The following is a 144,179-nucleotide window of genomic DNA, read 5'->3' on the forward strand; positions in this document are numbered from 1 at the left end:
CCTCTCCTGAAATCACTGCACTGGCTCCCCGTGCGAGCTAGAATTCAATTCAAGCTCGCATGCATTACCTTCCTGGCCCGAACAAGTTCGGCGCCAGCCTTCATTTCCTCTGAGATTGTCTCTTATGTCCCCACCAGGGCCCTACGCTCCTCCTCTCAGTCCCTTCTTACCATCCAGCGCTTCCGTAGAAAGAAGTGGGGTGGATCTAAATTTGCTTTCCTTGCCCCTACCCTCTGGAATTCCCTTCCCCTTGAACTCCGCTCCATCCCCCTCTATTCACAATTCCGCAAATGCCTTAAAACCCATCTTTTTACAAAATCCTTTGATTAAACGTTCTTTCTGACCCCCCGACCTCCAACCTCAGTCCCCGTTAGCTATAGCGCCAAGAAGCCGCTGGTAAACGTGCGCTCTACAAGAACTTTCAAACTCAAACTCAAGCGAGTGTTGATAGCCACCATAGGGTTCTTGTAAAACAGTCCATTTATAATGTTTTTGTCGACACCTGGACTTAGATTATTTAAAATGGGGTCATCATTAAGACACAGAAATATATAGGAGACACCTATGACTAAGCAAACACATAAGTGTCTAATGTAATTTGTTTGCTTACTTATAGGTGTCTCTAATATAGTCCAAACCATTTTAGAAAAATAGAGTCAATTTGAATGAATAAAATGATACCAAGGCAACAAAAATCAAATCAGTAGAACAGGAGTGATGATTTTTTATAAAGCAAGGTTCAAAATAGCACTGAAAAAGCATTAAGGAGTAACCCCAGTCATTTGGATCTGCAGATGGGTAGGGTTTAAGACCGATCACAATGAATCAATAGTCGGATGCAGGAACCAGGTTCATTCCAATAAAAACTTCCCCTTCGTAGTTGGAATGGAAGTTAAAAATCCTCAGAGGAGTGAGGCAGCAGTCTGTTACAAAACAGGACTCCATGTCATCGGATAGATTCTGGACGATGTCTTGGTTGAAGCCACTGACATTTGACAGGAAAGCTCTGAGCAGGAGAAATTTGAATTTTGTGCCCACAATCGGTCCCTTGCTGGCCAGATTCTTTTTGCTCCTTTGCTTGGTGATGGTTTCTATTTTTGGAGATCAGATTTTTTCAGCTGGGCAAGGTGGCAGAATATCCAAAGTGGGCTCCATGAAACCAGATATATTTTTGATGAGGTCCTGCTGAATCAGATTTGCTGCTGCAGAGAAGAATGTAGTGAGAGCGACTAGAATCTTACGCCTAGTGGCAATGCACCTTTGTTGGCAGATTGGTCCAGGTCCTCCAGCTCTTCTTAGAACAAAACGTTTTTAAGTACCAGGCTTAAGGATTTTTTAGGAGATGTACAATTTGATACCAGCCTAGGTTCCTACAGTGACCCTCTCTCTCTAAATCAAGCCTAGAAGAAACTTTGCTCCCCTGTTTAGGTCTCCTGTGCCGACTCTGAAGGGTGTGACCACTCAAAACCAGTTCTGGGGACACTGTCATTGCAGCCTTGCTGGCTTGAAAGACAAAAGGGAGACAGGCCTAGGTGTTAACTACATTTGCCAGTGATAAGGCAGGCATCAGAAGATATGCAAGTGGTTGGGAGCAGTACCCACGTCATCCTAGCAAGGGAAGACAAGCCTCTCTTCACACCCAAGGCCTTTTTTCTTAGCTTTGGGAGTCAATTCACTGCTCATCAAAAAGCTAGCCAGTTTCTGAATGGCAGCTATAAGTTTAGGCTAATGTAAATCTACAAGATTTAGGAAGGTTAAATGTGACTTTTTTAGAGTAACATTTGTAAAATCTATAAGAGAAATCCGACTTTATTTGATTGATTTATTTGAGTTTTATACAGCTCTGGCTAGACCCGGAGATATCAGAGCGCTTTATATGAGGAACTGTGAGTTACAAGTTACATCTGTTACAAGAGCATAGATTAAACATAGGACAGAAAAGCAATGTTACAGTAGTTCGTAGGTGGGAAGTGGAGACATAAACAGGGAGACAGGGAGAAACTGTGTCCAATGACTGGCTGGGTAGGTGATGGCAGAGGGGTGAACTAGGGCCGATCTCCTCTTTAGCTGTTGAGGCAGCTCCACCGGCCATCAGCCAAATTGCTCAGACTCCACTGTCAGGATAGTGATCAGGGTTCATCTGAAAAGGTCAAGTTCATATGGGCAGTAGGAGAGATGAGAGCCGCAGTCCGATCAGAACCCAGGTGTGGATGTAGGTTAATGTTTTAATGTTATCAAGGCACAGTCCAACTGGGGGCTCGATGTCCGGTAGTGGCAGCCGCGAGAGAACCGGCGAGGCTGGGGGCAGAACAGCGTTAAAAGGCAAAAGCACTATCTTAAGGTCAGGCGTTGTCCAGGCCTGTACTTGCAGAAGATACCCTGGTCACAAAAAGCCCCTAGAATAGAGCACCTTCAACAAGGGGGTAGCAGCTGGAGAGCCCCTATCGCTTGGTTTGGGAGTTCAGCAAAGCCTTAGGAGCCCTCCGCGGTGGTAATCAGCACTGTCCCCAGCCGCCAACTTGAGGTCAGGTATTGCCCTGAGAGCGTTTCTCAGTGAGAAAATCAGCCTCTAACAAAGTCAGATGGGATTCCCTATACAGCCCTTGTTGCTCCGGAACAGAGGAGCTCCAGATCCCTGCTCACCTCCCGCTCCTGCTGGCAGCACCGGGCCATGTCAATCACTGTGGCGGTAGTCCCCCTGGGGCAATCATCACCTCCGAGGCTCCTGCGGGGGCCCAGAGGGATAAGTCTTTATAATGAGTTCTATGTATAACAAGTTTTAAAATGTCCAAGAATTAGATTTGTATCTGGTTCCTAGGCAGAGATAACCTTCCTAGGGACCAGCTAACTCTGCCACAGTGAAAAAAACTTTTAGGGCATTATCACTACAATGATATGTTTAACATTAGGCTTTTTTAGGTTGTGATTTATTAATATATAAATGGTGTGTTTAGGTCTGTCAAAAGAGGTTATTTTGACTGACTGAACTTAGAGTTTAAAGCTGCACTGCCAGGTCACTGGTAACAAGTTTGCAGTCAAGATTTGAATTGCCACTTTAGTGGGAGCACAATATGTGCTGCATTGCACTAGCATTTAACTCATCAGCCCTGGGTACACTAGAGTTTAACTCCCCAGTGCTGGGCACACTTTGTATGATATACAAGGGAGAGTAAATATATGAATTAGATGTATTCCAATTCAACACGCTTTTAGGGGTCAGAATACAATCACTGGGCATTGGACAGCAGTGTCCCAGTGGGCAGCGCCAACAACTAACTTCTGCAAAAAAACGGGGATGGCCACGCAAAAAGGGGCACTTTCCTACATGTTCTCACTGTGAAAGAACACTACAAGAGGCAAAGTACCCCAGGGGTCCAGATCCACCAAAGGCATTGCTGAGCTCACTTGGCCTCACATCCAAGAAAGAGAAGACTGTGCATATCAGGTTCGCAGCTCCATGCCTGGTGAGGGTCATTTTATATTCTGCCCTGCTAGCATTGGCCTTTCCACAGCTGTAGCTAACCGCAGAGTTCATCTGTGTGAGTGATGGTGGAAACTGTCATTCTCCTGGAGCATTGGCTGTGACTAGTCTAACATCTATTCCTTTTTCGAGATGGGTGCCTTCACAGTGTTTCTTGCCAGAAACTCCCTATGCAAGCTGTCCCATACTCTGACTATAAAAACGGGAAGATAAAGGGAGATTTGCAGATGGGAGACTAATCAATTTGACTGCATACCTTTCCCCTTTACCCGTTTCATGTTGTACATGTATATTCTTATGCCTAACAAATTGTACCAAAAGAAAAGGGTGTCGGACATAAATGAAAATGCACTCAAATCTTTAGTCATGTTGAAAGCTCTCTGCAGGGATACATATTTCTGTGAACTGTTAGGAGTCTGAAACTTTCTTGTATGTACCAACAAGATGTCCTTGCCCGTGTTAATCAGCAAGGAGTGTGTTGATATATGTCAGTAGCAGTTTTTTAGCTCTTTGCATTTAGCGTTTATGCACCATAGTCCTAACAATACTGTGCAATATCACAATTTCGAAATTGCTTTATGCTCTGCATAGCACACGTACAAGACGATACCATGTTATAAAAAAAATTGCTTAATAACAGTGGATATTTTCTTAAAAATAATATTAGAATTGAAGGAAGCATTTCTGATTACCTAGAGAGACGTCACACCGCAAACTCACAACAATCCCAAAGTGAACCCTTGCATTGTCGAAACATCCAATTTAAAGTGCAGGGTACACTCCATCTTTTCTCAAAGCTGAGAATGTCTTACTTTCAATTCCTGACCTAATTCAAAGACATGATTGCAGTTCTAACTAACTGCATCTCATCAGAATACTGCAGAGATATTTGCCTCTCGCTGGCTCCATAAATCATGGATTCCTATTTTTTACACACTGAGGCATGCGCGTGAATAGAATTAAACATATTTTTCTTCAAATAATGTCCCATCAGTTCATCATCTAGCGCAGCAGTTTTACTGACTAACAAGGATCTCAGAATGTTAATTAATTACGTTGTCTTAACTCCGACAGAAATGTGAAACGGCTGCCAAATGTGGCCCCGCCAGAGGATCTTCGATCAGAAAGTAGCTCCAGATAGTTTCGTTCTGCCCCTTCTGCACCACCCAAGGCAGACTTATCTATTTAAATTAAAGTCATGTCTTTCTGCATTGGTTTAGATCTCCCGATACCAGGGAATTTAGGGGCATATTACCAAGGGGGGCGAAAGGCAATTATCGCCGATTTAGCGGCCGTTTTCGGCCGCTAAGCGGCAATAATTCTATCGCTCTATTAGCAAGCTGTCGCTAACTGATGTTAGGGACAGCTTTTAGGCGATAGCGAGCGGTTTGGGACCCTCTTTGCATGTCAGCGATATTTAGCGCTAATGACATGCAAAGTGGGCGTACCAAACCAGTTAGCGACTGAAAGCAGTCGCTAACGACTCTATCGCCTATTAGCAAGGCAGGCGTAGCAATGGAAATATTCCCGCTATCGCCAAAAACTAACGCCTGCTCAGACCAGTTCTTAGCCATGTTATCCAATGGGAGGTGGATAACATGACTAAGAGCATTTCGTCGCTAATGCGTGAATATAGCTGTGTTCTCAGCGATATTCACTCATTTCGCCGCTATCGCTGGATATTTTAGCACAATGTAGAAAAAAGTTGCTAATAGTGTTTTAGGGTTTAGGGTAGTGTAGGGGTGGAAGTAGTGTGGGTAGTGTTGTAGTGTAGGTGTGTTTTAGGGTTTTGGGTTGTGTAGGGGTGGGAGTAGTGTGGGTAGCGTTGTAGTGTAGTGGTGTTTTAGGGTCTAGGGTAGTATAGTGGTGGGTGTCAGAATTCACAGTCTATCGCACCTGCCACGCTAGAAACTACATTTCCCATGAGCCTTGAGGCTCCACTCAGGAAGTACATCTGGGGGATTGATGCGCTTCCGGTTGCGCGTTATTCAGTGTCCTGTTCCTCTTCGGCGTGAGAGCGGATGCTCTGCACGCTAGTGCCTTGTTACTGAAGCCGCCTATTGGAGTGCGACGGAGCGGGTTCTCCGGTGTTCTTCTGTATGGATCTGCCTCCGTGAGGTCTCAACCGTCATCACCAAGATCTTGGTTTGAGCCGTTCCGCAGGTATTGTTGTGCCGTATCTTCAGCCGCCCCTTGCGGCCAGCATTCTGCATACGCTTAAACATTTCGAGCATATGTAATCTGGAAGCTAGTGTCTACTTCCTAGAGACTTCTTGGTTTTGGGTGTAGCGGAACGCGGTGGCGGTCGAAACCACGCGTTACCGTACACTTTTGCACTTTCCTGACTGTATCTGTAGCAGGGCACTGTAGTGAGGTTAACTACGTGTCACCGTTACTCTCCTGGCATTTGTGGGAATCAATACAAGCGGGGCGTTGTAGTGAAGCTAACTACACGTTCCTAGAACCTTTGTTCTTGTTTTATGTTTGGTGCACATGAACAGAATTCAGTGGTGGTCACAACTAAGTTTTACTGTTGTTAAAGCTTTATTCACTTTTGGGTCATTATTGTGGTTCCTCTGAAGTAAAGGGAGCGGAGTGTTGTAGTTCTTGCTTCCTACACACTGCCGTTTCCCTCGTACGTTGTCTGGATCATATATACATTATTTCCGGAATTCTTGGACCCCCATATATACATTGAGTCCTTCTAACAGTCTGTGGTATGTGTGATATGATTGGTTACGAGTGTTCAGTAGAGTGTGAATGCGTCTGTTATGTGAGGACCTTCATTCACCCTCTGTTTCTGTGTTCTTAGGATATTCTTACAGGCTGTGACTGAAGGGCTGTGTTGGTTTACTATCAAAGGCTTGATATTTCTTATCATTCAGGTATATATATACTTAAGTATAATTAGCGAGACTTCATGAGAGTAGAACTGTGTGGCATTAAGCACTTATATGATACATGTCTTGTTTTCTGTTACAGGCATCCCTTCCCTGCTGACCCTAGCCTTTTCCCTTCCCTCGTTTTTTATTTTAGTTTGTTATTTTTCTCCCTCGCCTAATGACTCGAACACCCTGTGTCTACACATTCAGGGTGTTGGTGACATTTGGAGGTGGAACCATTGTTGCAGCGACTGGATCCCGTGGAGTCGACCTGACAGTGGGAGTATTGTGAGTAGTGTTGTAGTGTAGGAGTGTTTTATTGTTAGGGGTAGTGTAGGGGTGGGAGTAGTGTGTTGTGTAGATGTAGGGGTAGGGTTGTCACTTACCTTGCAAACTTTAAATACAAGTATAGCTTTACCAAGCATGCCTTTGCGTTGTAATGGCATGTGTGGTAAAGGTATACTTGTGGTAAAAGTATGAGATGTGATGGCATATCGTTGAAATTGACATAGCGTAGTAATATCCGCATTGTAATGGCACGCATTGTATTACAATGCGATGTAATGTCATACAAGGCAATGCTAAAAACGTGTTCCTGCCAGTTCTAATGCCAAGGTCGTGCTGAGTGATGTTGAGGTGGTGCTGACTGATGCTGTGGTTGTGCTAAGTGATGCTGTGGTGGTGTTTAGGTGGTGCTGAGGTGGTGGTCTTTTCAATTGGTATTGTGTTGAGGTGAAGCTTGTTTGATACTGAGGTGATGTTGCGCTGTAGGATATATCTTTTTAAGAGATTGTAGGAATTACACAATAAATCATTCAAGCGACGAAAGGCAAGCTCCAAAGAAAGCAAGTCCTCCTCCTAAACCCTCTGTATTGCAGAAAAACAGAAATGATTCTGAAAAGCCTTAAAACGAACTTCCTTGCAAAACACCTATTTTTCACTGAAGGTCATCAAACCATAAAACATGTGATTTGAGCATGCTCGCACAAAACAGACAGCATATTATTACATAAATAACAGGACGACTGTAGCTCTCTTCTTACTGTGAAACACTTCTATCATATGCACCTATTCAATGCTCCCCCGGCAAAAACAATTGTATGGCGTTTTTACAGTGCTTTTTCTGACAGCTGAGACAAGAACGTCATTTCTTTTACTATGGGTTTTTGTTGGATGCCCCATGCTACTCTGTTGTGGGAGGAAGAGGGTCATGAATGTGAATGAAACACAGACCAATGTATGAAGAGTCCGGGCTGAAAGACCCTATCACACTAATTAAAATCAAAAGGTTTGGTTAATGCCAGACCTAAAAATGGGGTGGGAAAGGTGGATGTCATCACTTCTAATTGCATGCTCAATAGTCTATAACATAAAAGAAGGACTACTTGAGACAAACGTTAGTGCTATTGCTGCGTGCAATGAGGGCCAACAAGTATCTCCTGTTGAGAGATAACAGAGCAGTAGCTGCTTTATTGGCAAGAAAGGGCCACCATTAAACAAAATTGATGTTTCCTTCCACTGCAAGGGAAACATTATTTTGGCAAAACATGTATATTTTGATGTATACAGCTACTATCTTCTAAAATATTTCTTGGGAGATACACTTCAATGGATTGGCCTGCAAGGTGCCAAAGACCTAATATACAAAAAGGTTTATGAATACAAAAAATCCTGAAAATTCTTCCTTCTATTGATATTATACTGGTTTGTAAACTATGGATATCAAGTAAGGATCTTTTAGTTTATCCCTTGTATTTCTGAGGACAGTATGAAGCACTATTTGCCACACAAACAAGATTGAACAAGAAACCAAGTTGCCTAATACACTCATATATCTTTCACTTAATGCCACAAGTAAGCTGTTTGCCTATTATTTCAAAATGTGGGAGTGTGATTTGTCAACCCAGGGGAAATTGTGAGGGACTTCAGCCAATGAACTATGGGATGACATTTTTCATACAAGGATAGTTATTGAAAATAGAAGTTTGTTAAATTAAGCTGCACAAAGCACATTTAAACACCAACAAATGCTAGTTTTCGTCTGCCTCTAAGGAGTGAGCATAGCTGAGGGAATTGATGATGCTAAACATCTCAGTGACACATTAAGCCAATTTTGCGCAACGGTTTTTAAACTCTACTTGAAACGTTTTTTTTAGTTCTGACTGAAAAAAGTCAATATATTACAAAGTTATGCTTATTTTATTAACAATGAACACCTCACTGCACCTAAAAATACTACTAATCTGAAAGCAAGCTTTCAAATGCAACAAAACATTTTTTAATACACTCAGATTTTATTTTTCAGGCTAACTACGGAGTGTATCATTTTATAACTATATGGGAAATCAATGAGACACCCTTGCCTGACAAGACTTCTAAAAGTTTCCCTTTTCTCTGCCACTGCATGCCATGACTGCAAGAAGAACAACCTTCCTTATATATGACATGACTTTAAGCGATATTGTAAATTGTGTACAATTTTAAAATTATATATAGGGTTTCTTACTGTAAATCAGACATCCTTGCATGCCAACTCAAAGTAAAGACTTGCTTTTTTCATCTGTCCTTTTCCATGAAATGATTGAAAAAATAATGTATCTTACAAATGTATTAGCACACTTCACATATGTAGCGGGAATTGTAAATGATGAATTATAGTACCTTCTTCAGTTAGGTTCTTGAGGGTCGGACCCTGGTAAACTGATGGTGATAAGAGATGGAGCATCAACATCATATAGCTTCACTGTTTTCCAGCATATGTGCAATTTCACCGAGACACTTTGCACCGAGTTGGCAACTGTAGTGTCGCACTCTAGCCTCCGACTCGCCAGCGTGATGACGTGGTGCGCTGGAGCAAGAGCGGAACACTAACGCATGCGCGGGGGAGTGGCAGAATGCCCGTGAAGCTGGATAGCCGGCAGCAGCGACCGTAGCAGGTCAATGTTAGACGCTCGGCGCTCTCAAAGAATAGCGATTCATATGAATGATTAAAAGCATTGTTGAATCCTCACCAGCTCTATGTACTCTGTGGGGGAGTGAAAGTAACAACATTACAGTGGCGACGAGGACTGGGTTCACCCCACCAACTTCACCCCACGAGCAACACAACGATTGGACTGGCGCTAAAGTGATACCCAGAGACAAACAGGCCAGAAACCGTAGAAGAGGGCACTCTACAGTGGGCACGCCTAATGCAACAGCAGCTATTCACAAGAGAGTGTGGCAGCAGCGCACGACCCTAGCAGCCCACAGACACGTGGCCCCAAGCCAAATCAGCATAACTTGAGGCTAGCATAAACGCGAAGGGGAGCACGCAGCTGACACTCTGGCAGAGAACAGGGATAGTGATACGGGGGACGATAAGGAACGCCTCCCCAGCAAATCATGAGGTGGAAACACCTGTGCACCTGGCAGCCCTAAAAGTCAGGGAACGACACGGACCGTGAAGGGGACCTCAGTACACCAGGCAGCCCAGGGAACTGAGACGGAGAACCGGGAACAGTGCCCAGAATGAGTAACCAAATGACATTGCTCACAGCACCCATCCCCTTCCTTCCCAGACCAGGAGAGCCCCTGATGAAATGGGAGGACTGGAGGGAATATTTCAAGAACTATGCGGAGGCCTTGGAAGATGAAAATGGTGAGCCATTTCCTAGTGCTCGGAAGAAACGGTTATTACTGCATAACCTGGGCCCGGAAGGAGTACGAGTATTTGCAAATACCGTCCAGCAGCGAGACAAGCTGCAGACGACGACGTCTTCAAACACGCCCTAGAAGATCTATATAACCACTATCGCCCGGCGGTATGTGTCTCAATTGACCGGTACAACTTCCAACAAAGGAAGCAAGAAGAAGGAGAATCCATAGACGATTATGTGGCAGCATTAAGATGACTAGCGATCACATGTAAATACGGACAACTGCAGGACGAGTACATCAAGGACCAAATAGTCATGCACACCACAAACAAGTCAGTCCAGGACAAGTTGTGGGCACAGGGCAAAGCAGAGCTAAAAGACGTGATCGCGATGGTAAAGAAGGCTGAACTTTCAATACGCTGTGCAGAAGCAGCGAAAAAGGAGATTCCTCAAAGACAAATGGTCAACAAAATAGACGAGGCCCAATCTTCCAGCAGACAAAGGAGACCCACTGGAGAGGGAAGATACGAGCCTAGGTGGACAGGGAAACAGGCTACATCAGGGAAGCAAAGAGAAATATTCCACAGCGGATCAAACAACCAGCACCTCGATTTTCCAACGTCCCTCAAAGTGTTCAGTCTTTGTTGTGCTGAGAACCTCCAGGACCTGCTGCGGTTCAGTCCCACTGGAATTCCAGATAGAAACTTTTAGAGAAGAATGGAGGCAGCACCAAGCACGAAGTAAAACAGGACCACGTTGTATCAAAAATGTATTTTTCTTTTTATTTTTTCATATTTTCAAAGTGCACAGGACAGCCAAAGCGTTTCGCTCCCCAACTGTGGGAGCTTCGTCAGGGCAGAAATATTGGTAAGTCTTGAAGCGACACAATAACGTTGACAAGAAAGCTGGTTAATGAAGTGGTAGAGATGCTAATATCAAGATTCCGATAAGCTGCTACCATTAAGTGTATGTCTTTGTCTATTGTGTGTCTTTTTAATGTTTTATTCCACAGGGTCCTTGAACCTTATTTTTGGTTCAATTTTTACCCTCACATTACTGGAAAATATTTTTCCTGTTCCTGGACGTCTGACTGTGATGTTTATGATGCTTTTCAACCAACAGGTTCTTCAAACACCAATTGGGCACATCAGAACTTATCCACACCTCTACACTTATAGGTACATTTAACCTAGTGTTTTTTTGTAAAATACACTTTTACATTATACATCCATGTGAGTAAGGTGGGACAAAGAAGCTCAGAGTGAATTCGAGGATCTGAAAAATGACATAAGCGGGGCAATACCTCTACATGGATATGATCCGGCGGGCCGCACTATATTAACTACTGACGCCAGTGAAAAGGGCCTAGGAGCAGTGCTGGCACAGGAGAGAAAGGAAGGCACAGTAGAAACACTCAGTTTCGCATCCCGGGCATTGTCTCCCAACGAACAGAAATTTAGTGTCATTGAGAAGGAGATGCTGGCGGTCACATGGGCCATGGGAAAATTCAGACAGTTCCTATGGGGCACCCGTTTCAAACTGCAGACGGACCACAAGCCGCTGGCCAAAGTGCTAACCTCCAGCGAGCACGACACAGCAATGCCGCGCATTGCAAAAAAGACACTCAAGTTGCTAGACTACACCTACGATGTGGAGTACTTGCCAGGGACACGGAATAAAGTAGCAGACTATCTGAGCAGGGCCTCAGCCATGGAAGAGGCACCAACAGTTCAACAGTGCGCTATACAAATTCTCTGACTTGACTTGACTTGACCTGGCATAGACGAAATGGTGGCTGAAATGGCTGACTCTGAGAGGACAATCAGCAGGCAAGAATGGGCCCAGGCCTATGAAAGAGACGGTGACACGAAAGAAGTCAAACAATACCTGATCTCTGGGTGGCCAGAAAAAGACATCTTCAAGAAAGCCTGAGGAAGTTCTATGAAGTGAGGGAGGAGCTGTCGATGAGTGATTCATTAATCTTCATGTATCGGGGAGATAAGGTGGTCCCTCCAGCGACATTAATCCCTCTACTGAACTTCATGAAGGGCACCTCGGCATTGTAAAGACGAAGATGCGAGTAAAACAAACATACTGGTGGCCGGGAATGGACAATCAGATAGAAAGACAAGTGAGAGAATGTGTCCAGTGCCAGGGTGCGGATAAAATACTGAGACCGTTGAGGCCTGCGTTAGGTGCATTTGAGCAACCCCACAATCCATGGGAAGACATAGCAGTGGACATATTGGGTCCGGTGCTCGACTCCAGAGGAGCAGCCAAATACCTATGCGTGGTCGTAGACAAATACTCCAAATGGCCAGAAGTTGATGTACAAGAAGTCATGGACACGGACACTGTGTTGAGATTTCTTACCTCAGTGTTTTTACGGGAAGGAATACCGAAGACAATCTTAAGTGATAATGGGCCTCAATTTACCTCAGAGAAATAGACCAAGTACATGGAGAGAAACGGGATAAAATCCAAACACACAGCAGTTTACCATCCTGCATGCAACGGGCAAGTGGAACGGTTCAACCGTGTTCTGATGGGGTCCATACAGGCCACAATAATGCAAGGCAAAGATTGGGAAACAGAAGTTCGGAGCATGCTATGGGCCTACAGAATCACCCCGACAGCGCTAGGATACAGCCCCTTCCAAAATCTGAGAGGCAGACTCCCCTTTATGAGAGACAATGTTGTCTGGAGAGAGAAGACAGTGACGAGCAAGTGGTCACCGGCGGTGGTACAGCACAACCTCAAAAGGGCCCAAAAGGTGTACACAGAGCACTACAACAGAAGGCACAATACTAAAGACACTGATCTGGAACAAGGGGAATGGGTTAGAGTCAAACTTGTTACACTCCAAAGGAAAGGTGAAAGCAAGTACAGCAAACCCCTGCAGGTGAAGGAAGTGTATGGAAGAGCAGCCCTACTCAGCGATGGTAGAGTGTGGTCCCAAGACCGCATGGCGAAAGTCAACAGGATCATGCTGTGGCCTGCCAGCAAGGAGATTGAGACTGAGGATCAGAGACAAGCCAGTGGAGCAGAAGAGATGACTGTGAGATGTGAGAGTCAGGAAGAAGGACTAGTTCAAGTAGATAACGAGGAGAACGAGGAAGTACATGCGGAAGAAGGAGCAGCAGAAAACACAACTTCAGCCGCTGAGAAGGAAGCTGGAACACAGAGGGGAGCGAGGAGTCCCGCACGTGAAGGTACCAGAGAAGAGTTCACCCCGGTAAGACGCACCCGTGCCGGAAGGGCAGTTAACCGGCCCTCTCGATTCAAAGACTATGAAATGAATGACTGTTGATATTTGGGACTATAGTTGTTGTTTATATTGTTGGAAAAGGAGGAGATATGTAGTGTCGCGTTCTAGGCTCCGACACGCCAGCGTGATGACGTGGTGCGCCGGAGCAAGAGCGGAACACTAACGCATGCGTGGGGGAGCGGCAGAATGCGCGCGAAGCTGGATAGCCGGCAGCAACGACCGGAGCAGGTCAATGTTAGACGCTCGGCGCTCTCAAAGAATAGCGATTCATATGAATGAATAAAAGCATTGTTGAATCCTCACCAGCTCTATGTCCTCTGTGGGGGAGTGAAAGTAACAACATTACAGCAACCATTCCCACAAGAGGCTGCAAGATCTCTGGGGTGAATGTGCAAACACAAAATGGACAGAGGTGTCTCTGCGACCCCGGCTGTGCCTTTGGTAGAAACACAGGTACACCAAGGTTGACAGCACCCCAAATCCCTAGGCTGTCTGCAGATTGCTCTCAATCAATGTAGTTAAGTGCAAGATAACCAGTATCAACAGCAGGAGCATTGGAACTACTTTCCTGCGATCTTGTGGGGCCTTCAGGTCGATGCTACCACCATGGTTTGTTTGAGAGCCAGCATGACCCTTGCGAAAAAACCCAGGACAATGTAGATTTGGATATTAAATAGGTATGCCAGATTGAAAGTGGCTACCTATGTTAAAAGGTAAAAACAAAAGCGCCCAAAATGCCCACAGAAATGTTGACTACTGCAACACAAATTACCATTTCCAATGCCCCCCTAGAGAGGTACCAGGATCCGGCCAGCTACCACGACTGTGGCCAGGCTCACACCTACATCCCAGATGTGCCTTTCCATCACGCCATGTGTAATAAGTGTACATATCCAGCAGTTGGGTGGGAGAAGGAATCTAGGGGTCACCCCTAGTGTGGATGCAGTGTCTACCCTGAAGGTGATCAAGTACAATAGAAGGACATAGCACAGATCAACTTCACCATCACACTTATGCTGGCCAGTACAGCCAGAAAGTGCTGCTGAGTGACTGGGAGATATTGGTTCTTTATTTTTCTTCTTAAAAATCAATGTACAAAAAAGGGAAAATGTCATTCGCTACAGCTAGTTTGGAAACTCATAAAAAGTTCTAACAGACGCAGTTAGGATTTCTGGTGTTTTATCCTCTCACAAGGATTATTACCCTGATTACACTGCATTCTTATCTTATCTCGGTCAACTGGATCTTTGTTACCTGCTAAGAAGGGTAAAGCGGAAAAACCATTCCATTCATAATTTCTCAAATGACCAGGACAATTCAAAATCAAAGAACCACTGACTACAAAATAAAGTTTTGGGAATTTATTACAAAGCCAAAAATAGCTGAACATACAAGCACCTGCGCACGAGGTTAAGTAGATATATGGGCACTAATACAAACATGATCCCACGCAGGAGTCTCATCCAACACAGAATACGAAGAATAGTTACTTCTAGAAGCATAAGGCATATTTTTTACAAGAGAGACAAAATCTGTCCCACTCCCATGTGCAGCACATTTTCCCACAGCAATTTCCCTTGGGCGCTGCAAGGCTTCCAATAGTAGCCTCACAAACTCCCTATTTCCTAAAAAGTGATCTAGATGATGTCATGTAACTCCTCTATGCACACAATGAAAAATAAAATTCCCAGGTAATCTTTGACATACGTAATTTGGGAAATGAGTTCAAGGAGTAACAAAAGTTAAAAAACAATGAATTTTAATTATTTAAGCGAATACATTTATACTTTAAAATCATCATCAATGACTTTTTGGGTACATATCATCAATCCATTGGTTAAAAAATACAAGATAAACAATTATAAGTGGTAAAGAGGGTGTCTAAGATGCGTGTTTCAGCAATGGGGGGTGCCTTTGTCAGGAAATTACCACCAAGTAATCTAAAATTGAGTTAAAACAATATTTAGAACTCTTTCCAATAACTTATACAAGCACCTCAGCACGAGGTTAAGTAGATATATGGGCACTAATACATACATAACCTTATGCAGGAGTCTCATCCGACTCAAAATAAGAAGAATAGCTAGTTCTAGAAGCATCAGGCATCCAATGATTGCTCCGAATCTCTATTTTAGTTTTCAATAGCCTAGAAAAGAAAATCAATTAATCTATCCCTACACTCCCGCTAAAATGACATCCCTATTTAGCATCATCCCCAGACAAGAGAGAAAAAGGTGTGATTAGTGAAAACTTCCTTAGAAGTACACTCATTTTGCATAGATAAGTAGCAAAAGCTACAGAGCTCGTTCTAAGATACTCCTTTTAGCTTCTCCTCTATTTCTCATCTCCTCCTTCTCCTCTTTCTCCTGATCTCTCCTCCTCTAGTTCTGACTCATTTCCCTTGGGGCACTATCCCGAATACAAAATCCCAAAACAGTAGAACACACCCTTTACATACCCCTTTGGAAAGGTCTTCTTTCCTGTACTTTTCCATCAAAACTCTGTCTTCATCCAGAAACCGTTGGTGTGCCCTTGGGTCCCAGGCACCTTCTCCCCTGAAAGTATCATATCTGCATTCCTCTTCACTCCCATGGCGGCTTCTCCTACTATCCTAACTCCTTAAACAAAAGGGTTATTCTGCCTAATGAGATGTATGCCCCTGCACCTGCAATGAGAAGCATGTGAGCGAAGCAACCTTGCACGCACAAAATATCTGCTGACTACCTTCGACTGAGAGCCTTCCCAAGAAAAATAAATTTCAGGCCTGCAATATTCAGCTAACATAGGAAATAACAAACAGGCCTTCTCTTGAACGTATGTGCGGCTAGGCCTTTACACATTAAGATCACACATTAATAGCATCACCTCCATAAACGTTTAATGCATTACATTTTCTTAAATGAATAAGCAAACCTACATGTGCAGGCTTTAATATGGTGCATGTTTAAATCTAATGAAATAAACACTACATTGATCTTCATAAATGACATGATTACAATTCTATTCGCACTAATATATGCTGCATTAATACTACATTTCTAATGACTACCCGTTAATACATTCCTTTAGATATGCGGGTGCTGACTATCAGTGATTATGTTGCACCCCTACAATGTTCAGAATAACATGATGCTCTATCAACCCCAATCCACGTTTTGGTATTACCCCACAATGAGATTCTGTCTTCAGCTAGCAGCACACCTTCTCGGACAAGTAACACGGATTCTGTTGGGTACACTGCGGTTCTGCTTCCTAAGCAGTTCTCCTAAGGACACCATTACCTCGATATCTGTGACCTGACACCTTCAGTTTTAAATGCACTGCAACAGCGCCGTCTTGTTATTATCCGTATTGGGCAGTATTTGAGGATTAACTTCTTTCTGACACAAGTGCTTTCGCTTTTTCCTTCGTGCAATAGTGGGTGCTGCTGGACTCACAGATGGAGATTTTTTATTTAGGTTTTGTGCAAAGGAACTCCTGTCCAGTTCAGCAGGTAAAACCTTGTTACTGGGTTTGTCAGCAAGAATGGGTTCCTGTAAGGATGAGATAGCGTCACACATGGGAAAGACAAGGAGCTGTGAGGAAATATATATAGTATCCTGGGAGGGCATCAAATATGTGTGGAATGTCAGGCAGAATACCTAACAGTTTAGCAAGGGTGAAGTTAAAACTTACGGGGCAGGTTACGGAAGGGCAGGTATTCAGATACATTTGAGGAGTTGGACTCTACAGGCGAGGAATGCTCAATGCAGGGGAGTAGTACTTGTGAGAAATGAATGCGTACTTTGAAGAGGTGTGGAAATAGCTGAGTGAAGAGGTAAAAACACCTCTGAACAAAATTCAATTGAGCTAAAGGCTAGGGCAAGGGTCATTTATAAGACCAGCTGAAGCGGCCCAATGTGCTACAGGGAAGTGCCAGTAGGAGCCCGAGCGGAGGTGGGATGCATGAAGCTCTGCTACCTCAGCCCTCCCAGATAGAGATGGGAGGCTCAGAGTAGTCGCACCCCCCTCTCTTGGTAGGATGCACAGCTTTATCCCCCAGTGCTTGGTGTCACCTACCTTGAGAGCGCTAGCAGGGGTATGAGGAAGCTGCACAGAGAGGAGCTTGTGAGGTGTAGCACTAACTACCAAAGGGTCCACAAAATCCCGAACAACACAAGAAAAACCCAGGGTCACTTGACAAACCCTGAAGGAAGCCAGCAAACTATCACCCAGTTCCAACCATCCTGAGGGGTTTGTCTAGCCATTCCTGTGGATTAAAAGGATGCATCACTGTTGTGCAGCTGCTTCTTCGGCACACACAGAGAGGACCTTTCTTGTCCCAATCTGGCCACCCCATTGCAGCCTTATCTTGGTGCATTCTGATCTCTAACCAAACACATTTGGAGGGAACCAGAGGGAACCCTGAGGCTGCAATGCCCATACCGCAGGCCGGTCATTTCATGCTATGTCAGCAGCTGAACGCATTTATATAAATATAATGTGAGCACACAAAGGCAAGCTGAAAAATATTTGCAATGCTATCAGTCTCACATTTAAATCAAAACCTATGGCATTGCAAACATACAGCCGCCAATGTCCAGGCTGCTTTGAAAGTGAAAGAGTGCATGGTGACCTGAATGCAAACAAAGCACGTCGTCACACCTACTACAATACAACAGCCACCAACTCCGGGGCCTAAGGGACAACCTACTGGTAGGCCAATTCCTGCGAGTATGCCGACATTGTACCAAGAGAGATGATTACTTCAAAGAATCTGAGGATCTGAGTGCAAGACTCCTGGAGAGGGGTTATCCACAATGACTTATCAAAAAAGCGCAGAAGAGGGCATGGTACAATCCCAGTGAAGCACTTCTCATGGTACAGGAGAAGAATGATGGAAGTATGGAGAGAATGATTTGCGTAACAACCTACTGCACACAGAGTAATGCCATCTGCAAGATTGTAAATAAATATTGGGCATTGATTGCTAATGACTGACCAACGGTCTCCCCCCATGCATTCCTTTAAAAAGGCAAAAAATATTAGTGACCATGTGGTCAGCTACTTCCTGGACAGTCTTGAATCACCTACATTGCAAACCTTGTGGAACTTGCTTGCGACAATAGGACACTTTAGATGAGGACAGTGTAAGGCATGCAAAATGACTGTACAAACCAAGCAATTCACACACAGACAACATATCATAGTTCTCAAATCATTCACAAATTGCAATACCAGCAACGTCATTTATAGTATTACATGTCCATATGGGCTTATTTACATAGGAAAGCTCAACAAAAGATTAAGGCACAAATCTGAAACACTGCAGTAGAAAAAGGTGTGAGGTCCAGGGAGCACCACTGGTCGAGCACTTTAAAATAGCCAATCATGCACCCGATGACTTACAGTGGGTCGTCCTTGAGAAAGTGTCCTTGGGCCCAAGGGCAGGTAATATAGGATCCATTTTGAATGTCAGGGAAAGCAAATGGATGACCCGTTTTGACTCAATCCAAAATGGTTTAAACGAACAAGATGCCAGTTATACCCCGTTAGCGTGTCTCAGGTAAATGGGGTCCAAGAAAGGGCCCACACTGCACATGTAGTAATGATTACACTGTTTTGTCTGTATACTGCGGCCCCCTTTTACAGGTATTCTATGGATGAGACAACAAACATCTACAATGTTATGACTACTTCCATTCTGTAAGCGTCTAAAACGTAAATATTGTATGCAGTCTATTTTCCTTCCAAATACTGATGGTATTACTGTACGCCATTCATTTGACTACCCTCCACTGATATTTTGTGCACTTTTATTTTGCCTTTTAGGATGTTCACTGTATACTCAGTATATATAATACCTTATTGTACTTTGTGAGGGGAGACTAATGTGTGTATTTGTAATATCAGTTTCATAAATGATCACTATGTCGAGTATTCCATCTCAAATGTTTTGGAATGTACTGAACTCAATGTTACTATTAAGGACTATTGCACCCCCCTTTTTTAAACTGTTCAACACCCCACACTGACTCTTAATGAGGTTTTTTGCTAACACAATCTTGCATAGAACACTGCTCATTTTGATTTGCCACTCGTGACATATCTACATTAGGGGTTGATTACCTCTATTTAGCAAATACGATCTAGCTTCGCCCATCCTGTTCGGAGCACACTGCCCTATTCATTTTTATACCCCGGGATTACGGTTGGTGTTTGCATATTCAATCAAGGTTCATTATCCTCGATTTTGCTGCATAGATTGAGTAGTGCTCTTTTAATATTATACTCCTCACACAAGCTACTACTTGAACATCCCGGGTTAAAGTCTCTTTTCACTTTCCCTAAAACCAGGACGCAGTGATGCTGTGCCCTGTCAGCATCTAGCGGCTGCAGGTACACGCTCCTAACGTACACCCTTATGAAAGCTATCCTTGCCGGCCTGCCTGCAATCTCCTTGTTCGACTCTGGAGGGCTGACGTCTGGTCCCGTGGTAAGCCTTGGGATATTTTTCTTGGCCCTGATACATGATGCTAGTTGTCCAGCTCCATTTTCCAAGTAGTGAATGTGCTCTCTCACTAAATCTTTACAGATTGAGGCACAGGCTGTTTTTTCCTGGATCGTTTTTACCACCTAGGAGCGATCTCTTGTCTTCACCTCAACGGTATACACAATAATTTGATCAGGTATTTATTTTAACAAAGTTTGTGTGTCTAGCGCTTAAATTATTTTAGTACCCACACTGATTAATATACTCTTGGGTATTTTTGATGTTTTGGACAATCATGTCGAATCAGTCTCAGTTCTAAAAACTCTGTGGTGTTCAATATGGCAACAATTTGATACCTTTGAGCAGGCTCTTAATTTCTAACTTTGTTTGTGTGTCTAGCGCTTTGCGCTCTGGCCAATTTAGCATGTCCACTGATTAATATACCCTTGTTTATTTTTGATTTATTTTTGATGTGTGTGAATAATCGCATTGAATCGGTTTTAGTAACAAGAAACCGTGTGTTCCTCATCATGGTAACTATTGATTAGTTCACAACATGACTATATAGCATGCCTGCATGTGGCCTTGATGTATGTGGAAATTGTACATGATTAGGAGGCCACTCATGTTGATACCTTAATTTCCAGGTGTTAACTCGCTCCTTGACAATAGGTGCCCACAGGCCCAACCTTCCTTTATTCGACTCAGCCCCACACATAAGGCGGCTTTCTGGTAACTATACTTTCCGTTTATACCTTATTCCTAACTAGATGGATCTTCGCTAGTTTACTTAATTTTTTTATCAACCCTAGGTGCCCCTCCCACCCCACTTCACGTTCTAGTCCTGAGGAAGACCCCATAGTAAGGTGGAACTCAACCTATGTCATCAGGGGGGTTAAAACTTCGACTTTTACATCTTCAGCTACCCATAAACAACAGATTATTGTTACTGTGTTTTAGTATATGGGATAGGTCTGCACATGTTGTCTATGTGGCTCAAACAACATGCCTATGTGATGTCAACTATTCCTTTTGTGATCACATTGACCTTTGAAACTATTCACTTAACCCCAATCCTCACAAACCACTTACCTACCCCACCTCCTTCCACACTACTCTTCGGGCACATTGTTCATTTACATTAAATACATTTTTGCATATATATGCGCGAATGAGGATGTGAATAAATAAAATCTCTCATGAAATTTTGTAATTATTTTCACGTCGAACAGTATAATGAATTTTCTGTGTTCTCCAAACGTGCACATACTGGGGCCCCTTTTCCCTGTAACATCTGCTAGGAGAAGCACAATAAAGAAAAAAGTACAGGTACTGTGTAACAACAAAGTAAAGGGGCCAGTAGTCATGGGAGGTTACAGGGGAACACTTTGGGGTACTAAGCAGGGAATAACAAGCCTATTTAAGAATCAGAAGACAGAATTTCAGAAGGACAAAGACTAAAGACAATGAAAAATATGGGCGGGGCTTCTCTCCCTTGCTGAACTAAAAACAGATCATCGATAGAACAGTGCTTGAGCGCTTGCTCAGGATCGGCCCAAAAAAAAGCACTTGTGGTATCTGATAGCACTGGACTAGATCAAAAACACACGTTCAAGACAACTGCAATGGAGCATGGACCTAATAGAGGGACCAGGATTGTCCTGCTTAAGGTTTTACCTTCTCTGAATCCAAAGTCTGTGTTGTTGCTGTGGAACTCAGAGCTGGTAAAAAGAGCAGGTCATCTCTGGAGATTCGGGTTGTTTGGTGTCGTTGATGGTCGTCAGGTGCCATGAGGAGTGCATTCACGCTTGTGAAGAGCCCAAAAACATTTGTATTCTCATCTGGTCCTTAGGACTTGTTGTTTGTAGAAGTACACTCTGATATCAGCCAGAGTCAAGGACCTCCGGGGTCATGTGTTGATAATCAAGGTTCACTCTGGCAGAGACCAGCAGCAAGGCTCAGGCAGGTCCAGTTGGTACTGGCCTGCTGGGCAGTTACAGGGAGCTCTCTGGAAGTGTGTTGTGACACTTTAGCTAAAGCAGGAAGTTAGCCAATTGGCCTTTGGAGTCTCTTCTGGGGACCCTGGGTTCAAGGAAAGCAGGTCAAATATTTCTTCTTCAGACATCAGGGCAGTCCTTCTTTTGAACCCAACATGCATCCAGGAGCTTTCTGGTAAGAGATTGTGAAGATGCCAGAGCTAGCCTATGGGTGGGGGTGCCACTTTGTCTAACCTTTTCCCTTTCCTGGGTTTGGCTCCCATCTGTCTTGGGTAGCAAAGGGCAAGCAGGCCTAAGTTGGAGCTACATTTATCAGAGGCATGGCAGGCAACGCTTAGAAGTCAGGGAGGGATGGGCAAAGCCCTGAGTTTATATTTTGAAGCTCACAAATGCTAAGAACAGTCCCCCAGGACATCCTGCACAGGAGAGGAACACCCTGCCCAAAACCCAAGACCCTTTTGTCCCCATGTCTGGAAGGAATACACATCACACAACAGGAGAGCTATTGACAGCCATGTGACACTAGAAATGAGATACATTTGTAATAGGCAGAAAATGCCAACGTTCTAAATGTAATATTAATGTTACAACTTAGACTTAGACAGAGTGTGGACTACTCATGCGCTCAAAAAAGCGTCATACTAGAATTTGGGCCAGATGTAGGAAGGGTATTACTGGTCGGTAACGGCCAAAATAACGAATTTCGTTGTTACCGACCGGTAATAGGCTTTTGTGATGTGGGTGGCCAATATACAGATTTGGTAAATACCGAATCGCTATTTACCGATTCAGTATTTACCAAATCATCATTTACCGAATCTGTAAATGACATGTAGGAAGCACTTTGAAGAGTGCTTCTGTGCTTTAAGGATTTGTTATTTACCACCAACTATAAGTTGGTGGTAAATAACGAACACCTCTGTAAATGCAAATCTGTGCACTTACACCAGTGCCATGTGGCAGACATTCATGCCCTTAGGGGCATGTGCACACAAGCACTATTCAGGGGTGCAACAGGGTGTCAATGTGACACCCTGCCACCCTTGACTCTTTCCCTATTTTATTGAATCGGTATTTAACGATTCGGTAATTGACATTCATTGAATGGGAATTACCGAATCGGTAAATACCGAATCTTAACGATTTTTAGCTACATAGCATTTACCAATTCGAAAATACAGAATCAGTAAAATTCTGTATTTTGCACTCGGTAAATGCTATTTACCTACATCTGGCCCTTGATCTTTTAATAACAGGGTTAATCTGCTTACATATAATCTAACACACCATGTACATGACTTTAATATAAATGAAACAATCCAACAAATATTCGTTTTTTCTTCAATTCATTGCTTCATGAATCTTGATTTATTCACATGAATTTATTCATAACAAAGTTCCTTTCAAAGAACAATCTTGGTTAATGGGCATCAATCACTCAATCCCAATGCATTTCAGGTGCTGTGTACACCCTTCCTCAGGGGACACTAAGAACAAATAATAACCCCAATCATCAAGTATCATAGTACAATCTCATAAATATACTTCGAATAAAGGCCTGCATTCACGTGAGGTATATTGTAAGAAAAACAGTATGAAAATGTGATGTGTGGCCGTGTTTAATCAAATGTATGCACTAGAAACAAGAGGTTCAGAGACAAACCAAAGGTTCGAAGTCTGACACAGTGTATGGTCAGAAAGTGAAGTCCCACATGTTCATTTCACATGACTTTATGCATGCTCTCCCCGGTGCAAACCTACAGTTCACACTGACTGTGATTACAGTAAGGAAGGGCAGGAAAAAGAAAGAATCAGTGAAAGAACTTGCTCCTTACAGAAACAACCCAATACTCATGCTCAATAGTACTGACGCAAGCTTGTGGAATACAAGCATTCCTCCATACCTCCACAACCACTTTCTATGCGTAAACCAGATGAAAAGCGAATTGCACAGGCCCTCCTGATAAGGATCCCTTAAGGCTGTTACATAAATAAATGACGGTACTGACTGATTGGCGTAAACAGTGACTTGGAGGTCAAAAGACAACACAAGAAAAGAAAAAGATTTGGATGATCTTCTAGGACCTTCCAGACCCCTCGTGCAATGGGAATTTGCATTCAGAAAACCCTTGATTTTTGTAAATCAGAGGGTTTGTGAATCCTAAAACCTCATGTAAATGTGCTAAACTAATTTAGCAATGTGAAAAGATTTTCCAACCCATGACATGGGGACAGCAAATATTAAGGAATTTCTATTTGGAAGGGGAATTGTAAGAGATTCTGCTAGAAAGTGGATTAGTAGTAGTGATAAGTAGGACACAAACACAAGCAGAGGATCATTCAAAGTCTCAAAAAATGATTCCATTGCTCAAACCTTGATAACTGGTAACAAGCAAGCAGGCTTAAATAAAGAAGACAGGAGTTTAAAGCACTTAACAACACAAACACACTAAATATGTAAGACCTAACACACAATAAGAATCCAACTCCAATTTATAAAAATATATGTTCATGAACAAAGAGACCCTAAACAACAAAAATCCAATGTAGGGAACCAGAGATATGAACTGTTAAAGAGTAAACACAATTAGCATACATCATCACTTTGGGACATCTGATCGCGCTTGACTGAGGCAAATTCAAAGTTTGAGACCAACCGCAATGGAACCATGGTCCGATCCACTATGCAGGAGGTTTCAGTCAACATTTTACCTTCAAAACTCTCAACGTCAAGCTGTCCCCTCCAGCAGACGGATTTCGATTCAAGATCATTAGATTGCTTCTCCGTGAGGCCTCAGACAAAGTCTAGAGCTCTGGATCTTTCTTCATGACGTACCGGAAATCCAGATCAGGTCGCGGTTGAAGATAGACTGCTCGACTCTCGATATCAAGTTGGTCACCTTACGGAGAGTTTTTGAAAAAAGGTTCCCAAACTTCTAGAACTTATTCCTGAAGTTCCTCTTGAGGGTTCAAATTGTTCAAAACACACATGCAAGGACCTGTAATCTCCTAGATGGTCATATGGATGTCTGAATAACAATTCCCACAATGCACTTGGCAAATTTCTTAAAAGTCCACAGGATGCACTCTAGGATGGGGACTCTTGGTGGTGATGATGCAGGTGGGCATTTTTAACCTGTAGCTTGCAGGGAGTCCCCTTCCTAATCCTTCATAAAGCAACTTAAAGTCCTTAGGGTGGTAGTACCAGGTTGTGCAGCAGGTGCAGTCCTTCAGAGTGCACTCCTTTGGGTTGCAATCCAGATTACAGCAGGGCAGTCCTTCTTCTCCTTGTTGTTTCAGGCAGAGGATCTGAGGAGCTATGTAGCTTTCCCATATTTATTCACAGTTTCTGTGCGTCAAGGAGGGGGCACCCGTGACCAATGTGTTGTGGTTGCCTATTTAAAACTGTGCCATAAGGTAAGGCAGATCAGAGCTGGGTCCTGTAAGTCACTGTTGTGGTCCGACATTAGCTTTAGTAATACAGGTGGGTCCTATAGTCAGTTCTTCCATAAATGCGTACAGCAATTATCAGCAAGTGATCTCTGGAATCGTAACCCTTGTAATATAGTCTTTAAAACAAGTATCAAGAAGCGCATCCTTATGTCGTCTCATAATCCCGACAAAGCTCTTTTTGCTAACGCAAGCATGCATGGGCAGTAATCAACTCTTATCAGCTGGCTTTTCTTCGACCATACCTGCCTTGCACATATCCCCTGTACCTAAAATTGCGGTTTATGGCACTTAGAATGGGGGAAAGACATTCCCTGAAACATTTACCTCTTTGGTGTTGTACATCAGATGAGCTACAGTGCAGGGGCTGCTGGGACCTGGTGGAGTGCTTGGAGCATGTTGCATGTCTCTGCCCTGGATTGTTGGCCCAGCGCAGACTAAAACTGAGGCCAGAGTGGAACAGATTGGGAGTCTGGTCCTGTAGGCAGGCAATTATTACGGAATTGAAACCAGAGAACACTGCTTTAAACATCAGCCTCACAATCTTTATTCACCGTGCATACCGCAAACTCAACCAGCAAATTGCAGGCCCAGTACCAACCTCGAGGAAAATGCACAGGTGACTAAAAAAATAACCATGACGCACTTATCCAGCAAAACCTGTGTACTCTGCCCCTGCATTACTATGGAACGCGATTCAGACAACTCAATACTGACTATCGGCAATTGGCAGCTGCTCCATCGAACTGTTCTTATCTTTTGGGTCACTCTACAACTCAGTGTCTTACTTGTACTATATAGCAGCTACATTTATTTTCTTTTTTTATTATTTATTGTTTTTAATGATATTCTGCTGCTATGCGGTTCTATGTAAGTGATGGTTACTTTGCATGAGAATAAACCCCATATCAGTCACTTTACATCTTGAAGATAATCAATGTTTGTCTTGTGTTTTTCACCTCTATATGCGATGAGGAGCTTATTTTTCCTTAATCAAAGGTTCCACTAAACAAGCCCCACTATCACCCAGGCCCTCAGCTCGGTCCACTCTTCCTGCTACCTACAACCGATTCCAGTCTAATCCAATGCTATTCTTACTTTCAATCAATCTGTTATCAAGGATTGTTTAGGTTGCAAGGAGTGTCTAAAATCCCCTGGTTGCCTTAAATTTAAGATGTTTTATAGTTCTTGGGGAAAACTAGTCCATTCACCGTCCTAGTTAATATTTGTAAATAGGTTACGTATAATTTAATGACCCAGTTCTTGAACAAGAGATACTGCGTAAATGAAGATGTGGACCTACTCAAACCACTCTTTAGACTTTATATCATTCTGCAGTTATGCTTAAGAACTGAATCCAATTCATCGATGGTGGCTGGGTGTGTGAATGGGTCACTCCGTACTTATTGTCGACCTGGTATTATTAATTCCCAAACCTGCTTCCCACTGGGTCGGATTTACCAATTTGCTTGTTTGTTACTGTGAACGGGTCTCCATCCAGGTATTTGTACTCTTTCAGCAAATGGTACTGTATTCATTCAAAATGATTTTTAACTTTCACATTGAAAAGATGTAACTTTGTTCAGCATAGAATGTAAATGTAAATTGTAAATTGATACTTGTATAGCGCACTACTCACCCACAAGGGTCTCAAGGCGCTTGTACGAATACCGCTGTGGAACCCATCCTGGCTTTCCCTGTGAGGTGTCCACTCCTGGGCACCCCGAAGGTGGAGGCCAGGCATCCTTAGCGTTGTGGAGATTAAGCAAGCTATTGCCCAGAGTTGCAGAGTGGGACTCCATGATTGGAATAGGCCCCAAGGCGAGAATTATCAGGTCCGTGGAATTTTGAGCCCAAGGCCCGCCGAGGCGGGGAATTGAACCCTGGTACAAGGCCAGATCTCTGCATCAGGGTCTGCCGCGCTAACCATTGAGCCACACTTCTCCGCTTCTTCTTTGCTGTCTATCCTTATTGAAGGGGGATGTTGTTTGGTTTGCTGTAAGCCTGTTTCAAAACCTTTTGTGACATGCCGAAAGATAATGTGGTTTCAAAATTCGCAGTCTTATCACATTTTGGTCAATTTTAATCTCTAAGTTTTGTATATGTGTGGTATGTATGGTGTGGCTAAGTTTCATTCACACACCCCTTCCAACCCCTTGACTATATAATTATAGAGGCTCCTGTGTGGCTGGGTTTGCATGATGTGGGGGTCAGCCTGTGCGGAAAACAGTGGAGCTGAGTGAATCACCAAGGACGCCACAAAACGCCAAAGACGTACTTTGCTTTGACTACTTCTGGCGGCAATAAATAGATATAAGGCTACCATTTTACACTGGCTTTTGTTGGTTCTGAGGAGAATCCCCCAAGTTGAAGAGATTCGAAACGCGTAGACCATCGGGTCTGCCAAGTTGCCTGTTTTTGCTAATTAATTGATTCATTTTTATGCATTTGTTTGCATTTTTTGGCAACCATACACCTTATCGTGTTGTTTACAATTTTCTTTTGAATGAACTTTACTGTTGAAATTAATTGATTTTGGTGTATTTTAAATCAATTGTGATGTAGATATTGTTATTGGCAGATCCACTACTCCTCCTTTGGTGCATTTATTCCCCACTTGAGTGAGTACTTGGTTGTATTGATGTGTGAGGTATGGTTGTGAAACCCTTGTGTAGTGTTGAATGAAGGTATGTGTGATTTTTGTCAATGTTTAGTGTCCACTTCTTTTGTTGGTTTATAATCGCATTGTGATCTTGGTTTGAATTTCAAATAACTTTCTAGAGAATAATTGTTTGAATAAACAGCTATAAAATAGCATATGTTTGCATTGTACAGTTGTCTTTGCATTCCGGGAAACTTTGGTTTAAAAGAAAATATCAGCTTTGGCGTTTCTCTTGTTGTTTAACTTTATTGGGCTCAGCCTGGCTGATTAGAGCCTCACCCCCCCCCCCTTCTGTTACTAGCAATATTATATATTAGGACTTACAGTTAGGCTGTCAGTACCAATTATTATTACATTTAATTTGCATATCCTTATAATCGGAGCACTAGCCCTGGGCATGGCAAGCAGAACTTAGGGCGCAGTCTGTCAGTTCTCACCTGTACCAAGTGAAAAAATGGGGGATGATCAGAGCAAAAAAGATGACTTTCTCACAGTTTCCCTTTTAAATTCCGATTCCTGAAGGCATGTGTTAATGTTTTGCAGTTGAATGTTTACGATTGACTGGTCTCATGTGAAACATACATTTTTTACCACTAACTTTATGAGGTGTCAATCATAAAATGACCTTAAAAACTAGAATGCATGTGGTTACATTTGGTGCGAAAATTACGACCCCTTTTAACATAATGCATCCTTCGCACATAGGTTCCTTTTTTTGTATTCGGATGACCCTACGGAACTAGGGTTACTGGATCTTAGTAAATGTAAGTGTAAGTGGTCTCCCTGAGACCTACATCAAAACACATTTATTTGCATAACCAAAAGTACACACCCCACAAAAATGGCTATTTCTTGACAGTGCTAATTTCGTCATTGCATGCCAGCTGACTCATTCATAGGCAAGTTATAATTTAAAGGATTAAAGTATCTTGTAAGTACTATCTCAATTCAAACCCATATTTTGAAAATATAACTTCTGTTTGTGTTAATCAATATGAACTCTTTCGTTATGAGTGTTGTATACTGAGCAGTTAATATTAAAATGTGACCCTTCTTTCATCACTTCTGTAAGCTAGAAAGATACTATATGCAGGAATTGCTGCAGTGCAATGAATCATGGTTAAATTACATTTCAATTCATTAGTCAGCCATTTTTTTACATTTTATAGAGTATAGCATGACTTCTCAGGATACAAGGCTGATGGATTACGGTAACATAATATGTATTAAGTTTTGCATGGAGCACAGTGGAGAAATCGTATCAAGAATTTAGTATTGTGTACCGACCGTGTAATGCGTATTCAATGTTAACTGCTTTTAATATGAGTATCATGCATTTCTGAACAATACCAACACTACTGTGGTGCACTTAAAAAAAATCATAGAATTTCCTTTAACACTGCACATGAAATAGCCTGTGCGAGCAAGTGGCGCAGTATCCTTTGTGACCTTCTGAGCGAGACATGCACACAGCACATGGATTCATTTTTCATGATCAAAAGGAACTCCAATTAAAGAAGTTCTAGAGGGTGCTCGGATAATGGATTACAACATCATGTGCCTACGGTGTATTTCCCATTATAATAAAGGCAGCGAATTTTGAAGAATTAGCTGTCTGTCTGGTAAATCACAACTCTTTAGAGATTACGCTACGAACTTCATTCCCAGCCGTAGTCTGTTACTGTAAATCGTTACTACAGTATGCTAGAAGTAGCTCTTCAGTCTATTTCAGTGTACAATTTACAGTCCGCTATTAGGAATAAATGTGTTTGATAAATATATTTCGCCAACTTCGCTGCATGTTTGGATACAAATCTTGTGTGTGAATATGTATGTGTTTTATACTGATAAATATAAAATAAAGCTGAATATATTTGGCTCTAATTTTCCTAATCTATGCCTTTCACCTAGTCGCTTAATGCAAAATGAATGCCCCCTCTGCAGAATGTGACTGGAGGCCCCCTAGTCTCCACTACCATACAAATATTCATAGGCTTTTGACTGAATGGGGACCCGTGAAGGGTTGGGGCACCCCACGCCGTTGGTACTGCAAGGCCCTGTGTTACACCCTTGCCATCACCTATACAGCACCTAGATATCGAAATTATACACACAAGCCAGGTAAACACAAAAGACTTGGACGTCATGAATTATGTGGACTTGTTTTGAATCATGGATAGTCAGTTCATTGACCCAATGTACTAGACTAGGTAAGTACAGAGACTCCATCATGGACTGTGTAAGAAATTGTTTGGTAAAGAGGTAGAAGCCAGATCGTGAAAAATTGCATTGCTGATTGAGTGGGTGTTAACCCTCCTCAAGCAACAACCACAAACCCTATCAGGGTGAACCACAAAAGTCACACAATTAACCCGTGCTTAACCCTCTGGTAGCTTGTCTTAAATGCAGTAAGGCTTAATTTAGCAGCAATGTGTAAAGTATTTATGCAGCAACTAACAGTCAATCAATCAATCAATCAATCATTTAAATTTGTGAAGCGCACTGCTTACCCGTAAGGGTTTCAAGGCGCTGAGGGGGTGCTGCTGAAACTGGTTGAAGAGCCAGGTCTTGAGTTGTCTCCTGAAAGTCAGCAGGTCTTCAGTGTGTCGTAGATAGAGGGGGAGGGTGTTCCAGGTCTTGGCGGCGCGGTGGGAGGAGGACCTGCCTCCGGAAGTGGTTCTGCGGATGCGCGGGACCGTGGCCAGGGCGTGGTCAGCAGAGCGGAGTCGACTGTTGAGATAGGCTGGTCGGGTCTTGTGGAGTGTCTTGTGTACGCGGATTCGGAGTTTGAAAGAGATTCTCCTGTCGACGGAGAGCCAGTGCGGGTTGCTCAGGTGGGGGTGATGTGGTTGCGGCGTGAGATGTCGAGGATCAGGCGTGCAGAGGCGTTCTGGATTCTCTGCAGTCTGTTGATGAGCTTGGACGAGGCTCCGGCGTAGAGGGCATTACCATAGTCGAGTCTGCTGCTGACTAGCGCCTGGGTGACTGTTTTCCTCGTGTTTGTCGGGATCCATCTGTAGATCTTGCGGGGCATGCAGAGGGTGTTGAAGCAGGTGGAGGAGACTGCGTTGACTTGTTTGGTCAGGGTGCATTTTGAGTTGAGGAAGACTCCCAGGTTGTGTGCGTGGTTGGTGGGGGCCGGGGGTCCACAGTGATGCGGGCCACCATGAGTCGTCCCATGCTAAGGGGTTGGACCCGAGGATGAGGAGCTCTGTCTTGTCTGAGTTCAGCTTAAGTCGGCTTTTCTTCATCCAGTCGGTGACTGCCTTCATTCCCTGGTGGAGGTTGGATTTGGCGGTGTGAGGGTCCTTGGTGAGAGAGAGGATTAGCTGCATGTCGTCGGCGTAGAAGATTATGTTGAGGTCGTACTGTCGGGCGATGCGTGCTAGTGGTGCCATGTAGACGTTGAACAGCGTCGGGCTGAGGGAAGATCCTTGTGGGACGCCGCAGATGATCTCAGGGGCCTCGGACTGGAAAGGGAGGAGGCAGACTCTCTGAGTTCTGCTGGAGAGGAAGGAGGTCGTCCAGTCCAAGGCCTTCTCCCGGATGCCTGCGTCTTGAAGTCGTGTGCGTAGTGTGCAGTGGCAGACAGTGTTGAAGGCGGCGGAGAGATCCAGGAGGATGAGGGCCACCATCTCTCCGTTGTCTAGAAGGATCCTGGTGTCGTCTGTGGTGGCGATGAGGACGGTCTCAGTGCATTGGTTGCTGCAGAATCCTGATTGGGAGGGGTCCAGGATGTTGTTGTCTTCGAGGTGACGGGTGAGCTGGGTGTTAACTATCTTCTCAATAACCTTTGCAGGGAATGGAAGCAGGGAGATGGGTCAGAAGTTCTTGAGTTCGCTCGGATCCGCCTTGGATTTCTTCAGTAGGGCGTTGATCTCTGCGTGCTTCCTGTTCTCAGGGAAGGTAGCGGTCTCGAAGGAGAGGTTGATTATTTTGTGCAGGTGGGGTGCGATGGAATTGCTGGCTTTGTTGAAGTAGTTGTGGTGTGGGAGAGGGTCAGATGGGGATCCGTAGTGGATTGTGCCCATGGTCTTGATTGTGTCCTCGATGCACACGTTGGCCCAGGTTGTTAGGGTGTCGTGGGTGGTGGGGTACGGTGGGTCTGGTACGGCAAGGTCTGCAGGGGTCATCCGAGGTTTCAAACTGTCATGGATGTCGATTATTTTCAGGTGAAAGAAGGTGGCGAGGGAGTCGCACAGGGCTTGCGATGATGGGATGTCGTTGGTGCTGGAGCTGGGGTTGGAGAGTTCCTTCACAATGGTGAAGAGCTCCTCGCTGATTTGTGCGTTGTTGTCAAGGCGGTCTGTGAAGGAGGTCCTTTTGGCAGTCCTGATGAGGTGGTGGTGGTTGCGGATGGCGTCTTTGTGGGCAGCGCAGCTGACCGGCGTCTTGCCGCTGTGCCATATGTTCTCCGATTTCCGGAAGGTGCGCTTTGAGTCGAGGAGTTCTGGGGTGAACCAGCTGACTCTTTTGCTGGTGTCTCTGTTGATGGGTTTTTTGAGCGGGGCTACGGGTTTGGCGCAGTCGTTCATCCAGCGTTCGAGGGGGAGTGCACCATCATCGGGGTTGGTCGGAGGGTTGAGTGCGAGGCGTGTGTGCAGTTGTTCTTCAGTGACTTTGCCCCAGCAGCGGTGGGGGGTCTGTAGGGTGCAGTGGTGTGTGAGGGGTTTTTGGAAGGAGAAGTGGATGCAGTGGTGGTCTGTCCAGGTGAGTTCGGAGGCGTGGCTGAAGGTGACGTGGGGGCTTGAGGAGAAGATGGCATCTAGCGTGTGATTGGCAATGTGGGTTGGCGTTGCGACAAGTCCGAGGTTGTCGATCAGGGTGGAGGAGTTGTTGTTGTTGTTGCTCTCCAGATGATAGTTCAGGCCTCCGAGGAGGATGTAGTCGTTGGCGGTCAGCGCGTGCGTGCTGATGAGGTTGGCGATGGAGTCGCAGAATTGAGGCTGGGGTTCTCGCAGTCTGTAGATGAGGGTGCCTCTTAGGGTGGTCATGGGGTCCGTGTGGATCTGTAAGTGCATGTGTTCGGCTGTGCTGAGGGAGTTGTTGGTGTTTGTGGAGATCCTGATGGTGTTTTTGTGGACGATGGCGATTCCTCCTCCGGCCCTGTTGGTGCGGTCTTTGCGGGTGATCTTGTACCCGTCTGGGATGGCTATGACGATATCTGGCGAGGAGGCTTCGTTCATCAAGGTCTCGGTCAGAAAGGCGACGTCCGATGATGCGGTGTTGAGTAGGTCCCAGAGTTTGACAGCGTGTTTGTGGGCGGAGCGGGTGTTGATCAGGAAGCATCTAAGCTGGTTGTGTTCCATTGTGGCGGGCGTCTCAGCGCTTACGAGGCAGGAGAAGCTGCAGTTCAGGCAGGTAAAGGGACCGTGGGTGCGCTTCCGGTGGCCTTGCAGCAGGTGTGGATCCTTCCTGGGTTGAGAACGATGAGGGTGTTGGCTTTGTAGCAGCGGCGCCCCTCGTGGCTGCTGCGGGGGGCAGGGGTTCTGGCGCTGGGCGCGGTCCAGGCATGGACGGGCTTGCCTTAGGCGCGCCTTCGGCGCGGCCACCATATATAGGGAGTTGGGGAGGGAGGAGCAGCTGGGAGGCGGGAGGCGAGGGTCGGGGGAGCGAATGGGCATGGAGGGGGTGGGGCTGCAGGGAAAGCAGCGGCGGGGACAGAGGAAAGGAGACAGGTGCGGGGCACAGACTCGGGAAGAGGGCACACAAGTCAGTACTACGGGTACAAAATCAAGGAGGCACAGAAGTCACAGTAGGCACAGAAGTCAGTTGGTACAAAATAAAAGGGGGCACAGAGGTTGGCGAGGGGTACAGAATTCAAAATGGGGCACAGAAGCAAAGCGTCGAGTGGGGGGCAGGGGGGCACAGAAGAGGAGCGGGCAGACAGTTACAGGCGCACGCAGCAAGCGGCATTGAACCTAAGGCCACCACTGGCCACCAGGGATGAGGGGCAGGTGGATGCCTGTGGGTGGTGAAGGGCCTCGATTTCACCGGCTACAGTAGAGACAGCGGAATTGCAGGCGGAGCTGCATCCGGTGGGGGAGCGTCATACCAGGGAAGGTCAATGGACCTAACAGTATACGGTATTATAGGAAAAACACAGGACATGAAAACAATCCCACACCAATTTAGAAAAAGAGAGTACATTTTACTACATTATTTCACACTGAAACAATAAATATCCAATTAGCAGAACCGGAGTTATGAATTTTTAAAGTTAATGTAAAAATGAGCACCTAAAAGATGAAACAGCCAACTGCGGACATCTAGTTATGTTAGACCGGGTCAAAGTTGAAAATGATGGCACTAGAGCAGGGGTCAGATAAAAAAAGTGGATTGGGCCCGTTGGTGTTTACCTTTGAATATAGAAGAAATGTAAACAAAAAGTATCTGAGAATCATTAAGTTCAGCTAAGCAAGGCTGCAGGCGGTTTGAGGAGGATGCATTGTAGTTGGGAAGCTGCAGTACAAATTTGTGGTGAACATTTCTTCTTTCATGCTTAGTCACTTTTTTGGAAGTCATAAGTCTCCAGCAAGAAGAGGCTGTGGCCAATGAGAGCTCCGTAAGGTCGGATACCCCTTTGGCAGACAGCTAAACAGGGTTTGCTGCTGCAGAGAATAACGTACGGAGCTGCCACAAAGTCGGGCCAACTAGCGATGCACCTTGGGGTGTTAGATGGACAGGTTGGTCCTGGTCCTCCCAGTCCTCTCTGTTCTCATAGCAGTTTGTAGCCAATGTCAATGTCCCATATTTTAAACTGTGGCTATCTGGGTACCCTTTGCACCACAACCAAGGGGCCAGAACTGGAGGGGCACCAGTTAAGAGGTTGGGACTTACTCAGGCTGGCTCCAGTTTAGAGTCACTCTGGAAGTCCTGGTTTCAAGAAGTGGGACATGACTCACACAGCAGTGTAGATCTCTGAGGGTTCAAGTCATGTTCCAGGCATGCAAAGCAGTCCTTGAAATGTGCAGTGAAGCAGTCTTGTGGAGTACACAGCAGGCCATAGCAGAATGCAGTGCATTGGAAGTAATTTTGCATGTCCAGAATGTGAACTGAAGTGTCTGTCTGAGGGTCATATTTTTTATACTTTGTGCTTTCATTGAAGTAGGAGAAGTTTCTAAAGAATTTTCTTTCAAATGATTATAGTATTTTGCTTTCCATTCCCTGGATCCAAGCTAGCTGCATGAACAATATAGGGGTGACAAGTCCTTTGTGTGAAGGCAGAGCATAGCCTATTTATTTGTAAGTGAGGCTGTGCCCCGCTCCAACCTCTCCGTCCTGCCGATGTTGGCCCATCAAGGCACACCTAATTCCTCTATTCTGTGGCTGGCGTGGAGGAATACATGAAGTCCAATTGCCAATGCCATCCAGTCTTCTGGCCCAGCAACAGGCTGCAGGCACCATATTAGGCAGGAAATGCCAATTTTCTAAAGGTGTCATTTTTCCAACTGAAACTTAAAATCCATCTTTTCCATGAACAAGGGTTTTAAATTAACATTTCTCAGACACTAAATATGGTATGTTTACCTGTTCCTAATCATAGTCAGCTCTTATTAAGTATAATAAGGCAACCCACTGTTATCCTTTGGGTGCCTTTGGCCTAATAGTAGTAAGATTTATTTTAAGGGGTTTCTCCTTACCAGGACAATTAAAACTTAAAAGTACATGGCCAGTCTTGTAATTACAATGCAACCTGCCTTATGGGCTACCTGGGGCCTACGCTAGGGAGATGTATATGCAATAAAAGGGGAATTATAGGTTGGCAAGGAAGTTATATTGCTGAATCGATTTGGTAGTTTGAACAGGATGCAGGCTGCAATGACAGACATGGGGCATGTTTTAAGGGGTCTACTTAAGTGGGTGGCACAATAAAGGCAGCTGTTCCACTGTAATATTTAATTTACAGGCCCTGGGTATATGATATACCACTCTAGAAGGAACTTGTAAGCAAATTAAATATGCCAATTAGGTGTAAGCCAAAGAGCAGAGCAAAAGCGCTTTCACACCGGTTAGCAGTGGTACAGTGCACAGAGTCCTAGAGCCAACAAAAACGAATTTCAGCCAACAATCTAGGTCAAGGGCAAAACGTTTTTGGTTAGACCATGACACAGGTGTTCCAACATTTCATTTGCAAAAAGCAGTTGTAAAATGTGCATCGTCTTCTTATGAATTAAATCAGTTTTCACAAACTAACCTATGTACTGTTTAATCAGTCCATAAATTCACATTTTGGAGTAGGTCGCTGTGCGACCTGCTTCATTAAGATTAATGAGGTAGGTTGCAAAGTTCTTCTTACGCTGACTGGATGCCATCACAGGATGGTGGCCTGCTGGAGTTAAGCAGACTACCATGTCTGTGATCGCAGTTAAACTAACTAGTTTTATTTTTTTAATTTAGCTAATTTTCCTCAACGGAAAGAAGGCTGTTTTTAGGAAAAATAATGTAATTTCCATTTTAAAGTTTTTAATCAGCTGCCAGTGATCCCCATACACCACTGCCCTCTCCCATAAAAAACTTTTTTTCATCTGCAATGGTAAAGGGTTCCCACTGGGGCCCTTTCCCTTTTGTGAATGGGTTACCACCTCCTTTGAGAGGTGGGTAAACTATCAACAGTTTGCAACCGGAATGAAGGTTGCAGAAAATTGTTATATAGCATTTTAAATCAGAATTTGGAAGGGATCCTAAACATCCCGCTTAGAAATTGCGATTTGTAATGCATTTCTAAAGCCATCTTGCGAACCAGTAACCACCTACCAAATCTCAAAATGGGTTTAGTACATTTGTAAAAGCCATTTTTCGATCGTTAATATGGTCATTTGGTGAATCACAGACTTTGTAACCACTAAACAGCTTTGTACGTCTGGCCCATTGTGACTTAAAATTTGGAATGTACGTATCAGATCTTTGTTAAGCGTACCACCCTGTCCAATGTCAGTTCTTCATTAGTTTTGTTGTTGTTGTTTTTTTACATATTTTAGGGAGAGCAGATCACTTTCCAAAATAGGCATCTCCGCCCTGCGAGACAGTAACAGACCGCATCTACCAACGGAAGTCGCTATTAGAAGAGGGAGGCTTTCAGTAATTTCTTAAATTGGCTGTAATGCGGGCACATGCTGATATGCAGAAGCATATTCCAATAGACAGGAGCTAGGTAAAGAAAGGATCTCTGCTCACATCTAACAACAGGGCTTTATCCTTTGATCTTAGACTTCTCATAGGAGCATAAGCTTTAACTCTTTGTTGAAGATACCTAGGGCCATTTCCTTTTAGGGCTCATATGTGAGTCAGCATATCTTAAAAATGCTCCCTTTTTACTGATCGCAAATGCAGCGTTCTCAATGAAGAGGTGTGCCCAGTGTAAGATCCAGAATAAGTCTGATGGACTTGTTTTGTGTACCTACTCCAAAGAGAATGGTTGAAACCGGATTTTGAGGGTGTCCCAGCTCTGTCCGTGTTTGTCGTATTACTAGTGACACAAGGGTCAATCATAGACAGGGTATTAAAATTTAAATACATCTGTGAGATTTTCTCTTGAAAAAAACTTGGCAAGAGAGTCACACAATTCCTGTGACACTAAGGAGGGCTGTCCACACGTTTTGGGCTTGTAAACTTATGAACAATCTTAAAAAGTGCTTTTGGTACATTGCCCGCCTGTTCAATTTGGTTAGTAATAAAATGCTTGGTTCAGATCTAATATTAGAATAATATCTAGACAGGGCAAGTTTATAAGATCCTGGTCCTGTTGATTTTTTGTTCTACGGCATTTTCTCTCTAGATTTTTACAAGACGATTTTTCTGTTTTTAGCTCTATCGTATAACAAGGAACAGAGACATGTGGATTAGAAGTACGCATCTTTTTTAAAGGTAACATTTTGTCCAAAGCCTCCATTAGGGCTGTTTTAAAAAAACCTATCAGAGCATTGACAACAGAACTGCTTGAAGGAACAGCAAGCTGAAATGATTTCTCGAAGGAGTCTGGGGAGAGTGAGTACCACGGCCTTCTCAGCTTTTTTGATAAATTGGTTGGTAATGAAGATTGAATTTAAAAAGGGATTATATAATGATCCATCCAAATTAAAGGGGTGGGTGATTCGCAAGTAACAACCTCATTATTGGTGAATAGCAGATCCAGTGAATGGCCCACTTGGTGAGTAGGGGCAATTACTAATTTGTGCAGACCTAGGGTTTCCATATCTGCCATATGCTGTACCACCGTAGGGTTGACTAAATGTTCTATGTGGTAGTTAAAGTCACCCAGGAGAGAAAAGGTATTTGGAGCCAAAACCTGGGGGGCTATTGCTTATACCAAAAGTAAGCTAATCCATGAGACTTTAAGTGATTTTTAAAAAATATAGTGATGCCCCCTACAATTTTCAGGTCTCTCTCAAGCCTTATTAGTTGATAATCAGAGATGGGTAAAGTAATGACTGGTAAGTTGTTGGCATTCAGTCATGTTTCTGTAAGAAAACATATGGTGGGGATAAAGAGGTGATTACATCCCATTCTTCAGTGGAATGTTTGGCTAACATTACAGAGAAAGCTTTTTATGGTAGTTTTAATATGGTTAGCGTGGGGGATATGAGATGGTGTATTAGTAGGCACCATGGAAGATGGAACAGCCGGGTAGTACACCCTACATGTTAAATTTAGGTATGACGGAATTAGTGTCATGACCTGTGTAGCATCAAGGTGTATAGTTACTTTGGAAATGGTAATAAAGGCAAGCCATAGGGCCCTCCAAAATTTCACGAAAGCTATTTATACAGAGCTGATGGTGAGAGTCACATGTTTTATTCCCATATATGGTGAAGCAAGTGAGTGGGAAATTTGGCTGAGAGGGTGACCTGGTTTCTCCAGTGGACCAGTGGTCCTGGTTCCTAGCGACATCCAGGCGCGGATGGGTGCAGACTGGCTCAGAAGGGTTTGCCTTAGGTGCGACTGCTGCATGTGTGCGTGCGTCCGTCCGTTTTATGAGTCGGCTGAGCGTCCGGGTTGGCATCGTCTTTTATAGCCATGAAAGCTGGAACGCTAACAAGGTGGTGGAGCCGGAAACCGGAAATAGATTAGCCGAAGAATCGCTGCTTTCTCCTCAAAAACAGTCAAAGACTGGGACAGAGGCGAAAGCAGTGGCGCAAGAATAAGTGAGTGTGATACTAAAATGAATGTACCCAAAAGGAATCACAAATATGCAAGAAGTACCTCATAATTAAAGAGTTAAACTATCAGGGCTGTTTGCTCTATGCTATACTGGACCAGGCTAGTTAACCTCTTCCTCAGTCAAGGCTCCCTCCCTGCTGCCCTCAAAACAGGACAGGTTACCCCTCTTCTAAAATAAAACCTCTGCAGATGCGAACGACCTGAACAACTTCCACCCCCATCACCAACCTTCGTTTTCTTTCTAATATCATACAAAAATGTGTTGCAAAACAACTTTCCATACATATTATGGACAATAATCTCCTTGATGTGTTACGGTCTGGCTTCATTCAAAAATGCAGCACTGAAACAGCCCTGCTGCAAGTGATTGATGATGCGCTGCATATACATGATTCTGGGGAATCGTGCCTTCTGATTCTTCCTGACCTATCTGCAGCCTTTGACACTGTTAAACACAACACCAACATTAACACTCTTCAACTGAGAATGACCGTGGAAGGCACAGTGCTTAAATGGTTTGCCTCATTCCTCTCGGACAGATCCCAAATGATCAAGATAACGAACAGTCTTTCGTCTCCATTGGTGGTAAGTCAAGGCATCCCTCAAGGTTCTCTCCTTGCACTCACTTTGTTTAATCTCTATCTGGAACCATTAGGGAACCTCCTAAGGAAAATTGGGATCCACAACCATCTCTATGCGGATGACACTCAAATCTACCTCAAGGTGTCTTCCACACACGACCTCTCACCACTCAACTCTACTCTCAACTCTATTCACAACTGGATGTTAGTTTACCAACTCATTCTCAATCCCTCCAAAACTGAATTCCTCCTACTATCTACCTCTCTCTCCCCTCCTCCTGTTCAATCCTGGATGGATCAGCTGAATTTACTCAACAATAAACCCATCATTGTCGACAGCGCTAAATCCCTAGGTGTCATACTTGACAAAAGACTCAACGTAATCTCCCACATCAACTCCATTACTAAAAATGCACGTTACAAGCTGAGCCTTCTGTGGGTGTTTTGTTGGTTCTTCCCGGAGAGAGACCTAAAAACATTGGTCCAATCGCTAGTTCTCTCTAGACTGGATTACTGCAATTCTCTTCTGACTAGCCTACCCAAATCTCACCTCTCCCTCAAATCCGTCCTCCATTCAGCAGCTTGCTTAATTTCAGGGTCCAAACGAATTGACCACATCACTCCTATCCTGTCTTCCCTGCGATGGTTTCCCATCGAGACAAGAAGTATTTACAAAACTGAAAATGACTGGAGGCTTGAGACCTATTCGGAATGTGAAAAAGTTTCTGCTTGAGCCCCCCTCCTTCAAAAGGGAAAGATCGATGGCTCAATCATTCTTAGGTAATGCAGTGAGAATCCGGAACTCGCTTCCGCCATTGCTCTGTGCCACCACCTCCATCCAGATCTTCAAAGCTGACCTCAAATCTCTTCTCTTCCAAAGACACTTTCAAACTAATACCTCATTCTCAGAACCTTCTAGGAAGTTAGTTCATCTTTGTAAATTTGTAATATTTGCTTGTTCATTCCCCACCTTTGATTGCTGTGTTTGATATTGTGTTATTGCCTCTATGGTTTTACCCAACCTCTTCTAGTCTCTTGTTTATTTTTGTAACGTTCTATTTTGTACCATTTCTCTCATGTAAGGTAACTGTTTCTATTGTACAGCGCTCCGACACCTTCGGGGGAAGTCCATGTTATATAAAAATGCATTAAATAAATAAATAAATAAATACGCATAAAGTGCTTCGTAATTAAAAAGATAAAAAATCAGGGCTGTATGCACAAAGATGAGTGATTTCTATTGGCAAAGCCAGAGAAGAAGCTATTGTGATACTAAAATTAATTTACTCAAAAGAAATCGCAAATATGGATGAAGTGCCTTGTAATTAAAAGGTTAAAAAATCAGGGCTGTCTGCTCTATGCTGTGCGTCCAGGCCAGCATCAGCATTTTTAGCTGTGAAAGCTGGAGCACTAACTACGGAGTGGGGCCAGAAACAGGAAATAGATTAGCCAAAGAATAGCTGCTTTCTCCGCATCAAACAGTCAAAGACTAGGGCGGACCAGAAAGCAGAATCACAAGTACAAGTCAGTGTGATAATAGACCTAATTTATCCAGAAGGAATCGCAAATATGCACAAAGTGCCTCATAATTAAACAGTTGAAAAATCAGGGCTGTCTGCTGTATGCACACAGATGAGTGATTTCTATTGGCAAAGCCAGAGAAGAAAAGCTTCATTGAAACATAGTTAAGTACTTAAGTGTTTATCTCTGAAATGTGGACAACTCATTCTTTTCTAAAGTAAACTCTCAGGCTTTATTGCAAATGTCCCTATTCAAAACCTGCTTCCCCCAATTATCACCCACCAGAATCCTACTGAGTTCCAATGCCTTATATTATATTATAAGTTGTTTCTGCATCGCCATTCCAGGGCACGACAGAATAGATTGCTTTATAGATTACTCAAAATGATTTCTATTTGATAAATGTAGGAAGATGAAACTAGAGTCAGGATTCTGAACATGGTGTTGGCATGAGAATTTTTGTCTTACCCAGAGATGGGAGAGCTTTTGTACTAGGAAAGAGGTGACTATGTATTGTTGCCTTATAGATGATTCTAGTGACTTTCTTTGTCTACATTTACAGGTCTCAAATGGTAAATGATGACGTCAACCCTTAAAGTTCAGTATTGCCTACTTATGTTCATTACTGACTAACTTACTGAGCTCAATATCTGCTCTACTTCTCAATACCTGTACTGTATACTTAATAAATTACTTCTTCAAGCAACTACTCTCACCATCCTTCCATCACTACAATGATATCTCCGATTTTTCAAAAGAGCCGATTGATGGATCTGGCCTCTGTGTCAGTCTTTGAAGATGAGAGCCCTACATACAAATTACAGCAACACCCACAAGAAATCCACACTGTATTTTCCAGAAATGAGACAAGATTTAAGAAAGAAGGCATTAAAATGTACAATGAATAAAGAAAACAAAGGGCATCGGTTGGTCCATTCAAACCAAAATTTTAAAAATGGAAATAAATGTATAAATCATTGGCACTGGAAACTAAGCCCTAAACCAATGAATAGCCAGAGCCGAATATGGTCTAGTAAAGAACATTTGTCAGAAAGACTGCTCAGAAGACAGTAGAAAAAAACACAAAATTATTAGATTGGCAAGCTGACCAACATGGGGTCTGCTCTAGAAGAATTTAGAGAGAAAATTCTAGCTCGTCCCCAAAATTGTGAACCTTTACACATTTCTAGATGGAGAAACTGCGCAGCAACTGTGGTGTGACAACACAAATAACAATGAACTAGCAAGTAGGTCAATAGAAATCATATAGCATGATAAAGTTAACATTTGCCCTAAATCTAATGAATACCGTATACTATGCATTACACAGCAAATACCACGTTCACAATATACACAGTAACCCCACCGAAAGGAATTGGGAAAGCAGCCTTCAATTGTATATAGCAGTAAAATCCGGCCTGTCCAGGAATACTAGAAACACAAAACAGTTTTATAAATGTTACATAGCAAACAAGACCACAGAACTGGCCGAATTTCATAGCATTCAATAAATCATAAAGGTCACACTTGAAAGTCTGTGATGAACAGAAGGGACAGGAAAGATGAGTTGCTGTCAGGTTTTGCAAGCCAACCCCCTTAAAAAAGGAAACAGAAAACATCACTAGACCTAGAGCGTCACTCATGTCAAACAAAACATTCTCGTTATGTTGAGCACAGTAAAGCATTGGATTTGCGACTCTTTAGTACTACTTTAAGGGCCACATGCATCAAGCACTTTTTCATTCGCAAACGGTGCGATTCCTTAAAATCGGCCGTTTGCGAATGCAAAAGTGCTTTTTGGGATGCATGAAGCAATTTTAGAATTTGCAACATTGTTGCGAGTTCTAAAATTGCGGGTGCTTTTAAGAAGTCGCAGATGTGCGACTTCTTAAAAGCAATGCATCATCACTTTTGACAAGTGAAAATTCGCACTTAGGGTTCCAAATTTACCGAGTGGTTGAACCACTCGGTAAATTTGGAAAAAGTGTTCAAAATGTTGAAAATGCTTTTTTTTCAACATTCATGTTACGGACACACATGTCCTTAGGACATGTGTGTGTGCAACATGATGCGAAAAATACATGTCAGGGGTGCATGGGGGGGTCCTTTGGACCCCCCCTGCACCCATGAAATTTTCTAAGTGCCACTCGCAATTTGCATTGACTCCTATGGGCCTTTTGGCCCATAGGAATCAATGGGAATTGCGAAAACTAACTTAAGAATTCGGTATTTCTTTGGGATTCGGTAAAAATTGCGATTTTTACCGAATCACAAAGAAATACCGAAAAAAATGATGCATAGCATTTTGCACTTCTCAATTTGCGATTCCTTATTTTTCGCAAATTAAGAAATGCAAAATGACACAATGATGAATGTGGGCCTATATGCAGAATTGTTAACAGTGCAATCTGCGCCCACAGTGACAAAATGTAAAATTGACCTTGCAGGCTGAAATACAGACAACACTCAATTGATTTTTCTTTGCCTCTGTGTGTTCATAGGAGATATTTAATCGGGCTTCTCTTGGTAACGACCAGCATATTAACAATAGTGTAGATATTTACCTTAGTGTAGTTATGCATAGTATGTATGATGCTTATTTTTTAAGAACACTGGGGCATATTACCAAGGGCCTTATCGCCGCTTTAGCAGGAATTTTTCCCGCTAAAGTGGTGATAATTTAATCGCCCTATTAGCTAGCTGTCGCTAACACCAGTTAGCGACAGCTAGTAGGAGATAGCGATCATCTTGGGGCCCACTTTGCATGTCAGCCATATTTATCGCTAATGACATGCAAAGTGGGCGTGCCAAGATGTTAGCGACTGGAAACAGTCGCTAACATCTCTATCTCCTATTACCTACTTTGGAAATATTCGCGCTAAGCGCGAATATCTCCAAAAGCTAACGCCTGCCCAGAGCAGTTCTTAGCCATGTTATCCAATGATAGGTGGATAACATGGCTAAGAGCATTAGCTCGGTAATGCATGAATATCGCTGACTTTTCAGCGATATTCATGCATTTGATCGATTTTTATCGCTTTTAAGATAAACCTTGATAATAGCAAGGTTTATCTGCGATAAAAATCGGCAGAGCTCGGCGATAATAATATTGCCGCTAAGCCAAAATAGCGATAATTATCGCTAGTTGTTGGTAATATGCCCCACTATCTATGACAATATCGCAAGAGAAATACAATATATGTACACATTACATTTCATTTACATATGTATATCATATTTCGACGACTACCTCATTAGAATAGGGTTTAATTATACTTAATATCTTAAGGGGTAAATGTGGGAAGAAAATATCAAAACAGTTTGTGCTCCCAATATAGTTCAAATACAACATTACATAAAAGTGAACATACTTATGTTTACTGAAATGTGCTAGAATTGCATTTATTACACAGTACTAAGACTGAGGAGTATATTAATGTAGCGCAGAACTGCAAAAGTTGCCGTAGCACCACACTGCACCATTTCCTTGTAGATATTCCCATAAGTGCTACTGCTGACAACACCGTGGCAGTGGGCTGTGATGGTGGTGGGAGAGGGATGGACTGCGGTGTCAGCAGATGATGTTCAGGAACACCTCTTAACTGTGTGAAAGGGTACCATATTTACAAAGCAGCATTAATATGGTTTAGGGCATTGCGCCACCGAAATGTCGTAAAAAGTGATTTTCCGGTGGCGCGATGCCCTTATTTTCACGAAGCAGTGCATTGTAACCAGAATGTGTCTAGCGGTGAGTTTTATTCAATATTTAACTTAGACTCTTTTGTGCCTCGAGTTTGCATAAACCTCATTAAACCTTTGAATAGCTAATGTAACGTAAACTATGCATATCTACACAGGAGTTCAAGAAACCGAACAAAATCGCATAAACTCCAAAGAACCAATTGCCACTGATAATTCGGTATTTTCCCAAACATAACATAACATAACATAACATTTCACAACATTTTCCTAAAGTGAACAGGCTGTGCATTTGTATACACTTTCTTTCTCAGTTCCCCTCAAAATAATATATTTCGGAGGGGAAGTGTAAACAAAATGTGGAATTTGTTTCCACTCTAAGAACAACACGTGTCCATTCACTACCAATACCTAAGAAGTTAAAGAATTGGGGGGCATATTATTAAGACAGGAGATAAAATTATCGCCACTTTATCTGCAGAAAACTGCTGATAAAGCGCCAATAATGGGCTTGATAATATGCTCTATGGAATTCCAATTGAAGCCCATGTTAGATGTGAAGACATCTAACATGGGCTTCGATTGGAATTCCATAGAGCATATCATCAAGCCCATTATCGCCGCTTTATCTGCAGTTTTCTGCTGATAAAGCAGCGATAATTTTATCTCCTGTCTTGATAATATGCCCCATAGTCATTAAATGGATTTCCAAACTGTTGATTGACATAGCATGCATCGAGGCTAAACATATTCACAAATCGGAAACTGTTCATCGTGAAAGGAGGCTATTGGGTGAATACAGCAATTCCTTTTTGACCATCTGTGGTAAATTGTGGTTTACGGAATACCAAATGCGAGTTGGCATATTGACTGTGATAGCTGAAGAATGTGACTGTGCTTGGAAATGCCTGAAAGACGTCAGTTGAGTAGTTCAGTTGGAAGCAGCATGTAATGTTGTTCTCAAACTTTCCCTATGGCTGCATCTAGTTACTACATTTGTTCTTCTGTCTATGAAAAACTTACTTATCTCGGTGTACGCCTCTTCCTACCCTATCGCCTTACATGCAATTGGTGTCACACAAGAAATGTTTTAATCTACGACTCTAGACATTCCTTAGTTTGTTTGCCCTTAAAATAAAGCTTCCATTATTGTGTTTTTATCTAGGAACCTGAATCAATATTACCATTTTATGCCCTTGTACGGCTATAATCAATAATATCCCTATAATGGCATAAGAATCAGATCCATATTTCAGTAGATTGCCCTTGCAGTCCAAGGCACGGCAAAAGCTACCTCCTTAGATTTCTAGAAAGCACAACGAGTTATTTCAACACACCAAACCTCCGGCAACCTGGGAAATCCCTGCTTGCTTTGTTTTGATTTGTAATAGAACTCCTGCGAGCACTGTAAGAACTGCCAGTTCTTAGTGACATCTTTATTGACGTCTTATGTCCAAACCTTACGTCAAACTCGGCACCTTTCAGGTATAAATATACCAACGTTGCCTTAAGCAAACACACGGTGGTGGTTTTGGAGCCGAGCAGCGATCTACTTTCCGAGAGCCCAGCAGATGCGAAAAGCCCATGGACGCTGCCCCTCCTCTTTGACGCGCTGAGAAAGACGCTGTCTTTTCTCCTGCCGAGAAAATCCAGCTCCGGCGTTTCCAGCCTACCCTTGCGGGTGACTGGGATATCGAGTCCTGAGAGAGAGATACCAGACCTCCCATATTCTATTCCCAAGGTACAGTGCTGACTAAACCCTTAGAGAGAATTCTTGAACCAGATTCTTGGCAAAACCTACTTTACTTAAACTACTACTTACTTACTCCTTCCCACGTATTAGGCTTAGGTCAGGTACACCTGGGTAGGCGTATTTTAGAAGCACCAGTTGAGCACTTTAGCCTATGTATATATGTATGTATATATTTTATCCATTTTAAAGTGTCTTATGGCTAAGAAACCATATCAATGCTTTTACAGTATTAGTTCATAATACTCCTTTTACTGTACGTACTTTACTTTATATTACGTATTGCAATTGTGGTAATTAATTTCTCTTGCATGAGAAGGAAGACTGCTCAATAAATAATACCTTTTATTGAAAACGCATGTCTCTCTATTCTCTGCACTCTGGTGAAACTAAGAACGCACATCTGACTGAGTGAAATAGCTGTCTATTGTATTCACACGACTCTAGAGATTTACTCTTATTCTGAGGGAGCAAAGTTGTCATGTTTATGCGGTTGTCGGAAGCTGAATCCCTTCTTGTCTGAGCCAGGGAAGCTGATCTCTCCCCATTCATTCAAGAAAGTTTCCAGTGACCTCTGAGCTAGCTGGCGCAAACCTAAATTAAGTCTAACATAGTCAGTAGAGACCTAGAAGACCTCAGTCCTACATCTACACTGCTGTTTATGTTATTCCAATGCACGGAGCCTATTGGGAAAATAGGAACTACACTACATGGCGCCCAATGTTTGGTAAGGCGATAAAACTAACGCAAGACGTTAGAGTAAAAAAGGACAAGGGCGTCCCCACACAAAAAAACAATGTAGGAGTGTGTCACACTTCTATTAAGTGCACTCTGTAGTGAGTATTTTATTCTAAGAACAGCATGCCATCAATACGGCGGGAAAGGTAAAGTTACAGGAAGTGAATCTCAACTTCTAAAAGCGTATTTCAACTGGAGAGGCGAATTCTGTGTACTGATATTCCTATGTATCTACAGATGCCAAGTCTTTAGAAAAAGGCCTATTTTTTAACTATATATTCAACTCAAACATTAGCATTAAAATCTGCGGTATTTAATGAATAACACAAATAAAACAATTAAAAAGGAGATGTTTTCCACACCGTAAGTTTCGTAAACCTCTGTTATACATTTATTGCACTTCAAAATACAGTTGATCATTATTCAATATACAATATTTAAAAAACATGTTTATACATTTTTATAAAAAATGATTTAAAAACCACAAAGAATTACAAGTCGGTATTCTGTTTGTCTACCTTCTTCAGGACTGATTCTAGATAGATTTAAAAAGATTTAAAAAAACACAGAGTTACTCTTCTTACATTGGTGCAGAATCCTAATAGTTAAAGACTGTAAATAGTCACAACTATACCGGCTATAACATTGTTTTTTAGACATCTCTTGTACAAAGGGCATCAATCTCTAACACAAAATCTTGGTATTTCATCATTGCAAATTCTTTTGCACCCATATGATTTAAAGTACTCCTCCCATTCTGGTGACACATTGATCCTTATTCTATGCGTCCCTACGCTTGAACAAAACTAATGGTGTTTACCTTTCCCTTGGACTGTATAGTCCAATGCTCATGAGGCCCAGTTTGGAACCTCTGTTTGTGGATATAATGGTAGAATTTTCATTCTCACGCATACCTTAAATCAGGTGGAGCGAATCTCCACACCGGACATAGTTTGCTTCGGTTCAGAACCCTGTTGCCTTCAAATTCATGGGCCTGTTTCTGGATTCTGTTTATGAGTTGTGATGTCCCTGGATAAGATAAATACATAGGTGCGATGTTTTCAATTTACCTCAACACTATGGATTTATCGCAAAAACCTTATTTCAATCTATAATCAAGGCAGATTGTATTACATGCCTCAGAAAAAAGACGAGACATTTTCTCTATATGTACTATAAATTTCAGTACCTGATTTTAAAGATAAATATACTTGATCTTGGACTACCAGGAGGAGCCACCGTATTTTCAGTTTGTGGGTATCATCAATGACCCTGGGGAATTATAATTATTCCATATTAACACATTTGGGCCTCATTTCTTCAGAAACCAACTTATTAACAGTGCATGTTTGCAATGGGGGGATCACTCACCATTAAAATTTAGTTGACTGGCGCAATTTCAAGGATATTTTGCTTCCAAGTCACTCCGTTATGGGTAGAAAGTCCGTACTACATTGGACAATACAAAATATAAAATATATACATCAGGCGCAATGTATAGCAGGTTTAATTAATATTCCTACTACTACATTCTTTTACTCCTAAAATTACCTCATGTTGCATGACACAAGAGGGAAATGGGTCAATTTATTATGTAACAGGATTTGACATAAGTTAGGTTGAATACACTGGGTTTTAAGGGGATTTTTTAGATGTTAGCGCTCGAATTACAGAAGGGCTTCTAAGTCACTAATCAAGACTTCAATGCACCCTAGTTTTTAGTTGCCTTTACCTTTAATTATGTAATCGGCCTCCCTGCTCCTGTATCCTGGCAGTCTTTCAACACGTCCTTCAGCCGGTGTGGTCCGGGCCGCATAGAGCACTGAGTGTTTGTTCCTACAGCGGCGCTTTATGCTACCCGCGCTGCGATTGGGCGTTCCTCCCCTGAGCCCTTATTGGATCTTTGAAACTTTTTTAGAAAAGTAAGACTCCAAATTTTCTTTGAAGGGAAAGAGAAACTCGTGAGACAAAATAAATCTGGGTTAAAAAATAAGTCCACATGGGTTCCCCCACTTAATGCCGTACACAAGGATGTAGAGGCTTTTGAAAGATCTGTCGACAAAAGTATAGATAATCTTTTGAAACAAAAAACCTGGACATCGTACAATCTTACTAGGGAAGAGAAGAAGGCACTAGAATTTTTTGAACAGGATAATACCCTAACAGTGAAGCCGGCTGACAAGGGTGGAAGTGTTGTTCTTATGAACAGTCATGATTACGACAACAGAATGCTTAAACTACTAAATAATAGTGACCATTACAAAAAATCCAATAGGGAGGAATGGCAAACTTTGAAGGGCGAAATCGAGAGAATGCTGAGACTGGCAAAAGAGGATGATATTATATGCGAAGAAGAATTCGCATTCATGTTTAATAAGGACCCACTGATTCCAGCACTGTATGGCCTTCCTAAGGTGCACAAAGATATCTGTGACCCCCCCATGAGACCAATAGTATCATGCATAGGGTCATTGACCGAACCACTGAGCAAGTATGTGGAGGTATTCTTACAACCCCTTGTGCAACAACAAAAAGCCTATGTGAAGGATACCACCTCTATGATTAAGAAAATTGAAAACTTAAGTTTCAATCCAGAGTCACAGGTGTTGGTGACTCTGGATATTGAAGGAGAAGCATGTCTACAATATATCTGCCCCATTTTTCGAAAACATCTCGGAATGGGGTCGCTATATTGATGATATTTTCTTTATATCGACAGGAGAAATGGATGCCCTTAACGAGTTCCTTATCTGGTTAAACCTGGGAGATGTGAATTTGAGATTTACATCACATATTAGCTGGAGCCAGGTAGAATTCTTAGATATCATTATCAGTCACCGAGATGGGCAACTAGCAGTGGAACTGTACACGAAACCCTCGAACAGAAATAGTATGTTACACTACGAAAGCAACCACCCAGCGTCACAGAAAAATAATATTCCTTTCGGTCAGTTTCTTCGTCTAAGAAGAAATTGTACCTCAATGGCAGACTATGAAATTCATGCCATGAACCTAAAAGAAAAATTCTTAGAGAGAGGGTACCCGAAGAGAATGATAAGACATGCTTTTAAACGAGCTAAATATTTTAACAGGGAAAGCCTTTTTAATCCAAAAAACGAGAGCCAGAATAATGTACAGCCAATCATGTTTGTGACTAACTTCTCACAAGTAAGCTATAAGGTTAAAAACATAATAAACAGAAACTGGCATCTTATTTCAGATAAAGCACAGGTTCCTATCCCTAAGCCTATGTTCTCGTACTGGAGAAACAGAACAATCAGGAACTCTTTAGTACACACATACAAAGAGAACCCCAAAAATCTTCAAACCACGATTGATGGCAATCCGCTACCTACGGGGACCCACCCTTGCACGGGTTGCGTAAACTGCACCAATATCATTAAAGGTGGCAAGATCATAGTGAATGAAAAAACAATATACATCAAAAGTTTCATTAATTGTAGAACTAAAAACGCAATCTATCTTATCCAATGCCCCTGCAAGAAACCCTATATAGGGGAAGCATCTAGGGAACTCAGGCTGCGCTTAAACGAGCATCGATCAGCGCTCAGAACGAACAAAACAGGAGCACCCCTCACTGAGCATTGGAGGGAGGCGGGCCACAAGATTGAAGATTTAAAATGGTGCGGTTTAGAAAAGATAACTGACAATATCAGAGGTGGAAACCAAAACAACAAGAGGAAAAGAAGGGAGCAATTCTACATGTCGACCCTCAATAGTGTGAGGTGCGGCTTAAACTCAAGGGAAGATTGGGAGAAAATAGTCCAATAAAAATCACAAAAATTGCCCCATAGAGGTCTGTAGTCTTTCCTCCTTGGACAATTTAGTAGTATAAACACAGTAAAGTTAACACACCCAAGAGCTGAATAAAACTTGGGGCCCTGGGATTTATCATCTGTAACCAGAGGATTAATAAGAATAATTTTACCTCATATGCGAGAGAGGCAAAAGTAGGCGGGGTTAATACTGAAATAATTAAGCACCCAACTAACTTAGACTAAGTGGTGCTGGTAAAGAGTCACATAATGGAAAAATAGCGAAAATAGCGAGAGAGAACAAGCATACTCTCTTATATTGTATGTTCTTATCTACCGGTAATTAGAGCCCCAGTAACAGCAAAAATGAAAATGGTGGTTTCTTTGACACAAAACATACAAAAATGAAACAGTATTAATGTAAATAAGTGATGCGATCGTATTAGCCTACAAAAAAGCGCTAACGGAATACATATTAATATGTCATATTATCGTGAAACCGACCCGCCAATTAAAAGGAGGGTATGACATCACAGAAGCCCAGGTGAAACTAATATAATACTTGGCCTTTTTAATATAAAGTGGTCATTGCAAAATACAATGTGAATAAATAGACAACGCGCCTAGCAAGCACAGGCCAACGCGTTAGGTTACCATGCAACTGACCCTCCAATCACGAAGAGGGAAATATAATGCATGCGCGAATAACAGAGCAGGTCCGGAACGAAAGGGAAAAGCGTTCGGTTTCTATAGTAACCGGACGGTGATTGGCCCAAGAAGATCCAATAAGGGCTCAGGGGAGGAACGCCCAATCGCAGCGCGGGTAGCATAAAGCGCCGCTGTAGGAACACTCAGTGCTCTTTGCGGCCCGGCCCACACCGGCTGAAGGACGTGTTGAAAGACTGCCAGGATACAGGAGCAGGGAGGCCGATTACATAATTAAAGGTAAAGGCAACTAAAAACTAGGGTGCATTGAAGTCTTGATTAGTGACTTAGAAGCCCTTCTGTAATTCGAGCGCTAACATCTAAAAAATCCCCTTAAAACCCAGTGTATTCAACCTAACTTATGTCAAATCCTGTTACATAATAAATTGACCCATTTCCCTCTTGTGTCATGCAACATGAGGTAATTTTAGGAGTAAAAGAATGTAGTAGTAGGAATATTAATTAAACCTGCTATACATTGCGCCTGATGTATATATTTTATATTGTCCAATGTAGTACGGACTTTCTACCCATAACGGAGTGACTTGGAAGCAAAATATCCTTGAAATTGCGCCAGTCAACTAAATTTTAATGGTGAGTGATCCCCCCATTGCAAACATGCACTGTTAATAAGTTGGTTTCTGAAGAAATGAGGCCCAAATGTGTTAATATGGAATAATTATAATTCCCGAGGGTCATTGATGATACCCACAAACTGAAAATACGGTGGCTCCTCCTGGTAGTCCAAGATCAAGTATATTTATCTTGAAAATCAGGTACTGAAATTTATAGTACATATAGAGAAAATGTCTCGTCTTTTTTCTGAGGCATGTAATACAATCTGCCTTGATTATAGATTGAAATAAGGTTTTTGCGATAAATCCATAGTGTTGAGGTAAATTGAAAACATCGCACCTATGTATTTATCTTATCCAGGGACATCACAACTCATAAACAGAATCCAGAAACAGGCCCATGAATTTGAAGGCAACAGGGTTCTGAACCGAAGCAAACTATGTCCGGTGTGGAGATTCGCTCCACCTGATTTAAGGTATGCGTGAGAATGAAAATTCTACCATTATATCCACAAACAGAGGTTCCAAACTGGGCCTCATGAGCATTGGACTATACAGTCCAAGGGAAAGGTAAACACCATTAGTTTTGTTCAAGCGTAGGGACGCATAGAAATAAGGATCAATGTGTCACCAGAATGGGAGGAGTACTTTAAATCATATGGGTGCAAAAGAAGTTGCAATGATGAAATACCAAGATTTTGTGTTAGAGATTGATGCCCTTTGTACAAGAGATGTCTAAAAAACAATGTTATAGCCGGTATAGTTGTGACTATTTACAGTCTTTAACTATTAGGATTCTGCACCAATGTAAGAAGAGTAACTCTGTGTTTTTTAAATCTTTTTAAATCTATCTAGAATCAGTCCTGAAGAAGGTAGACAAACAGAATACCGAAACGCCGCGTCGACTTGTGATTCTTTGTGGTTTTTAAATCGTTTTTTATAAAAATGTATAAACATGTTTTTTAAATATTGTATATTGTATAATGATCAACTGTATTTTGAAGTGCAATAAATGTATAACAGAGGTTTACGAAACTTACGGTGTGGAAAACATCTTCTTTTTAATTGTTTTATTTGTGTTATTCATTAAATACCGCAGATTTTAATGCTAACGTTTGAGTTGAATATATAGTTAAAAAATAGGCCTTTTTCTAAAGACTTGGCATCTGTAGATACATAGGAATATCAGTACACAGAATTCGCCTCTCCAGTTGAAATACGCTTTTAGAAGTTGAGATTCAATTCCTGTAACTTTACCTTTCCCGCTGTATTGATGGCATGCTGTTCTTTGAATAAAATACTCACTACAGAGTGCACTTAATAGAAGTGTGACACACTCCTACATTGTTTTTTTGTGTGGGGACGCCCTTGTCCTTTTTTCAAATCTATTATCCCCCCAGTCCCCTATTAGCCTGTGCGGGGTCCTCCTTTAATTTCGTAACTAGACGTTAGAGTAACTCAGTCGTGCTTTTTCACACAGACCCTTTTTTCCCGTAAATACTCCAATAGACGTCTGGAGTGGGTGAAAGGTTATAATCCGCCGGAACTTAGTAGGAAGAGATTCCTATGTAGAGTTTTTGGTTTAGTCAACGTTGAAGGATACAGTGTTTCAAAATATTGTGCACATAATCTTTTGTTTCCTTGAAACTTGATCTGCAACAAAAAAACCTTTCTGCCAGTAAAATTGACAGATAGTGAAGACGAAAGGGAGGCAGCTAGAATGGCATCTCAACTAATAGAGGAAGACACGAGTCTCCTACAGAATGACCAGAATGCTATCCTCATTCCTGGTAACATAAGAAAAACTATAACTCTAAAACTTATAGAAAACGGACTGACATCACGAGGTGGTACAGTCATTTTCATGATAGAACCACACGAATATCAGCAGACAGAGGTATTCTATTCATGGATAAACTTTCCAGCGGCAAACACTACAACACACGAGTTCCACTATTACAAAATAGAGGAACCTCCGGAAGAGTACACTCCTTTCGAGGATGTGGAAATCCCACTAAATTACCAAGAGCAACTGCTCTGGTTTAAAGGCGCCCAAAAACATAATGATCACATCACCAGGCTCGGTCCACTAGGTAGACCAGGTGCAACGTGGCCGGTTCTAGCCAGCTACACACCACATCCAGACATTGATAAAATGTCAAGCGAAGAACTTTTAGTTAAAACAAAAGAATTGACAAAGGCAAAAAGAAAGTTAGTTCAATTGGCAATGGAGGATATAACTTACCTCCAAAAATTGAAAGAAACAGATATAGCAGGCCAACCAATTCAACTTGCCAGAATCATAGAAAAATCCTATGAAGAACTAGGTAAAGATAGTTTGGGTAGGAAACCGGTAAAACCCCAACTACTTGAAAATCCTGAAAAGATATTTATTAAAAGTAATCTAAACACTTCAAAAAAGAGCTGGGATGGAAATAACCAATCCACTCCCAAAGAGAAAAGATTCCAGTCCAGAGGAAGGTCTACTCGGCGGAGGGAGAGAACTCCGAACTGAGAGCACAAGTCTCCCCAGAGGGAGCCCTCTGAAAAAAGATACAACCTTAGAAATAGGGATAATTTGAAACAGCCTGATAGATATCAAGATATTGATACACGTCCATCTCGATCTTTTCAGACTTCCTCGCAGAATTCGGAAAGAAGAGGACGGTCAGAACACAGGGAAGAGCACGTCAAGTCCAAAGACAAGGAACCTGCTCAAAGTAAAAAATTACAATTTCCAAGAAAGAAAGTAGCAAGTATTAAAATGATCAAACATGCCGAGGATACTGGGCACAGACAATGCTAGACAGCGCAGCAGAAGTAACAATAGCTCGCAAGATCCTGACAAATCATCTGGAGACAGTGGACACGAATGAATACATTCAGGTGGAAACTGCAGATACCAGAGTTAGCGAACCTCATAAAATATACGAAATAACATTGCGTATAGAGGGAGATAAGACTAGGAAGGTAAGGGGTCTGTTTTGGGATAACCTCTCAAAAGGCTATGACATCCTATTAGCTGAAAAAGACTGGCCACCAGAGTTTGTCAGGGAGTGCCCTCATGGCGAATAAATGATTATGCCTGCCTTCTCAAATCATATTCCAATACATAGAAAATACATATATGCGAGAAAATGGGCAGTAGCTCAAGCACCTGCATTATATAAAAATCATGTAGGATGGGATGAGGACTCTCCTCCTCACAAAATCCAGTTAAAAAGTCATCCAACTGCACAAAGACAGTACCCAATTAGGCAAGAAGCTAAAAAACAGGTCAGGGAGATCTTTGATCAACTTGAATACTAAGGGGTGATTGAAACATACACCTCTCAAATGAACAATCCTTTGTTTCCTCTCTCCAAACCAGATAATTCATATCGTCTAGTCTTGGACTACAGACACCTGAACTCATGTTGCAAGACATTTGCGGTACAAAATTCGCACAGTGCGGCACTAATGAATAACATTGTTCTCAAAAAATACAAAACAACATTAGACATTTCCAATGGATTCTTTTGTCAAAACATTGCACCAGAAAGCAGGTATTTTACCGCTTTCTCAATAATGGGGGTCACAGTAATATTTCTGTCGACTCCCACAGGGATTCAAGAATAGCCCAGGATTATTCTCAGCAAGAGTAACAGAGTTACTACAAATGTATGATGATGAGGCATTATCTTATGTCAATGACATCTATCTCACAGATGATGACCTGGATACTCACTTGAAAAGAGTGAACACCATAATACTTGGGTTCACAGCAGAGGGTTACAAATTCAACTTTAAAAAGTCAGGAATTGCCCATCTAACTGTCCTATTTTTAGGATACAAATTATCAAGTGAAGGCAAAAGCCTAGTAGACAACTTCTTAGAGAAGTGCGCTGTACTCCAAGCACCAAAAACGCTGAAGAATTTACAATCGATACTAGGCTTCCTGAATTTCGGAAGAACTTACATTCAAAATTATGCAGAGAGGGTTAAACCTCTCTACGAATTAATAAAACCTGATTTTAAACCAATCAATTGGACTCAGAAACACACAGAAATTTTAAGATCATTGCAAACAGACATGTTAGCTAAAACAAAATTAGAAACTCGTGACAATACACGCAACCTTGTAATCCGAGTCATCCCAAAGACACATGCTTTGTAAGATATTCAGATGGATTCCTGTCAACACCAGGAAAATGGTGACTCAAGCCCTCGCCAGCTGTCCACTGGACTATGGAATGCACTTTGTGCCAGAATAACTTTTAATCTTCTCAGATGACTACAAAGTTAAAGAGAACACTGCAGCCAGACTCATCCTCAACGTCCCAAATGGACCAGCATCACCCCCACCTGAGAAACATCCACCAGCTCCTCGTCACGAAGAGATGCAAGGTCAAACTACTGACACACGCTTACAAGGCTCTCCACAATGCCTGACCCTCCTATCTCAACCACCACCTGACTTTCCACCAGCCAACCAGACAACTCCAATCTTCCTCCCTCACACTCGCACATCTCCCCCACATCTGGAAGAGCTGCAGAAGAGCTCGCTACTCCTTGTACCGAGCCCTGGAACCTCTCCCTCTCTCACTGACTTCAGAAAGCGACTCAAGACCTAGGGCCCGATGTAGGTAAACGCGATTTTCCGATTTTAAAATACCGAGGCGGGCCGAATCGGTATTCTGAAATCGGAAAACGAGATGTAGGGAAAAAAAGCGAATGAAAACCGAATCGGTCGGCATCGGTAATGAGAATCGGTACGTTCCGATTCGGCACGGTCCGAATCGGAAAGTACCGAATCGGCTAACAACGAATCGGAATTTACCGATTCGGCTACCACCGAATCGGATAGTCCCGATTCGGCGAACACCGATTCGGTAAAAGCCGATTCGGTAAAAGCCGATTCGGTAAAATCCGATTCGGCAATCAGAGAATCGTAGCCATGAAAACACACCCATGGCGAAAAAGCCCATAGGAATGCATTGAAGGAACCGAATCGGCTTTTACCGAATCGGATAATACCGAATCGGATTTTACCGAATCGGATATTACCGATTCGGTAAAAGCCGATTCGGCAAACGCCGATTCAGCCAATGAGGTGGCTCCCCCTCCCCCACCCAAACAGGGAGTGGCAACACTGGCAGGTGCAGCTAATTAAGAAGTTTCTGGAGAGCCAGCCTGAGCTCAACACTCACAGTTAGCAGCAGTGGAAGTAGGAGGTTGCCAACTGAACTGGAGAACATGGCAGAGCAGTCAGAAAGCCAGAAGTCCTCCCAGAAGAGGAAGCCGAAGTTCACCACCACCGAACTTCAGGTGCTGGTCGAGGAGGTGGTGAGGGTGCACCGCCAGCTGTTTGGCAAGCTGTCCCTCAACGTGCCAGACAGCACCAAGAGGAGAATCTGGGCCGACATCGCCCAGAAGGTGAATGCTGCGGGTGTCACCCCCAGGTCTGTAGAAGAACTGAAAAAGAGATTCTACGACATCCGCAGCCTCACTAAGAGGAAGATGGCTGAGATACAGAGGCAGGCTGGAGGCACTGGAGGAGGCAGGAACCCGGCGCCACCCCTCACCGAGCTGGAGGACCTGGTCTCCAGCACCATTGAGAGGGAGAGTGTCAGTGGAATCGGGACCCTGGACAGCTCTGCGAGAGCAACAGCTACAGGTAAGAAGCATGCGCATCATGACACACCCTACCAGACACCTCCCCATTAGACACAATGCATAGGCAAACCCCAGCACAGTACTGTCACCAACATACAAGAGACAAGCATCATAGTACATGTAGTCAGCAGAAGTTAGCTAAATATGGCAGTGCAGAATCACAAGACAGGAAACAGTGTGACACAGTGTAAGGAGATGCAAGGACATGTGGAATGCTAAAATTGTACTGACTGTAATACATCGGCACTCAGTTTACAAATGCTTCTTTGTACCTAGGGGCCCCATCAGGCGGAACAACAGTGGCATCAGAGGGAGCAGCACCGTCCGACACTGCAGTCGCAGGGCCGAGCACCAGCCAGGCTGGCCAGGAGGAGGAGGAGGAAGGAGACACCCCAGGGCTAGGTATGGAGGGAGTCCTGGTCATTGACTTCGATTCACTGCACTCCCCAGTAATGGCCAGCACACCCCCCTTGCAGTTCTCCCCAGAGAACTCCCCTACAAGGGACACCATTCCGCCTACACCAGCTCCTGCCACAACCGTGGCCTTGCCACCTGTTCAACCTGTCCTGGGAGCAGGGGCTCAGAGACCGGCCAGCTTCACACCCCCACCAGTGGCAACCCAGCCCACTCAGCAGGCCGGAAGCAGCAGTGCCCGGCGCCGTACCATCACCACCACTGCTGCACCAGCACGGGAGGGCAGTGTATTCCTGGGCCTGGAGGGACAGATGGTGAAAATTCAGAGGCAACAGGCAAGATCCACTATGGCCTGCCAACGCCAGCTCCTGCAGCACAACATGCAGATGGGAGAGTTGGTCAAGGGATTCCAGGCCGTCGTGGAATCGAACAAGGAGGTGGCAGCAGGGTTAGGCAGGCTGACCACTGCCATCACCCACTCAAGTAGCAGACAGGAGGAGCATGAGCTGGTGCGCAGGCGGGATGCCCGGGTGCTGAACCGCGCCAAGGGCCGCCTTGCAGCGGCGACGGCACAACTGTGCCATCGCAGCGCCAACCAGGAATCTGTCCTTAGTCAGCATACGGCTGAGCTTACTAGGGGGATGGCCCGGATCACCACGGCTATGGAGGCCATGATTATTTCAAACACCGCCTCCAATCCTGCCCTGGACCTGGGTGATGCTGGGGACAGCAGCAGCCGCAGCAGCCCGGCCAGCGCTGCGTCTGAGCCACGGAGGAGCACCAGGCGCTCCGCTGATGCTGCTGGGCATTCAGAGGGGGCTGAGGGACACCCCAGTGGGTCTGGCAAGCGGGCAAAGAAGTAGCCTTGCAAGGGCGGGTGAGGCAACCAGTACCTTGGACTTTATTTCATTTACCATCCACCATTTTTTGTTGCACATCAGTGCTGTAACTGTGTTGTAACACTATTAAATTTTGTTTTTTCCAATCAACATTTAGCTGTCTTTGCATCTGTACTCAGTCAGAAATAGTTCTCAGTGATCTCCTCACGTCTGTATCTGCCATCACTTGGCGTACACACCCCAGCTGGCTGTGTCAGTGGCACAGCTTCGTCGTCGTCATGGTCCTCGTAGTCAGACAACTCCACCTCAGTGCCCTTCTTCACCGCAAGGTTGTGTAACATTGCACATACAGCTATGATCTTGCAGCAGGTGATGGGGGTATACTGCCTTGCACCTCCACTCTTGTGCAGGCATCTGAATCTACTTTTCCAGATGCCAAAGGTCCGTTCGACAACATTCCTTGTGCGTATGTGGGCCCGGTTATACCTCCTTTGGCTGGGTGTGGAGGGGTTGAGGTAGGGGGTGAGTATGAATGAGCGGAGGGCATATGCACTGTCGCCTGGAAGAAAAAGGGGTCACATTAGACACATGCATACATGTATTCCACCTACTTACTATCAATCATTGACACTTATAAAGCGCGCTACATACCCGTATGTGTTATGGGGGTCTGATGATGTGTCTCACCTAGGAGGTATCCTTCTCCAAATTCGCCAGCCATCAGCCGTGCATATATGCCGCTCTGTTGGAATATATAGGAGTCATGGGTACTCCCTGGAAATTTTGCTACCAGGTCTGTGATGGTGCACTTTGCATTGCAGATCACCTGCACGTTGATGGTGTGTGTAGACTTGCGATTGCGGTATATGTATTCGGTGTCCGCTGGTGGGCAAATCGGAATGTGCGTGCCATCTATGCAACCGATGATTTGGGGAAATTGTGCCATCTGGTAGAAGTCAGCTTTGGTTTGTAGCAGTTCTGCATGGGTTGCAGGGAAAGAGATGTATTGGTCCATCCTGTCTATCATGGCGTCAAGGAATGTGTGGAAGAACCTTGACAGGCTGCTCTGGCTCACCCCTCCTGCTGCTGCAACTCCACTTTGATAGCTGCCAGACGCTAGCAGGTGTAGGCTGCATAGCACCTGGACGTGCGCAGGGATGGCGTGTGCCCTTGGGGTGTGGTGGTCCAAGAATGGTTTGAGATCCCTGATGAGCTCAAGTATGGTGTCAGAGTCCAGCCTGTATCTCTGTAGTATCTCTGCCTCTGTGAGCATGAACAGGGTTATCCTCTGTCTGTAGACCTGTTCATTTCTTAGCCATTCCCTCTGTCCTTCCTGCTGTAGCCGTAGCCGCCTCGCAATGACATAGAAAGCTGCCATCCTGCAAGTTGCAATGCATTTTGGGACTGTTTATATGGGTTGGAGTTGGTTACCACCTGATTGCAATCCATGGTAAATACCGAGTGAATTCTACCGATTTTGAGCCGATTTCGGTGTTTCTGTGCCTCCCTACATCTCCCCAACTGTCGGAATCGGGGAATTTCCCGATCGGCGATTCATACGAATCGGCATGTTTTCCGATTCGGCTCATGTCCGAATCGGTCTTTGTACCGATTCGGTACATGGACCGAATCGGTGATTTTCCGTATCGGTGTCACTAACGATTCGGTACATGGACCGAATCGGTGATTTTCCGATTCGGTGTCACTAACGATTCGGTACATGGACCGAATCGGTGATTTTCCGATTCGGTCTTTGTACCGATTCGGTACATGGACCGATTCGGTGATTTTCAGAATCAGTGTCACTAACGAATCGGTACATGGACCGATTCGGTCTTTGCATCCGAATCGGTGTTTTTCCGATTCGTTACATATCCGATTTTCGGTATGTACGTATCGGATTCTTTCCCATTCGGTACTCATTCCGATTCGGTTTTCCATCCGATTCTTTATGTTTTTGGTTCCCTACATCTCGATGGCTGTTTACCGATCGGTAAGGGCCAAAAATCGGTATTTTCGGCCGTTACCGATCGGTAACGCCCTACCTACATCGGGCCCCTAGCTCTTTCACTAAGGCTCTGCTCTCCTCAGCGCCTCAATACCCACTGGGGCAGTAAGCTGCGTTATACAAATATAGATTGAATGATTGAGCCAAAAATATTGATTGGTTGAAGATAAAACAAACTTCACAGGAAGTAAAAGAGAGAGTGCATATCTAATATGAGCATTTGCTACAGATGTTTAAGCAAGATAATGGACAACAAAATCCTGAGAAAAGTGATATGAGGTTCTTTTTGTCACAGGTTGATCTTGGATTGAGACCCGAGACTGGTGGCACTAACAGCAGAATGTGATTTGCTGGCAGACCAAACCTTTAGATGAGATTCTGAGATATGTAAAATATTGTACCAATGAGGAAGAGCTGGAAAATCAAGGAGAAGTTCATGCTTGGCGAGGTTGACTCAGGAAGGTTTTCAGAATCAATCATTTGCAGGAAAACTGAGTGGGATGCAAGGTGTCGGTTTGCAAACTGAATTTCAAGATGTTCAAGGATTTTGCGTTTCAGTTCTGACAATTCACAATGATGGTGCCTGAAGGGGAAGAAGATAGCATTATGGTTCAATTTTGGAGGCAGTCCAGAGTGGACCATTTGTAGAAGGAGAAGTAAAAGGCCACCAAGTATAATTTTTGATCAACACCTGCACTACCCGTACCACTTTTCGAACAGCGGGAGTCTCAGACCTACTCCTCTCTGTAAGGAAGATCCAAGTTGATGGAGTTACTTATAAACTGAACCAACCCAGTTGCCGAAAAATGTCCCTTTATGAGTAGGTTAATTTGAGAAAAAACATCATTTGTGGTCCGAGAGCCCAGTCCTGTCAATCTTCAGGGAGAGATTTATTGTGCAAGTTAAATTGTACCATTTATGGTACACCGCAGGGTGTTAAATTCCAAACACATAATGAAGATGTTGAATTTAAAATGGCCCAACAAGAAACATCAGTAGGATTCTATCCAGTGAGAGCATTATATGACTTGCCTCATGATTTAAAAGAGGCCATGGATCCAGAGGTATGGGACATTACAGGGAAAATATTGGACTAATTAAAGGTGTAGTACCAGTCAGAATCACAGTAAAACCTAATGATGTATATACAAGAAGAACACCATACAAGTAGACCCCAGAGACAGTTGCAGGAGTAATCCCTGTAATTGAAGTCATGCTTGTGAAATGGATCTTCAAAAAGAAATGATTGGAAGACTTTACAGCGCTCCGATCATGGGTTTGCAGAACCCCAATGGTAAGTATCAGATTGTGCAAGACATTTGAGAGATTAGCAGCATGGTTGTCCTGTGGTATAAAATCTAGCTCACATATTTTTTCAAATGAGGTTGTTTCCTGCTGCAGGAGCTAGGCCTACCCATACAAGTGAGGTACCATTTGTATCAGAATACTTGGTGGAATGCTGGGTGGGTGGAAGCTTGTGGCTCCCCACAGATTCCAGAACATTCTATCACAGAAATGTGAGGAATTTTCTTTTTTTTTTTACAAAGTTTGAGGTTTGCAAGGAATTCTGGGTATCAGAACCAGCTGAGAGCCACTTAAAGCACACCAACCTGCATTCCTGTTGGTGTCTAGCTTTAAAAAGTTTGCTAGATTTTCCTAGGTGCCGGCTGAGCTAGGGTCCAACGTCCACAGCTAGGCACATTGCAATAAAAGGGTGAGTTTTCACTGGAAAAATCTGATGTGTTCATGTTGTGTTTTGGTCTTTTGGGTGTTTTCTGTCGATCGCAGACTATAGCAGGTTTTCTTTTCTATACAGTTGGACAAGTACAGCCAGTTCATGTTCTCATTTGTGTTCCAAGAAAGAGTATTTGCTTGGTGCTGAGTTCAACAAGGGTCAACAGAAAGCCCATCAGTTTTCAGTTAGATTTTAAAACAGAATTGTGTGCCATTACAGATGCCTTACAGATCAGTTCTCGTGCAGGATATTGATGACCTGCTTGTGTCATCAGATAAACTAGAAGCTTGTAGACAGGAAAAAATTACATTGTTGAATCAACAGCAGAAAACAGAAATAAAGTGACTCAGAGCCACTGTGAAACGGTTAGAAAGTAGTTCAGTATTTGGGACACAAAATTGAGATGGGAACAAGAAAAGTGTTCCAAGAAAGGATGGAGACTATCCTTAAAATTAATCCACCAGGAAAACAGAGAGAAGTGAGGATGTTTTTGGAAATGGTTGGCTACTGTAGAAAGAGGATAACAAACTTTTCTCTAGGGGCCAAGCTTTACTGAAGCTGACACACAAGTATGTGTCCAATCTACTTCCATGGGACAACGATTGCTTGGAAGTATTCCTAGAGCTAAGAAAAGGTCTCTGTAATCCCCCAGCACTAGGAATGCCTGAATACAGTAAAATATTCAGAACATTTTGCAGTGAGTGGGAGGGCTGGTCTCTCTCAGTGCTTACTATGCATATTTTTCATCTAATCTTGACCCTGTAGCAGCAGGATTGTCCGGCTGCCTTAAATCGATGTTTGCAGTTGGTGTCATCATTGAGAGGTGTAAAACATAGTGATGGGACATCCTTTAATTATTATGGTCTCTAACTTTGTTGAGGTTTTGCTAACCAACAGATTCTTGCAGCTGAGAATATCACTCTCATACTCTCAAATCCATTCACATTATTACCTTTAAATGGAAGTTCTAGCAATGACTGTCTAAATGTCACAGACGTATGCACCAGCTCATGGTCAGATATAAAAGATGCACTTTGGAAGAGTTTGATTATTTTATTTGTTTGGCTGGCTCATGCCTGACAAACTATGATGGCACCACGAGAGAAGCTTATGCTATCTGCACAACTCAACAAGTTGTGGAAGCCTCATGGTTTCAAGGTGCTAACTAAGCACAAGAAGAAGAATTGATTGCCCTGACAGGAGCTTGTAATCTATCAGCACAATTAAGAGTGACTGTATTTGCAGATAGTCTGTGTGGGTTTGGTGTGGTTCATGATTTTGGACAGTACTGGTCATGGAGAGGTTTCCTGACCTCATCTGGATCACCTATAAGAAATGGTGAACATCTCAAGCTGCTTGATGCCTTACAAATGCCCACAGAGATTGTTGGGGTCAAATGTGCTACTCACAAGACTGGCAATGATATTAGAATTGGAGACAGATTTGTTAATGAATGTGCAGAATATTGTGCTCTTGTAGCCAGTACATTCAATGGAGCATATACAAATGAATCTGGAGAGAATACTTCATTTTCGAAGTTGTCAATATGTGATGCCAGTGAAGAATTAAAGAGTTTACCAGAAAAAGTCTCAGAAGCAGAGCAGCAGGGTTGGATTAGAGCAGGATGTGGCAAAAGTGCAAAACACATATGGATTTCACCGGAAGGAAGACCAATTTTGCCAGATAGTTTATTGTTCCCCATGACACAACCTTTTTGTTGCCCCACACATCTCGGAAGAGACACACTGATCGGATTACTCAGGCAGACTTGGCTTACCCCTACATTTAGGATGCTTGCAGAAGAACTGTGCTGTTGATGTTTGACAGATGTATGTGGGAAAAAGTACACCAGTAAAATTAAATCACAAGGAAGATCAGATGGTCCCTTCAAAAGAATGCAGATGGACCATATTGAGATGCCTGTTTGTAGGGTAAATTTTCTCTCAATGGGTGGAAGCCTACCCAACACACAGAAATTACAGTCTCACTGTAGCAAAATTTCTGTTACATGAGTTGATACCCAGGTTTAGATTATAGGTTTCTCTGGAGTCAGATCACAGGACTCATTTCAATTAGAATGCAGCTCTATAGATGGAGCAGAGATTACACAGTAGTTATCATCCAGAGGCTTATAGAAATAGTGAACAGCTCAATGGAACCATAAAATCTTGACTAGCAAAGGTTTGTGCTTTCTCATCAATTAAATGGTCAGTTGCTTTACCCCTGTTTCTGATGAGCATTCAAAGCTCTCCTGACAATAAGACAATATTATCACCACATGAGACCTTGATGGGGCATACAGTGAGACTGCCTGCTGTTCCTACAAATGCACTTTTGAACATCACAGATGACATTATATTTGATTAATGCAAAGGATTGGCTGTTTTGGTACATTCTGTCTCTCACCAGTTTAAAGCTACTGTCTCCAATCTGCACCAGGAACAGTGCCACAAGCTAAGTCTGGGTAAGTGGGTTTTGATAAGTCTGGGTAAGTGGGTTTTGATAAAGAAGGACACACATAAATCAAGCCTGGAATCAAGATGGAAGGGCCCATTCCATTTTACCTTAATAACAAACACTACTGTTAAATGCACTAGAGTGCTGAATTGGGTACATGAGTTACACAAAAAGTAAGGTGTTCTTATGAGCCACACAAAGGGCATCTGTGATAGCACCACCACAAAGAACACAACCGCAGAGGGAGACAAAGAATCTCACACTGTTGCACCTATCCAAGTTCCTGCCATATCCTAAAGTGGAGTGGAAGCTCCTGAAGAAGAAGAGATGAGAATTCAACATGAAGCAGTGATTGATACATCAAGTATGTCAATTGTTCATGTACTGCTAACTATTGCTGAAGAGATGGATTTGAGTGGTGTAAGTGACACAGAAGAAGATCAGCAGGCACAAAGAAGATCCGATAAAGCGAGAGTGCCTTGTCAAAGGTATACTGTAGCTGAAGGGTCTATTCAAAATTACAATTCGCCCAGAGACAAATTGAGAAAAATTGTGTTTACAGACAAAGAAACCAATTTAGGAAAAGACCTACAAGGATTAGTATGTGTGAACATATATTTAATTATGGGAGGTTTATGGCAAAATTTACTAGGAGAAGAAACAGTCATTTCTGTAGTTTATTTCATTTGTGGACACTATGCTTATTTTGGAGTGAGAGCAGACACAGAGGGTATTTGCTATTTAGCTTTGCTGTTTCCAAAGATGTATCATCTAATTAGTATAGAAGATTAAAAAAATATATCATCACACTGACATACACAAAGTATGAGTGATGGAACACAATTAGTTGGAGAAATTTTGTGAGAAATCATACCACCAGTGGGGGTGTCTTAAATGAGAAGTTGTGTAAAAATTGTCAAAAAGTACTTTTGGGGCTTTACTAGTTGTACATACAGAATTAGAGGCTGCAGATTAATCATTTTGCAAAATTGTTTAGCACTAGATATTTTACCCACATACAAATATAAAGTCTGCATGATGCTGAAAGCTCAGCATTACTGCTCAAATATACTAGATAAGATTAAGAAAATTCTAGAATTCACAAAGAACATCTCTGACTTGAAACTGGCATTAGAATCTTTGGCGACACCTTGGCCCTCATCCCTATATCTTTCGGGGTTGCCTCAGGCCAACACCGTTGCAGTTTGAGAATCGATCAACCTCAGGTTGGCAGTTCCAAACTTCAATTTTACAATGGGAGCTTGTGCGGTGGGATGAAACTGCCCACAGCTTAAGCTCTCATTGAAAAATGGAAGATTTCAAACAACCCTGCACTGTGTGGCAGGCACCTCATGGTGCCTACCACATGGTGCAGGTATGTTGAGGGGGACACCATAGGTGCACCCCAGGGCCAAAGGCGGAGGACCAGCGGGTAAGGGGCCATGCTAGGGGCCCCTAAAGTCAGTTTCCGACACCCAATCCACGTCAGAAAAGCGGACATGGATTTGCTGTCGGAAACCGACATCATAATTACAACAACAGAAATGTTATCCTTAACAAATTTTGAGGGCTTTCCTAATGGCCGACAAGCTCCTTGATCCTGTGAGAACAGTATTGCATTGTTCAGCTTGTTTAAACTCCAACTGCCATCATCAAAATACGGAGTTTGGATTTTAAACCTACAATGTCAGTCGGAAAGCCTGCGACCATCCGTTGAAGGCTTTCTGACGGATATTGTAATTAGACCACAAGTGTTGTAGAAAATGTAGGAAAAAAGTTTCTGCTATTGGCATTTGGTTTGCAACCATTGGTGGAGGACTTCTTAAAACTATATTTGTGCCAGTATTAATAGTAGGGTTTTGCCTATTGGTCTTATTTGATTTTTACAAAGGTTGTAGATATTATTTGAATAAGAAAAAGAAAAGAGAAAGAAAAAAACAGATTGCTAAAGAGTTAGAGTTAGAAGAAGCTAAGAATAAAGAATACGAAAGATTGAAAGGATCTGTAACTTTAAAAAGAAAAAGATCTGACTGAGCTGAGGATAACAGTGAACTCTATGAGATTCATTTGTGCAGAAAATGTGATGGTTAGATAACCATCAGAGGTGAGAATTGTGGAAGTCTTTAAAAAAATAGAGGAATAATGTTAAATAGTGTGCAAAGCTAATGAGACTTAAACACATTTCCTGCAAAATTGATCTAAGCAATCATACTTAAGCCTGCTAGGCTTAAAGTATTGAGATGCTGCCACATTAATGTTAGTATAAACAACAAAAATCCAGTCTGTAGTCAATTGCATAAATAACCAAGACAATTTCAAGGTCAAATAATGAAATGATCAATAACACACAGGAAGAAAGAAAACGCAATCAAGGAAAGTTAAATATTCGGAACAATGCATTTATTTTAATTTTACTAACAGTATATAAAGATATCTATGCAAAATGGATGAAAGGTTGCTCCATTAAGTGGGAACAAAGTGACACAAGTGCTTGTGTGGAGTGACCATATGCGGGATAAAGTGACTATACATGAAAAAGGCTACAGCAGCCTGCAAGCTGACAGCCCATAACAAAATTAAAGCATGTTCATCCAGGAGAAATACTAGACGTTTCTCTGAATTCAAAGGGGGGTTATTGCTTTGGTGTAGGCAATGGATATTGTTGATGTTTCGATCCAGAAATTAGTGGCAGTTTGACAGCATCTCAGAGGGTTTTCATCAGGACATGGGAAAGGGTCAACCAGTGTGGTAAGGACAGAGTGTGTTCAAATGCCCGTGTGTGTTTTATGTGGGAACTCACCTTAAGTCGCATAATAAATGGCCTTCCGAGGAGTTCATATGGAGGGAGAAAAGACGGCAACCCAGCTCGTCTTTACGGTGCTCTAAATGAAATACATTGCACAAATCAATCAGGGTCCAACCAGAATGACCTAACAGAAAAGTGAGTAAATGAATACGAGCTCACCAGGAACAATAATTCAATATTATGACCTTGATTTAAGCCCTTCAAAACACTGAATGCAAGGGAATGGGCTGTAAAGGCAATAATGGGAAAGCTAATAGTGTGTTTCATATGAGAGAATCAAAATGAACTCCCATTCATGAATACAAAGTATTATTAGACCAAGAGTGACTTTCTTAATGGAGGCTGATTAAGACCAGACTCCACCCAGCAGATAAGGAGACCCATCTGTGCTGCTTGAGCGTGCAGGCTTGCGAGTAGAGCCTACTACCAAGATGGACATCGGAAGTGTAGGCGGTCTGCTCCTGATTGGCATCTGATATCAACATGGATTAGAGAGCACATCAGTACTGCTCATGGAAACTTGCACATGTGTGACCTTCGCACTGGAGAGCACATTGGTGTTAATAAATGTACAGTGCTGCTTCAAGGATTGAAGTAAATACAACACAATAAAGTGCTGATTTTTTAAAAGGGTTCCAAAGTGAACAAAACAAACGTAAAGTTTCAGCCAAATGATCGAATAATCTCTACATTAACCTAAAACATTCATATTAGACTGCAAATAAATGCTAATTATATGAAAGTACCTCTCTTTAGCGTTCAAGTGTAGGCACCCAAAGTAAGTTATGCAATTAATACAGTACAACATGGGGCTTCTATTTCCAAAAGATTACACAGGAGTTCATAGTGAACACATCAAATTGAAGTAGTCACTTAAAATAAGCAAAGCTGTGAAACTGTGAATTCAGTGTTTAATTTAATCTTGACCTTTCAGATCACCTGTTTACCTAAAGATCATTCGATACTGAATTAATGTATTATTTGGAAGGTTAGAAAGGAAGTTTCATACAAAGGAATGTAGACTTAAATGGTGAATGAGTCATAAAAAACTGAAATGACAAAACGTAATTTCTGTCTGAAGAATATTGTGTTCCTGTGAGAAGACAGGGAGTGAACATGTTGCCATGGGCACATCGGAAACCGAAGAAAGAAGTTGCATGCAGATTAAAACAAAATATTTTGGCTTTCTATAATAGTGTTTGTTCCTAAAAATAGCACCAGAAATCTGTTCCCCACTTTCCAAATCTACCCATTCAACGCTGCTCTGAGACACTGCTGAGTTTCTTGAACCTCTCTTTATGAGAAATTCTGCTTGGTTTGATTCTTGATTTATTGAGCTGACTGTTATTGCCAAATCTTTATGGTTTATGATTTCTCTTGATATCAGTACTCTTTATGGGTCTCTGGGATTGACTGTTTTTCCTTCTCATTCTTAGAATAGGGACATTTCCTTTATGGAATGCACTTAATGCATTTTAATACAATTCCCTGGTTGACTCATTTTGGTTATCAAAATCAGTTAATATTTAATGACTGAGATTAATAAGTAATAACTTTGAACTTCAAATAAAGATGACTTAATAAAGATTTGAAAAATAGTAACCATTAACTCATGAACAAGCTCTCTTTATTTAGAACTGTAAAGATGTTGTGCTTCATCTGGTGTAAAATAATGGCAAAGCTCCATTGGCCCGTAGACAGCAGGATTTGCCCTGATAATTGTAAACCAAGACTTTTGATTAAAACAATCCTCGCTCTAGCAAGTACAAGGATGTATCATGATTAGGTGTCATAAGAATAGTGAGTTAGCACTCTGAACTCTGTTATGATCTGTACAAATCACAAGGAGAGATGCCAAGGGAAGGTGCAACAGTACATTTACATTGAACTTCGGTCTGGTGGATAGCCAAAGGAAAACCTTTAGCATCCAAGAGATGTGATCTAAATTTCCATCTTGAAAATATCAGTTGAGCTTTAGCATGGGTCAATGCATATTTAAACCCAAAAACAGTGGTTCCTTGAGGTTTCATCAATAGTCTTTTTCAGTGATTATATGCATGATTAGTGACTAAAAATCCATCGCAGTGATCAAGTGTGCAAATATTTGAACAACCTATGTGTTTCTTATATTCATTGGTATGTATGAAATATGATACCAATATAGAATGAAACTTGTTCTAACTGTTAGCATTGAAGCAGTTGACAGATAAAAAAATTATATTTCTACATTTTGACTCCTGGGAGTAATTTATTGCTTGGTCATTGTCAGGACTGTGCCCAAGACAATTAGAGATAGCATCTTTATAAATAAATGTAAGAAAGTGAATAATTACTTTAGGTGGATGGAAGTCCAGCACCATTAATAAAGTCACTAACCGGTGGGGTACAATTAGAGCTTTCAGGAATTTATGTATGAGCTCAACTGTTAGTAGCATTGCACAGAGCCAACACACTTTACTTAAAAAATAAGCAGGGACATTTTACAAGAAGTTTTGTCTGCCCTGGTGATGGAATATGTTCGTTTTTCTCCATTGTCCATTGTAGCTTTTAGCTCAGTAGGCGAACATGGGGAGAGTGTAATACAGTGTAAATATTGATAGGAGAGATCTAAAATAATATTTCAAGTACTGGAAAGATTGTTACTGACAAATCCAACAACTTGCCACTGCTAAATGTATCATAACTAATACAGAAGAGAGCCAAAATCTAGCCTTCTAGCTAGCAGCCTCTCCTGATTGGCTAGTCTTAACAGGCTTAGCCAAACTGCTTTGATGAGTGGCCTGCACCGAGCCAGGCATTATCTGATGGGGGGAGCACTGCAGCTGCAGAGACCAGGCCAAATTGGGGGCTGGGTAAATCCAACCATACCAAGAAATGTAGCCAGATGGCTGCCCCCAGAAAGGAATTTGCAGAAAGTCTGGAAAGAGAGTGCTAAGGAAAATGAGCCAGACCCGTGGGTTGGTTTAACCAGCATTAATTCTCAAGGAGAGAAAATCTCCATCTTGAATTTTAAAGTTCAGTGCTTGGTGGGACAATAATATGCCACACTTTGGAGGAAGCAGTCATATTTTAGAGTGGCACCCTGTATCCCAATGGCCACGGGTGCACCCCTGCTTGTTACCCAAGAACATTGAATAAATATGTGAAAACTCCATAGCATCTCAGATCTGTTGCCTGAAACCACAAGAGGAGGAAGGACTGTCCTGCTGAAACCCTAGTCTTCGCCAAGAGGATTACATTCTGAATTACTACTCCTGCTGCAAACTAAAGAACTGCAGCCCTAAGGACTTTACCTTGCTTTAAAAAGAGAAGTGGTGGACTCCATGGAGGCAGCAGGTTAAAAGAGCTCCCACCTGCATCATCTCCAGCAAGTAGAACCAGTTGACCACTTTCAGTTGAACTTTAAAAGGATTTGGCAGGTGCATTGCGGGAACTGCAGTCCAAAATTCAGAGGAACAACTTAGAGACTCTGGAACCTTGGATTTGTGTTGTGAATGATTTGAACCCTCAAGAGGAACTTTGGGAAGAAGCTCCAGAAGTTTGAAGCAGGACTTATTCACAATATTGGGAGATGGTGCATGGGTCGAAAACACCAACTTGGTTTTGTCCTTGTGGAGATTATACCTTGGTCATTGGTCTCTGAAGTGGAAGTCAAAACCCTCCAGCAAAGCAAGGCTGCAAGCTGTACTTAAGGAAGTTTTTCAAAATAGGGCAGCTAGTGCATGAGGTCCCACTGAAGCTGTGGCCCCACTGAATATGTTTGTTTTGGCTCAAAAAGCTGTGAGGTAACACAGTTCAAATGTTTTGCCCAGGGATGAATTCTTGTCAGCTGCATACTTTATGCATGACAGACCACCAGCAGGTTTCAGTCTAGGTCAAGTTGAAAGTGGTCAAGTGGGTGCATTGTTGTGTCCCTCTAGTCACACAAGAGGTTTTAAGTTTGTGGATTTTTCAGTGGTTAAGTTAGCTAAAAGTGCATTGTAAGGGTCTCTTGCTCCGGAAGGAGAGCCAACTAAAGTAAAAGTAGGATAAGGGTATTTGTGACAAAGTCCTGTAATGGATCCGCTCTTTCCTCATCAGTCAAACAGATAATAATAATAATAATAATAATAATAATAATAATAATAATAATAATAATAATAATAATAATAATAATATCCACATTTGCAAAGTGCACAATCACCTGTTAGGGTATGTAGGCGCTGGGGGCCGCCGGGAAGATTAAGCAAGCTATTGCCCAGAGTCACATGGTGCTGGGCTAATCTGCCGCCGGTGCCGGGGATCGAACCGCGATCCCCATATTCCGGAGTCAGTCGCCCTGGCCGCTGCGCCACACCTCTTCCCTGCGTTGCCCGCAGATCTTGTATCCCCCTCACAGCCACAGACCAAGCACGAAACCTTGGAATCATCCTGGACTCTGCTCTCACCATGAGCCGCCAGATCAATGTTGTCTCATCATCCTACTTCCATGCGCTATACCTGTTCCAAATGATCTTCAAGTGGATCCCCACAGAGTCCAGAAAGACATTCACCCATGGACTCCTTAGAAGCAGACTCGACTATGGCAATGCACTCTATGCTGGCATCACCCAGAAACTCCTCAAGAAACTACAAAACATTCAGTACGGCTCCGCCAGACTCATCCTCAATATCCCCTGCATCAGCCACATCACCAGCCACCTGAGAGACATCTACTGGCTCCCAGTCAACAAAAGAATCACTTTCAAGCTCCTCCCACATGCCTATAATGCCCTACACTATGCAAGACCTGCATACCTTAACCACAGCCTCTCATTCCAAGCACCCACCAGAGACCTGCTGTAGTGAAGTTCCTATATTCCCAATAGGCTCTGCGCATTGGAATAATATATCCCATAGATGTGACGTAGGTCTTATGTCTACTAGGTCACTATCGAATATATTAGACTAAATTGTGGATGCCAACTAGCTTAGAGGTCACTAGAAACTTTCTCAAATTCACAAGAAGGGATTTAGTTTCTGACAACCGCATAAACATGACAACTTTGTTTTTCCCACGATAAAACTGTTGTTCAGAGTTGTGGAAACAGTAGATAGATATTTTACTCAGTCATTCGTGCATGCTTTGTTTCACCAGAGGTGCAGAGAACTAGAGACGGGCATTTTCAATAAAAGTATTTATTGAACAGTGTTCTTTCTCATGCAGAAGAAATGAACTGCTACAATCGTAAGACGTGTTGCAAAGTATAATGTGTACAGTAAGAAGAGTAGGATAAAATAATACTGTAAAAGCATTGTATGGTTCCTAGACCATAGATAAATACATACATAAACAACAAAGGCTAAAAAGCACTCAACTGGTGCTTCTAAAATACGCCTAACCCGATGTACCTAACCTAAGTCTAGTACGAGGGAAGAAGTAAGTAAGACGTAGCATAAATTTAGTTTTCTTTTTGCCAAGAATCCATCCAAGATTTCTCTTAGGGTCTGATCAGCTCCGTACATTGGTTTTAGAATGAAGGAGGTCAGTCTCAGGACTCGATTTTCCAACAACCCGCAAGGGTAGCTTGGAAACACTGGAGCTGGATTTCTCGGCAAGAGAAAAGACAGCGTCTCTCTCAGTGCGTCTGCTGGAGGATTGGCTTCCTTCGGCACTTGCTGTAACAGGAAGCATCAGGCAAGTAGATAGTTGAACTGCTCCAAACCACTGTGTGTTTGCTAAGGCAAGTGTGGGCATATTTATACCCTGAAGGAACTGAGATCGACGTAAAAGTGGACATAATAACGCCATTAAAGAGTATCAGTTCTTTGAAAACTCCATGAGTTCTTGGATAGATCAATATTCAAGCAGGGGGAAGTCCCTAGCTGCTGAAGCCGAGTTTTCCAAGACATCGTTGTGGATTCTCAGAACTAGTGGAAGTAGCCATGCGGTAGTAGGACTGCATGAGCTATGTCTAAATATCGTTATGATTTATATGCCTATATATGGACATGGTAATTTATAGCTGTATAAGGGCATGAATCACGAAAATTACACTAGGGTCCTAAAATGTTCTACAACACCCACTCCACTTTATTGTGTTCGATATTACTCAATCTAAGCATTAAAACATATCTAAAGCATGTGTTTACAATCCCACCCAAAAATACATTAAAATGCATTTTAAATGGTTGCACACGAAAATGAGCATTAATACTGGATGCATTTGAAAAGCAATGATTTCATTTCAATCATGTAGCATGTTGTTAGTATTGTTAACTGAATAAATCATAAAATTACACATATGAAATGGCTCTAATATACAGAAAAAAGGTCAAGACCATCCCATTGCAGAATATATAAACTGTTTTGGTTTCTTGATAAGGTCAATATTGTTTCTAGGAAGTGTTCAAAGAATTCTTGTTCTCTAAGAATAGTTCTACTTTAAGCAGATTGCTTTGTGCCAAAGTGTATTTTTGGAAAAAGTCAAATCAATGGTAGAAAAATAGAGTTCCAATGCTAGTGTTTGTTTTGAAAAAACAAAGGTCGAATTCAAAGCTGATAGACCGCTGTGTGCTAACTTTAAAAGTTATTCTCGGTGTCAGGAGAAAACATTAAATCGTCAAGGCTGGCAAAGAAATTGTCAACCACAGTAGATGAAAGTTGAACCACTTCCTTATGTAAATCAATCGTACACAGTTGAGAACCATTGCCGTCAGCGTCAGTCGCATTAGCAATGTTCACAGTAGATGGTACCTGTGTGCCTGTTGGTCCACGTATCTCACCCTCAGCTGGAATTGCCGGTGAGACCTCAATAAATGCCGTCATCATGATTGGTAGCCGTTGGGGGCAACACAATGCATGAGCCATTACCGGACCCAGCAAAGCGACAACATCCGTTGGCAGTGCTGATGGAAGTGTTAGACAGATATCCAACACGCATTCCTCTCCACAAAGCAGGCATCCTAGAACGGGTAAGGTGCAATCTTGCCAGATTGGTCTGAATGATAGGAACCACATGGTATTTAGATCTCTCAAACGAGTCAAGCCAAGAATCTGTGTTAGCATTCACGATACTGCATTGCCAGAAGAGCGTTCTCCGTGAAAATCTGGGTATTGCCTGTGACCGTACTTGCCATAACGGAGCAGGAGGAATAAAAATAGTATCCCTGCTATGAGTCCCACGACAAAAGGCAGGCCGCCAAACACAGAGTGCACGAAGTTAGGAAAAATGCCTAAGACTGCTTTAAAGGGTGCTAACAGTACCGAAAAAATCGTCTTAAATACATGTACAATACCACTGGTCTCAGACATGTTTAAGATACGACCTAACATTTCTGCGAAATGTATGGGGCAGTTTGTTGATAATAAGGCATGTATCTCTGCAGAGGACCTTGCAATTTGCAGATCATACGTCTCTCTGGACGAGGTCAGTGGCACAGTTTTTTGTAAAAGAATGGCTTTCATTCTGCTTAAAGTATCAATTTGTATAGAAGAGATGTTCAGTGAAGGCCATAGTGGCGACTCCCTGTCTGTCTTAGTTTAAGGAAACAATACTTGCATACAGCAAGTGACCCTGGCTGTCACACTAACGAGATAGGCTATCCCTGGTATCATTCCACAACAGCTGTGATTATTTAGCATTATGTAGCTTCCATTGGAAAGCTGCCTAAAAATTGGATCTATCACTGCTGCCAGGGAACCCTGCAGGTGGCATGATAAGGTGTTTGAAGAACCATCACAGGCTCCATATAAATTAATGCCTTGACAAAGAAGTGTACTGCTCAATGTTGTTTTATTTATTTATTATTTATTAATGAAATTTTTAGAGCGCGAACAATGGCCCGTGGGCGTCTTGGCGCTAGGACGTCTGCAGAATTCAACCAAAGAGGGGAAAAATGGGTCTACTGATTAAAAAGCCATGTCTTAAGTTGTTTACGAAAAGACCAGAGTGAGGGGCTTGATTTAATCGAAGGAGGCAGTGTATTCCAAAGTCTGGGGGCTGAAACAAGAAATCTTCTGTCTCCCCATGAGACAGATTTGCTGCGTGGGACCACCAAATCTTTCAGGCTGGAGGAGCGTAAGGTTCTGGACGGACAGTAAGGGATCAAATTTTGAGTAAAAAAAGCAGGTCCCATGTTATGCATGGCCTTAAACACTATACAGAGAACTTTTTTAAATTTTATTCTGTTCCTTATGGGTAGCCAGTGTAGTTCTCTGATAGTTGCAGAGGCGGAATGAAATCTGGGGATTCTGCCCAGGAGCCTAGCAGCTGAGTTCTGGATTAATTGCATTTTGTTCAAAACTCCTTCTAGAGCATTCAAGAACAGAGCATTGCAATAATCCAGGGTCGACAATACCAGAGAGGTGACCAATGTTTTGCCGGCAGAATCTGGTAGAAAAGGAAGGATTTTCTTGATTAATCTCAGTTTATGAAAAGCAGCAGACGTGATCTGGTTAGCATGAGGGAGAAAGGTAAGACGGTCGTCAAAAATGACTCCGATATTCCTCACCTTCGTAACAGGCTCAGGGGGGAGGCCCAGTGACGCGGGCCACCAGCAAGAGGACCATTCCGGTATCAGATGACCAAAAATGACAACTTCCGTCTTGTCGGAATTTAATTTTAGACAATTGGAAGCCATCCAATTCCCAATTGCCAACATGCCTTGATTAAGGTCAACTGCTTTTTTGTGGCCATCATTCTTGATGGCAAGAACCAACTGAGTGTCATCCGCATAGGAGGTCAGGCTCATCCCATGTGCACGAATGGTGTTGGCAAGGTCCGACACATAAATATTAAAAAGCGTCGGACTAAGGGATGAGCCTTGAGGAACTCCACATGGCAGAGACAAAGTGGAGGAATGGAACGAGCCCATTGTAACCATCTGGGTTCTATTGGCCAAAAAGGAAGCAAGCAGTTTCTTGGCGTTATGTTGGACACCAATGTTTTTGACACGGCCGATCAAAGTAACATGATCGACCGTGTCGAAAGCCGCCGACAAGTCAAGCAGTATTAGAACCGCAGTCCCCCCAGCATCCCGGATGGATCTAATATCATCCGCGGCTTTAATCAGAGCCGTCTCCGTCCCATGATATTGGCGAAAGCCAAACTGGGAATCGTCAAGGAGATGGTGTTCCTCTATAAAGGCCGACAGTTGTAAGTTCAAGGCCTTTTCGGCTATTTTTGCCAAGATTGGAAGATTGGCGATCGGTCGGTAGCTCTTTAATTCCTCCATGTCGAGATGAGGTTTTTTTAACAGGGGTTTAATGAGGGTCTGTTTTAAAATGTCTGGGTAAATACCTGAGGTGAACATGGAGTTGCAAATGGAAGTGATGACAGGCAGCACCACTTCAATTACAGGAAGTAACACTTTAAGAGGACATGGATCCAGACGTGAACCTGATTTTATGGTGGATATAAGATCCGCAACCTGAGAGCTGGAAATATCTTTGAATTGGGATAGGATAGGTCCAGTCCGAGGGATAGTCGATGAATTAGAGGGGGAGTTGGTGTTATTTGCGAAGGCAGAATAGATGTCATTAACTTTGCTATAAAAGAATTTGGCTAAGGCGTCGCATAGTGACTGAGAGGGTAGGGAGGTTAGGTTTGGGGAGCAACCGGCTAATTGCTTAGTAGTTTCGTATAGTGCCTTGCTGGAGTTTTTAGCTAGTTCAATTTTGTCGCTAAAGAACTTTTTCTTAGCCTCGTAAATCATAGATTTATATCTGACCAACGTTTCTTTATACTTAATGTTGGCCTCAGCAGAGTAATCGTTCCGCCAGTGCCTCTCTTTGTTCCTGCACTGTTGTTTCTGAATTCTTAGCGCCTCTGAATACCAAGGGGCAGACGGAGCAGATCTGTTACGAGATCGTTGTTTCAGAGGTGCCAGATAAATGGCTGCGGAGCCCACCCACTCATTGAATTGTATAGTGGCAGTGTTAGGATCAGCTGAGAGAGGGGGGGTGGAGTTGGACAGAAGGGTTTTCAAGCTGGCGGCGTCAATATCACTCCTAGCCGGAAAAGACTGCAGTGGAATGTTGGAATATAGTTTGGGAGAGGCAGAATCATGAATTGCCAGCGATGCCAGGATGACATGATGATCTGACCATGTGATGGGGAGGATTTGGGAAACATGTAGCTCCGGTAAATTGGTAAAGATGCCATCCAAAATATGGCCCCCCTCATGTGAGGGGGATTTGACCAATAGTGAGAGACCAAAGGTAGTCATGTCAGCCAGGATGGTTGCTGTGTCCTTGTCCTCGGTTTTATCAATTGTTACCACTAAGAAATACCTCCTTTTCCCCACTCCAACATTTGTGATTGTATGGTAAATCCCAGGTCGACTTTATGTACTCTTTACCCAACCTTTCATACAGGCCTGCTGGTATGTGTTTTAAGCAATACTGAAACTGGAATATCGTCACTGGTAATGTGATGGTGCCATGTATTATCCATTCAACGGCTGGTTTCTCAGAAACAGTTAATGGTATGCTCAGCACTGTATAGTCTGCTCCCCTACCTGCCGAAGAGATTTGTTTATCTCTAAGGTTAAATACAGTAAACAATGATGTGGTGTTGTTTAGACGCCAAGGCGCATAGCCTGAACGAAGGCTTTGTAACATTCAGCCTAGCAGCATTATAGAACGCAATTGATACTGGCCATGTTGCAACATTAGCAAGTCCTGTTCCATTATGTCTATGGCAGAGGATACAATGCTGTCCAAAGAATACATTCTGGATGACAGAGTTGTTAAACCATTGTCAACTACAGAGAGAGCTTTCTCTAAATTAATACGATCAATTTCTCGTATTCGTTCTGCAGTTTCCATTTGCATGACTTTCCATGCTTCATTAAAAGCAGCGTATATACCTGCGTATATGAAATGTTTATGTCGTTGTTTGCGAGGTCCAAGTAAGAATTCTATCAAACCAATGCCATCTTTAAGTAAAGTTAAGTGTTGTTTTATTTCCGGGAGTGCAGATTTTTGTAGCCACTCTAAGCACAGTTTTCCTACACTGTAAGTTGTTATTATCCCTGGATGTTGTCTCTGGATAAATCTTGGATCTGGCCTAGTTACTGTAAACCCTTGTGTCTTGTTCAGGAATCTATCTTGACAGTTGAATTCGTGTCTGTGGGCCAGAGTAACCATTTTTTCTATTCAGGATTACTTCTGTTTTGTTGTAAAATATAATTTACGTCTACCTCCTCCATCGTAGTTATATTACTATCAGGTATGGGTTTTCGTATGTACGGTTTGTTTAATTCTTTTATCTTAGACAAGACATTTGTTGAACAGTTTCATTTGAGAACATTATTTGTTCTGGGATGATGCAGGCTCTGAATAATGCTTCTAAACCTTGTCCCTGCAAGTCTTTGGTGCCCCAGACAGTTTTTGTCTCAATGTTGTCTTTCCAAAAGTTAAAGCCTAATGTGGACAATTGAGCATAAAAGGCCGCAGAATAAATTTGCTTAGTATTAGTCAACATACTTTTCATGCCTGTATTATAAACATTTTTAAAATAAAAGGTTTCTGGATTTGTAACATTAAAACCTGTAAAGTATGGACATTTTTCATAAAATGTTTTCGAGCTACCTTTTGGGGGAGTTGGACAATGATCCCATTGATTATATGTTAAAACATTTCTAGGGTTTGCAGATTTGTGCATATATTGATGACCAAAATGATTAAAGCAATACATTTCTTCATAATTTGATGAACCATCTAAGTATTCATATTTTGAAAACTTTGCTGACATTTCTAAGTCTGCCATCATGTTTCAAAGTCCCAATCATCAGAAAATGTACTGGGTGACTCAAAATCACTCAAGGAAACCTTAAATTGGTGTGGAATCTTCAGCAGCTCGACAGGACCATCAATGTCATAATCAGTTCTATCCCAAGCAATACCACCAGGTAGAGGAACCGCTGTGATGTTTACTGATGACAGGTCTCTTTGCTTATGATGTGATGATTTGTGTGGCTTCAGGAGCAAGTTGATGTTCTTACTTGCTGAGTCCATTTTACTATATTTCCCATCTATCAGTTTTCCCAAACTTAAAAAAAAGAATGAGCCATAGTAGGAGAAAAAGTACACCCAACATAATCCAAAATTCACCCAATGGTGAAACTAGATATGCATTTTCAAGCTTGTGAAAAAAGTTATTTTACTTGTTCCTTGAAAGTTTTTTTTGTTGGCGTTGGTTCAGGCTCACTGGGATCCTCAGAAAAGGTATTGAAGTTGATGAAATAGCCAGAAGCAGTTCTGTCAATGGTTGGTATTGCATCCGGATTATTTGAAATCGCTAGAGATGCTTGTTCCCTTGACATGTTAGTAGAGTCAGATGTTACCTCATGGTAGACGGGAGTTTCCTGATGAAATGTTATTTGGGTTTCAAGAGGCAAACGTTTCATGGATTTGTTGCATAGTCCTTCTTTTCTCACTGCAGATTCTTCAAAGGTGATGAGTCTTTCAGTTTGAACCCCTTAATTGGTAGCAAGATTTGGTCGTCTGCTACATCTTTGAAGTCCACTGGGCCTGCTACTCATTATTAGCCACATGGTGTGGTTTAACCAGGTCAATTGATACGGACCATTTCCCCTTTTTTCCAGCAAGGTTCTTGATCCATGGATTGCTAGTACAGGTACTGGTTTTCTGTAAGAAGTCCCAAATTCCTTCTTATCTGGTATTTTCTCTTTGATCAGATCCCCAATCTTTGGACTCCAGTCAGGTCTTGCTGGGACAGGTGGTTTTTCTTCAGTGGTGGTTGGCTTTTGTATTGTGTTGCTTAGACTTCTTCTTGTTTCATTTAAGTCCTGCAAAACAGCCAAACGGTCTTTGATATCAAATGGGTTCTGTTCTACCACTGAAGTATGATGATCGAGATCTTCGACAATCATTCTAGTACCAAAAAAGATTTCATATGGAGTGATTCCACCCAGAGAATTTCTTGGCAGGTTATAAAGACTATGTTGGACACTTATTAGATGTTTGACCCACCTGTCACCCGAACCTACTACCCTGGTTGTTATAGATTGCTTTAAGTCACTGTTTTATCTTTCCACAGCTGAATTTCCCTCCGGATGGAATGGACATAAGTACTGTAATGCAACGCCCAAGCCGGCCATGACTCTGGTCAGAATGTAGCGTACCGATTGCGTATGTGTCGATAAAGACTCGCAAATCTTTTATAACATTTCGGGTGTCAGCCTAGCGCTGAGGCCACATCCAAATGAATCCTGTCCTAATACTTGTGGGACCGCTTTTGTTCATAGGGGTGCCTGAGCGTGGATAGTCTAATGCTATCTAACAATGGTGTCTGTACTGGGCTGGCTACACTGTAGTCAGTAATCTGGTGGCGCGCCAAACTGCGATTTCTGTAACAGGTATTGCAATTAATTCCAAATTCGTAAATGTGGGTGCTTATCCCTGGCCACCAGTACATCTCTTGTACTTCCAGTAGAGATTTAGAGATCCCTTGATGTGTCAGACCCCCTCGCATATGCGCTTCTTGAATCAAAACACCTCTCTGCTTCCTGTTTGGAATTACTCTATCCCCCGCTCCAGGGATTCGAGCAAACGGAACAGAGTTGGCATCAATTATAAAAGAGATTGATGTAAAGCTGGACATAATAACGTCATCAAAGAGTCTCAGTTCTTTGAAAACTACATGAGTTCTTGAATAAATCAATATTCAAGCAAGGGGAAGTCCCTAGCTGCTGAAGTCGAGTTTTCCAAGAAATCGTTGTGGATTTTCGGAACTAGTGGAAGTAGCCATACCGTATTTGGACTGCATGAGCTATGTCTAAATATGGTTATGATTTCTATGCCTATATATGGACATGGTGATTTATACCTATATAAGTGCATGAATCGGGAAAATTACACTAGGGTCCTAAAATGTTCTACAACACTACGTTCCCTCCATCTAGCCTCGGCCACCGTCCCATGTATCCACAAGACTATGCCTGGAGGAAGTTCCTTCTCTTAACTCTCAGCACAGACCTGGAACACCCTTCCTCTAAATCTCAGGCAATCACATCACTGCCTCAATTCAGGATGGAACTCAATACCTGGCTCTTGGACTAAACCACAGTGCCATCAGCGTATCAGCAGCCCCAAGCACCTTGAGACACTTACGGGTGAGTAGTTGCAAGTCACCTATTTGTTTGATTGATAGTAACTGTTTAGCAACAAGATGAGCTCTTTAGATCTCTAATAGATGAAATCTCCCTTTATTTGATGCAGGCAAACAAGAATAATATATATATATTTTTTTTAAAGGTGGAGAGGACTGTGACTTTTTTTAAAGTCCGTTATAACGGATTTTATTCCTGACTTACATCAGTTCGCTTGTATAGTAGCTGGATTTACATGAGATAGCTTATAGAGCAGCATGATATCGAGGAATGCAGAGGAAATAGTAGGTGGTATAATCCTCTTGTAATTGCATTGAGGTAGTAGATGTTTAGGTAGTATTAAAGAACGAATCATTGTTTTAAAGTGGCTTTTTAAAATATGGTTATTCTGTGATTTTATATATGTAATGAGATAGGTGTGCCACATTTTAGGTTTGTATAACTGAACAATAAAACATTCTTCTTTAATTCTTCTTCCATATACCATGTGTCTGTGTCGTCATTCATGCTCCAAGCTGCCCTAGAGCCTAGGCTCCTACTCACATGTGTGTTTTGCCCTCTACATATGTTTTTGGTTGATTGGAGTGAGACGTACATTGCACCTGACAATGAACCGACATTGTTCAAAAGAGGGTATTAAATTTAAAGGGGGGGGGCACTCCAGCACTATCAATTATGGTGCAGCTAGAACTGCCTCTGCTAATCAGTCCTCTTCCTTTTTGCTGCTATATGTGATATTCCTCTTACAATGAAATGACGAGGAACAAGCCAGTAATAGGCTACTGTACTTTTATTCTTCAGTTAATTACAGCCATAAGCCTAAAACGTCAGCCAGCATCGGAGGGTCAGTCAGCAACTGCCTCTATCGAACCTCCCGGCTGGAATGCTCATAAACATTCTTAGAACAGCATATCGAGAATTTCACAGTATACTCGTCGCATCAAGGTCTGTGTGCAGCCTGAGTGCTCACACACGCTTGTAAGGAGCAATGTGGTCCGCAAAACGTGCGCCGAGCAATGTGTTAATAGGGCCGTCTTGAGATGTGCAAATAGGTGCCTGCGTGCTTGTGCAATTTAAATGTTAGTTAGCTCGTGTGTACGTGCGCGTGGTTTCTAGTGTGTTTATTTTTCAAATTACATAAAATACATAGATTAAAATACTGCCCGTAAAATATAAGCTTAACAGGTGTGTCTCTTTCATCGTGTGTGAGAATGGGACACATTGTTCTGAAACGACTCATTTTGAAATGGCGATTTCGCAGCCCGGAGTGCTTTCGACATTGTCGAAAAGCTCAAAGAAATGCTCATTACCAGTCTGAAGCACTGAAGCCTTATTATGATCACTGTCAAGCAGAAGTTTCCTCATGTAAAAGAAAAATGCCGGATAGCAATTTAATCAGCAGAGTGCGATGGCATATCATCAAAGTATAACCGGGTTCAGCCAGGAAGAACAAAAGCTGACAACACTGACAAGTAAGCAGAATTATCCTCACATATATTTAGCGAAATGTTGATTCCACACAAACTCAAAAACATAAAATCACAAAGAAACCATGGCTTTGGTCAGGGCGATGGGTTTAATATAAAACATGACAGCACATTTGCTGCACCGCATTTGCAGCAGAGCCATGGGATTTTGAATACATTATAAACTGTTCTCCATGAACTGAGCTGACTTCCTCAGTGATTTCAAAACTATCTACAGGAATTGAGTTATCACAAATGTGTAAGAAGGCCTAGGTGGCCTGAGGCTAAACTATTACAGAGGTCGATTGGCTCATTATGTTTCATCTCAGAGGCTCTTTTGAGTCTGGGGACTTTGAATGTTACAATCAAAGTTAAATATGAAACTCATTATCACATGGAAGTTAAATACTTTCTATTCTCGCAGCACATTTCTCGCATTATGTTTGCCAGTCTTAAAACATATTGGGAGAATTTTTTGAAGAGGGCCCCAGCCCATCCAAATTGCTGCCAGCCACAGACAGGAGGCCACCCTCTAAGAATGGGAGGAATCTCACTGTAAACATGGCGTGAGTAAAGGTTGTCATTAATGTCAGAATATGTTTAATTTCCGGGCTGGGCACTTATTCTAATCGAAATGTTCATGCTTCAAGATCTCAGGGTGGTGAATGTTAATCAAACTGCCCGTTATTATCGTGCAATGCGTGCACGCTTAATTTATGTCACTGATATTGGTTGTGCACACTTTAATTCTGACAAGGATGATGGTTTTGTGCTCTGATTTCTTGTCATGGATGCAGCTTGTTCGTGCTGATTTCCTGTCGAGTATGCAGGTTGTTCATCTTAGTCTGTGTCATGAAAACATTTCATGCTAAATTATGGTCGTTGATGCAGGTTTTGCACGCTGAATATGAGTCTTAGAATCATGCTGTGCACACTCTGGGTTTTTATTTATGACAGCCCTGCGTCACTATTGCACCACCTATAGTGGTAAATGCATGATGTGGGGCTCTCTTAAAGATGTATGAAGCTAGACAAAGACACCCTGCGTGGCTTTGAGTGGCCTCATAGATCATAAGATGGCGTAGATCAAAATGCTGCATCGCCTTACTCTGCGCCCCCAGAGGCATTTCATGGGCGCTGCTGTAGGTTTTCCCATGCAACACCCATGGAGCTTGATGCTGCCTCACATTTATAAATACATGTAAGCCTGGGAAGTGCCAAATCTGTAAGCCTCCTAAGGGGAGGCATAACGAGGAGAAATATATTAATTTCTCCTTGTTATTTTCCCTTTCCATGTGTGCTGCATTCTGCAACACCCATAGAAAAAGGAAAACACCTCATGATTTTTTTTTTAAGCAGAAAAGTGTCCGTTCCTGTAGAAAAACAATCCTGCCTGCAATGGAGGCACCCTTGCACCATGGTGCCATGGTGCCTACGTTAGTGTAAGGTTGCCTAAACAGTGCCTGCGCAGGCAGAAAGGACAGGAATACACCGTGTTGCTTAAGTACAGTGCATTCCTGCCCTTTCACCTTGGCTTAGGGAAGTGTAGCAAGAAGCCTTGCTGTGCTATCCTACGCCTATGGGCACACACACATGAAGGCACACATACTTCCCTGTCGAAAGGAGGGTACCTTTGATACTAATGCCAATGAACACATGAGAACACACATACAAACCAAATACACAGGTCAAAAGAAAGACATGAGAGAGGCATGATTAGAATTATGGGCCATATTTGAGGAAAACCAAAGTAAGGTGTCAGTACCTCCCCCATCATATGCAGGCATATGCTGGTGCAGGTGCTCTCGCCCGCTGTCCCTGCATTAGTTTACTCCAATCCACAAGATGAAGAAGTTGGTTGGCTCCATATCTAACTATGAACGGTTAGTCTCAGGGATGAGAGACTAACTGGCAACAGGCCCAGGAATTCCTAGCACAACTCCAGTTCGGTGCGAAGGCTCCAAGAAATTCATCCCACCCATCAGTCACGCCAGAGAGAACTGCAGAGGTGGAGAGAACATGCACTTCATTGGTTTAGGGGAACACACATGAGTGACAGCAAGGTTTGTGGTGGTTCTAGACAGTGAGACAGCTAGCGGGAGTGAGGAAGGGGGTCCTAGTTCCCCAAGATCTGATGACAAGAGTGAAGCTACAGGATTTGCTCAGGCAGCTGAGGAAATAACAGAGAGTGAATTGAATGCCTAGGCCCAACCGAAAAGAACATTTCATAGCTCAGAGAGAATGAGTCAGCCCAGAAGGGATGTGGAAGAAAGGCGCAAGCTAATGAGGAAGAGAGAAAGAGGTTGCACCTCGGAAGCAGCAAGAAAATAGAGCAACCAACCCGCTACATGAGAAAAGTTGGGGTAGGTGCAGTGCACCCATTGGGGCAGAATTAGAGGTAAAGTTAAATGAGATTCTTCAGGTTGCGATCTGAGCCTCACCAAATTTACAACGTAGGAGAGAAGCTGACTGTGAAATAAGTGGCAAGGTAGCCTGGTGCTGACCCAACCAAGACATAGGCGAAATAAGTGACAAAGACATGCGCTGCTCCACCCGAACACATGGCATAGAAAGATTGACTTAAAGGGAGATAGTGATCAGAGAGGAAATCAAGATGTTTTCCCAGCCATTCGGCCACCTCAAGCCCACTGGACCGAGGGATAAAACTAGTACGATAGACCTTAGCTGGAGGAGGGATACTTCAAACCAGAGGACATAACCATAGTGGAAGAGTGCATCTGCCATGGAGGAGGAGATCCCAAGAGGAACTTTCCCTACATGCAAAAATGCCTAAAAAGATAGGAACCCCATGTCAGAAAGAAACCTGTAGAGCTACCCAAAGTAAGAATATATCTGCTACTACAGAAGGGCACGTCAGGGACCACCTATATTTTATGGGCTTATATGGATAATGAAGGGCTAAGGACAAAGTTACCACCATTGCTGGAAGGAGCAGGGCAAATGAAGTTGAGAAGAACACCATGGGAATAAACCTATCAGTAGGCGATATCAAAAGTCTGTAAGTAGTCTAACTGGAGAGAAGACTAACATGGTGTTTGCCCCAGCCATGGACGGATACGTGCCCACATGTCCCATTGTTTTACAATATTATCAGAAGGGACAGCCGCACGACATACAAAGCCAATTGGAAAGCATGGTTGGGCTACATACCAAACCCTGGCAGGTGAAGAAGCCCATATATTGAATTACCCCAGACAAAAGCAAGAGAAGGAAAGAAAAAAACAGGAGCAAATATCACCAGTCTTAAAGGGATCTCCAACGCAAATTCCCAGAGGGTTTCAACCTAGCTATAGTGGCAGAGGCCAGGAGTTGATATCAACCAGACCCTAGTGAATGTTATTATTGCCACTGGATGGGCCACCTGGCAGACAGATTCTGGTTAAAATCATACCACAAACAGAGATTGACCATGCCACCGAACCCTCATCCTTAAAACCAAGCCCAGGGGAACCTGAATGCACCTTACATTCAGTGTCTGAGAGGTCAGTCAGTCTCCACACGACTGCACCAGAGATCAGGCAGTTGGAAAAACATGTGGCAACAGCACCCACAGACAGGGACCGAGAGCATAAAAGTGGATGCCATCTTTGTTGGCAGTTCAGCTTTCTTTCCCACACCCGGGCTCGGGGTGCAGACACACGCATGCATATGAGTAAGAGGTGTTTAAACATTGTTTACTGCTTGTGAATGCCTTTGAATCTCCCTAAGCTTTTATTCTGTTTTAACTTCTTTGTGAGCTGTTCTTATTGTGAGACTTGCATATTTGCACTTACTCCTTATCTGCACAACTGGATAGCACATCTCCGTGCCTAATAGGAGGTGGGCTCTCCTTTGGCCGTGTTTAGAGCAAGCCCAGAGAGCACAAACGCGGGTGCCAACTTTATTTGCCGTCCAGCTTTCTCGCTCACGCCCGGCTCCTCCTCTACTTAATGAGGCCCACAGTGCAGACGCATCTCTGGTGTGTCAAAGCAAGGCCTACTAAGCCTATCAACATCCGTCCAGGACCAGGGTCCAGAACCCCTGCCCCTTTGAGATTAGAATACATTCAATTTACTAGTGAAACACTAAAAAATCTTAATCCACCACTTAGGGACACCTGCGCTCAAACTTTGGACCCTATCAGACTGGCTAGTAAATGGGAAGAATGCTCTGATAGCCCTGGTGCTCATGAAGCTGTCTTTATTTGACCTAGGGTAGATGATAATGTTAGTACATCCTCCATAGCGGAGACTTTGTGGCCAGTGGTCCTCCTAAACTACTGATCCCTAGTGAAACATAGTGCAAAACTCTTTATCTTGCTGGAGGATCAGCAACCTGCAGTCCTGTTTCTTACTGAAACATGGTTAAATGGGCCTGGCAAAGCAGCTGCCCTACCCCTCGTATATGCGATCTCTGGAAACGATTGAACTGGGAAGAAAGGTGGGGGGGGGGTCTCAATTATTTTTAAAATAACCTTGGATTGTAGAATCTTCTCAATGAGTATCCCTAACTGAGAAAACCTGCTGTTTTCAGTTAAACTCTCTGAAACATTTTCAGGCCTTCATATCTATCTGCCTCACAGGCCGGCCACAGATTTTGCATCAATCGGTCCTGAGATAGTTGCCTCTCATAGTTTGCACTCAGCAGACTTTACCTTACTGGGAGACCTCAATACTCATTTTAATGATAATGCCTGCAGAACAGCTAACAATCTTAACCATGACCTTGTAGCAATGCAGTTTGTCCAGCTAGTTACACTCCCTATGCGATACAGAAGCCATTATTGGACCACATCTTTATGAAATTTGTGGCAGCTGACCCTGTACTGATACTCCTGTCTGACCACATTTCGAACAAACTATTTATCATAAACATAGGGCCACCTCAATCAGAAATCCGCCGATCCAGACTGTCAGGACCTTGGTCTAAACTGAATGTTGCTTCATGGACTGAGGCACTCAAGGCCTCAGTTTGGAGTCAAGAAGAATATATTAACACTGCCTATCAGGCTCTTATGATCAAATCACCACTAGAAACACTTATCTCTAAAATAAGGCTTAAGATTTCTAGGGACAATGGAAACATCTCCTGTTTCAAACAAAATGAGTATAACAAAAAGGAGAGAAAATTGTGGACAATTTACAAAGACGAAAAGAAGGCTATCTATAGAAAGACATTAGAAAAGTGTCAGAACGCCATTAGAAAATCCAGGGTAGCAGATTTTGCAAACAGGATTTCCCAATATCCAAACTCGTCAAAAGAAACATACACTAATGTATCCTCCTTTTTAAAGCCAAAATTTGTGGGGCCTGGCCCTCTCCCCTACAAAGAGCGTTGCAATGAACTAGCCATGTTTTATCTCAGCAAGGCCAGTCTCAATTATGAGTCATTGTTCGGGGACTCAAATTCATCTCCTGCAGTGAATGAGAGACCTTGTGACAAAAACATATGTACTAAACTATCTGTAATATCAGTTGTCCCCCAGGTATGCTATAATACCACCTTGGAATCAGCAAAAACAATCAAATCTGGTTCTCAAATCTGGTTATCAAAATGCCTATTGGTACATGGACCATGTACCAATAGGCATTTTGATAAAATGAAAAGATACTATAATCCCAGCCCTAACCCTATGTATAATCTCTCTCTTGACAGCAGAAAAGGTTCTGATCGCTGGAAGCATGCGATAATCAGCCCATTTCTGAAAAAGGCCTGTATAGATGCCACTAAAGCTCACATATATAGACCCATATCTCTACTTTCTGTGGTCAGCAAGATGCTAGAGCAAGATTCTAGAGAACCTGGTCAATGGACATTTGCCACGTTTCTGGAGGATCATAGTTTGCTGCATCACACACAAATCGGTGTCAGCCCTGGCTATAACACTGAAAAGGCTATGCTACTAGCCACGGAAGATCTTAGGAAAACCTTGGATCAAGGAGGAATAGCCGCTCTTATTTTAATTGATCTAAGTGCTGTCTTCAACACAGTGCCCCAATCAGTCCTCTGGCTCACATTTGAGGTGCTTGGGATACCTGGAAAAGCACTTGAATAGCTGTCCTCCTTTATAGAAAATAGATGTTTCCAGGTTGGGGAAGGCATCATCTGTCAGACATTCAGCAGCTCAAATGTGGTGCGCCTCAGGGCTCCTTCCAGACCCCACACTTTTCAATGTATATATTCAATCCCTTGCTGATATCAGCTGCTCCTTTTGCCTTACCATGGTGTCCTATGCTGACGACACCCAAAGTGTTGTCTCTCTGACACCTAGCATCAATCAAGCTGCATTAAATTTGAATACCTGCCTGGAACAAGTTAATAACAGAGTGGCCTCTGGTCTCCTTAATTTAAATGGTGTCACAACAGAAGTCTTGGTGGTGGGGAAAGACCTTTCTTTATGGAGTCATCTTACATGGCGTCTATGTCTGAGGATTGCTCATTCCCCACAACGGAGGTCAAGAGCATGGGCCTATGTCTTGACTCTTGTCTTACTTTGGCCTCCCAGGCAAAAAAAGTATCAGGGATATGCTTTGGCTTCTTAAGAGCCTTGAGGAAGATACTGAAATAGCACCTGAGTCATTGTGGTGCAACAATTTATAATCTCACAACTTGATTACTGCAATTAGCTCTATATGGGCATCTCTGCCAATGTAGTAAAAACATTACAGATCATACAAATTGCTACGGCTTGTGTTTTGTTGAATATTCCTCTATCTCACTCTGTATACACTGAACTGGCAAGTCTCCATTGGCTCCCCGTAAAGAGAAGGATTTTGTTTATTGCCCTAGGCATTGCACACAAGATCATGTTTAGGGCCCACATATTTTAAACCAGTTAATTGTCTCACTCAACATCTCACAAGTCTTAAGGTCAAACAATTGCTCCCTCCTGGTGATCCCAAAGACGAAAAGATCCAGAGATGGTGGATCGTCCTTCCCATACTTGGCACCTAAACTTTGGAATTCCCTCTCCATACATTTGGGAGCAAACTCCAATCTCCTGAACTTTAGAAAGCAACTAAAGACACACCTGTTTAGTTAGTCATTTCTTTATCTCTTGTTAATATGTCTGCTAGTGCTGAGAAGCCTGTATTTGGGCATCCACATGCTCTATAAAAAACAGGTAACATAAATTTAACATAACAAGGAACTCAGCTCAACAGTGACTGGGCCACAGCCTCGGCAGGGAGGGGGTAGCTGCTTTGGGAGGTAATGCCATCACACAAACACAGTCCAAATGTGCCAAAAGACAATCTCCCCATTCACCGACATCCCAAAATTAAACTGTACGAAAACAAAAAGAAGGACCAACAACATTGGGAATACAAACCTTTACTTGCATCTGGAGATTCAGGGCCGCTGAATGTGTTCTGTCAATCGGGAAGCCTCACTAAAGGTTGCCATTAAGGGCACCTGCAGGTATCAAGCCCCAATCAGCTGATGATCCCCAGTGGTCAGGGCTGGCTGGCCAGATACTAAGGGGAAGGGCAGGCTGATGAAGTGGCGGGGGGTCCAGACAAGTCACTTAATAACCATGTACCCAGGTCCCTGTGTCTCAAGTCAATAGGGAAGGGTTCCAATTACCAAATCAGAAGGTCCACATTTTGGGAATCCAGCCTGAAGCCCAACAGCAATCCCCCAATCCGCAAAGTCCATCACAGCTCCAAGCAAGAGTAGAACAGGGAATGCGCTGACCCCCGTACCAGGCTTAGCAATTAACCAATGAACAAGGCCTTTCAAAAACTACCTAAAGAAAGCAGTAAGCTCCGACCTTGGACAACGTAAGATGGCATGAACCGAGATTTCATGGATGCCACAGAACGACTTTCCGACCCCCTTCCATCTCATCATAAGGGAGATAGCAGATCATGCAAGATCTAGGTGAACATCCAAACAACAGAAAGAGCCCAAAGTTAGCCCAAAAAGAAGTCTTGAGAGAAAGGGTGTAGTCGAGATATCTGGCACCACAGGGGAGGGGCACATTGCACTCTGCATACTACGAATATAGAAGAATATGCACATGTCATCCCAGCCATGTTGCAACCACCAACAAGACCTAAAGTGACATCTCCCCTCCACGCACAGCATAGCAGTCGTATATGTTAAAAGCAGTCTACACCGATGGTGCCCCCATACACACACCAGGAGAGAAAGGATCTAGAAAGTGGGCCACGCGCATAAAACCCTAGATAAAAACTGATAGAATCCATCCCTATGATCACAAGGCCACTCCATAAACATTTTGCACTAATCCAAGCACCCAGTTAGGTACGAAGAAAAAGGGGGGGGGGGCTCAACAGCTCATAAAATAGATTAATTATCTGTATTACCAATAAGCCACATTTAAATTATAAATATCAAAAATATATCACGATCAGGGCCACCTTCCTGTGCCTCTCTAAAAATGTCATAAATGGAGTGAAGAGAACACACCTCTAAAGGAAAGTACAGGAACCCCTAAGAAAAATCATTGACGATGGCACATGCAATGATTTCTGAATTAACAAAATTAACCAAGCCCTTTTCCAACAGGTCTGCAGTGGAATCTCCAAGTACACCACCTTTTTAGCTGCCACATCAACACCCCAACACAGCACTAACGTGTGTGAATTAAGATCACAAACTGCATCATGAACTTTTTATTGAACTGTTGAAAGATTAAACCCAACCACCAGAGTCTCCAAGTTCAAGTTTAAGTTCAAGTTCCAAAATTTGTATAGCGCACTACTCACCCAGGGGGTCTCAAGGAGCTTGAGGGAGGGAGGTGATTTATTTATCGAATATCCAAGTTTTTAGTTGCTTTCTGAAGGAGAGGTGGTTCTGTGTAAGGTGGAGGTGGGTGGGGAGAGAATTCCAGGTTTTGGCCGCCAAGTAGGAGAAGGATCTTCCCCCCATGGTGGATCTGTGGATGCGCGGAATTGCGGCGAGGGCTTGATTGGACAATCGTAGTTGTCGGGAGGGGGTGTAGAAGGATAGACGCGTGTTGAGGCATTCGGGTCCTAGGTCGTAGAGGGCTTTGTGTGCGTGGGTGAGGAGACAGAACATTATTCTCTTGTTGACAGGGAGCCAATGGAGGTCTTTCAGGTGGCCGGAAATGTGAGCTTGCCGAGGGATGTCCAATATGAGTCTGGCTGAGGCGTTTTGGATGCGTTGGAGTTTTTTCCTTAGTTTGGCTGTGGTTCCGGCGTAAAGGGTGTTTCCGTAATCCAGTCGGCTTGTGACCAGTGCGTGGGTGACCGTCTTTCTTGTTTCGGTGGGGATCCAACGGAAGATTTTTTTGAGCATTCGTAGGATGTTGAAGCAAGATGATGAGACGGTGTTGACTTGTCTGGTCATCGAGAGGGAGGAGTCGAGGATGAAGCCCAGTTTACGTGCGTGGTCCGTAGGTATGGGTGCGGTCCCGAGGGCCGGTGGCCACCATGAGTCGTCCCATGCAGAGTGGGATGGCCCTAAGATGAGGACTTCTGTTTTGTCGAGTTTAGTTTTAAACGGCTGTTCTTCATCCACTCAGCTACTTCTTTTATTCCTTCGTGTAAGTTGGTTTTGGCGGTGTTTGGGTCTTTGGTGAGGGAGAGGATCAGCTGGGTGTCGTCTGCGTAGGAGATGATGTTGAGGTTGTGTTGGCGTGCGATGGAAGCGAGGGGACTCATGTATACGTTGAAGAGGGTGGGACTGAGTGATGATCCTTGTCGTACGCCGCAGATGACTTCGGTGGCCTCTGATTTGAAAGGGGGGAGGCGGACTCTCTGGGGTCTTCCGGTGAGGAACGAGATGATCCAGTCCAATGCTTTTCCTTGTATTCCGACTTTGCTGAGTCGTTGTATGAGGGTGCTTTGACAGACTGTGTCGAAGGCTGCGGAGAGGTCAAGTAAGATGAGAACAACTGTTTCTCCGTTGTCCAGTAGTGTTCGGATGTCTTCTGTTGCTGCGATGAGGGCGGTTTCGGTGCTGTGTTTGGCTCGGAAGCCGGACTGTGAAGGGTCGAGGGATTTGTTGGATTCGAGGAAGGCGGCGAGCTGACTGTTGACGGCTTTCTCGATGACTTTGGTAGGGAATGGGAGGAGGGAGATGGGGCGGTAGTTCTTAAGTGCGGTTGGGTCTGCCGTGGGTTTCTTAAGAAGGGCACTGAGTTCGGCATGTTTCCAGTTTTCCGGAAAGGTAGCGGAGTTGAGGGAACAGTTAATGACATCGCGGAGATGGGGTGCGATGATGGAGTCTGCTTTGTTGAAAATGTGGTGGGGACATGGGTCGGTTGGTGATCCTGAGTGGATGGAGTTCATCAGACTGATGGTGTCTTCGGTGGTGATAGGGTTCCAGGCGCAAAGGTTGTTAGAGTGCGGTTTTGGTTTGGAGGTGGGTGGAGTGGACTGGTCTTCGGACTGGTTTTCAAAGCTGTTATGTATTTCGGCGATTTTGTTGTGGAAGAATGAGGATAGAGAGTCGCAGAGGTCTTGGGAGGGGGTGATGTCGTTAGTGCCGGCGGAGGGGTTAGTGTATTCTTTGACGATGTTGAATAGTTCCTTGCTGTTTTGGGCATTGTTGTCAAGTCGATCCTTGAATGCTGATTTCTTGGTGGATCGGATCAGTTGGTGGTGTTTGCTGGTGGCCTTCTTGAAGGTGGCTAGGTTGTCAGTGGTTGGGTTTTTTCTCCAGGTTTTCTCAAGAGTACGACAGAGCTTCTTGGATTTCTTAAGGTCATCGTTTAACCAGGGGGCTTTTTTGCTACCTTGCTTGATTAGATGGTTTTTCGAGGGTGCTAGTTCGTTGGGTGCTGTGGGTGATCCATTGTGTGAGGTTGATGGCTGCTTGGTTCGAGTCCGATGAATTGGCAGGGGGGTTTTGGTGAAGCGATGTGAAGAGCTGGTCGGTGGTGATTTTGTTCCAATTTCTTCGGGGAATAGGTTGTGGGGGGTTGTGGGTCGTGGACTTTTTGTAGTTGAAGTGAACGCAGCTGTGGTCCGTCCAATGGAGAGTTGTGGTGTGATCGAAGGAGATGTGCTTGCTGGAGGTGAAGATAGGGTCAAGCGTGTGTCCGGCAGAGTGGGTGGGGGTGTCAACGAGTTGTTTGAGTCAGAGATTGGCCAGGTTGTCCAGAAGGGTGGTGGTGTTGGTGTCGATTTTCTTTTCCAGGTGAAAGTTGAGGTCTCCCAGTAGAATATAGTTCTCGGATGGAAGGGCATGTGGGCTGATGAAGTCAGCGATGTCTTCGCTGAATTGTGTGTGGGGTCCTGGGGGTCTGTAGATGAGGGTGCCTCTGAGTGTGGTTTTGGGGTCGGTGTGTATCTGGAAGTGAAGGTGTTCGGCGGTAGCGAGGTTATCGTCGGAACTGGTCGTGATGCGGATGTTGTTCTTATGGACAATGGCGATGCCTCCTCCTGTTTGGTTGATGCGATCTTTTCGGATGATCTTGTAGGTGTCCAGAATGGCTATGGCGATGTCGGGGGCTGATGAGGCGTTCATCCATGTTTCTGTAAGGAAGGCGACGTCCGGCGATGTAGTGTCGAGTAGGTTCCAGAGTTCGATGGAGTGTCTGTGGGCTGAGCCTGTGGACCGAGTGTCTGTGGACTGTATCCATATCCAAGAGCTGCAATGTTCAATAACAAGTTAAGCATTATTGCACTTCTATAAACCCTCTCCATATTTTTGGTGCTGACGCACCTATTCACTGCTAAAGAACTGCTTTGTCTAATGGATTTCATTCATAAACTATCACAGCGCTGGCACAGGGATCTCTCCCATGTCACTTAAAATTACATCAAACCAAATGCTAGCATTTCACATGCACTACACAGCGCCCTTATAAACAACACATGGTATCAGAACATAAATAGTGTGGGTTCCAAGACATTCGCCAGGTCATGTTACATCTGTTCACTGCTACTGCATGCAGTAGGGACAGACATACTTTACTTGTCCCAAGAGGTGGCCCCTGAAAAAGCACAGTGTCTTCTCCACTTATACCAATGCAGAATCAGGGCCAAAATCCAACCCAACAAGGTAGAGTCCCACAGAGTGGTAGTGAATCTGACCTGATATGAGACCAACTAAATGGCTCTACACCTCTTCACTGAGTCTAACTGTATTCAAACTGAGCATGACAGGAAGCACACATAGGGCACCATAGGGAAGGATACTGTTTGGCCTGAGACTTCCCAGAAAAGAGACACTTGGAGGTAGCAAAACCCCAAACTCAATGCACAATCACATCCACTCTTGCCTCCAATTGTGGTACAAGGCTGGCCCTTAGCATATCTGTGTCAGTCTTCTTTAACAACAAGTGGAGTTCATTGAGTTCCAGTGTAGGGCTGTCAAGCTTGATGATACAAATGGAAATGGGTCTGATAAGGGATGGTTGAACAAACGCAAAGACACCCCATGTCAGGAAATCTAGGATACCAGACAGGTAAATACACTTGGCTTGAAGGGAAGTGGCACCCTTAATTGTACGGTAACATACATTATCCCACACATGCATCAAGGTAGGCTTTTGCGATTCCTTAATTGCAAATATTAAGGAATCGCAATTATAGATTCACAAAAGCCTATGCATGTAGGAATCGCTAAATAAATAGTGATTCCTATATAATCCTTAAACTCGAGTCACAAATTGTGGGTCACAATCAAGGAATGGCTTCTCATTCATTCATATGGACCCACAGGTACCCATTAGGTACTCGCAAATTGCGCATGCAGGTTCAAGGGTGCAAAAAGGACACCCCATTGGACCCCTGATGTTGTAATGTGAACCCATGTGAACCCATGTTGTGCACACATGTGTGTGTATAACATGTACATTTTCTCAAATTACCACCCAGTTTCATTCGACGGTAATTTGCGACCCCTAATAAGGAAATCTGAATTTCAATTTGCCTCATGCATTGCATTTAAGGAATCACTATTTGTGATGCCTTAAAAGCAATTGCAATTTCAGTAATGATGCATCCCAAATGCAAAAATACCAGTCTCAAAGGGGCAGATTCTCAGAGTCTGCCCGTTTGAAACAGTTTTTTTGTTTGATGCATGGGCCCCTATATACTTTATATTTCAGAGATAAAGTAATGCTTCCCCTGGGCACAAATGAAAGCTCCTGCATTATCCTGCACATTCTGGATATGAAATGTGGCACCCCACGTTGGTGAATATGTAATGCAGTGTGGCGGGTTTGCCTCCACACAGCTCCCCGGATGGCTCACTTTGTTCCCTCGCAAACATTAACACCCCAACCCTGGTCATTCCCAGAGAAGAACTATCAGATTTGTACCAGCACCTGCTAAGAAAAAAGACAACCTTGCTGCATCAGGTCTGTAAAAAAGAACTGCAGATTATTTTGGTTGGGCTAAGTACAAGGACATTCCAGAAGAATTCAGACTGTTCTCGGTTTCACAAGTGTCAGAGGGACTGTCTATGTCATTCTTCACTGTGCAGTTGAAAGCTAAAGCCCAATGGCTCCTAAAAACCAGGTGGGAAACGCTTAAAATGAAGAACAGCTCTGAGCTTTGCCTTTTGTTTCAATAAATGAAGAGCAATCCACATCATAATGATGCAGCATCAGTATGTGTTAGGCTTGATGACAGTGATGGAGGGAGGGGTGTGTGCCAAGTTTGAGGCATCCTTCTGCACATTAATCGCAGTGAATTATATGTATGTTTGGACATTGACTATTTCTTGTGAAGGTAAATACCCAGGCAGGCTAGAAAAGCAAAAGGCTGGCTGACTATAATAGCAATATTCATAAAAACACAATTTTTATAATAAAAATAATCTAAGCAATGGACTGAAATGATATCAAAAAATATTCTTTAATATAAATATATAGAATAAACATATACATAAAAATAAGCAAGTTTGCACGATAGACAAATTACTCTGAAGTTCATATATATATTTTTTAGAAAAACTTCATGTAATATAAAAGGGGAGTTCTTATTTCTTTCATAATATTCTCTAACTGTAGAGAATGGGGCTGTATGTCGTGAGTCTACGCGTTTCGACAAGCACAGTTGTCTTCGTCAGGACAGAAAACGGGTAATCAGCCGCTTTATCTAAATAGAAAGATATGTACAATAATGATATTCAAATTAATTCAAGATCACAGTGCATTGCTCTTTCTTTTAAAAAACAGTAAAATTATTATCAAAAACATGATCATTGTATTCAGCCAGGCTTATGTTATGAAACATAGTGCATTTGTTAGAGTAGTTGGAAAGAACATACATATTCCATCTTTCATTTTTCATAAGTGGAAAAAACCAAATTTACATCTTTAAACATTTACTTTGTAAACATTTTATGACTTTATAAGGATTGGTGTGTCACCCAAATATCATCAAAAGGTCACCCTAAACTAAATATGCTTCTTATATCTCTCTGAACCTAATTTAGAGTCCTTAGTATATTCTATCTATTACTTACTGCTCTTCAAAATTTTATCTCGTTTTTATCATTTGGCTTAATTCTGTAGGAAGTGTAAAGTAGGTAGTAACTAGTGACCTGTAATCTGTTTTTATCAGGGAGTGAGTGCAAGTACATAGTATCATAAGGATTTAAATTGTACTAATGACTTGCTGAGGTTTTTGATGGTTATGCTTGATATCAGATCAGAGACAGATTATTCAAACATGCTGTTTGCACCTTATCATAGTATCCTTTTCTTAATCAAATCCTCTTACCTAAAATAATTGGAAATCACATGGATATAGGGTAGTCGCAGGGAGTAAGGCACCTCTCATTCGTAAAAATCAGAATTGGTATGTGATAACTATGGAGGAAGCAAATTAACATATTTGAGGATATTATTGCACTTCTCTGTGTGTACTTTTGATTCACTCTATTGATAATTATTAATCATTTTTAAGTCTTTACCTCACCTGATTAAACAGCATTCACTGCTAGCATCTTACTGATACCTATTATTATTCTTCATCTTCTATTTATTAAAATGGGAAGGCAGAAAACGGAAGGAAGGTTCAGGCTTTCAAATCCATACTGTTCGTCGTTTCACAATTTTAACCTTCAAGATATCTATAATTAAAAAAGGGGGATTTAATGTTTCTGAAAATAAAGATACTGCGAGGGTTTATAAGCTACTGACTTAGTATATTCTTTAAGTCTCTTACGTTTGTCATAAATTCCGGAAACCCAAGTGTAATCCTTGTCGGCTCCTGATTGGAGATTTAAAACGTGATGCAGCCGATGCAATCCGTGTACTTTAAGATCAGGTTTCTTTGTTGTTTCCTTTTTTTACCGTATGGCTCCTAAACGTGGAAACATATGCCAGATAATGGAGGTCAAAAGGTTTTAAGCGGGTTGGAAAAAAGTTAACAAGCCAAACCCCCAAGTTTACTCTCAGTTACCAAAGCAGAGTCTTAGCCGAGAGCTGTGCGCAGCACTGCCGTACAGTTTGATCTCACAAGTGCGTAATGCCGATTAGCATGTGAATTGCTAAAAGGTTCCCGCGTGGTTTGCCTGGGCTCTTACCTCGGTAATGGATTTAACAGCGTGTCGACCTTCCATGAAGCTTCCTTCCGTCACGAGTGGTTGGATTTCACTACACTAATCTGTGCTCTTTTATTTCCGTAGTAGGCTCCGCCTACTGGGAACAACCTCGGTGCCTCCCGCCCTCTCTTAAAGCCATACTCTATGTATGGCTGCTATAGCTAGGTTTATTCTTTTTTAAGGAGTACCGTATATTGGGGGTCTGTATGCATATTAGCACGCGGACTTTCCAAATAACAATATCGGATTCTAAATGGCACCATGTGTAAGAATATTTAATTGCAACTTTTATGACTCTAATTTTATAAGTCTATTATTGGTGACAAGTGCTGCCTACGGGTATTAGTTTCCTAAATTTTGGTATGTTTATTAATATATTGGATAAGGGCAAAAGAACCCAAAAATATGGTGGAAAATGGACAGAATATTCTTTTATTTTGTTCTTTCTATCGCTTATAGGTGACAATACAGCGTGCAGGTATCAGTATATCTACCTAATCTAGGGTGTGTGCCAAGTTTGAGGCATCCTTCTGCACATTCATCGCAGTGAATTATATGTATGTTTGGACATTGACTATTGCCATCCAAGCACTGCACCATTTACAAAGAGACATGCATGAGGAGAGAGGTGCCGCTGATCAAGAGTGGTTCTAGAAGTGGTTCTCCTGGCTTCCCCCGAGGCTTTTCAGTCTGTGCTCATCATTGTTGCGAGTTTTCATTGTGTTCTTGTTTTTGTATAGTTCTGTGCGAGTTGGGATTTCCTGTTCTAAAAATGCAAGTAACTAGGAAAGTATAATCATCAAAAATGAAGAACAAAAGGCACCCAATATGGTATAAAAGGGGATGATGGACGTAGCATTTGAGCAAATCAAACACTCACCCCCAGTCAGGTGATCTGGGTTTAATCCATCACCATTCTTTAGCTCACTCAACCACCCCAGTTCAGACATGGCCATATGCAAATCAGTCTGGCCCTGTGCCCCATGGGAACAGTCCAGCCCGAACTGCCAAGCCATGTCTTCCCTTGACCGGAAACAAGCATCCTGGGACCGGTTTCGGATTCATAATCCTCATCAGCCAGGCTGTCTTGAATTCAGTGGCCAAGTGAGCAAGGGACTCACGTCTGAGCATACCCTTCCAATTTAGGGCGAACAAAGCGATACAAAAGGGAATGATGGACGGAGCGTTTGAGCAAATCAAACACTCACTCCCAGGCAACTGTTCTGGGTTTAATCCATCACCATTCTTTAGCTCACTCTGCCACCCCAGTTCAGACATGGCCATATGCAAATCAGTCTGACACTGTGCCCCATGGGAACCGTCCAGCCCGAACTGCTAAGCCATGTCTTCCCTGGACCGGAAATAAGCATCCTGGGACCGGTTTCGGATTCATAATCCTCATCAGCCAGGCTATCTTGAAATTAGTGGCAAAGTGAGCAAGGGACTCACGTCTGAGCATACCCTGCCAACGTAGGGCGAACAAAGCGATACAAAAGGGGATGATGGACGGAGCGTTTGAGCAAATCAAACACTCACCCCCAGTCAACTGATCTGGGTTTAATCCATCACCATTCTTTAGCTCACTCAGCCACCCCAGTTCAGACATGGCCATATGCAAATCAGTCTGACCCTGTGACCCATGGGAACAGTCCAGCCCGAACTGCCAAGCCATGTATTCCATGGACCGGAAACAAGCATCCTGGGACCGGTTTCGGATTCATAATCCTCATCAGCCCGGCTATCTTGAATCCAGTGGCCAAGTGAGCAAGGGACTCACATCTGAGCATACCCTGCCAATTTAGGGCGAACAAAGCGATACAAAAGGGGATGATGGACGGAGCGTTTGAGCAAATCAAACACTCACCCCCAGTCAACTGATCTGGGTTTAATCCATCACCATTCTTTAGCTCACTCAGCCACCCCATTTCAGACATGGCCATATGCAAATCAGTCTGACCCTGTGCCCCATGGGAACAGTCCAGGCCGAACTGCCAAGCCATGTCAGTGATGGATTAAACCCAGATTGTTTGACTGGGTGTGAGTGTTTGATTGATTCGGATGCTCCGTCCATCACCACTCCCTATTGTACCGCTTTTGCCCGCCATAAGTGTGGCAGGGTATGCTCAGACGTGAGTCCCTTGCTCATTTTGCCACTGGATTCAAGCAAGCCGGGCTGAAGACGGCTGGATTGCCAGACACCAGTCCTCGGAAGCTTGTTTCTGGTCCAGGGAAGACATGGCTTAGCAGTTCGGGCTGGACTGTTCCCATGAGGCACAGGGTCAGACTGATTTGCATATAGCCATGTCAAACTGGGGTGGCAGAGTGTGCTAAAGAACGGTGCTGGATTAAACCCAGATCTTTTGACTGGGTGCGAGTGTTTGATTGATTTGGATGCTCCGTCCATCACCACCCCCTTTTGTACCGCACCCAATATGGTAACCATCATGAAGTAGAGGTTAGATAGTATGGGGGTAGATTCAAGTGGGGGGTGTTGATATTGAGAAAGTCAATGTCAAGATGAATAATGCTAAATTAATGTATAAAAACGAAGAAGCATTTTTATTTATGAATTTGCCCGTTATTAACTCCATGTCAACCCCAACTCAGAAATACGCAGTCAGGCAGGTGCTGAGACCCAGTCCCAAGGTCACTGATTGACAGGTCACAGGTGGGGTGGCATGTAGCCAGTATACAAACATGTAAAAGTGTACACCCGAGATCAGTCCCACAGATAGGCGCAGCAAGACCACTGCGATCCAGGGAGATTGACCCCAATAAAGCGCACCTAGCTGGAAGGGAACGTACATTCTCAAAACAGATGCCACATAAATTTAGGAACACACAGCTAATCTGGACCCAGAGCACATGCTACATTCAGTGATCACATGCTCCCCATGCTGGACATCGGGACACATTATCCGCTTGGCCGAATTGTGTCCACACAATGTTGAACCCCACCTGGATTCCTCATTGAATACATTAATTTATGATTCTAAACACAGCAGTTCACATTCTTTATTAAAAAAGGATCAACAGAACTATTTTATGCAATGCAATGAATTGTTTAAATACTCATGTCAGATTGATTGTAAGTTGAAACAGTCCTCAGACCCTATGCCTTTAACTGTTCTCTCAGCTGCACTGTTTAATTAAACAACCTGTTCCTGTTTTGCCAAACTCCTCTTGTCTCTTGTTTTTTCAAGGTACTTCATGTTCAACCGACAACTTCAACAGACAGTTACTGGTGATTCGGATTACATTCTTACATAATTGAATTTACTACAAAAGAATGTTGATGGTGTCTGAATGCCACCTGACCTAGTAGATACATTGCTCACATGTTTTTGTGTGGTGCTTTACCATGCAATATTGATTGGTTTTTGAAGAATAGCCCTATAGCCGCCGGATGTATTCTGTAAACTACTGTCCACTATGAGGCCCGAACACTTCTAATATTATTTATTAGCCTGCCAGTAAACGAAAGCTCATAACAGACAGGAAAACTGCAGACATGTAAAACTTATATTAATGCTAATTTGGTGTCCTGTTTTTCCTGTGTGGGTCACAAATTGTATTTTATGGAAGTTTATGTAGCCAGTTTACAGTACATTCTGAACATTCAGCAAATGCCTATGGTTCAGTCATTACACCACCAAGCCCTGAAAACCTTCGCAATTTCTGAAATAAAAGAGCCAAATTAAGATTATTGTTCAATAGTCTTCATGGATTCTGAACCTAGCACTGCCTTGGTGCTTTGTGTGGTGTTGCACAGTCACTAATGAAAGTGCAGGGGTTGTCAAGGTGCTTATGGAGCAATCCTAGTCTAACAATACTTAGCATTGATTTTCTTGTTCACAGCCTGTGTAGATATTGGGTCAAAACCATTATGATGTAGAAATCAAAATATGAACCAAAACTTCAGTACTTGGAAATATTGCTGATCAGAGGTGTTTGCACATTACTGATGGTATTGTTTAATTGTATCGAATTATAGAAGTATTTGTATAGTACCTCACATCATTAATGATGGCCCGAAGTGCTTGTTCCTGGGCAAGTGAAACAGTACTTCTTGTAGTGTGCATGGTTGGTGGACGTATGTTTTAATAATTTGTATTTTAGGGTTGCATTTTGGGGTAATGTGTGAGTACCAAAGAGAGCACTGATCATAGCATGCCAAACTTGTAGGGGTACTTATGTGTGGAAGGAATCAACGAGAGTTGACATTTTACAGCTTTATCTTTTACATATGCTTACCTTTTTTGTGGAGCTAATCCCTCCATTGTAAGTGAGGGAAAAGTCAAATAGGTGCTCCATAGATCTCAGCATAGGAAAGTCATCAGTTTGAGTATAGCCTTCCTGATTTCTGTGTCATTTATGTTTGCCAACTATGAAGTCCCTAACTTGGATGCATGACTCTAGAGAAAGAAGCACCATGGGTGGGTTGTACAGGAGGAATGCATCTGTAATTGATGGTGCTCTTTAAAATGTATCACTTGGATGATAGATGGCTTTGCTTGGATGAAAGATAGCCCAGGGCTATGTAGGGCCCTATCAGTGAGGATGAGTTAAAAAAAAAAGAGATGTGTATTTCAATGGTTTACCATAACATAAACATTTTTAACTAAAAACTCCTATATATTAACTACCCCTATATTATAATAGTTAGTAGATATAGTGTTACTGTAAGTAGATGTGGAGTTAAGCATATTGATGTATGCATGAAAGTATAGTGGTAGTCATTATTCTATAGCTACAGGTTGCAATATTGTACTGTTGCATCATTAAAAGTATCTCCAGCTGCATAGGCAAATCAGTTTTCTACATTCTATATTTTCTATAATCCTCATAATATTAGTGTGGCACTCCCAAGATAAAGAACAACCCCATATCCAGGCAAAATTGCCCTTGGAAATTGTGGTGTAGGTCTTCTGAGAGAAAAATGGATGAGAGAAAAAGTTGTGCAATATTCGAGTGGTGGAGAAGGCTATTCTGGTATCTTCATTCATGTGAGACGCTACAAATAGGTTGGAGTCCAGATTTCTTACTTCCATCAATGTTTTTGAAGGTGGTTCATGTTCCTAAAGTCAAATGTTGGTCGAATTATACCTTCCTCATATTGTTTTTGTTAAGTTCAATTTGTGGTTTTTGAGTAACATCCATTGGCCCACTAACTGGTGGCATTGGTCTAGATCACTGGAGTCAAGGTCATATGTACATAGTTGTAATAGCCAAGGGATAAAGAGTTAGTCAATCTGAGAACTGGGCAGTAATATACATTGGAACTAAAGGACTGATTTAGATCTTGGCAGATGTATAAATATCATTGTAAATCCACAGTGTCCACCATAGTGATTGTCCACCCGCCTACCTAATTTAGATGTTAGCTATATGCTGGATGAAACTCAGTCAAACCTTCCCTCTATTTTGCTTTCAGAGTACTCTGCCAATGAAGTATTGGGCTAAACGTGGATGATGGAGGTGTCTCAGCCATAACTTTGTCTGCTCAATTACAACTTTGGTTTCCATCAGGAAATTCATGGAGGATAACCCTTCACAACTGATCTGGTGGTCTTCAACCAAAAAAAGTGAGAACACAGTCCCATTACCTTACCAAGTCTAGCATTTTCCATGAATCTAATTGGTGGATCTGTCAGTCTTAACGTTGTCTTCCCTCAAACCTTTTGCTTACTTACCTTAAATGTTTTGCTGCATTTCTACTTTTGTTGTCCTTAGTACTATGTTCTCTTTAGCACTACTCACAAATTGCTCATGCTCACTCCTCTAAACATGGTTTGACTTGCATACACTTAATTGACTTAATTCGCTTAATTTTATTTACTTAAAAGTCCTTTGTAGAGAGCTATACCATATACTCAAGGCTTGTAAATTATAAAGTAAATGTAATTAAATGCTCCCAGTAGGCCTGCAACATCTATTGTGCCACCCACTGAAGTAGCCCTCTAAAATATATTCCAGGCCTGCCATTGCAGCCTGAATGCAGTGACCATTAGCCATGTCAACTTTGAATTTAAACCTCCTTGCCAATCCTTGAACTCCCTTTTTTATTACATATGATCCATACCTAACTTAGGCCCTAGGTAGCCCATAGGGCAGGATGCTTGCTGTGTAAGTAAAAGGCTGTGGATATACTTTTAGGTTTTACATGTCCTGGTAGTGAAAAACCCCTTTTTTGTTCGCTACTAGAATACCATTGGGGATTATTTATTATATTTATTCAGCTATAATTTGTATTTGGGAGAAGGTAGATATGTCATGTTTGGTAAAGTTGGACTTTTCATTACAATTATAAAAATTTACTTTTAGAAAATTGCCATTTTCCTACCCTTGACTCTTTTGCCTTTAGCTTGGCCTGGGTCACATGACTGAGTGTAACCGAGAGTTAGCCTTTATGAACTCCTCCCAGCCAGTAACAATGTAAAGGGATTAAGTGTGCCTGAATGGGCCAGCTGGGGGGCAGAGGTGAGCACAGCCCCATTTACACCTGAGTAACATGTGCTCTGCTTCATACAAAGGACTTAACGAACCAGGGTATTAAAATAGGACCTTCATACCCACTCCTCAGTTCACGCCTGGACTTGTAGAAGAACTCTCAGAATAATGCCTGCTGCTGTGATATGCTGTGCACTCTTCCAGACTACTGTTGTACATGGAAGTGCTGCTTTGCTGCCTGAGGTCTACCTTGAACCCCTAGAGGCCAGCCCTGCTGTTGAGCCCTGCATCTACACCTGCAACCAGGACCATCAGAAGTTAATCCAAAGGCAACTTTGCTGGCCCCTATGCTTAGCCATTGAGACATAACAGGCTCCCACTATCTTGAAACTGCACCTGGACCCCAGCCTGAGTGAGTCCTGAACCCCCAAGAGGTGTCCTACTAGACCTGGACACTTGGCTATGGTACTAAATGTGTCCAGATTTCACATTTCTAAAACTGAGGACTTTCCGGCAACAACGCTTCTTCCTCGGAAAATCTCCTGCAGCCTTGCCCCACTGAACTTTAAGTTCTTAGGCATTTTTCTTCAGATAGTTTTTTCAGTCCGAATACAATTGCTACCCAGTCCCATCCACTTCTTGTATCCAAACCTTGCTCCATTGCAGTTAACTTTGGACTTCGACCCGGTCTCAAGTGACTAGATATCCGTGTTTGCACTGCGATATTTTAGGTGCTATTTTGAAACTCAAACATAAAAAAATAATAACTATGGTTCTATTGAATTGATTTTTATTCTTTTTGGTGACAATTTATTTATTAAAAAGTACTCTTTTTTATTGTTATGGGATCGTTCTTGTGTTGTGTTTTTAATTTATTTCTGCTTCAATCCTGTATAATTACATTACAGATTAACGGTGTCATCAATAGATTTGCAAGTGTGTTTTACTTTCATTTTACTCATGGCTTGTTGTTCCCCTTTTTGAAATGTTGGGGTGTTTTTTTACTCAGAATAACATAGTATTACAACTCCAATTGTAAATACGGTTCCCTTTCCTGGAAGCTAACTGGTTATTGTTTAATTTTAAGACAAAATCCTAATTTAAGACAAAATCCTAATTTAAGACAAAATCCTAATTTAGGACAAAATCCTAACTACTAACTGCCTTCTGTGAATAAAACAAGTAGTAAGTTTAGGATTTTGTCTTAAGTTATTTCTGTGAATCGGGCCCATAGTGTGCAAATATTGAGGAATAGGATCCATTAAGTAAATGGAATTGGTAAGGAATATATAATTTACAAAAACACCACAATTGTGTGTTTGGTTGAGTATTGTAAACCCTTGGAAACAGTCGCAAAACAATTGCTCATATAATTATATGGGTTGCATACCATATATGGAAAAGAAAAAAGAAAATGGGGAAGTCCAAACTATAAAGCTGAAAAAGCATGAGTAAATCATGCTTGTTCTCAAAGAAAATCCTCAAACTTGTGTTCTGTCTCTTAGGAAGTTTGTAAAGGCACTATTTCTTCAGGATCACTGAAGTGCACCTACTGAGGGGGTGTGGTCTGTCCAGTTATAACTACATGACCACAGTAAAAATTGCGTACTATCTCATAAGTCTCTAACTATAATTGTAATGCATCATCACCGTATTCAGCACAAGTCAGTAGGATATCTGACACCTTGAAGGTTCCGACACGCTTGGACATCTACTAACCAAATCACTAATCTTAGTATGTAGTGGCAAACAATCACAAATGAAGTAAAAGATTGGGGAAAGCATGGAGAATGTAATCACACATACAGCAGAATTTATAAGCATACCTAATATTATATGTCTTGAGACCAGCAGGTTATCTTAGAATCTACCTCACTCACATATGCTATTGGATCTGACCCTCTCCTAATGTTCCCATTAGTAAGGTGATCAATTTCCTAAAAAAGTAGTATAACTCAGTGTTGATGTTTAGACCGGGTTCAACAGTCTCTTGCCTCACATCTCTCCAGAGACAATTCTCTGTTCCCTCCTCTGGGATCTCTTGGCACATGATCTATACCATAAAATAGGAAGCCCTTGTGATTGACATTCATTTACATGTGTTGCAACAGGGTATCTGGTGTCGCATGTTTTTATTGATCTGATGTGCTTGCTCACTCTCTCTTTGAGAGCACATATAGATCTTCCCACATCTAAGAGACCACGCCTACACTCAATAACGTAAATCGCATACTTGGTATGACATGTAATGTTTGTGTAAATTTTGTACTTTATACCTTTCAAATCCCTTAAGGATTTGGTTTTCTCTTTGGCATACCTGCACATAGCTCAGTTGCCAAATTTGAAGAAACCCATTGTCTGATGTGTAAGCCAATTGTCTATATCCAGTCTCCTTGAGTAACTCAGACTCAGTAAACACCTCAGAGTCCGGCCTTTCCTAAACATGATACCCGGTATTGGTGATATGTAATCCTTCAAGGCCATGTCTTCTCTCAATGAGTAAACACAAGGAGATAATGGATGGAGCGCTGAAACTTTTCAGACACTCGTCCCCATGTTGTAATTTGGCAGCGATTGGTTTAGCATTAGCAGAAGCCATCCTGTATTTAAAGGCTATCTTGTCCGTTTAGTGGAATTCATTTTGTATTTCTGGTGGCCATTTTTTTTGCCATGTGCTACCACATGCATGCCATGGGCTTTGTCCAACCTTGCTGTTGTCTGCTCTTGCAATCTGCCTAGACACAAGTTATATTTAGCCTCTTCCACATTGCACATGCTCAGTTGAGCTTGCAGCTCTCCATGCAGCTGCTGTTAGTCTGTAAATGTCAGGATGGGTTCACCAGAATTAGCCACTGCTAGCTCCTCCCACTTGTTGACTGTGCATTTTATGAATGACCTTATATGTGCCTAAAACCTACTTCTTGTTCTTGTACTGCCTTATTTTGAGCCCCAATGTGGGTATAAAAGGACCAAGCTCCTTCCATTCAGGGTGCTACTTCATACATTGCCGAAGGGTGCTGTGTGAATGTAGTTCCACCTCATGAGGTTAATAAACTTTGTATTTTCTATTCCAGTTTCTGTGCCAACTTCTATCCTATTGGTCTGAGGACTTGTGCAGAGAAGGGCGAACCCCTTACACTGGTAGGCCTTGCTGAGGTTCACCACCACACCCAGTAACAGATCTGAGTTAAATCCATCATCGTTCGAAACCGGCCCTAGGATGCTTGTTTCCCATCCAGGGAGGACGTGGCCTGGCAGTTCGGGCTGGACTGTACCCATTGGGCGCAGGGTCAAGACTGATTTGCATATGGCTGGGTTCAAACTGGAATGGCAAGGTGAGCAAAAAATGATGGATTTAGGCCCTGATTTCTGTACTGGTGTGAATGTATGACATAGTTCTGCATTTTGTCCATTAATTGTTCTTTTTGCGCTTCTATCAATAAGTGCCAGTGTCTATTCAGATACTTGTTTGCAAGACCACTATAATCAGTGATGTGATGTATCAATGCACAATTGCCTTTCTTTCTTGGGTGTGTGTCCAAGGAGTATCTTCTATCAATATCCATAATTCTTCTCTTGAATTTTCTGACTACATTATTCTCATATCCCCCCTCCAAAAATCTCCTTACCACATCTTCCATACAGTCATTATATTCATGTTATTCACTACAAATCATTCTGGCTCTCATTTCTCCAAAAGGTATGGCCATGATTTGACAATTAGGGTGTGAACTTGAGGCATGTAGGGTTGCATTGCACATATGGGCCTATGGTAAAGTCTGCTTTGCAACTTATGGTCTTTTACATACAACTCTACATTCAAAAATTCAATTGCAGCCTGACTACGCTTGGATGTGAATCTTACGTTGACATCATTATGATATGTTATACATTCTTGCAATAATGGCTCACTTCCCACCCAAATCATGAGGCAATCATCAATGTACCAGCCCTATTACAAAATTTGCTCCATCCATGTAGCTCCATTCCTGCCCCACTTGTGTCCCTCTTTGAATGCCCACTAAAGGGTTTAGCGTACGAGGGGGCAGTCCCTTGCAGTTACCTATATCATGTGTCTTCAACCTAAAAATCAGTATTTTCTAAACTTATTTTAGTCATGTCCCATAACATCCATGTATGCTGTCATAATGTCACTGATCTCATGTTTAGTTTGCAGTTCAATGCTAATGTGCCATTGTCATGTGAGATGCTGATATATATTGATATGACATCTAGTGTAACCATCCATAGCCTTGGCTTCCACTGTGCATCATTCAAAGGAGTTAACACAAGTTTGGTATCACAAATGTATGACGGCAAATTCATCACATATGGTTGCAAAAATAAATTGACATATTCCGAAATTCTCTCAATTGCCCCCCCTAAACCAGACACTATTGGCCTCCCCGGTGGAAAATCTAACCCTTGTGAACCTTTGGGAGTGTTTACAGACTGGGGTATCTGGGTCAGTTTACATGTAAATAATAACATTCATCTATGGTTAATAGATTGTCATTTTGCCACTGTTTCAGTTAAGCATTAATGTTCTTCATTATATTAAACACAGGATTTGTCACCAGCTTCTTGTAACACTGACCATTACTGAGTTGCGAGTCATGAGAACAATATTACCTCCTTTGTCTGCCTCCTTAATAACCTAGTCTTTATTATCTTGTAACTATTTAAGGGACACTTTTTCCCCTGTGCTAAGGTTGTCAATACACTACAGATAGCGAGTGGACAGTTATTGAGCAGTAAGACCATTGATATGATCAATACATTGGAAAATGGAGACCTGGACAAATGGATAAAGGATAGGGTTTGGAGACATGCCAAAGGTATTGACATGCAATTGCAGATGTCAGTCTCTGCAACACCTTAAAGATCAGGTCAATCAAGCACAAATGTTCCTCTATATTGTCCACAGCCGCTGCTGGGGATGCCTGTGTGACAACAAAGGGCTGAGTATTTGTTGAGGAGCCGGTATCTGTTCCAGCAAGAGCTGAAGCTTCCTGTGGTGGCTCTACGAATGCAGATATCAACATTGGAATATGCTGAGGACACGGGCCGTTATCGGGTCCAGTAAAGCATCAACGTCTGGTGGCGCAGCTGATGAAAGTGTTAGACAATGGTGCAACACGCATTCTTGTTGGCAGAACATGCATCGGAGGACAGGCAGAACACAGTAGATCGAGACTGGTCCAAAGGATAGGAACCAAGATTCCCTTAGTTTGCTAATTGGAGGTGTGCCCAGATAGAGTACCATGCGATCACAGGACGTCCATTTCATAGTAGAAAAATGAAAATCAGGATACCTGCTAATAGTAACAGGATCAGTGGAAGCCCTCCAAAAATGGTTCCAAATTCAGAGTGTATGAAGTTGGGAATATTTCTGAGGATTGCATGAAAGGTGCCTAACAGTCCAGAACCTATGGTCTTAAATAGGTGTCCTATACCTGTCAAATTAGACATGTTGAAGATACATTGTATCATTTCTATGAAATGAGAAGGGCAATTTGTTCATACTAGTGCCTGTATATCAGCCGAGGAACTTGCAACCTGGAGATCATAAGTTTCTCGGTTGGAGGTTAAGGGCAGAGTTTGCTGTAAAAGCATGGCTTTCATTTGGTTCAGAGTATCAAACTGTATAAAGGAAGCATTCAACGAAGGCCATAACAGGACCTCCCTGACTGTAATGGTCAGTGGAAATAATACATGCATACAACAAGTAACCCTTGAGCTTACAGGGACAAGATAATGGATGCCCAGGAGCATCCCACAACAACCTTGATAATTCAGCATCAAATAACTCCCATTTGAAAGCAAGTTGATCACCGGATTTATCATGGCAGCCGGGGACCCTTCAAGTGACAAGATAAGTTAGCAACTGAACCATTACAGGCCAGTGAAGCATGATATCCTGGCATATGGAAGATCCACTTAAAGAATTCTTGCATTTGGTACTGATAAGGAACCCTCCATGTCCCCATTCCTGTATCAAAATATGTATGGTAATTCCAAAGATTCCTTTATAAATTCCCTACCCATCACTTCATATCTGCTGCCTGTTGTTGTTCTAGGCAACACTGAAACTGGAAAGTGGTGACTGTTAATGTTAAATGGCCATGGACTAACCATTCCGTGGATGGTGATTCTGCCATAGTAAAAGGTAATTTGTCCACTTTTTCAAAACGCAGCATTGTATATTTTGCTCCCCTTTGTGCCATTGTGATCTGCTTCTTAGTTAGATTGTATGCAGAAAATAGAGATGTACTGTTGATAAATCGTCATGGCACATAACCAAGTCGCAATGATTGCAGCATCCAGCTTAATAACATAATATAAATAAGTTATAATTATACGTGTTGTAGTATGTACAAGTCCTGTTCTAGTATACCTATCATAGAAGATACAATGTTGCCCAGTGAATAAATCCTGGATGTTAATGTAGTCCTACCATTGTCAACTACTGCTGACACCTTTTCTGGGTTAATTCTATCTATTTCACAAAGTCTCCCTGCAGCTTCTTGTTGAGACATTTTCCCGATTTCATTATAGACAGCCTAATAGAAACGTTTCTGACGTGGCTTTTGAGGACCTATCAAAAAATCCCTTAGATCCACCTCATCTGAGATTAAGGGTACATGCTGTTTCACCTGGGATAGTGGCAAGGTTTTTAGTTTTAGACAATCAAGACACAACTTCCCAACACTGATAGAATGTTCTCTTTGTACAAAGCATTGGTCTGGCCTAATGATGCAAAACTCTTCTGTGGTACCCTTGAATCTTGACTGATATCTGTTTGCGTCTGTGGGCCAAAATTACCATGCCTTCCAATTGGGGTCTGAAGCATTGCACTGCATGGTGTAATTTATTGTATACACTCCACATGATGTAAAATTGATGTGTGATAAATCCGAACAAATCCTTGTTCTTGGCTGATCCAAGACATGAAGTCTGTTGCTCAGTGCCATTCAGAAATATTATCTGTTGTGGAATGAGGCACTCTCAAAATAGAGCGTCCGTTCCCTGAAATACATTTTATTCGCTTCTCTAGCTGGGAACATTAAGAAGGGGATTGTGAGGTAGAGCAATAGCTCAGTTGACTAGGTAGCAAGCTATTGCTCTACCTCACAATCCCCTTCTTAATGTTCCCAGCTAGAGAAGCGAATACATTTTTTTTTTTACTAAGCCAGGGAATTTTTAATTTTTGTATTTTTTGCACTCACTTGTTAGGTCCCTACAGTTCACTGACACCCCTACACCTACATATAGCCTCTGTCACAACTTAAAGTGCTCCTGCATAGTCCGTTTGGTCCTAGCACGCCCCGCCCCGTTATAGGGACGGGAAGACCCCGATGATGAAGCATGACACTAAAGGACTTTTTAGTGTGTGAGGGGTATTTTAAAAAGCACATAGTGCTCTTGTCTTTCTAGACCTAAGAGAGAGCCTAGTATCTCACCAGAACCCATAAGAATCAAAACACTTAACAATTACCACCTCTTCACATTGATAGAATCTCATTGTTTATATGATACTGCTAGGAGGGTGATTCTATCAGTACCTCTACGCTTCCCATTTTGTTTTGGTGTTATCTCAAGTAACCTATGTGGTACACATACCCTTGTATCAGGTATTTCTACCATGATATGCTCATTCAATTCCACTGTCACGAGAAATTCCATCTGGTTCTGGCGAGCTACTGTTACTTCTGCTGCACTGTCGAGCATTGTCGGAGCCCATTTCCAATTCAGAAGTTAAGTCCTCAGAATTCTGGGCATGTCTAACTTTGAGATTTGCTCTTTTCTTCTTTTCAAATAGAAGTTTTCATTTTGGCTTCTCCTATTTCTTGGAAGTATAATCTGATTGTGTGGCTTGTTTCTGGACTTTGCATGCTCTTTTTGTCTGTGTTCTGACCATCCTTCTCTCTCTGAGTTTCTTGGTGAAACCTGAAAGGAATAAGAGGAACGTGTATCAGTATTCTGATACCTGTCAGGTTTTTTAATGTTATCTCTATTCGTAAGGTTGTACCTCCTTTCGGAGGGCTCCTGTTGAGGGGGACCCATCCCTGAACTGAGATTTATTTTCTTTGTACTTTTGTTTTTCATTGTTATTATCCCATTTCTTCTTGGAAAAATCAGGTGCTTGCTTGTTGTTATCCTTTTCAAGACCACCCGTGAGTTAAGTTTTTGTTGCTCTGGCTCCCAAACTATCTCTACCTAATTCAGCATAGGTGTCTTCAATAATTTCAGGTAATTTGTGTTTCTTTTATAAAGCAGTGATATCCCTCAGACATTGGCATATTACTACTGTTACTGTATCTCCTTTAACGTTAGCAAGTATGATAGCTGATACCTGGTCAACATTACCTAATAATTTCATCCCTAAGTTCAGAGCGGGTTCTGCTCCATACTAATTCTGTATTTTTCCTAATATCTGGTATTACAACTAATAAAGGGATACCATGAGTTCTGGTATATATGGCAGCAAAAACTGTAGCCCAAGTGATACAATCCTCCATTTGGGGGCTATCCCCATTGGCAGGCAGATTGTTAGCCTTCTTTGTTTTTCTTGAGGGCTTGTGTGTGGAAATACTGCCACTAGTTGTCTTCTTTTTTGAGCTATCCAGAATGGCATTTGATCACGTTTAGTGGGCTTTTTACCCATAAATGTTTGCAGCGTTTTGTGGTTTAAATTTAGTTGTAGATCTCTCAATTTGTCCTGTGTTGTGTTGACTGAAGTGTGAGTGTTCTTGTCACAAACTGTGTCAGGTTTCTGTACAGTTTTATTATTTCTTTATGAAATGGATGTAACTCCGCCACTGGCTTGAGTCAATGTCTGGATGCGGTGTGTAAGCCGCAAGGACTGGTCAAGTAGCTCCACCTTTTCTGTGCTGACCAAGTCTTAGTTTGTCTTTTGTGGGGGAGGGCGCTTTTAAACCAGTTTATGTGCTCCTGGTAGGTGAGCGTAACTTCAATGTTCTCATATGGAGAATATTCATTTGGTGTTTTATCTTCAGTGTAAGAATGAAATGTATGTTATTGTGCATCTGCTTGTGGGAATTTAACCAATGAATAGAATACATCAGTTCTATATAACTCATGAGCCTCAATCACAAATGTTACTGTCCCACCCCTAGCTGTGACTATGAAACCTGCTAGTTTTAGAGTAAGAACATATCTAACCCTTTCTGAAATGTTAATTTCCCCTTGTAGCTCTTCCTCAACTCCTGCACCCACACGTAATGCTGGGGCAGTGTTGCCTTCTTCAGTCATTGTTGAAAATGTTTCAAGAGAACTTAGATAAAGGTTTTATGCACAATAGAAACAGTTTGTCCTTCAAGCTTGTTAAACCTACAGCCAATACATAAGATAAGCCTACTCCACTATGACGGATAGTTCCAGCGTCTCTTGGAAAATATGAGTAGGGGTCTCTGAGAATAGCACGACTGAACTACTCAGATTTTCACTTTTAAATAAGTACCAAACCACCGTTGGAGTTGCCATGTCGTGTAGTTCTTATATACCTATATAGGATCTGCACGTTTAGTCAACATACACTGTTGGATTGGTGTCCGGACTGATTCTAGACACCCTAACAGATATGTTACCCTGTATACAACCAATTGGTTGTTTTTACAGCCACATATAGCATTGCATCTATTACAAGTGATATATGACTTTGAAACTTATGTAACTTTTATGAAACTATGTTTTAACTGACTTTTAATGATTAATTGTTTTTAATAATAGACAAATAAAAGTGATATATTTTCGATTCCCTTGTGTTTGAGCTTTGGCATTACAACTAGACTCCTTTCTGTACAATTGTGGTGATAAGTAGTGGTTGGATTCTCGTAGCAAGTGTTGGAGTGTGCTCGGATTCTACCCTGCCCGCACAAGTCTAAGTTGCTTTATGTATGTTTTTCGATAGGATCACACAGATCTCTCTGTTAGAGTTTCATACCAAAGAGACTCACAATGGGGAAATCTGATTTTACGTGATGCTGTCTTTATTTATTGAGAGGCTGACAATGGCAGCATAATTTCAGGGTCCACACACGGGCACATCTTCGATATCCCAGAGCTACAGATACCCTGTTAACCTCAATTTGGAGGTATGCAAATACATATCTCACTTAGATTCTTTATAATTTTATCTTTATTTTGTACATTGGCTTTCTGTGATATCCGCCTATCATGTACTAATATTAGACTATATTTTTACGGATTATACCAAAAGAATACATGTAAATTGCACTGGACGGGTGAGGGCAACCTTAGCTTTCAGTAAGTGGGACAATGGACTCGTTTGCTGGCACATATATTATATAGTATATAATATTTGTACGGTACACAGCTTAGCATATTAAAAATGTATAACATACCACTGGGTGTATTGGCAACCAAATGTGAGATGACCCGCCTGATGGATATATGTCAAATATGTAATTATTTACACCAAGCAGTATGAGATATTATATTTGGGGTTCTATATGGAAAGGAATAAACAGACGGGTACAATTTTGATTTTTTTTTATTGTTACTCATAGAGAACAGCATGACAAAAGATGGTTAGGTGTTTGATTTTCCACTATATTTTTTACATTGCTATATTTTGATATACTTCTATTTTTATTTGTATTCTTTATTTACCACCACCACCATGGTATTGGTTGCACTGGGAGTTATAACCACTGTATAATTCTGATAACTTACAATGGGTATAAATATAAGATAGATTTATTTTGATTTTCCAGCCCTGAGGAAGGTAAAGGGTGATACACACCCTGATGAAACACGTGTTGGCTGTTGGAAGAAATAAAATAAAATAAACTGTTTAAAGAACATAACGAAAAGGACTAACTTACTTCTGTGTTTATTGATATTGTGTCTGCTGGCGGAACTTTTTCTTTTTATAAGAAATCCTTACTGTATTTCTAGAAATGGCTCTATGTGAAATGTCTGTCCCTTGCTAGACAATGTCATGTTTTTGACTCACAATTCTATGTTTGAAGGCAGGTGAATAAGTTTCCAAAATCAAACATCAGAGCCAACACCAAAAGAACTGTCACACAAGCCCTCATCACAAGCAGACTGGAATATGAATTCACACTATATCTAGGAAACACAGCATGCCTCCTGAAGAAATTTCAGACAATACAAAACTCTGCAGCACAACTCAGCATTGAACCCCTCAAAAGGACCCACATCACTACCCACCTCAAAAAACTAGGCTGGCTCCCGATTTAGAACAGATGCCAGTTTAAGATGTTGACCCACACCTACAAGGCCCTGAACAGCAAAGAACCTGTATACATCAACAAGCACCTGATTTTCTCCAACTGACCAGACACATGAGATCTGCCTCCCTCTACTCAACAGACAGCCCATGGATCCGTCAAACCAACATTGGAGGATGCTTATTCTCACACCTGGATGCCAAGCCATGGAATTACCTCCCCTTTGCACTTCTGAACCTCACTGTTGCTCCAGCTATTCAGGAAGCAACTCATGACCTGGTTGTTTGAATGATCACACCATCTCGCAGCAGTAAATACTTATTCAGAACAGGTGATTTTTCATGCTTTATAAATATTGATTGATTGATTGAGAAACAACACATGATGGCATATTTTTTAGAACTCAAACACAGGACATGTTTTCAGGTTGACAGTGCATAAGTAAGTACAAACTGTAAATATGCATTTGGTTAAATAATTGGGTGTAGGAATCATTGGCCATTCAACAAAAAGCTATGTTGAAAATGCTAGTACGAAATACCCAAGAATATTTCACACTATTATCATGAATATAAACGCCTGACAACATGTTAGCAAACATCCATCTTAAGATGTCAATAGGAGAGTGTAGCAATGTCTTGGACATTTTGTCTGCTACTAAAGTCCCCAACAACCATCCAACAACTTCTTGCAATTCTTGCTATGAGGCTTGTGTACCCCAAGGGTCCTAAAATGTCTCTGTGATGGCCTGCCAGATGTTATTCTTCTGCTGGGGTGTTGACCTAGATATAACACAAAAACATAAACCAAACAAATGTGTATAATGTGACACTATCGTAATTGTACACTATATGATTGCAGTTTGTGGTTATTAAACACTGCCCAGCATGAAATGCGTTCTCTTCATAATGTTGCAAGTGTATGTGTTATTTGTCATTTTATTTCTTAATATTGAGTGCACTTTTTCTCCAAAATATATATGTATATTACTACATTTATTTAAGTTAATCTAGGTAGAAAAAGACTGGATTTCAAAAAATGTGAAAAACATGTATTCTTTGCATATTTATTTGTCCAAATACCTATGGTACCGTATATTATCCTGTTCATAAATGCAGTTTCACATATTTCCTACGAATGAACAAGATCTCTCTCTCTCCCTTTCTTTTATTGATCTTTTTATTATTACAATAGAACATAGAATACATACATTTATAAATACATAAATGAATCATAGTCCTTGTAGCATAATATATAACAAACTTAATTGATCTGCTTGTAGACCAATATAACTCATAGAAACTCTACCTTCGCTATATTCAGAAACTAACCAGAGTACCATATAGTTCTTTTAAAGCATTAGAAAATACATAATTATTTTTAAGTGAAACTAATGAAATTGTGGTTAGTTTTGAAAGCATTCCTTTCAGTGTGCTCTTTCAACATGCAGTAAACCATCATGGTAATGCCTCCAAATGCACTTTTTTATATATCTTTTACAAAAGATGAGCACATACACGAAATTGTGAGTTTGAAATATGTGATCGTGGAAATATTGATGTTATAAGTACCTTCTCACTTGTTCCTCTGCAGAGACATGCAGCTGGCGGTAGTGGAACAGATATATACTTCACAAAAAGATACTCCAATTGACCAGCCAGTGGTCAGTGGTGTTAATGAACTGACTATGTCCGGACCTGGGGATAAAATAACAAAGAGGGAAATAACTCTCTAGTGAAAGGTTGTACCTAACCCAACCAGTAATGTGGGGAAAAACTATTTTTGTTTTAATTACCCTCACACAACCTAGTGGTGTCATGCTTCATCATCGGGTCACCCCGACCCTTATAAGTCAGTGTGGGCTCAACCACAGTGTTGGGAACCATTTTAATAGATCAAAGGCAAGGGGGTATAAAGATAAAATACCTCATGCAGAGCCCCGGTTTCCCTTTATTCTTGGGTCTGTCTGGGTAATTAAAAATCTAAAAGTGGGTCTTCGTTGGAATATTATGGTCCTAAGACATGTTTCAGTCTGTAACGGCCGTAAAGGTCCTGGACTTTCTTCAGGGCAAGGATAACCCCCTATGTGAGGGAACTAAGAGGATGGGTGATTCCTATCCTATCAGTGAAGTGAGTAGCTACTCCTTGTGATATGTAAAAAAAGTGTATATGTAGTCTGCCAGGCTCCGTCTGTGAAGAAAAAGACAGGGACAAAGAATACATAACATCAACATCACAACGGAATTGCTGTCATGTTTCTAGCCCCAATTGTGCTTTGTGGATATCACCTAGGCGAGCATGCCTGTAATCTAAGTATGCTTCAATGAACAGGTACCATCCTTTCATTGTGCCACTCAGACTAATCACTAAAACATATTGGATTTATATGTGACAGGTATTTTGTGTAAGTGGCGGTTTTAATCGCATACTAGCGTTATCATTGTGAACGTCTCATTATGTAAATCTCAATTGCATTTGCTAGTGTACAACATCCTAAAAAGTTAAAATGGTAATAAATAAACACATTCAACTCATGCATCTTTTCTCTCATACAGGTAATACTTTACCCAATATGGGGAGGTTCCTGTGTGGCCTGTGAATTTACAGAACACACCAAGACTCTTGATTTAGGATTACGCACTAGGGTCTTAGGACTATAAAATTCCAACGAAGACCCACTTTTAGATTTTTGTTTTCCCAGCCAGACCCAAGAATAAAGGGAAACCGGGGCTCTGCCTGAGGTATTTTATCTATATACCCCCTTGCCTTTGATCTATTAAAAGAGCTCCCAACACTGTGGTTGAGCCCACCCTGACTTATAGGGGTCGGGTGACCCGATGATGAAGCATGACACCACTAGGGTGTGTGAGGGTAATTAAAACAAAAATAGTTTTTTCCCCCATTCATGGTTGGGTTAGGTACAAACTTTCCCTAGAGAGTTCTTTCCCTCTTTGTTATTTTGTCTCCAGGTCCGGACGTAGTCAGTTCATTAACAGCACTATTACTGGCAGGTCATTTGGTGTATTTGGTTGTGATATATACTACTCAGGGAGGACGTACTCCGGTTACTGATAAACCTCTCTAACCCTCTAGGTATTGGGATATTTCCAAGCACCGTTTTGTGTTTACACAGTAGTGGGACAGAGCCTTATCAGTCAACATTTGAATTTCTTCTTCATTGAAGAGGGGGCCCTGTCTCCAGAACTCTCAGCCATTTGTGTTGCAGAGGTGGTTGATGGAAAATTGTGATTTAACTTATCAGTCTCCCCGCCACTGGGGATTTCTGCAAAGCATTCAGGGTGTGGAGTTCCATAAAAGTTCTCCTTTCAGGATAACAGTTTGAGTGGCCTGGGAGAGCCTCCACCTTTCTGCTGGGCCTATAGATGTGCTCTTTCTCCCACACATTTCCTCTTGTGAGCATCTGTTGTAGATACAGCTTTTACTTGTAGGACAGTTCTATTCTACATTTGCCTTTTGTGTGTCATGGTGGTAATGACCAAACAACTGTTTCTCTATGCTAATAATCTCATTTACCATTATTGTTAATTCGGTTTTTGAACTTCTAGGGTCCCTTTTTCCTACCATGTTATAATATAAAAAATACAAGCAAAGTAAGAACAATTACTAAGGATTTTTAGAGACAAAGACAAAATGGTGTTTAGCTTTTGCAGCCTCAAAGATTTGAAGGCAAAGTATGGTTGTTTAGGAATGGTTGGGTTTTATAGTGAAGATTCCAGGTGTGAATAATGTGCACATTAAGCTCATGTATGTTTGACAAATGCATATGCCATTAAGATAGTAATGTACATCAATTGTATATATCTTTGCTTTGAAATTCCTCAGTTTCAAGCCCCCTGCAATACTCCAGTGATGATGAACATATTTCATTCTGGTGCGCGGTTAACTGCCATTCCAGTGCTGACCGAGCAGTGTCCAATGGCAGACAAATGTGCACTGCCAACAGAGGCCAAGTGCTGGTCTGATGGAAAGACTGCCAAGGATGATGGATGTGTTTCTATTGACTATATAAACGGGGTGGGATAACCTCCACTAGCATCGTGGACAGATTTAAATCTCCATCACAGATGACATACGGACTGAATGCCAAATTGTAAATCGACCCTGAAGTTACATCATCTTTCTGGAATGTTTGAGGACTAAGCAATCATGTGGGAAAGCATGCTCAAAACATGGTTGAAATCATTTAACAGACTCAAAATTACTATGCCACACTCAACAAAAAATCTCTAAAAAATATCCGGAATTTTTAATAATCTATAAAAAGAAAATGAAAAATATAAAACTTTCATCTAATCCACTGAGCAGAGATCAAGACGTTTATGCTTCAAGTTGGGAAGTAAATGTCCTTGCACAGCATGCGGGTCTGTTCCCTTGCCCTGAGTGCCTATCTGTGTGTTCATCAGATATCCTGACTTTGGTTTTGATCCTGGAATCACAAATAATTCAGTATGCATGTAAACATTCAGGTGGGGTGCACAGAGCATTCCTTCATAGTGAACAGAGGACTTATGTCCTTGTTGTGAGAGTTGTACCTAAAGCATTGGTGACAATGTAAACATGTTTTAAGATTCATTGTGTTGACCAGACCTCTTTTCTGACTCACTGAGTGTGTAGTCTACTGCCTCCCTCATGATAAGGCCCACTGTAAAGAGAATAGTAAAAGAAATGCGTATTTACATCATGCATATGTCACTAATGATACATCCTGCATGTTTGCAGGATGGGAATGTGTGTCACCTGTGTGCATCACACATGCGGTAGTGGTAGTATGAGCCTTAGGGATAAGAATAGCTTCCACAGTCAATGAAAGTGTATTGCCTGCATTCCTATGGCTGGAAGCAGGATATCCAGGCGCTCAAGTGAGGATAATGGAGCCAGGGCTTCTGTAAGAAATTGGGTTACAGGTAGACGGGGTAAACCTATTGCTCAAGCAGCAACCACAACTGTCAGGGTGAGGCACAAACAGCCCATAATTAACCTGTGCTCAACCTTCTCGTGGCTTGGCACAGAACAGTCAGGCTTCAATCAGTATTAATGTAAAAAACACAAAAAAGAATTCCACACCAAATGAATTAAATAGTCTCAATTTTCTATAAATATATCAAGACCAAAGTTACAAAAATCCAATCAGTGCAACCAGAGATATGACATTTTAAAGATATCCGTGAGCAGAGCACCAAAAACCACACAGCACCAGCTGTGGATATCTGGTTGTGCAAGACTAGGACAAAGACACAAGATCCAGCTGATCATGATGGAGCAAGAACTTCCTATGGGGATCCAGCTGGGCCTGTTGATCAAGGGTACCTTAGTTCGGGATTGCAAAGAGTTTCAGAGTCCAGCATGGATGATGTATATGGCAGCCAAAATGAAGTCTTGCTTCTGAGAAGCTGGGAGGCTGCAGTGAGAGATCCTGTGTCATTGTCAAGGATACCATCGATGAGAATTTACCATGCAAATTCTAAGGTTGAGGCTGTGCCACTCAGCCAAGGCGATACTTAGTTACGTGGAAATGAGAGGCTGAGATATCAGGTCCTGCGTCATCATTGGGGATTCCATCAAAGACATGCTTGTGATTTAAGGGTTGGCATCTGAGGTCAGTTGTTCTGCGGGCTGTGATGTGAAGTCCTTGCGTCAGGAAAATACACACAGGAGAGGTGATGCATCGGTTCTGTTCGGGGTTGCACCACGCTGCAAAGGAGATGCATTGATTCAACTGGATCCACAGACTGGCTGGCAGAGCTCCTCCTGTCCACTTCCAAGGGTCCAGGACTGGGATGAACACCACTTGGAAAGGTGGGATTCACAGATGGCAGAGTCCAGGTGCTAGGTTCAAGGTTGTTGGAAGCCTGTTATGTCCCTAAGGCTTCACATAAAGAGGTCAGCCAAATAGCTCTTGGAGTCACTCTGGGACCCTGGGATCAATGTCTCATTCCAGTCCTTCTCATCCTGGCAGTGGGGCAGCAGGGCAGCAAGGCATCAGGTCAGCACAGCTGATCAGCAGTCCTTTGAGTACAACCCCTTGACAAACACGGCTAATTTTCAACAGGGTATGTTGGCTGTTGCAGAGTGTATGGAGGTTAACTGTCTGCAGCTGAACACTAGCACAACTGAGATTCTCCTTCTGGGTAAAGACATCCACTCCACGGGTGACCACTGGTGGCCTACCTCTCATGGACCTCTTCCTTGCTCAAAGTCTGTTGCAAAACCCTAGATGTCTGGGTGAACAATGCAATAACGTTTGAAGCACTGGCTAAATCAATGGTAGGCATGTGCTTTGGATTTATGCGTGGGCTCAGACCCATTCTTGGATTTTTTGACCCACCCACCTGACAAGTAATTATTCAGGTAGCTACCCTTTCCTGGCTAGACTATTGCAATGTTCTCTACCTGGGAACCATTAAGGCTGGGATTTGCAGACTCCAGCTGGCTCAAAATGCTGCAACCAGGCTGCTTTTCTACTTTCCAACGCGCTGTACTGTCTCTGGTCTTATTTGCAAATTGCATTTACTCCCTGTGGAGAAGGATGTGCATTTTAAAACCTTGTGCATAATCCATTAGATCTTTTTATCCCAAGCGCCCCACATCCTGTCTAACCTAGTGTCCCCACAAGGGCTTTTTTGGGCATTGTGATCAGTTTATCACAATTTGTCCTCTGTTCCTTGTTTAGAGAGTCAGAGCGGGAAGCCATTCTTTCTTCACTAAGCCCCCAGCTCTTTAGAAAACGTTCCCTTTGTTCATCAGCAGTGTCCGTAACTACTGACCTTTCACAAAAATCCTGAATGCCGGGTTATTCTCTTTTTAGCTGCTTTCTGTGGCTCTTAGTGATAGGTCTCTTTTGGTAGTGCTCTTTTCAAACTAACGCTGGGACGCCTTTTTATTGGGGCTGCTATGCGCTGTGCAAATCTTTTAACTTAACATAACAGTGGTCCAGCAGAATTGCAGTCCTGTCAACATTCAGCAGTCCTTCTTTCTTGCAGAGTCCACAGGCCCAGAACAGTACTGAAGATTTGGATCTCCAGGTCCTTTATGTATACCTGGTGCTGATTTTATATTAAGGCAGCTTCTGGAGGTTTCCACCCCCCTGAAGTATCAGCCGTACCTTTCCTCCCTGCCCTTGCCCAGCATGTCTTGGGTCACAATGGAGTAGTGCTAAACCCTTTCTGGGATTCCCCAGATAGGGCCTAAGTGATGTGGAAGTGCGGTAGATGACAACTCCTCCCCTTCATTAACTCAGAGTGGCCCATCATGCCAACACCTTTCTTTCTTTTGCCTCACTGCCTTGGCACAATATAGAAACATCAACTGCCAGCTACAGCTAATCATTAGACCCAGGATCAGTCTGCAGGCACCAAATGGTTAGGACAAGAAAATACAGCCTTTCTAAAAGTGGAATGTATAGAATTGTGATTAAAAATTTGACTTTGGCATTAAAGAGAGTTTTTAATTACAATTCATTAGAGACCAAACTCAATCTGTCTACCTGTTCTCAATTTTAAGTTACAGCTTAATAAATGTTATAGGGTAATTCTAATGTTATCCTTTGGGAGAGGTAGATCTTGCAGTACCGAAAAATGACTTTAGGAGTTTTTCACTACAAGGACATGCAAAACGTAAAGTGCATGTTCTACTGTTCAAATATGCTGAACCCTACCCTCTGGGCTATTCAAGGTCTAGGTTTAGGCCTGGCAAAAAGTTTAATTTGTTAGGTCGAAGTGGCAGTTTAAAAATGAACACGCAGGCTGCATTGACAGAACTGATGCATGTTTAAATGACTACTTAAGTGGGTGACACATCAATGCTGCCTGCTAACTAATAACATTTAATGTATAGGCCCTGGTTACATGTAATATCCCTGTACTAGGGACCTATAAGTAAATTAATTATGCCAATTGTATTTAAGTCAATTCTACCATGTTTTAAGGAGAGATCGCAAGCACTGTAGCACTGTAGCAATGGTTAGCAGTGGTAAAGGGTTCAGAATCCTAGAGACTCTCACATTGAATATTTGGAGAGGGGCCTTGGTCTAGTGTCCACCCGGCCCTGAGAGACTTTAGTTACAAGTAAGTAAGGACCTTGCACCATATACGTAGGCAACAGATACTTTTATGGTACTGTGTGACTTTCATTACCACAGAAATAATTTATTGGACTGTGATGTATGCCAACTCTTCTCTGACTTTAAAATGTTAGGCCTGCAACTGAGGGCTGTTGGACCCACTCATATTTCAGGCCCTGGACCTCCTTTTCACTAATTCTCAGCACCTGAAAATTGTCTGGACCGATCACTACGCTATATCTTTTGATCTACCTGGGCCTTCCACTGTCAGCAGGTATATAAAGGCTGGTAGAAGTGGGATTAGATCATAGAGAAAAGTCAAGTCTCAGAATTTCCAATCTGCATTCTGTCCCCTGAACATACAGAGATTTGATCATGTTAACAATGTGGTTTATAGCTATCACAATTCCCTTATTAAAACATTCAATGTAGTGGCTCCTGTTGAAGGTGCTAATAGCATAACTTATAAACCTCAAGCTCCCTGGCACTCAGCTGAGTTAAGAATCAATAAATCCACCAGCAAAAAACTGGAAAGGAGCTGGCACAGAATGAACGCTTCTCTCGATAGAAGGGCCTACAAACAAGTCCTTCTTACTTATCACAGAAAGATTATGGAAGCTTGTAGATCTCACATCATTAGAAGCACTGATCAGGCAGGCAATTATTCAAAATAATTATGTTAAGTTCTTAAAGAATTCACTAAACCGGCAGCCTGTTAGCTAGTAATATCATAATCCCAAGAGTTCTGAGATGCCCTTTCTAACCACTTCAAGGACAAGATTTCTAGAATATGCAAGGACTTTCCCATAGCTGTAGGGAGAATCATATGCTAGCTTAATTGGTATTTATTTCATTTATAAAGTTTTATATAGCATGAACATGACCCTAGAGGGTATCCGAGCGCTTTACATAAACATTGATCAGATACATTAGAAGGTAGAGGGTAAAAATAGATCCATTCAATTTAGAAGTAGACTATGTTAGGTAAGATAACATCTCTTGAGAACCAGTAACATGAGAATTAAAGTCTTAGGATGTGAATTTGTTCATTAGAAGCATTTCACTTCTTTTTTTAAAGGAAGAGGGGGAAGGGATCCTGCGAACATCTGATGGTAATAAGTTCCACATTTTCAGAGTGATACCTGAGAAGGCGCTGCAGCTTGCCCTTTTTTTGTGGAATGATTATAGTTTCAATAGTAGTGAGCTAGCGCTTCGCAAATGTCTGCAACCTCCTGACAGCTCTAGCTTTTGTGCTAGGTAACTGGGGGTTTTGGTGTGAAGGGCAATATGGTTCATGCAGGCAATCTGTAGGTGTATTTTTGCCTCGTATGGTAGCCAGTTCAATGCTTTTATTGTTGGATAAATGTGGTTGTTCCTTTTTGTTCCGGAGACCAGCCTGGCCGCATTGTTAAGTGAGGCTCTCAACGGAGCCAGCTGTATTTGGAAAGTCCGCAAGGAGTGGTGCTTCCATAATCCAATCTTGGTAACACTAGGGCTTGTACTGCCATTTTTAAGTTGACCTGAGGATATTCATCTGATGATTAGCTCCTTTGGTGGCGTTTCATATTCAGCTGTTTGTCTAGGGTGATTCCCAATGATTTAACAGAGTCAATGATGTGGGGAGAGCAGTTAAAGGTTGTTAGATGCTTCAGCCAGATGTCTATCTTTGGTTTTGCTTGGGGGGCGGGGGGGGAGATTAGGAGGAATTCCGTGTTGGTGTTGAGCATGAGGTGGTTGCCGGTGAGCCAATTTGAGTGTTATGCAGAATGGAGTTGAGGGAGATGAAGTCCTCTCGGGAGGAGATTTTCATATACAATTGTGTGTCGTCTGCATACATGTGATATAGAATGTTTGCAGAGTTCAGAGCGTTTGCCAGGGGTTTCGCATAATTAGATTGAAAATGATGGGTGATAGTGCAGAGCCCTGATGAACACCCAGGGTGACCATGGAGGGTTGAGAGAGGGATTGCTTCATCTTGATTCTCTATGCTCTGTTGTTTCGGAAAGAGGTAAACCATGCTAATACTGTACCAGATAGACCCATCCTTTGTTCCAGAAGGGACAGTAGGTTGTCATGTTTAACTGTGTTGAAAGCGGTTGATAAGTCAACAATTATCAAAAGTCTACCATTTTTAATATGTCGTCCATAATGTGGGTGAGTGCTGATTCAGTGATGTATCCTTGGCGGAAGCCAGATTGGTGTTGATCTAGAATATTGAAGTTCTCAATGTGGTTGCATAGTTGAGTTTGCACATATTATTCTAGTAGTTTTGCCAGTGTGGAGATGTTGATTATGGGATGGTAGTTGTTGAAGTCTGAAAAGAGAGAATTTGTTTTTTTTAGTATGGGTGTAATCTGCCCTACTTTGAGGCAGTCAGGAATAGTGCCTTGCTTAACCCTTCCTGCTGGCTACATTCCCCCGCTGTGCTGGGGGGAGGGGGAGCTCAGCTCGTCATGAGCTACAGTGCTCCTGTGCTCATGACGAGCTGAGCTCATCACGGCCACACCCGTTTCTTTAGAACGCTCAGCACATCAGGGGAATTAGCCCAGCGTGCAAGCGTTCTAAAGGCCATGACGAGCTCAGCTCGTCATGAGCACCGGAGCACTGTAGCTCATGACGAGCTGAGCTCATCATGAGCATGCAAGGGGTTAAGAGAAGCATTTATAATCTTTGACCATCAGGGAAGAATAGAAGTTTTTATTGTTTTGAATATTGCAGGAGGTAGTAGATTAACACCTTGGCTACTTGAGATATTTGTTTGCTGTGCTGGATCATGATGGAAATGGGTGTGTTCATGACGAGCTCAGCTCGTCATGAGCACACGAGCAGTGTGCCTCATAACGAGCTCAGCTCGTCATCAGCACAGAAGGGGTTAGTGAAATGATTGGAGGGATTAATTGCTAGAAGGATGTTGTAGATGTTATTTTCATTGTAGGTCATGAAGGTGTCCCAAAAGGCATTGTGTTTGGGACTCCCACCTGTGTAGTAAATGGGTCCTAGACCTGGGAGTAGAATGTAGACTCATATACGGTAGCTGGTAGAAGAGCATTCTTAGATTATAGGTCGAGTTCAATGGTTTTTGTTTTTTCTAAGAAGAAATTGGCCAGGTCCTTGCAGTTGGGGGAAGCTATCTCTCTTAGTTCCGAAGAGTTGCATGTATTGATCGCTTGTTGTTTAACTGTTTTGAATAGATTTTTGGGGTGATTATTAGCTTGATTCAGCTGAGTTCTAAAGAAGACCGCCTTTACTTTTCAGATGTTCCTGTAGTATGTATTCCTCAGTGCTCTGAGGTGATTTAGGTCTTCTGTAGCAGGTGCTGATCCCCAAATTGAATGTGATGGTCAGATCAATCGCAAGGGATAATAGAATCTAATGTGACATTGTTCATTTTAGCTATGATGAGATCCAAAGTTTCTCCTTTGTTGTGAGTTGCACTGTCACAGAATTGAGTCAGATCATGATCTGATAGGAAAGATTTAAGACAGTTTACAGCATGATTGTTTGCATTGTTCCAATGGAGGTTGTAGTCTCCTAGATAAATCTGCAACACTTGTGGGTTGTCATTGGATGTGATGACTTCCATTATCTGTTCCACGAACGGTAGAGTAGCACCAGGGGGGTGGTATATAATGTGGAGTTTGCTAATGATGCAGTTGTTGTTTGTGATATTGATGCAAAGATATTCACAGGTAGATATAGAGACAATGCCTGTTTTTTTAACTGAGATTGTGTTTTGGTAAATGCATGCAACCCCACCACAAGTGTTCACGGCTGTCTAAGCGGATTATGTAATGGCTGGGAGGGACTAATAGGTCTAGGATACGTGAGGAGGAGCAATTTATCCATGTTTCAGTAAGGATGACAATGTCAAGCTCATTTGCAAGGATAAGATCGTATTTTGATTGGTATCCTCTTCCTCATTCAGTCCCTGCCCAGTTGATTCATTTCAAGGCCACGTCACAAGAACAGGTGCACAATATGTTAAGGATGGTTACATCTGGCTCTCCGTCAAACCCCTGCTGCACCTATATTGCCTCCCTCCTAGATTCTCGCTTATTCTTTGTATCACAGATCTACTTGATCTATCCTTAGACACTGTTAAGATGCTACAGGTTTGCAAATCAGCTCAGGCATCTCTATTTAAAAAATAAAACAAATGCAGATCCTTCTGAACTTGCGAATTATAGGCCCATTTATCTTCTTGCTAAAAACATGCAAGGCCTCATCAATAAACAACTCTTCAAATATTTGGTGAACAATGGCATACTGAACACCTCACAATCAGGTATCAGGGCCTCTCATAGCACAGAGACCACTCTTATAGCAGTAATGGATTTACCCCATTACTGTTGGACAAAGGCACTACAGCAATGATGGTGTTATGTGATCTTTAGTGGCCTTTGAGACAGTCTCACATTCCGTTCTTACTCAGAGTCTGTATAAGATAGGCCTTGACAAGAAGGCCCTTGATGGTCTTAAAGATTTTTTGGCTGACAGAACCCAAGTAGTTGCAGTACATTCTTTCAAATCTATATCTATGACGTCAGGCAAAGGTGGTTCTTAGTGATCTTCCCTGAGCCCTACTCTCTCTAACATTTATGCAGCTCCTCTTGTCAAGCTTTTTTGTGCATGCAGCTTTGAAATTATATCATATGCAAACAACACCGAATTGATAATATCCTGTGGGCAGGATATTGAGTCGTTTAAAGCCAGATTTATTGACTGCATGCATAAGGTGGCGGGTTGAAGGACCCTTAACTGCATTCTATTGGAGGAAATATTGAAATTCTCGTGTTTAGTAAAGCACACACACTTTGTTCAGATGAGTGGTGACAACAGAGCTAGTGCTGGTTCCATGCCCAAAAAGAGTAAGAAAAAACATGGACAGCCTTGTGAATAATTACTTATCCATGAAGGATCATGTAACCTCAATTTTGTTACCTATTACAACACATTATGGCTCCCTCTGAGCTGTAGGAGAACATTGGTCCAGGCTCTTATCGCCAGCTGTCTGGATGATGGCAATGATTTTCTAGTAGCAGCCAATGAGACACTCCTTTTTAAACTTGAGATGGTTCAAAACAATGTGGCTGCCTGGTAAGACTGTCTGCAGGGGTCCCTTCAATTCCTATTTTAAGAGATTTTCACTGGCTTCTAGTCACTAAACGTCTGCTGTTCAAATTTTTATTCCTCACTCTCATGGGTAATGGTTCTTCCTACTTAGGCAGTTTTTTTTGGCAAATTTCCAGTAGAAATTTGAGATGCATGGATAAAGTCTTTTTAAAACCACACCATATTTGTACCTCTAACCATAGCTCTTTTTTTTTTTATCTAGACCGTCGCCATTGGAACAGCCTTCCACACCACATTTTGCTCCAGTTTTGGTTCTAGAAGATTAAAAAAATGCTTAAAACATGGTTCAGTTTCTCCTCTGCTTTCATCTAGAACTGAAATACTCCTCTGGGAGTGAGTTGTTTTGCGTTTTACAAATGCTGGTGAAATAACATAATATATATGACTGGAGTCTCCTTCACCCTAGAACCTCTTTCTCTCCTCATCCCACCAACAATAGTGTCAGAGATGACACAAGATGTTTTAAAGTACTTCTCTGAGGGATAAGCCAGCACAGTTACACACCTTCCGGAGTGTCAATCAACAACTCTTTCAAGTTATTCACATCTTGGATACCTTGGCCTCTACCCTGTCCATTCCTGTTGCCATTCCTTCCCAGAATTCCCTGGACCTGCCCCCTGAGGAAATCTTAAAAACTCAAACCCATCCCAAAATGTAGGTGCGAGGACATTCATCTGCTGTAGGATGATGGAAACCACCATAAGGAAGACACTATTATGATGTTTTGACAAGATGAAGGCTCAGGCACTATTCTTACTTCCCCAAACCTGAACATTGATTTCAATTATTTTTTTTTAAAGACTCTAATCAACCCAGTGTAAGAATTTTAAATATTTTTTATTTTATTTTTATAAAAAGTTACAATTACATTTTTTGTGTCTGTTATTCACTTGTAGAAATATTCAAGTTTTTAAAATGTTGTAATATAGCTTATTTTGTATTCCAATATGTTACTTATATTAACCATTAGCTTCGATTTTCCAGGTCTTATGATTTCCTCAGTGTTGCATTGTGGAAAATGTAATTCATTCCCTCCCTGTGTATCTTAAAGGAACTTTACCAACAACTAGCGATCATTTTTGTCTCTAACTTGTTTAGAGACAAAAATTGTCGCCGCACATCGCCGATTTTTATCGCAGATAAAACTTGCTATTAGCAAGGTTTATCGCAAATGCGATAAAAAACGGCCGCAATGCATGAATATCGCTGAAAAGACAGCGATATTCATGCATTATCGAGCAAATGCTCTTAGCCATGTTATCCACCTCCCATTGGATAACATGGCTAAGAACTGGTCAGGGCAGGTGTTAGCTTTTGGAGATATTCGCACTTAGTGCGAATATCTCCAAAAGTTGGTAATAGGAGATGGCGATGTTAGGGACTGTTTCCAGTCGCTAACATCTTGGCACGCCCACTTTGCATCTCATTAGTGATAAATATCACTGACATGCAAAGCGGGCCCCAAGATGGTCGCTATCTCCTATTAGCTGTCACTAACTGGTGTTAGCGACAGCTTGGTAATAGGGAGATAATTTTATCTCCGCTTTCTTGGCTTTTAAAGCCAAAAAAGCGGAGATAAACCCCCTTGATAATATGCCCCTTTGAGTTTCATTGTGAGGACTTAGTGTATGTGGCTTTCAGAGTGGGAGTGTGTGCTACTACACTAATCTTGATTATTTTTGTGATTAAATTTATGAATATCTTCAGAGCCTGGATTGCACAAATTTTCCATACCATACATTATGAATGCCCACATCTAGGTCAAGTATATGAGTGCAATGGCTAGAATATGTGTGTTCCCACGTTGATCAGCCCTGACAATAAACCAGATTTCAAGACTTGACATATCAATCATTGGGTTATTGAAATATGTACTTTGGGTATAAGATTGAATGATAATAATTGCAGCATGTGTTGTCAGTAAGAAAGTGGAATCAGGAGTAGGCTCAAAAAAGTTGTGTGAATAATTTAAAACACCCCAATCTGTAGATATTAATAGTATACATTTCTGGGAGAAAGTGTCACTTTTTGCATGGTATGCCATTTCTTTGATGATTGGAATTGCTAGTTTTTTAACTCTGCACACTAGAGGCACTGCTGTCTAGGTGAAAGGTGTATGTGTATTGACAATGTGACAAAATACCTTTACAGTAAGGCCGCAGTATATATGGCAGAAAAATAAAACAATGGTATGAAAATATCACCTGTGTCCTGCAGGCGCTTATTGTGCCATCCACTACAGTCTGAAAGAAACCATGGCTTCAGATCTACCTGTGTAGTCTAATTACTGTTGCTTTCTAAACCAGTAGACAAACCTGTCACAATTACACTTTTCAATGGGAAAGAATCCTATTTTCAAATAGAAATAAGTTACTCCTAAATAGGTCTTTTAGGTCGCAAGGTAGTTTGTTTCCACCAAACAACAAACAGACCAGCTGGTGTTCTGAAAAATATACAGGATAGCCTCACACACCTCCCAGGTGTCAGGCTTTATGATCGGCCATCCCATGTTTGCCAAATAATCTTCTAATGGCGAATAAGTCTCTATTAGGGCTATAGTACCAAAATTGTTAGGAAACTAAGGTGACAAAAAAGGAAAAAAGGGGGGGTTCAGTTAAGAATAACTACCACCTTCCAGTGATTTATTTAGTTGTTATTCGATGAAGGTAGAATAATAATTATAAACACAAAGTATAGGACAATGGTAGCCCTGTTACAGTGCTAATTGTCCACTAGGTCGGCATGTTTCAGCCCCTTGCGGGATCCTGGGCTTTCTTCGGGACCATACTGAACCCAATATTTCCCTATTGTATTTCCTTACTAACTGCGTACAAATATCATGTATTGAATACCCGATTGACACCTGGTCCAACCCAGGTTTATTTGGTAGGAACCTCAGCTACAAAACATAAAAGGGCCCATTAGGATGGTGCGCGGATCTCCCCCAACATGGCGGAGGCGATCCCCCCGCCATCCATGCCGGAATGAATTAGTATGGATGGGAGTTCCGCGGCGGACGGAAAGACCGTCCCCCGCTCTTCCGTTCCGGTCGCCTTGCGACCGGGGTGGAAAAGGGTTTGTATGGTGGCCTTGTTGTTAAATTCAGTAAAATAAGATGAAGGGTCCTTGTTGTAATGTTCATGTAGTATATTTATTCTTGAGATTAGATAGAAGGTACAGCATTCAGGTAGGAATGTAATATGGTAAGAAACCCCACCAGGAGCAGATAACTTCCTGCTCAGCCTCCAGGTAACTGATAAATCCCTTGAATAGCAACAGGTAGAATCCTGGATGACATCACAGAGACATGACATAGACAAGCAGACACTAACACTAAGGAGGGACAAAGATAGAGGAAGAGCAGGATATAACACTTGTCTATCAGACACCACCAGCCTTATTAGGATGGGCATTTAGCAATGCCTTTCGGGGGGCTAGGTGGTGCACATGGGGGATACATATGGCACCCCCCAGCAGTTCCATGGGCAACATGGCAAACACCGGGCGGTGCCTGCCATGTTGTGCATGGAAGTGCACAGCATGCATTCCTGCCATTGTGGCGGGCGGTGCTGAGTGCACCGCCCGCCACAATGGTAGGAATGCTGGAAGCGCCCACCACTGTGGCGGGCGCGTCCTAATGCCACCATCGGAACCCCCGTCCTGAAGGCCGGCGGTCCCTTTTTCGAATAGGATGGCGGGTGGGCTAAGTCCGCCCGCCATACTAATAGGCTCCAAAGAGTGTATATAATACAGTGACCACGTAAACATATATAGACAATCATGGCAGATTGTTCTTCATGAGTAGCCAGAGACAACTTATATAAATCTATATATATCTATTTATCTATAAATCTAAGACATGTATTGTCGCCCTCCGTAACCTAAAGAATGCGCTAGGCACCAAACCACGTGTTAAGACTGTGATACAACACCTCAGGGCTAGTTATAAATTAGCCATCAATAAAAGGAAAAGGGTATTACAGTCTGAGGCGTGGGACAAGCTGAGGGAGGCTGCTGAGACTAAAAACAGTAAACTCTATTGGGAAACGATTAATAGTTCGTTTCTCAGTAGAGAAAATGTTCCAGAACTGACCTCATATGTGGCATGTAGCGACTGGGTTAATCATTTTTCTAAAATATTTAACCCTGAAGGGCCAACTTCGGAGTTACCACCATCTGATATAAACCCATGGTTGCCCCTTTCGTTGGCTATAACATTGGAAGAATGTCAGGAAGCAATTTCATTAAGTAAAGGAGGCAAGGCACCGGGCCCCGATGGGGTCCCGTTGGATTTATATAAAGATGAAACAGCGTTATGGGCTCCCATTTTGACAAGGATTTTTAATTGTGCGGCTGAAAATGAATTCCCTTCTACCTGGGGTCAATCGATCATCATCCCTTTACATAAGAAGGGCGATAAGTCAGAGGCCTCTAATTATCGCCCAATCTCATTACTGGATGCCTCTGTAAAGGTGATGAGCAGGATTTTACTGAAGAGGCTAGAAGACTGGGCAACTGATTTTAACATCTTAACTAAAGTCCAATACGGTTTCCGCAAAGGTCTGGGTACACTGGACCAATGCGTAAATCTGGACCTTTTAATCAGTAAATATACTGTGGCTAAAAGTGGCAACCTCTTTTTATGTTTTGCTGATTTGAGCAGCGCTTTTGATTTGGTTAACCATAGTATTCTTTGGGAAGTTCTGCTTGATGCAGGGGCACCAAGGGAAATAGTGTATTTTTTAGCCAGACTATACGAAAAACTTTCATGTAAAGTCCGCTATGGCACCCTTGGCGAATGTACCCCGTTCTTTAAAGTGTCTCGGGGCATTCGTCAGGGTTGTGTTTTAGCCCCGCTTTTATTTTCCCTTTTTATTAATGGTGTAGATCGATCCTTGACCAACATTTTAGCAGATGCCCCCCTGATTGGTGGTAAACCTGTTCCGCTGTTACTTTATGCGGATGACGCTGTTCTTTTATCTCGAACACAGTTGGGCCTACAGCGCCTTATTGATAATTTCACGCAGTTTATACAAGCTAGGCAGCTTCGTGTGAATAAAACTAAGACATACGTAATGTCATGTGGTCAGGCAGCCAAGCAGGGAAAACATACTTTCTTCCTAGATAAGGAAAAGCTGACCTCTGTTAAATCTTTTTGTTATTTGGGAATAACATATAGTAACAGCGGGTCCTGGAATGCGGAATTTGATGCCGTAAAAACAAAAATGTTACGGTCCACTAGTAGCATTTTTCGTTTTGCCTCTAAACTTGGCTCACGAAGTATCTATGATATGACGAACATATATAATGTATGCTGTGTTTCCTCTGCTCTGTATGGGGCAGGGGTGTGGGGTCACTGTGAGGGTATTCTCTTGCAGAAGGAGGAAAATAAGTTCTTAAGGAGGCTATTATGTGTTCCCCCTTCCGCCTCCATACAGTTGATCCATGACGAAGTTGGGATCGAGTACATCTCTGACTTAGCAGCAGTTCGGCCACTTTTATTGTGGCGATCTATTTGGGCTAAGTCGGAGACCCGATTCACTCAGGATATTATCCTTGACTGTATAGGTTTGGATCATTCCTCACGGGTATTATGGTTAAGATACATCCATCATTGGTATCTACTTTTGTTTAACATTAATGTGTTCCGTGAGCCGGAAAAGGTTGTATCCATTTCCAAAAAAGAAATTAAGATAATGTTCCTTAATTTTCGTAAGGCTGAGCGAGACAAAGCTGTTGGAAATCTTGCTACTTCGAAATTTTACAAAGATCTAAATTTAGCTTCTGGACTGCAAACTTATCTTGTATTTGTGACCCGCCCTTCCCACCAGTATGTTTTAACACGGGTCAGATTGGGTATTGTACACCACTTGGTTGCTTTTCCAAACATAAAGACTAGTTCAAACACACTTTGTCCGTGTGACGGTACTTCTCGTCAGAGTAGTTGCCATTTTTTACTTTTTTGTAAATTTTATCAGTATTTTAGGCTTAAATACCTTAAACCAATTTTTATTAAATATAACATCTGTACCACACAAACAGCATTGATATTTTTATCTTTATTAGTGAACGAGGAGATTTGTTTCTTCTTGGCTACTTTTATTTTAAAATGTACAGCTGCCAGGAAAAGTATTGTACTTTAATGCTGTTTACTGACCTGTCTGTACTTGTGCTATACAGCTGCCAGGGTTTACTCATGATGAAATTAATGTTATTATCCCTGTCTGTATACATATGTTTTATTTTGCTTTGAATTTTATATCAATGTCTGTATTAAGGTATTTATGCAGTGCCCCACAGTATTGAATGATTATTTAACAATTTTAATATACAGTTCCCAGTAAAGGCCTAGTAAGTAATTTCTACTGATTCCCAGTTAGTCCATGTAAGAACGTCGTGTATTTTATAAGAACATGTTTGACCCATAGAGGCATGAATACCTTTCACTTGCTGCACTTTAGCTTTTTCCCTTTTTCAGGAAAGATTATTTTGCGATTTTAATATTTTAATTGTGTTTTTGCTTGTATGATTTGTATGTACAAATCGAATAAAAGCTTTTGAACTGAACTGAACTACCACCTTCCAGTGATTTATTTAGTTGTTATTCGATGAAGGTAGAATAATAATTATAAACACAAAGTATAGGACAATGGTAGCCCTGTTACAGTGCTAATTGTCCACTAGGTCGGCATGTTTCAGCCCCTTGCGGGATCCTGGGCTTTCTTCGGGACCATACTGAACCCAATATTTCCCTATTGTATTTCCTTACTAACTGCGTACAAATATCATGTATTGAATACCCGATTGACACCTGGTCCAACCCAGGTTTATTTGGTAGGAACCTCAGCTACAAAACATAAAAGGGCCCATTAGGATGGTGCGCGGATCTCCCCCAACATGGCGGAGGCGATCCCCCCGCCATCCATGCCGGAATGACTCCCCGCCATATTAGTATGGATGGGAGTTCCGCGGCGGACGGAAAGACCGTCCCCCGCTCTTCCGTTCCGGTCGCCTTGCGACCGGGGTGGAAAAGGGTTTGTATGGTGGCCTTGTTGTTAAATTCAGTAAAATAAGATGAAGGGTCCTTGTTGTAATGTTCATGTAGTATATTTATTCTTGAGATTAGATAGAAGGTACAGCATTCAGGTAGGAATGTAATATGGTAAGAAACCCCACCAGGAGCAGATAACTTCCTGCTCAGCCTCCAGGTAACTGATAAATCCCTTGAATAGCAACAGGTAGAATCCTGGATGACATCACAGAGACATGACATAGACAAGCAGACACTAACACTAAGGAGGGACAAAGATAGAGGAAGAGCAGGATATAACACTTGTCTATCAGACACCACCAGCCTTATTAGGATGGGCATTTAGCAATGCCTTTCGGGGGGCTAGGTGGTGCACATGGGGGATACATATGGCACCCCCCAGCAGTTCCATGGGCAACATGGCAAACACCGGGCGGTGCCTGCCATGTTGTGCATGGAAGTGCACAGCATGCGTTCCTGCCATTGTGGCGGGCGGTGCTGAGTGCACCGCCCGCCACAATGGTAGGAATGCTGGAAGCGCCCACCACTGTGGTGGGCGCGTCCTAATGCCACCATCAGAACCCCCGTCCTGAAGGCCGGCGGTCCCTTTTTCGAATAGGATGGCGGGTGGGCTAAGTCCGCCCGCCATACTAATAGGCTCCAAAGAGTGTATATAATACAGTGAACACGTAAACATATATAGACAATCATGGCAGATTGTTCTTCATGAGTAGCCAGAGACAACTTATATAAATCTTTAGCATGCAATGGTTCTTCCATAACAATCTGTAATCTCACACTTACTGGTGTTATATGAATTTCATGCATTAAAGGCGTTTCTGGTTCCAGAGGAGGAGTTGTTAATTAAGGTAGCCAAGGGGGTGAAAACTAGTTCTCCTAGAGATCCAGCTCCCGCTAAAATCCTGAGAGGGAACATTGAAATGATAGCACCTTATGTTAAGCACCTACTGACTTTATCTTTCGAGTCCGGCAGGGTGCCAATAACCTGGAAACAAGCAGTGGTTCTTCCTCTCAAGAAAAAGCCGCAGATTAGTATAACACAACTGAACAATCTGCGGCCCATTTCTCTCCTCCCCAATTTTTCCAAAATAGCCGAGAAACTGGTTAAACTACAGATCTCAGCATATATTGAGGCACACCGGCTACTACATCCCTCCCAGGCGGGTTTCCGTACTTACCACTCTACTGAATCTGCCCTTTTCTTCTCGACAGAGGCTATGCGGAAGCATGTAGATGAGGGTCAGACAGCGGCACTGATTCTTCTCGATCTTAGTGCCGCATTTGACACTGTGGCACATCACACCTTGCTGGAGTGTCTGAGGAGGAGTGGAGTGACTGGGAAGGCATGGACTTGGTTGGAATCTTGACCGTACCTTCTATGTTGAGCAGGGCTCTCATCGGTCAGAGGTTCTCGACCTTAAGCAGGGAGTTCCCCAGGGTTCTAGCCGCAGCCCCATCTTTTTCAATCTTTATGTGGCTCTAGTAGCCTTAATAACCGAACAGTATAGGGTGGAGGTAAGTAACGTATGCCGATGATACTCAGCTGGTTGTGGCTCTGACACAGCCAGCTGAGCATGCAGCCAGCAGATTTGCATCTTGCCCTCAGGATCTGGCAGGTTGGATGGCCAACAACTGTCTCAGACTGAATGGGGACAAAACTGAGGTGTTAATTGTTGGTAAGTTCCTGTCAGTTTGGACCTCAGCGTGGTGGCCTCACACATTGGGCCCCCTACCTATTCCTAAGGATCAGGTTAAGAACCTCGGCATATGGATTGATTCTAATATCTCCTTTGACTATCACACCCAGCATGTTGCTTGGATGTGTTTTGGTATTCTTCACTGCCTGAGGAAGACACTTGATTTGCTTCCCATGTCAGCTAGGAGGGCCCTGGTCCATGCCCTGGTTACTTCCAGGCTGGACTATGGGAATGTCCTCTACCTGGGAGCAAATACTAGTTGTCTCCAGAGACTGCAGCATATCCAGAATGACAGTTGCGTTTGATGGTTATTTATTTAGGCAACTTAGAAGAAAACGCTGAGCGGTTAGGGGGCTGCGTGTCCTACTTCATCAAGGTATTCACTCTCTGGATACTTAGTGTATATACCTGTCCTCCCAACAGTGCCTTCTCTCCTGTGAGACTCACTATGTTAACTGGGTGAAGCTAGGACAGCATCGTCATCAGCCAGTGACAGTCAGGGAATCATGGGAATTGTAGTACCCGTTTTCCATTGCACAGACTAGGGAATCAGGGAATTGTATTTCCTGTGTTTCCCAATTGCATAAAGTATGCTAGTTATGTAAATCATTTTTATTTTTGATTAAAAAACACAAAAGGGAAAAAAATTGGTTGATGAGGTAGGAATTTATAAGGATGACTAGCAAATATTTTTCTGACAAAAGAATTGTTATGGGAATCAGGGTGTTTCCAGCGTGGCTTTCCTGTTTTATCCACAAATTCCAGATCCCACTGATTAGAAGGACACAGTGACGACACACCAGGAGATCTCTGCACAAATCCTTTATTGTGCACTCGTAGAACAAGGACGACGCGTTTCGGCGTAAGCCTTTTTCTTGAAAAAGGCTTACGCCAAAACGCGTCGTCCTTGTTCTACGAGTGCACAATAAAGGATTTGTGCAAAGACCTCCCGGTGTGTCGTCTCTGTATCCTTCTAATCAGTGGGATCTGGAATTTGTGGATAACAAAGAGTAGCGGCTGCTACTACCGACGACATCAGCGTTGTCTGGCCAAGGATCGTTCAAGCAGCATTTTTGCAGTGAATATATATATATATATATATATATAGATATATATATATATATATATATATCTATATTACCTACTGGCTATCGCCAGTAGGTATATATAGTTAGGATTAATTCCCTATGGGATTTCTGAAAATTCTATGTCTAATAACTTTGGCGTTTGTGGACGGAATCGGCTGAAAGTTTCAGGAAAATGGCACATTTTGTTTCTGAGCAGCCCCTGAAAATCTGGTGGGGTTTCGTCAAGGGGGGGCTGAGAAAAAAGGGGGGTCCCAAAACGCGTTTTTTGCATTGAGTTTTCCATAGGGCGGTTGGACTCACTTTTAGCTCGAACGGCTGAATGGATTTGCACGAAACTTGGCAAAATTGTAGGGACTGTTAGCCCGATGTGCCTTTGCTAGGTCTCAATATATGTGCTTCAGTGGATTTTGAGAAATTAACGTTTAAATCAAGATATATATCTGTAACAGCGCACCGGGCAGCGATCCGGTCCGCTTACTTTTCGCGTTTCGGAACTTTGCGTGCAGAAAGCTGATTGGCTCTCCGGTGTCTGTCAACATTCTAAACAGTCCGGAACGGCCGCCATCTTGTCTCTCGGTAGGATCGAGAGAGAAGAAGAGGTGAAAAACGAAAGGGGAATTTAATGAAAGGGGGCAAGGTATCCCCCTCTTGACCCCCTAGGAATGTTGTTGGGGTTATTAAAGGGTCCCGTGGGGAAAAGAAAAAAAAAAAGATTTTTCACGGTAGAAGCGCTTCACGGGCCGCGAACTGGGCCGCAAACTGGTAGCGAAACGGGAATTCGCCATTTTGTGCTTCGTTTTAATTGTTTAGAGATAAAAATTATCGCCGCACATCGGCCACAATGCATGAGTATCGTTGAAAAGTCAGCGATATTCATGTATTATCCAGCAAATGCTCTTAGCCGTGTTATCCACCTTCCATTGGATAACATGGTTAAAAACTGCTCTGTGCGTGAGCTTTTTTTTTTTTTTTTTTTTTTTTTGCTGCGTGACGTTTGTTAACGTTCGATTCGATGGAAATCAGGAAGTGTTGACCACCATTTTGTCACTGCGAGTAAATATTTTGTTATAAATGAATCCTTATTGAAAAACATTGTCTGCGCCATCTTGCCTTTTTGTCCAATGCCACAATTTTGTCGTGCACGGCAGCCATTTTAGATGCCTTGACCAGGCCCACTCTCTGCACGCCGCCGATCCTCAGCATGGCTTCCCACCCTCGCAAGCATCTCCCCCACGCACTGGTCATCCCCGCTCTGTCTCTCATGCATGGGCCATATACTTCCCCCCATCTGCGCTGCTCTTCTCTGAGAATCACACCCTGTGCCCTCCCGACACCTCTCTTTCACCCTATTCACTACCGCACCCTCTGACACTCCTCTTCCTCTGTGTCCGATTGTCCAGGCCGGACCTAGGCTATCACCTACCCCTGCGGATGTAGTTTATGGTCCCAGCTGTAGAGAATTCAGACATGCCAACCCTCCCGATTCAGGCGTGTGACTACTGATTTCAGTGCTAGTCTCCCGCCTCCCGATTTCTGCAAGCAAAAACTCGGGGGCATATTACCAACAACTAGCGATAATTTTTGTCTCTTATTTGTTTAGAGACAAAAATTATCGCCGCACATCGGCGATTTTTATCGCAGATAAACCTTGCTATTATCGCAGAAAAGTCAGCGATATTCATGTATTATCGAGCAAATGCTCTTAGCCATGTTATCCACCTCCCATTGGATAACATGGCTAAGAACTGCTCAGGGCAGGTGTTAGATTTTGGAGATATTCGCGCTTAGCGCGAATATCTCCAAAAGTTGGTAATAGGAGATAGCGATGTTAGGGACTGTTTCCAGTCGCTAACATCTTGGCACGCCCGCTTTGCATGTCATTAGTGATAAGTATCACTGACATGCAAAGCGGGGCCCAAGATGGTCGCTATCTCCTTTTAGCTGTCACTAACTGGTGTTAGCGACAGCTTGGTAATAGGGAGATATTTTTATCTCCGCTTTCTTGGCTTTTAAAGCCAAAAAAGAGGAGATAAACCCCCTTGATAATATGCCCCACGATTCTTCGGGGGTTTCAGCTGACAAGGCTTGGTATTGTGTTACGTGGTAATTTTTCCAGGAAACGTCAGAGGGTCGATGCAGGGGTTCTAGAAGAGGTGATAAACCATTTAAGCCTCATGAACAAGCGCATGGTCTTTTAAAGATTTGTGAAGTACTCGGGGCGGCGGTGTGTGTGTGCCCTCTTTCAGGAGCGGGCGGGGGGGCACTGCCAGCAACTTGCCAGGTCAGGTAGTGTTCAACACGTGCATCACCCTTTCTCTGCCTGCTATTGCGCTCCATGCTTCGGAAAGGTAAGAAAAAGAACGTGCATTTGAGTTTGAAATGTCCGATCCTGCAGCAGCACACTTCCAAAGCCCACACATGACAATAACCCGATTCAAGGCCCCATTCACCCGTTTTTAAAAAAAGTAGATAACACTCCAACAAAGTAAGATTATAAAACTTTATTAACTATTAACTATAACGAACGGAACAAAAACTAAAAACATTTAAACATTTTTCAACACAAAAAGCAACAATGGTTAGAAGCTGTCTTTTGTGCGAATAGTCCCAAGGCAGCACAACGTGCAGAGTTCTGGACGGCACCCAGGTGATGTCGCCTGGGTGCCGCACTGGTTTTGGGATCCTACAATGCAGCACAGAAAAACAGCGTGGGGCGTCCCGGGTGGTGCGGGGGGAGGCCTCGTCAGTAGCGGTCTGTTGTGCGAATAGTCCCAAGGCAGCAGAACGCGTTGAGATGTTGATGGGACTGTGTCCAGTGTCACATGGCTGACACAACATGTACGACAGGCACGCAGGTGATGTCCAGTAAACTGCCGCACTGGTTTTGGTATCCTACAATGCTGCTCCGAAAATTGGCGTGCGGCGGCCCGGGGGTGGGGGAGGCGGCGTGAACGGGCCTCCCCAGGTGGCGGCCATCTAGCTGAGTTGCGCTCGCTTTTGCGGCTACAGCGTCTCGCTCACCATGTTGTTGAGTTGCTTCCACTCTTGCTGTGCAGCGATAGGCGGCTGCCACATGGCTCTTAAAATGGCGGACGGCTCCTCGGTTTTGGGCCTGGTCCACTGAAATGGCCCTGGGACACCTTGGAACTCGGACCCTTGCCTGCTAGGGCTTGGGCTCCATTCTCGAAAAGCGTCCCCTCAGCCGTGAAGATTCTACAAAAGTTTTGGGGGCCCCCGACTCCCGCAGGCTTCCGGTGGGGAGCGGCTGCCATGATTGCTCGCGGAATGACCACGACGGAGCCACGAGATGGTGGTGCTCTCATGCTGACGCCAGTTTCAGTCTGAATGATCCAGAAACAAGGTGGGGCTTTCATCGTTTGGGAAAAAAAAATGTTCTAAACCAATGAAAAGTGTTATTTTTAGGTCATATGACCAAGCCTTCCATCTTTAGGAAACCAAAAGTAAAATGAACCAATGAAAAGTTTTATAAACAAGTCACATGACCTGTTATGCGGCATAGGGCTACAAAAAGCGTAGAAAATCCGTTGGCACGTGAGGCGGCGTCAGTAGCGGACCGATGTGCGAATAGGCCGAAGGTAGCACAACGCGCCGAGATCCGCATGGCACCGAGGTGGTGTCCAGCAAATTGCCGCACTGGTGTGGCCATCCTACAATGCTGCGCCGAAAGACGGCGTGTCCAGCTGAGTTGCGGTCACTGTTGCGGTACAGTGACTCGAACGCGCCGAGATCCGGATGGCACCGAGGTGGTGTCCAGCAAATTGCCGCACTGGTGTGGCCATCCTACAATGCTGCGCCGAAAGACGGCGTGTGCAGCTGAATTGCGGTCACTGTTGCGGTACAGTGACTCGAACGCGCCGAGATCCGGATGGCACCGAGGTGGTGTCCAGCAAATTGCCGCACTGGTGTGGCCATCCTACAATGCTGCGCCGAAAGACGGCGTGTCCAGCTGAGTTGCGGTCACTGTTGCGGTACAGTGAGTCGAACGCGCCGAGATCTGGATGGCCCCGATGTTGTGTCCAGCGAGTTGCCGCACTGGTGTGGCCATCCTACAATGCTGCGCCGAAAGTCGGCGTGGGGTGCCCCGTTGGC

General features: G+C 42.6%; 1 pseudogene; it reads right to left on the reverse strand.

Annotated features, from left to right (window-relative positions):
* Window positions 1-9,029: 9,029 nt before the first annotated feature.
* Window positions 9,030-113,508, reverse strand: LOC147725318 (transmembrane protein 115-like; annotated as a pseudogene).
* Window positions 113,509-144,179: the final 30,671 nt, after the last annotated feature.

The sequence above is a fragment of the Lissotriton vulgaris genome, chromosome 3_2 (genome assembly GCF_964263255.1).
Source record: "Lissotriton vulgaris chromosome 3_2, aLisVul1.2, whole genome shotgun sequence".
Taxonomy (NCBI): domain Eukaryota; kingdom Metazoa; phylum Chordata; class Amphibia; order Caudata; family Salamandridae; genus Lissotriton; species Lissotriton vulgaris.